We start from the raw sequence: 144179 nt of genomic DNA on the forward strand, positions 1-144179 counted from the left end.
GAACCACATTCCTGTAGACCCTTAGGCCATGTTCGATACAACACTTCCAGAACATTTTCCTCAAGGCAAACATTCTCCCAGCTTCTTGACTTTCCTCATCTTTCTTTCCTTCCCTTTTAACAGGGAAATGTTTCTGATTTAAGACAGGGTATGTTTCTGGTTTAAGACAATCTTGAGAGACTCAATATTTTAACTCCTCACCTTCTGCCCTCCCCACCTGCAATTTTCCACTGCAGTTACCCAGAAATAAGGTAGGGGAAATGCAGCATTGACCTTGGAAAGCAGGAAAGGGTGGGGTCCTTTTCTACAGGGTCGGGGGGGATTGCAGTGGAGGAGGTTGGACTCCCTTGGGGTATGAGGAGGAAAATTCATCAGGGGCACAAGAAGAAACCCCAAAAGAACACACTAACCTCCCAGCCCCAGATGGAGGTAGCAGGAACTGGAAGTGAGGATGAGACCAAAATTTTGAGGGTAAAATTTCTTCTAATGATGCCTTTGAAAAGTGCCCCCAATACGTAGAACCAACGTCAATGCCCACTGCTCCAGAAATTAAAACGTCAATGCCCACTGCTCCAGGATGCCACCCACATCACAACACCTGGGTATCAGGTGGCATCACACTCAAGGAGACACCGGTTCAACCTCAATAAATATTTTGTATAAAATTTAAATATTAACCAAACTTTGTTAAAGGAAATACCATTCATAGCACATTTCCTCATGTCCTCATTTCTCTCAAGCTTAGCAGCTACAAAAAAACAAAAATGAAACAAACAAAACTCCCCACAAACCTTAACCTTCCATGAAAAATTCCCTAAATTCTTCTCTTTAAATTAGGTCGTATTGACCTCTGCTTTTTCTTTCAATTCATTTACCTGTCAGGTTCAAGTTCACATCAACATACAATTCTTTTGTAATAGTTCAGAGGTTTATCTCACCCACAAGTAAATATCCGCCACTTTCAATGTCAGAACGTGGAATCTCCTGGTTATCCATATGCTGTGATTTGAATGTGTCTATCAAAGACTCCTGTCTAAATTGAATTGCCATTGTTATGGCATTTTGAGGTGAGACCTTTGAGAGGTGATTGGACCAGAGAGCTGTGTCCTTGGGAATGGAGTAATGCTGTTATCTTGGGAGTGGGTTAATTATTGTGGAGTAGGGAAAACTCCAAACCTCTAACCAAATGCTAAGTTCTCCTGAAAAAGAATTTATTCTTTATCCCCAGATAAAGAATAAATTGCTTCCCCACCCCCATTTCCTCTGTCTCCTGGCATGTTATAACACAGCAAGAAGACCCCCACCAGAGGTGCTCCTTCATCTTTAACTTCCCAGCCTCCAGGACCATGAACCAAAACAACTTCTTTTCTCTACAGTTTACTCAGTCTGTTGCATTTTCTTACACTAATGAAAAATGGACTAAGACCACATGGCATACAAAAAATGCCCAGAAACCAAATGAGCAGAGAGAAAATGCTCCTGAACAGGTGGAAAAAGAGGGAAGACTGTGACTAACTAGAATGGAAGTTTTTTTTCCTACCACCAAGAAAAGAAGAGAGTTGGGCCAATGATTCTATAACTCCAAGACAGACACTTGAGATCCCTTTCTAACAGACTTAGGTCACTGGCTTCTGAATGTCCATTGCTGAGGAACAGGACAGAATCAAGTGTAGCTTAAATCTCGGAATTTCACTTTGCACAGAGCGTAAATTTCAGGGGAACTTAGCATTTGGTTAGAGGTTTGGAGTTTTCCCAGTCTTTCTGTCTTGAAGCTAAAGTAAAACAAAGGCTTCTGTTTTGTTCTATAAAAATCTCCCCCGCAAATGGCAAGAACACTAATATAAATTCAAGCAGGTTAGCATTAGATCATGCTGGGAATATAAACCCAAACACAAAAGTGCCTTTGTTTCCCAAATCGGTACGTCTTTTAAACTCTACTGTGATTTATGCAAGGCAAGGAGGGGGAGGTTAAAATGATGCTTTTCAACAAATTTTTATTTGGAGTACATAGAAGGCAATGAAAATAGAAGGCATTGTGTTGAAGGGGAAGCTTAATCTCACAAAAGAAAAAATAAAACAATTGAACTATCAAGCATATCAAATGATATATTAAAGAGACTTTAGAATTATTAAAGCCTACTTTAAGAGACATAAAACTTGCTTGACCTAGACCAAGTAATCAGACTGCTTGTTTCAAGCACTGAGTATAATGTCTCTGAAATTCCTAATCCCGTATAATACTTACCTCTCCTATGGTTAGTACACAATGTCAAGATCAATACTTTAAAATTTGAAAACCAACATATATCTCTTTCCGTAGTGATTAACAGGCAATATCAGGAGCATAATGTGTTGTCTGTGGTTAGCTCTGTTCTTTGTTCCCTTTTTTCCTTTGCTTCTTTTTTTGCCTTTTATAGGCTTAAATGAGTAGGGTTTTTTGTTGTTGTTGTTGTTGTTTTTGAGACAGAGTCTCACTATGTCATCCTTGGTAGAGTGCTATTGTGTCACAGCTCACAGCAACCTCTTGGGCTTAAGCTATTCTCTTGCCTCAGCCTCCCAAGTAGCTGGGACGACAGACACCTACCACAATGCCCAGCTATTTTTTTTGTTGTAGTTGTCATTGCTGTTTAGCAGGCCTGGGCTCGAACCTGCCAGCATGGGTGTATGTGGCCGGCACCCTAACCACGGAGCTACAGGTGCTGAGCCAACTGAGTAGATTTTATCATTTCATTTTTCTCTCCTTGACTTATTTTCTAAAATTATTTGTTATTTTCAAGGTTGCTTTAGTCTTTACATCATACTGTGCATGTGTGCATATTATACATATTTTTCACAGTCTATCTTCAAGCGATATTGTACTATTCCATGTATAGTTAGGAAAATTACAATAGCGTTTCTCCATGTCTTCTAAAAAACTTTTAAAAAACTTTAACAAGAAGTAAGTATATATTTGCCACATACTATTTCTGGTGGTGTTCCTTTTATGTAGATCACTATTTCCATCTGGAAGGAGAAAGAGCTGTCTAATCTTTCTACCTTTAACATTTCTTGAAGCACAGATCCACTGCTGGCTGATTCTTTCAGCTTTTGTATCTCTAAAAAAGTCTTCGTTTTGTCTTCATTGATTAACAGAGTTTTCCTTTTAACGCTTTCAGATGTAGGCCTACTATCTTCTTCCTCATGTTGTTTCCAGCAAGATGTCTGCTATCATCCTCATCTTTGTCCTTGCACATAGCACATCTTTTTTCCCTGCTGATTGCTTTTAAGATGTTTTTATTTATCCCTGGTTTTGACCAATTTAATCAAGATCTACCTTAGTGGCTTTGGTGCCTGTAGCTCAGAAGCTAGGGTGCCAGCCACATACACAGGGGCAGGTGGGTTCAAACCTAGCCTGGGCCTGCTAAACAGCAATGACAACTGCAACTAAAAATAGCTGGGCATTGTGGCAGGCACCTGTAGTCCCAGCTACTTGGGAGGCTGAGGCAAGAGAATCGGTTAAGCCCAAGAATTTGAGGTTGCTACGAGCTGTAAAAGAAAGAAGGAAGGAAGGAAGGGAAGGAAGAAAAGGAATGAAGGAAGAGAGAGAGAGAGAAAAAAAAAAGGAAGGGAAGGGAAGGGGAAGGGAAGACACTGTGCCTTAGAAAGTTTAAGTGATAGCACTCTGGGAGGCCGAAGTGAGTGAATTGCCTAAACTCAGGAGTTTCAGACCAGCCTGAGCAAAATCAAGACCCTGCCTCTAAAACTAGCTGGGAATTGTGGCAGATGTATACAGTCCCAGCTACTTGGGAGGCTGAGGGAAGAGAATAGCTTAAGCCCAAGAGTTTGAGGTTGCTGTGAGCTGTGACGCCATGGCACTCTACCAAGGGTGACAAAGTGAGACTCTGTCTCAAAAAAAAAAAAAAATCTACCTTAGATTAGTTTTCTTCAAACCTTTAGCATGCTTGGGATTTATTGAGTTTTTTGGATCTTACAGTTTTTCTTTAGGCTTATAGTTTTTTATCAAATTTGGAAAGTTCTGGCCATTATTCCTTATATATTTTTTTCCCTTTTTTTCTCTTTTCCCTTCCTTCTGTCCTTGGATTCTTTGTGCATAGATGTGTTAGATGGCTTAAGGTTGGCCTCCAACTCACAAATGCTTATTCTCTTTTCTTGACTCTTTTTTCTCTCTGTATTTTATTTTGGACAGTTTCTGTTCATGTATCATTAACTAATATTTTTCTTCTTCAATGTCTAATTCATTTTTCATTTCATTCAGTGTATTTTTATGTTACATTTTGTAGTCTTCCTCTCTAAAAATTTGTGTGTGTCTTCCCACTTAACTTTCTGAATGTATGAAATATGAGTTTTGACAATTAAGTTCACAAACTCATCCTTGAAAAAGTGCCACACAGCTTATTACTGAATATCACTATGGTCACCTTCAAAGTTCTCCCCTTGGGAAGCTATGCACCGACCCCAACACGTACTCCACCCTTAAAAGCAATTTTGGGACGCTTTTTCTTGAATGGCATCAAAGCTGTCATTGTGTTACCCTTGGTGTCCTGAATGTCATCAAAATGTCTTCCTTTCAGTATTTCCTTCACCTTCAGGTAAAGAAACAAGCTTTTGGGGACTGATCAGATGAGTATTTGTTTACTGACTAAAAACTTCCTCACAGAGAATACCCTGTGAGCTAGTGCATTGTCATGATGAACCACACCTTTCTCAACCAAGATTTTCAGTTAAGACTTTCCTGTTTCATTATTAATCTTTACTTGGTCTGCTATGCTTCTCACAGTTAGCCAATGCTTTTCATGTACAATTTGATAAAGTTTTTGCAATGTTTTCATCATTTCTGCTCCTTACTAGCTGCCCTGACTTCTCTTCAACAGTGACCCTTTCTCACCCGCATAAAAATATTTAATCCGGGCAGCACCTGTGGCTCAAAGGAGTAGGGCACTGGCCCCATATGCTGGGGGTGGCGGGTTCAAACCCAGCCCCAGCCAAAAAAAACTGCAAAAAAAAAATATTTAATCCATTTGTACACTGCTGCTTTTCTTCATGGCATTATCCTCATAAACTTGAACTAACATGTCCCTGATTTCACCTTCACTCTTGCCAAGTTTAATACAATATTTAATGTTTAATCATTGCTCTAATTCAAGCTCTGACATTCTCGTGATGGCACACAAAAACATATAACTACGATAATGAACACCACTGAGCAAGACACTGCCACATGTTAACACAAACACATTTGTGAGGCATTGATATACCACGGTTATGAAACCTTACTGAGTTGTTTGTACAGTGCTGCCAACAGTAGCAAGTTTGTGAGCTTAATTGTCAGACCTAATATAGTTATAATAACTTTCAATGTCCTTTTTTGCTAATTCTAACCTCTACGTCAAGTAAGTTCATTTTTCTCCTTGTTCTGAGTCATAATCATCTAATTCATTTCATGCCTGCTATGTTAATAGTAGATGCCACACATTGTAAATTTTATTTCCCTGGGTGCTAGTCTTTTTTATAATCTTAAAAATATTCTTGAGCTTTGCTCTTGAACACATTCAAGTTACTTAGAAATAGTTTACTCATTTCAGGTCTTTTCTTTTTCTTTTTCATTTTTCTTTCTTTTTTCTCTCATGTCATAAAAGTACCAACATCAGAACAAAATTTGAGGGGGGCACACCTCACATGTAAGTGTCAAAACGCAATCATTTGTGTTAATGGAACCACAATGGAACTCAAACCTTGCTCTTAAGATTTGTTTGGTAGAACCAGAGGATCATTTAATCTGGTACTATTTGTTTTGTGTAACTGAGGCAGATTCTTTTTCAGTATACTCCACTCAGTGCCCAGCACATTATGAGGTTTTCCTGTCTGGCTGATGGTAACAGACACTATGAATGACCCTGTATGAGTGCCAAATACGCTTTCTTCTAATTCTCACACTTACCTTTCCCTATACTTATGCACTGGTTAGTTCTCCACTAAAAATACAAAGGGACTCTTGGGAGGTCTCTGGAATTCTCTTTGTGTGCGTACACACAGGTCTCTCCTATACTTCATTCAACCTCTGCCTGTCTTGGTCTCTCTCCCTGGACTCTCAGTTCTGTTTCCTCAACTCAGAAAATAGTCTGCCAGACTCCACCTGTGTTCTTCCTCCCTGCAACACAACCTGGAAATTCCAGGAGACAGTAAGCCACGTGATTACCTTCTGATTCACTTGATTTGTTTCCCATCTTTTGGCACACACTGTCCCTTGTTGCCTGGTGTCCAGTATCTTGAAAAACATTATTCCATGTATTTTGTTCATTTTATTAGTTGTTTCAGGTGGGAGGGTAAATCCAATCCCCATTACTCCATCTTGTTAAGAAGCAGATCAAGAAATCTCAAGTTTTAGATTTTAGTCTCAATTTTTTAGATTTTAAACCTAAAAGAGCAAAGGAATCTAAGCAGGCAAGGAAAATCGGAGTGGGAAATGGAGGCTGATTCAGCAGTACTAGTTTCCTTCTGTCTTTTTGTATCCCCAGAGCTGCTGCTGGCTCCTGACACTGGCCTACCACAGCACTGAATGTAGCCCTTGTCCTACCTGTCATTATGGCCCCAGTATTCTCAGTTCCCCCATTTAAATCCCTCAGTCTTGAGAGACATATGAAGTCAGTTTGGCTCAGCCTGGTCTTTGGGGTTGTGGGAACAGCCAATTCTTTGAGAGGGGAAGAAATTATTATGAAGGCCATCATGCATTCCATTAAGTGTTTTTCTGAGTGCCTGTTACTGATCAGGTACTGTTCTAGGTGCTAGATTACAGCAGTGAACAAAACAAACCTGCCTGTCCTCATAGAGTTTAATTCCAGTGTTATCATAACACAATATAGAATTTCCATGAATTTTAATATATTGGAAAAAATGCATTTGTTAGCCAGATCTTAGCCCAAGCTAAGATTTTAAAAAACAGGCTAAATTGTTCATACTATGTAAACATAGAATCCGTTTAGGCAGAATCTTTTTTAGGACATTTACAGAAAACACAAAGCCCAGGGGAGAGTCTTTACAAAGGAAAGAAATGCTAAAGTAGGCTCTTGAGGCTAGAAAGCAATGCTCTGTGTAGAAACAAAAGCTGCTGATTTGTCTGTTTGGGCCCATGAGACAATACATGATTGGAGGTTCCCAGAGAGTATGCTTCCATTCACAAAGGGCTTTCCTCTCAGCTTCTGCTGTGGATTTACTTACTTCCCCTCCCTTGGCCATAATCACTGTTCACTCTTAGCCCCAGCTTTGCATACCCCAATTCTGGAGACCAGAATGAGGCTGCAATGGAAGAAACACTGAATCAGAAAGACCTGGGTGTGCATCTTGGTCACATTAATATCAAGCCATGGCGGCTTTGTTAAGTTTGCTTTTTTGACCTCCTTTTTCCACACCTGAAAATGCAAATACCACTATTTACTATGCAAGATTATCGAGAAGTTTAAATGAGATCTGTCTTAGAAATATCAAGTAGGTAAACATAGATCAGGAAATGTTACCACCCACCTTACATTACATTTTGACTTAGCTATTAGTCAAGGGTACATTCCACAGATTTTGCCAGCTCAGCACCCATTTCATCTTCTCTGGTGAAAACAAGACAAATCCTTTAGAGGAATTACCTGTTCTTGATCGAATGCATTTGGGGGCCTGATGAGGTGACCTCGTTGGAGTAAGTCAACCTTCCTCCCTCTTGTTGGAGGAAGACGAGGCTAGAGGAGAGAAAGAGCCCTCAAATACCATGTTCATAAGAGGAAAGGCTGTATTCCAGCTAGCGGAGTGAGGCACAGAAGAATTCAAAATGGCCATGCTCCCCAACTGGCACAGCCTTCTCTTTTTTATCCCCAGCCCACGGGTATCTTTCTCATTGGTCAGTTTGAATCAAGCTGGAGAAGCAGCTCTGACTTTTACAGAATCATAGGCTTTCACAGAAGCAGAGGCAAGCGTCAGCCTCCAAGTTCCAGAAAGTTAAGTTTTTACAGATTCCTAAGAGCTGAGTCACCATGAGGAGGACCTCTCAGGTGTATCCTTGGGGTCACCTTGAGAAGACCTCTGTTCTCTTAGACCTTACTTTTTCCAGGTATCCTCTCTCATTCTCTAGCTAAGGAAGTACACGCGTACTCTGAAATAGGTTGACTGGATGCTTCCTCCATGAGATTTGAATCTTAAGCAGAAGGACACAGAAATTGCAAGTATTTGTATAAATTATTTTTTATCCCATCAGCCTCACCCTGACCAGCCTGAGACTATCCATATAACTTTTGCTCCCACAAGCCTTGGGTACTTTGTTCTCTCCATTCTCAAACCTGGTTTCATAACCTCAGTCTCCCCACTATTCAGTGTTACCTGTTAAGTTAATTTCCTTTTGCTTAGGCTAGCCATAGTGAACCTCTTTTACTTACAACCAGAGATCTCTATCTGATCAGAAGGAAAGGATGAGGAGATGGAGGAGTTAGAGGAAGAATGGGGGGGGGGGAGAAAACATATTCTGTGTTTTATTTGAATTTAAATCAACCAGAGCCACCATTTTTTTCTTGCTTGGCCAGCAAAGGGAAAAAATTCACACAAAAAATCTCAAGTTTTTTTAAACTAACAGATGATCTATGTAATTTGTATAGTGATGGGTTTTCCCAGTGACTTCTTTCACTTACACACTTCATTCCCCACAAAACAGAAGTCTCATGGATGAAATGAGCAATGCACTGAGTTACCTATTTCCCATGCTGCTATGTCACCTGGAATCCTTGGCACCAGCAGCCACAAAACGCCCACATTTTGGATGCTGAGATCTGCCCGATTAGCTGCACCTCCAAAGAATGAAGGGTCCCAGGCCAGCACCAGTAGGGTAGATAAGAGAATAAAACAGGGATGTCACAGAGGACATAACAACAAATCTGATCTTGAAGTATAGGACCTAATTAGATAAAGAAGGAGGGATAGGGATGTGTGGCAAAGGGAGTCATATATGCTGAGACCAGAGAGTGTGAGGGCAAGGTGGAGAGAGGAGGTGTCATGGTCAGGAAACAAAGGGCCCTTTTAAAATCCAAGCATTTCTGAGGTCAATGTGCTTTTTTTATTCTGGGATTTGTAGGCCCTCAAGGATACTCACCAGATTTTTTTGTATTCATGAGGCAGAGAATCTAGAAGAAGAAGCCTCACTATTTTAACAGCTCTAAAATGGAAAATATGGAAAACTTTGAAGAGGGCCAAGAGAATGGCCAGCCACCTCACAGTCAGAATCCTGCAACTTTCTGTAAAGGCTTCTGCTCCAGGCCACCCACAAGTCATTGTGGCTCCAATCTCCAGCACTCTATCTCTCTGGAACTGACCACTCAACATCTCCACTGGGTCATCCTACTTGTATCCTCTATTAAATTTATCTTCTTCCTCCAAAATACACTGTTCCTCTTGTGAGTCCTCCCTTGGTGAAAAACATCATGTCTGCTCCAGACACAGCAAGGTAAGCCTAAGCATTACCTGATGTTTTTTACTCATCCAGCCCCACATTCGAAGTTGAATCCTCCTACCCATTCTACTGGGACTCACAGAGACATCTAGTACCTTCACCTGATTTCTACAACTACTGATCTAATCCAGGTTTCTCCACTTCTCATGTGGCTTACTATATCCAGCCTCCCCATCATCCTCCCAGCCCTCACCAGGGCACATGCCAAGGGTACAAGCTGTCAGGTCATGGGCTGCATGTCTTTAATGTTCAGAGCAACTTTGTAAAGTGAGATAAGCAGCACCTTTAATGGCTTTCTCTGTGTTCCCCCCTGAGGTTACTGGATACGATGGAAATATTACACACCACTTTTCTCCTTCTTTAGACTCTCTTACTTCTTTATGTAGCCTTTTATTAGGTCTTAAATTTCCTTAGGGTTCACACCATGGATCAATTCCAGCAAATGCAGTTCTGTGTGCAACCTTGCAAAAGAAATCCCCTTAAATAAAGGAAGGATAAAAGCTGGTGCAGCTGCACTGGGAGATGAAATCCTGAATAGCGCAGATTTTGGGGGAAAAGAAGGAAAGAAAAAATTAGGTAAGTTGGAAACAGGAAACATTCTAAGACTAAAACAGTTCCCTATTTAGAAACCAAAAAATAAGAGGTCTTAAAAGTCTCTTTGGAGCTGCGTGGGCCCAGGGTTTCCCTGTAAAATGTACTTTTAAACTATTAAGACTGTTTGTGCTGAATGGTCATCACTGGAAAGGGTATTTAAATCAGCATCTTCATTGCTGGAAGGTTTATAAACTTCCATTTTTTTTTTTTCTAAGAAGAGAAGACTCAGAATCCAACCTCATTTCTCTTCCCTTTGTTACAAAAGAAAATGAACCAATGACCCTAGCAGGGTCCTCATGTTCAAACAATGATTGCTCAAGCTTATGATCTGTCCCTGCCTATAATAGGCATTTCTTTTATCTTCACCTACATCTTCCTCCCCCAGGCCACCCATCATGGGCTTCAACTCCCCTGACCATATAAGGCCAGCACAGGATCCATGATACTCTGTTCAAACCCTCTCTCAGGCATCTGAAATTTCAGCAGAGACACCAAGGGGTAAGAGGAGGACAGAGCTGTCTTTTCAATGGTGGTCTGGGGAAATTGGATATTCACATGATGCAGAATGAAGTTAGACCCTCTTCTCACACTATCTATAAAAGCTCTATTAAAATAGGCAAAAAACCTAAGTGGAAGAGCTAAAATTATAAAACATAAAGAGAAAGTATCATGGCATTGGATCTGGCAATGATTTCTTCTTTTTGATAGGAAACAAAAGAAAAAAGAACAATTGGACTTCATCAAAGTTTAAAACTTTTGTGCATCAAAAGGCACTATCAGCAGAGTGAAAAGGCAGCCTACAGAAATGGAGAAAATATTTGCAAATCAACCTGATAAGGAATTCATATCCCAAATATATAAAGAACTCCTACAAGTCAACAACAAAGGCAAGAACAATTATTTTTTTATTAAATCATATCTGTATACATTAATACATTTATGGGGTACAATGTGTTGATTTTATATACAATTTGGAATGCTTGCATCAAACTGGTTAACATAGCCTTCATCTCACTTACTTAATTATTGTGTTAAGACATTTATACTCTACACTTAATGGATTTGACATGTACCCTTGCAATATGCACCATAAGTGTGGTCCCCCTATTTGCCCTTCCTCCATCCAACCTCCCCCTCCCCTCCCTTCCCCTTCCTCTTCCCTCCAGGCAAGAACAATTAAAAACTGAGCAAAAGATTTGAATAGCTATTTTTTCAAAGAATATATACAAATGGCCAGTAAGCACTGGAAAAGATGCTCAGTGTCATAACCATTAGGGAAATGCACACCAAAACCACAGTGAGATACCACCTCTCCCTCATTAGAATGGCTACTATCAAAAAATATCAAGTGTCAGCAAAGCTATAAAGAACTTGAATCCCTTGTGCATTGTTGGTGGGAAAGCAAAATGGTGCAGCTACCATGAAAAACAGTACAGAAGTTCCTCAAAAAAAATTGAAAGTAGAAATATCATGATCCAGCCACTCCATTTTTAGATACATAACTAAAAGAATTAAAAACAAGAACCCAAACAGGTATTTGTATACATTATTCATGACAGCATTATTCACAATAGTATTAGAAGATAAAATTAGGCACATTAAAATTTTTGAGTTTATTCACGTAAAGAAGAGTGATTCATGTAAGAGTGATATAAGAGTGATTCACCTATTGGGCAGCACCAAATTACAAGTAGTTTGGGCTCCACCAAGAGGACATAAGGGAAATTAACACTTTCATAAGCTGTTCACAAAAGCAAGACAAAGATTATACTGGGCTGGGGTGGGAAATCTCTACTTACAGATTAGCCGAACATAACTGATTGGTAAAGTCTCTAGTTAGAGCTTAGTTAGCAGTTTCTGGATGGTTAAGCTTAAGTTTTATTTTCCTAGGCCATGACCATTCATGTTGAGTTGGGTTTCAGTGTGCTTACATAGGAAGTCAAGGGGCTGGGTCCTCAACCTAATGGACTCCAAATTAATTTGTTTTAAACATAGCCAAAAGTTTGAAGCAAATCAAGTGTCCACTGATGAATGAATAATGAAAATGTTATCTAGATATACAATAAAATATTAGCCACCTCATGGGGCCTCATACCTATAGTCACAGATACTTAGGAGGCTGAGGCAGGAAAATCGCTTGAGCCCAGGAATCTGAGACTAGAATAAGCTGTGATCATGCTATTGCATACTTCTTCCTGGGTTACCTCTTCTTCCTGGGAGACCCTGTCAAAAAAAGAAAGAAAGAAAAAAAGGAGAAAGGAAGTGGGTGGGGGAGAGGAAAGAACAAAGAACAGAAAAGAAAAAATAAAAGGCAAGTAAAAGAAAAGAAAAATTTCATTCAGCCATGAAGGGAAGGAAACTCTGACACACACTACAATGTGGATGAACCTTAAAGACATTATCTAAATAAAATAAACCAGTAACAAAAAAGACAAATACCATATGGTATTTTTAAAATAATCAAAGTCATAGAAACACAGAGTAGAATGCTGGTTGCAGGGAATGGGGGACCAAAAGTTACTATTTAATGAGTCCTGCTCATCATTAACTTTAACTAAAACTGCCTCCTTACATACTTTAACTTTGGCCTAAAGGTTTCTCCATACATAGCAAACCATCCCCTAACTGGATGTGTAAGCAGAACATAACCCACTCTTATAACAGTCACTGTGTTTCAGCCACTCACAGGTAGCCAATTGTTCAACCATGTTCAAATAAGGCAGACATAGAACTGTAACCAATCTGGCTGTTTCTGTATATTATTTTTGTTTCCTCTCCTTTCCTTTCTTTTTCTGTCCATAAGTCCTCTCCAACCATGCAAAAGTACCAAAGTCAAAGTCTTTGTTCTATAACCCAGAGGTATAGCTCAGGGAGCACAGTGAGAAGGTGGCAAGCTGGATACAGGATGTGATCCAGAGCAGTGAAAATCTGACTCATTAGGTGAGTAATTGAGACCTACTAGTATTGACGAGCCCCCCTACAGAAATTCAGGAAGGAAGGAAGCATTTCTGGAGTATTGGTTTTGAGGGGAAGCTGTGCATTGAAGGAAAGCTTAACAGAGTGGGTGGACCTGAGCAGTATATAGCACCCAGATATGAATACTGGTTGGAGTGGATTTGCCATTAGTTTGGTGGTTGGTAAGACAGACATACTGGGAAGGTCTCAGTGGCCAGGGGACTGCCTTTGTGGGAAGGTTGTGAGATAGTCTTAGCAGGGGCCTAAAGCATGGCCATCTTAATTCCACCTGCCAGGATCAGAACTCCATTCTTGGGACAGGCTGAGGGACTCCCACACTCCATGGGAACTGGAGTCAGGGGGCACTACGAGACCTGTCCCTGAAGGATTCTGGAGAGCTTTAAGATCCCAACCCAGTGGGGGTCTGAATGCGGAGGAAACAATCAGGCTTTTGCCCAAGAGCAACTAAGTTAGGAATAAGAACCACAGAGGTTGCTGGCTGTGTTCTTCATCTCCTAAAAATCCACAGTGCCACCTGCTGACCTGGTCACATATTGCAACATATATATTCCTATTAAAAGCAAGGACTCCTGTATTTTTGGTGATGCTCTGAGACAAAGTAATTTGAAGCAAAGGAGGACAAGGACATGAACAAGGAGAAAGAACACATGATGGAAAGCCAACAGAAAAATTTGAGAAACATGAAAAACCAAAACAGAGAAACTCCCCCAAGGGACCATGAGGCAGCTACTGCAGAAGACTCCACTTATAAAGAATGGATCTGATAGAAAGGGAATTTAAAATATGGATGATAAAGACAAAAAAAATGAATGGACAAGAAAATGGAAAGACAGAACCAAAGGTTGGACAAGAGATATATAGAATATAGAAAGGATATAGTGGAGCTTAAGGAGATGAAGAAGACAAACAGCAAATGTAAAGATGCAGTGGAAAGTATCAAAAATAGGTTAGACCATGAAGAAGAAAGATCCTCAGAGCTAGAGGATAAAGTTTTCATGTTAACCCAGGTAGTCAATGAGGCAGAAAAGAAGAGAGAGAAAGTAGAACAGTTAGAGAACTATAAGACTTCATGAAGCATTCACCCATATGAATAATATGTATCCCTGAAGAGGAAGGACGTTGTCCTAAAGGAATGGAAGCCCTACTGGAGACTATTATAAATAAACACATCCCAGGTTTTACTAAAGATTCCAACACATTCCATTCAGATGGATATTGAACCCCAGGTCATCTCAACTCAAACAGAGCTTCTCCAAGACACATTGTAATGAACCTGTCCAAAGTCAAGATGAAAGAAAAAATTCTACAAAAAGCTAGGGGTAAGTGCCCACAGACTTACAGAGGCAGAGCCATTAGAATGACAGCAGACTTTTCAACTGAAAACCTTCTAAGCCAGATGAGCACAGTCATTCACCTTCATCATTCTTAAACAAAACAATTTCAGCACAGAATTGTATATCCTGCTAAACTAAACTTCAAAATTGATGGATAAATCACATCTTTTGCAGATTAAACACTGAGGAAATTTGTCACAACAAAGCAAGCTCTACAGGAAATATTTACAACTACTGACCATTGCAATGGACCACCAAAGTAAACACTCAGAAGCTAAAGATCAAAACTTAGCTTCCACAATAGTTGTAAAGGATAAAACTATGCAACAGACTTTCACAAAATAAGAAGAATGAAATTCCACTACACTTATCAACTCTCTCAATAAACGTCAATTGACTGAATTCACCACTGAAGAGGTACAGCCTGGCTGATGGGATTTAAAAAATCGCAAACCATCCATATGCTGTCTCCAAGAAGCACACCTAGTCTTGAAGGACAAATCAAGACTCAGGGTTAAGGGGTAGAAAACCATATTTCAAACAAATGGAAATCAGAAGAAAAGAGGAATCACAATCTTATTTTCAGATACAAGCAGAATTAAAGCAATTAAAGTTAAGAAAGATAAAGTTGGACACTTTACATTGGTCAAAGGAAAAATACAATAAGAAGATATTTCAATTTTAAATATTTATGCACAAAACTTAAATGTTCCCAGATTTATCAAACAGACCTTGATGGGTCTGAGCAGTATGATATACCATAACACCGTAATGGCCAGGGACTTTAACATCCCCCTGACAGAACTGGACAGATACTCTAAACAGAAACTAAACAAAGACACAAACAACTTAAATGTGACCCTAAAACAACTGGGATTAACAGACATATACAGAGCACACCATCCCAAAGCTAAAGAATATACATTTTTCCCGTTAACCCATGGTACATACTCTAAAATAGACCACATCCTAAGGTACAAGTCAAACCTCAGCAAAATTAAAAGAATAGAAATTATACCTTGTATCTTCTCAGACCACAAAGCAATAAAGGCAGACTCAACTCCAACAAAAATGTTCCTCTCCACACAAAGACATGGAAATGAAACAACCTTATGCTGAATGATAGTTGGGTTTAGGAAGAGATAAAAGAGGAAATCATTAAATTCCTCGAATATAACAACAATGAAGACACAAGTTACCAAAACATGTGGGATGCAGCAAAAGTAATCTTAAGAGGGAAATTTATAGTATTAAATGCCTATATTTGAAAAACAGAAAGAGAGCACATCAACAAACTTATGAATCATCGTATGGAATTGGAAAAATAAGAACAATCTAATCCTAAACCCAACAGAAGAAAAGAAATAACCAAAATTAAATCAGAGATTAATGAAATTGAAAACAAAAGAATCATTCAGAAACTTAACAAAACAAAAGTTGATTTTTCAAAAAAATAAATAAAATCAATAAACCTTTGGACAGATTAACTAGAAACAGAAAAGTAAAATCTCTAATAACCTCAATCACAAATGATAAAGGGGAAATACAACAGATGTTACAGAGATACAAGAGATCATCTCTCAGTACTACAAGAAACTCTATGCCCAGAAATTTGACAATGTGGAGGAAATGGATCTGGAATCGCAACCTCTCCCTAGACTTAATCAAGAAGAAATAGATCTCTTGAATAGACCAAATTCAAAAACTGATATAGAAGAAACAAATAAAAAAAAATAAATAAAAAACTCCCATCAAAAAAATGCCCTGGTCCAGATGGCTTCACCATCTAATTCTTTGATAGAATTCCAGAATTCTATCAAAATCAAACCTTCAAAAAAGAGCTTATATGCATGCCACAGAAGCTATGCCAAAAAAATTGAGAAGGAAGGAATCTTTCACAACACATTCTATAAAACAAACATCACCCTGATACCAAAACCAGGAAAAGACCCTACTAAAAAGGAGAACTTCAGATCACTTTCACTAATGAATATAGATGCAAAAATTCTCAATAAAATCCTAGTAAATAGATTACTACTACACATTAAAAAAATCATGCATCACAATCAAGTAGGTTTCATCCCATGGATGTGAGGCTGGTTTAACATAGGCAAGTCCATAAACATAATTCACCATATCAACAGAAGCAAAAACAAAGATCATATGATCCTCTCAATAGATGCAGAAAAAGCATTTGATAAAATTCAGCATCCTTTTCTAATTAGAAATCTGAAGAGTATAGGCATAGGTGGTAAATTTTTAAAACTGATTAAAGCCATCTATGACAAAACCACAGCTAATATTATACTGAATGGATTAAAATTGAAAGCTTTTCTACTTAGAACTGGATCCAGACAAGGTTGTTCTCTTTTGCCACTACTATTCAACATAGTGGTGGAATAGTAATGGCAGGTTGGAAGTTCTAGCCAATACAATCAGGCAAGAGAAGGAAATAAAGGGCATCCAAATGAGGCCAGAGGAGGTCAAACTCTCACTCTTTGCTGACAATATGATCTTATACTTAGAGAACCCCAAAGACGCAACCACAAGACTCCTGGAAGTGATAAAAAATACAGTAATGTCTCAGGATATAAAATCAATGTCCACAAATCAATAGACTTTATATACGCCAATAACAGCCAAGATGAGAAGCTAATCAAGGACACAATTCCCTTCACAGTAGCTCCAAAAAAAGTGAAATACCTGGGAATATATAGAACAAATGAGGTGAAGGACCTCTATAAAGAAAATTACTAAACCCTAAGAAAATAAATAGAAGATATTAACAAATGGAAGAACATACTATGCTCAAGGCTGGGAAGAATCAACATTGTCAAAATGTCCATAGTTCCCAAAGGAATCTACAGATTTAATTCAATCCCCATTAAAATACTATCAGCATACTTTCAAGATTTGGAAAAAATAATATTCCGTGTTGTATGGAACCAGAAAAAAATCTCAGATAGCCAAGGCAATTATTAGTAATAAAAACAAAGCTGGAGGTATCACCCTAGCAGACTTTAGGCCAGTGGTTCTCAACTGTCCTAATGCCGCAACTCTTTAATATAGTTCCTCATGTTGTGGTGACCCCAACCATAAAATTATTTTCGTTGCTACTTCATAACTGTAATTTTGCTACTGTTATGAATCGTAATGCAAATATCTGATATGCAGGATGGTCTTAGGCGACCCCCGTGAAAGGGTTATTTGACCTCCAAAGGGGTCACGACCCACAGGTTGAGAACTGCTGCTTTAGGCTATATCAGAAGGCCACAGTGATCAAAACAGCATGGTATTGGCACAAAAATAGAGACATTGATATTTGGAACCATATAGAAAACCATGAGATGAAACTAGTATCTTACAGCCACTTGATATTTGATAAAGCAAACAAGAACATACAATGCGGAAAAGAACCTCTATTCAATAAATGGTGCTGGGAGAACCGGATTACTACATGCAAAAGACTAAAACTGGACCTGCACCTCTCACCACTTACAAAAATTGATTCAAGATGGATAAAAGATTTGAATCTAGGTTCAGCGCCTATAGCTCAGTGGTTAGGGCACCAGCCACATACACCAGGGCTGGCAGGTTCAAGCCTGGCCTGGGTCTGCTAAACAACATTGACAACAACAACAACATACCTGGGCATTGCGGCAGGTGCCTATAGTCCCAGCTACTTGGGAGGCTGAGGCAACAGAATCACTTAAGTCCAAGAGTTTGAGGTTGCTATGAGCTGAGATGCCACAGCACTCTACCGAAGATGACATAGTGAGACTCTGTCTCAAAAAAGAAAAAAAAAAAAAAGATTTAAATCTAAGGCATGAAACAATAAAAATCCTTGAAGAAAGTGTGGGGAAAACACTTGAAGATATTGGCCTGGAGAAAAATTTTATAAAGAAGACTTCTCTGGCAATTGCAACAACAACAAAAATAAACAAATGGGACTTAATTAAACTGAAAAGCTTCTGTACAGCTAAGGAAACAACAAAAGCTTGATAACTAGGATCTATAGAGAACTCAAATTAATAAACAAAAAAAGAGCCAACAATCCTATATGTCATTGGGCAAGAGAGATGAATAGAACCTTCTCTAAAGAAAACAGATAAATGGCTAATAAGCATATGAAAAAATGCTCATCATCCTTAATCATCAGAGAAACGCAAATCAAAACTACCCTGAGATATCACCTAACCCCAGTGAGAAACTGGGATTTAATTGATTAAAGCCATCTATGACAAAACCACAGCTAATATTATACTGAATGGAGTAAAACTGAAAGCTTTTCCACTTAGAACTGGAACCAGTGAGAATAGCCTACATCACAAAGTCTCAAAGCTGCAGATGCTGGCAAGGATGTGGAGAGAAGGGAACACTTTTACACTGTTGGTGGGACTGAAATTAATATAACCTTTTTGGAAGAAAGTATGGGGAATCCTCAAAAAACTCAAATATGACCTCCCATATTTGATGCCTCACACTAGGCATCTACCCAGAAGAAAAAAAATCCTTTTAACATAAGGTCACTTGCACTAGACTGTTTATTGCAGCTCAATTTACAATCGCCAAATTGTGGAAACAAGCTAAATGCTCCCCAACCCAGCAATGGATTAACAAGCTGTTGTATGTGTATACCACCAATACCATTCAGCCAGTAAAAAAGATGGAGACCATAGCCAGGCATTGTGGCAGGTGCCTGTAGTCCCAGCTACTTGGGAGGCTGAGGAAAGATAATCACTTAAGCCCAAGAGTTTGAAGTTGCTGTGAGCTGTGGCACCATAGCACTCTATCGGAAGTAACATAGTGAGACTCTATCTCAAAAAAAAAAAAGATGGAGACTTTACATTTTTTATATTAACCTGGATGGAGGTGAAATATATTCTTTTTAGTAAAGCATCACAAGAATGGAAAATCAAGAACCCAATCTATTCAATTCTAATATGAAGGCAGTAGATGAGCTAATACAAGGGGTAGAGTAGAAAAATGAGGGAGAAAGGAGAGGGGAGGAGGGAGCAGGGAGAAGGAAGGGGGTCACAGTGTATGTCACACCACTTGGGGACAGGACACAGTGATAAAAGGGACTTTATCTAACAAATGCAAGCAGTGTAACCTAATAGAATAAAACAGAAATAAAATGTTGAGCAGAAAAAAATAGTTAAAATGGTAAATTTTATATTATTTTACCACAATGAAAAGAAATGGAGGTGGGAACGGAGCCATCAGAGGCAGCCTCCGGAATGTGCAGCCGTCAGCTGGTGCTGTTGAATGCCCTGGTGCCGCCCTGACCCTCCCTGCACAACCTGTGGCTCAGCTTCCCTGCCCAGCCTGGGAACACCCCACTATCATGACAAGTCCTTTTGGCCTATGTCAGTCAGGGTAGGCTTTTATTTGCTGAAGAGAATTAACAAAAATGTTGGCATTCTACAAAAATTAGCCACACACTGTCTGCCTACTGGGGAGCATCTTTAATTGGCTCTACCGAATGCCATTTGCTAAACGTCCCTGGGCACACCATCGTCCCCTGTACCTGACACTTCATCCTAGAATGATTCTGTCTATCCAGACCCTCAAACTGAAGATTTCTTTGGCAGTCCACTCATGGTTTTGTTTCAGTTTGTCTCCAATATTCTTTCCCCTTCTTCACCCTCCTAGGTGACATGCACCACAGCCCATGTGCCAGAAAAAGACACCAATGTGCACTGGTCTGGATTCTTAACATAATAGTCTAAGACTATTCTAACATAATAGTCATAAGACTATAACATAATAGTTTTCACCCATCCTATCTAGGTGAGGGAACTGTACAGTCATAATCTCCATTTTACCCAAGATAAAATGGACGCTCAGAGAGGGAAAGGAAGTTGTCCAAAGTCACAGAACAAATAAGATGGTGGAGCCAGAGTTGCATGTAGGCCTGACTGACTCTGCATACTCTAAGCATCAGAGGAAAGATGCTGATATTTGGTATATTAGAGACAGACTCATTACCATTATAAAAAAATAGATTTTTAAAACTACTTAAATATATGCAAAACGATTCATAAATTGAAACAAAGCAGTCAATATATCAAGAGATGGCATGTTTAAAAGCCAAATTCAGCATACTTGTTAGAGCATATGAGATTCAGTGGCAGAGCAAGAGATCACTGAATTAAACTAATTTATCTTAAATTAATTCACTTATAAATTTTTTAAATGCATTCATTGGCTTAAATTACTGCAAAACATAGCCATTTCCAAATGGGGAATTTTTGAACCAAAGCCAGTATAAAAATATTGTTTTGTACTTGCTACAACATAATAAATGTCATGTTAATGCACGCTTGTGCTACAATGAAACACATAACAAAAGAATAGTGATGACTATGAAAGTAACACAGTGAAAAGGAAATGAATGACTTTTTAGTGCCCTCTATGGGCCATCTCTGATGGAAGTTTTATCATCCTCACTTTAAATGTGAAGAAACAAGAGCACAGCAATATTTGTCAATTTGCCAAGGTCACATACCAGGCAGGACTGGGATTCACACCTAATTCCATCTGCTTACAGAGTCTTTGCCCTTTCTGTGATATATTCAATGATGTATTGACACACACTCTTTCTAAATAAATGCAAATTTATTCACAATGTACAATTGTAATAATTGCTATGAAAGTAAATATGAGGGAGTAAAAGAAAATAAAGACTGCAGGTGACCTTTCTGGTAGATAATTGCTCAAAATATTTGCTGCCTTTACTAGGGAGGATTCTACTTCTCCAGTTCCCTGACTTCAGGCTTGGCCTCAAGGACTTATTATCCCTATAAGATGAATACCTTATACTCCTTGTAGGAATTCTATTTGTCCTCACCCTGCAGAACTCAGCAGCATCCATGTGACTTGTTTTGGCCAATAAAATGTAGCTGGTACTGATGTGTATTATTGCCCGGCAGAAGCTTCTGGTTCACCGCCTCTCTTCTCTCTGCCCTAAGTCCAGGAATGTCCCAGGTGAAGGCTGTCATCAGCCTATGTCCCAGAGTGAAGCCTTTAGGGACCAGAACTACAGGTGACTATTGATAGACACTCATTGTTCTAAGTCACTGAGATTTATGGGCTATTTGTTAGTACAGCATAGTGCAACAGATCCTGACCTGTATATCTTTTTAACTTGAAGGAGCCAATGAAGACCTCTTTAAATGAGTGACATTTGAGCTGAGACCTGAATAAAAAGAAAGAGCCAGTCAGGAAAGGAGCAGAGAAAAGAGATTTCCAGATAGGGCAAAACAGCCAGTGTACTTTCCATCTAGTGGGAAAGAAGTCGACCCATTGAAGAAAGTAGCTGTGGGTCTCTGAGTTGACCCTGAGAGACGTGTCCAGGCCTGAGTGCAGGGATGAGGCGAACCCGGTGAGGAGGGTGAAGGGTGCTCCCCAGGATAGGAAGCCACTGAGGGGCCCAAGCAGCGGAACAACATGATCAGGTTCAGGTGTTCACAAAAGTGTCCTGAATCCGGTGTAGTAAAGCAGAAAAGGATACAAAGAGACCAGTTAAGAGGCTTAGCTCAGGCCTGTCACACCATGGGTTGAATGGTGTGCCCCCAAAGCTCATACGCTGAAGTACTAACCCCCGTACCTCACAATGTGGCCTTCTATGGAAATAGGATTTTGCCACATAGAATTAATTCAGTTTAGATGCAGTCATACTGCAGTCCGGTGGGCCCTATAAACAGAGGAAATGTGGACACACACACTCCGCACTCAGAGAGAGCACCACGTGGTGATGAAGGCAGGCACAGGGTAACGTTTGTACAAGCCAAGACACTCCAGAGAGGACCAGCAACCCCCCAGCAGGCAGGTGGGAGGTTTGCAGCAGACTCTGCCTCACAGCCCTGAGAAAGAACCAACCAACCCTGCCTACACCTTCACTCTTGATACCTTGACCCTGGACTTCCAGCCTCCAGAACTGTGATAGTATCATTTTAGACACTGTTCTTGGTATGTGGGAGTGCTGTGGGTACCTCAGACTGGGCTGGCAGCATTGGGGGTGGTTAAAAAAATAGTGAAAGAATTCAATATACATCTTTGAAGGTAAAGATATTGGCATTTTCTATTGGATTAGACATAAAATAAAATGGAAGGAGGAATCGGGAAATTATTAAAATTGTGGATCAAACACTCCACTCAGTGTTTGAATGGATTATTGCCTCATCTCATCCTCACAAAAGCCCCATGCATCAGTTGGATCTCCCGGGAGGCAGAGGCTGAGACAGAATTAGGGTGCAGGGGGTTATTGGTGGTTATGCCTGTGAGTGAGGAGGCAAGGCAGCCAGACTGGGCAGGGAAAGGAACACAGTGCAGATAGACAGGGGACGCAGCCAGCCCAGCCCAAGGGTGAGCTCTGGAGCAAAGATGTTTCATGACAAGCACCCTGCACTGGGCAGAAACAGACAAGCCCTGGTATTCCCACCATACTTGGGCACTGGCTGGGGGAACCTAGAAAGAGCATGGCCTCGCCCCAAATGTAGGTGGGTCCTGAAGACTCTGACAGCTGAAGGCGACCAGCCAAGTTCACTCTGAGCAGTGAAACAGCAAGTGCTCTTCTAAAGGGAGGTCCAAGTATGCATGATGCTCTGTAATGAAGTGGGTTTTGGGTTTGTTTGTTTGTTTGTTTTGTTATTTTGTTGAGACAGAATCTCACTTTGTCACCCTGGGTAGAGTACTGTGGCATCATAGCTCATAGCAACTTCAAACTCTTGGGCTCAAGTGTTCCTCTTGCCTCAGCCTCCCAAGTAGCTGGGACCACAGGGCCTGCCACAATGCCTAGCTATTTTTAAAGATGGGGTCTCACTCTTGCTAAGGATGCTCTGGAACTTCTGAGCTCAAGCAATCCACCCTCATCAGCCTCCCAGAATTACCATTCTGGAACATGAACCACTGCACCTGGGCAGTAATGAAGGGGTTTTAGTCATATTTCATAAATTCAGAAGCCCAGGCTCAAAATCATACTTTGAACCTTTGCCCTTAATGAAACAGCATTGCTCTGGCTTTGATCCCCCAATGTCAGGGTCTCTGTCAAATCTGATGAGTACATTGGTGGCAGAGAATAAAGGCCTCAACACCCATTCCAAGTCCCTCCTAGCTTGTTTCATGGTGCTGTCAGAGATGAAGGGCTAATAGGCCCTTTGCAATGTGGGAACAAGTGTGCTACCTGGTTTCAGCCTGTCAATGCATCACTAGATTTGGATGTGGTAGTGGACAATGGAAGCAGATGAGAGGCTCACCTGGACAGCTCCATGGCTGAGTCCCCAGAACTTCAGGTGCCGAGAGGCAGGTGATGATGGCAGCACTGGTTTTGCTAGAACACCCCTAAGATATGATTGACTGTTTCTCCCAACTGTTTTGTGTCTGGTTCTTCAAACAGTCTGGAGGTTTGCAAACTATCTAAAATCCTTTAACAAATTCCCTTCTGTTTTCACCAGGGGGAGGGGGCCTCTGTTGTCTGCAACAGAGAACCCTGAGTGACATGATACTGGCTAGAGTACACTGAACCATAAGGACACATACCCACTATTCAGCTAGGAAACAGAATGTCAGTCCAAATGCATTTTCCAAGCTCTGGCACACTTCACTGAAACATTTGCCCTAACTGAATCAAACATATTTTCGCCTTCGCAGCATACAAACATATATAAAAAATCAAATACACACCTGGCAGGCTGCATTTTGGTTGAGAAAGTCTAGCTGCTTTCAGGCTGCTAACAAATTGCCCTGGAATAGCCAGACATTTTTTCCAGCTATATGTAAATTAACTATCAGCATCTTTAAACAAGACAAAACATTACTAGTGCTGACATATTTGAGTGTTAACTATTAAGTAGAAAAGGTGCTCAAGGATTTTTTTAATTCGAGACCCTCGTATGAAATACTTTTTTTATATGTCATGAACTGTTCTAAAAAAAAAAAAAATAAAGTAATAAACCCTCTTTTCTCCAATGTAATTCAAAGAAAGCACATGATTTTCTCCTCCCTACCTGTCCACCCAAAGCAAATGCAAGGCATTTTTCCTCAAGTAAGTTTCCATGCTGTGTGACAGCCAAGAATATCAAAAACTGACTAACAAGCTGAGCTCAGTGACAACAGGGGGTTCTTCCTGTGCAAGGGGGATGTTGCAGGGGACAGTGACAAAGGAACAGGAGGGAAAATCATGTACTTGGAGGGAGAAACCTTGATCTTCATCTTAGCCCTGCCACACAATGCTGACTGACTCTGAGCAAGATCATCCTTCCCCTGGGTCCTCCTCTGCAATCCCGTCTCATGTGTTCATTGTCAGGATTGCACCGAAAAATGACACAGTAGACACGAATACAAGTGGTCTAGAGAAGCCACTGGATTGAGGTAGAGAGAAATTGCAGAGGCCACCTCTCCCTGAACAGAACCATCCAGTGCACTGGCACCTCAGCCCTCACATCACCAATGTCATCCTCAGGACAGCCCAGAAATGATGGTGACAGCCCTAAAGCCTCTTGATCAAAAGTCTTGCTCTCAAGTAATACATCCCATGAAGTTGGTTTCGAAACTCCTGTCTATAGTGATATGATGGGCCACTACTCATCAATAAAAAGGAATGACGTCCCGAGACTCTCAACACCATGGATGCATCTCGCTGCCATTGTGCTGAGTGAAACAAAAGACCCTTACATCCTATAACATTTCCATTTATTTGGTGTTCTAGAAAAGGCTAAAGTGATTAATAGTTAAAGAAAACAGATTAGTGGTTGTTGGAGGTGGAGACCCGACTGAAAAAGGGCACAAGGGAAATTTTTAGGACAGAGGAAATAGTCCATATGTCGATGGTGGTAGATACACAAATGTGTATACACTGGTCAAAGCTTAATGAGCTAGATGACTTACCATGAATCATGCAGTAAATGTTATACTAATTATGCCTCAATGAATTACTGAAAACTTCTTTTCAGAATGTCTCAGAATGACTGGGACTTTCTGTATAAAATCTCCTCTTCTATTTGTTCTTCTTCAAATACGTGAGTTATTATAAAAGTTTTGAGATACACAAAAATCGAGAAATGTAAGATCCACCCATATAGAAACCAATGACGCCCTCCCAGCAACACTGGCAAGCCAGGCAAGTTGACATTTGCACGGGTGAATCAGAAAGGATGCTGTCGACTGGGTTTCTTGGAAGTGAAACCGTAGACAGTCTATCTCAAACTTGCACAGCGACCTATGTACATGTCCCTAAATTTTTCTGAGGGTATGGATAGTTTTGCTGCCACCTAAGCCAGAATTATAGTTATTTTCATCACAAAAATGTCTGAAAAAATATGTAGGCTCTGCCACTAACACTCTGCGTGACTTTGAGCAGAACACTTGACTTCCCTGAGATTTAGTCAGTTTCCACATGTGTAATATGGAAACTGCAATCCAAGGAGGATTATACAACCCAGCTTCTACACGGCTGTGTGCTCAAGAAGCACTGCTTTCTGGCGGCACCTGTGACTCAGTGGGTAGGGCACCGGCCCCATATACCCAGGGTAGTGGGCTTGAACCTGACCCTGGCCAGCTAAAACAGCAGTGACAACTGCAACAAAAATAGCCGGGCATTGTGGTGGGCACCTGTAGTCCTAGCTACTTGGGAGGCTAAAGCATGAGAATCACTTAAGCCTAAGAGTTGGAGGTTGCTGTGAGCTGTGATGCAACAGCACTTTTCCAAGGGCTACAGAGTGAGACTCTGTCTCAAAAAAAAAAAAAAAAAAGAAAGAAAGAAAGAAAAGAAAAGAAACACTGCTTTTCTTTCCCCATCCATGGCTTACCATTCTTTAGATTGCAAATAAGTGAAAATCTAGCTCCACTTATTGGCTGGAGAGCCCAGAGCTTACACTGGCTCCAGAGGCTCAGCATGCAGGCCAAGCACTAAGTTTCTCTCCACCTCTGCACTCTGCACCCAACTGAGTCAGCCTCACCGTCCAGCCCCATGAGGTGCACCCTGCTCCCAGGAGTGCCTGTCTCTTCTTGGGGGCTCCAGAGCTTATAGTACATCATCCTGGAGGCACTTCTTCTGTCCCCAGCTGGGACACATGTCTCTTCCCTAAGCCATGAACTGCAGCTCAGGGGATGAGACAGAATTAAGCAAGTCATCCTAGAGCTGAAATCTGGATTTAATCCCACCTAAACCAAGTGGCTGCTACTAAATGGGGACAGGTGACTGTTACTTTCAGCAGAAAGGGGAGCAATGGCATGGGAAGGTCATCAGCAAATGTCCATTGAGCCATTCTATCAGTTGGGGTCTCCATCAGGAAAATAGAAACTATGAAAGTGATTTTAACAGAGAATATTTAACCTAAAAAATTGTTTAAACAATGAAACACTGAAGCCATCTCAATGTAGCAACTGCAGGAATCAGCTGCTATCCCTAATGCCGGGGGAATGAAGGAAAGAGGCTGGGATTATGAATTCTTAGATACTTGGGGGACAGAGAACACTTTGGCTGGTGCTCATGTCCCTGAAATTGGAGGTGAGGCTCCATGAGTCTGGGACCCAGAAGGCCGAGGAGGGAGACCCCACCTGTTAGTGCTGCTATCTTTGAAAGAGTGCAATGAGGCGGGGGGAAGCCTGGCTTTGGGAATGAAGCAAGGCTGGAGTGGTGACAAGAAGAATAAGAAGAAAACAAGAAGGGACATGTTGCTTCCACCTTCACTTTTTCATCCCTCAACTGACAAAACAAAGGTATGCTTTGCAGAGTCCTAGAATCACAAAGCATACAACAGAAAATTGGGTTTAGAGCAGAAAGACAGTCACTTAACAACTAACACACAAACTATTCACAGGATCAGGGTCCCAGTGAGGACATTTTGCCTGTAAGCAATAGAAACCCCAACTTAATCAGCTTAAACATAGAGAGAATTTTTTTAACTACAAAAGAAGGAATAATCACTCCAGATTTGCTTAATTTACCTGCTCAAAACTGCCATCAGGAGCAAAGGTTCTTTCCATCTTTTCACTCTGCCATCTTTAGGATGTGGCTTTGCCATCAGCTGGCCCTCCTCAAGGGAGCTAGATGGCTGCCGTGACTCCAGGTATCAGCAGACCTAACAAAGTCTATTTATTAAAAAAAAAAAAAATTCTCTTTGAAAATCTCTTTTTAGAGCAAGGAAACGTTGCCCAAAATCCTCCAGTGATTTCCACTCACATCTCTTTTTAGAGCAAGGAAACATTGCCCAAAATCCTCCAGTGATTTCCACTCACATCTCTTTGGCCAGAACAGGCTTATATGAAGACCAGTCATTGATAAGGAAAGAAACTAGAATAACAATTATTGGTTTCGGGTAATTAAGATTAACCCATAGGTGGCATGGGAGGAGAATAATAGTCAAATAAGATTAGGACCTGAGCCAGTGGTATGCAGTTAAATGTTTAACAACCAGTACTCTGAAACAGGTGTATGATTTATATCTACACACAATAAGTTGATTATAAGCATCCTGATATAAAGGATGTATAGAACATGATTTATAAATAATAATAAATTACACAGTATATTCTACAGTACAGTATTATAAGTTTTATACAGGCAACTGATTCTTATAGGATGCTTTCATTGATTTTTGCCAAACTCTTGTATGTTTTTTCCCCTTGCCATTGCTTCTAGCAGCACCGGCTTTATTCTTTTTTAATGTATTTTTCTTTTGTTTTATTATTTCAGTAATTTAGGATGCACAAATGTTTTTTTGATACATGATAAAATTCATGAAGTCAGGGCTTTCAATGTACCTGTCACCCAAATAGTATATGTTGTACCTGACAGGTAATTCTGCTCCCTCACTCCCCTTTCACCCTGTTTCTCAGAAGTCTATGATGTACACCATGCTGTAGCAGGGGCGTCCAACCTGCAACCCACAGGTCACATGCTAATTTTGTGAGGACGTTTTTGCTTAGGTTTGGTGTAGGATATCATGAAAATTATTCATGGACTTTTCTTTTTTTTTTTGCTAATCAACTTTTGTTAGTGTTTGTGTATTTAATGTGGGGCCCAATACAACTCTTCTTCCAACGCGTGACCAAAAGAAAAAAGGTTGGACACATTTGCCCTAGAGCCTATCTATCCGTCACTTACCTCCCACTTAGAACTAAGTACATGTGGTGTCTTCATTCCTATGCTACTTCATGTAGGATGATGGCTTCCAGTCCCATCCAAGCTTCTGTGAAAGACATTATTTCATTCTGAGTAGTAGTCCATGGTGGGGGGTGGGGGGGCTGTCCAGCCATTGTTAACACTATTTTTCATATTACATGGCTAAATACTTTCCAAATAGTGCGTGCGCACACACACACACACACGTATTTACACACACATACATACATATATACCTATGCATGTATATATATGTATATACACACACTTTTTCTTTATCCACTCGTCAATCGACGGGTACTTAGGCTGATTGCATGTCTTTGAAATTGTGAATTGCCCTGCAGTAAACATTTGAGCCTATGTGTCTTTTTGATATAATGACTCTTTTCCTTTGGGTAAATATCCAGTAGCAGGATGGCTGGACTGAATGGTAGGTCTACTTTTAGTTCTTTGAAGAATCACTATATTATTTTCCATACAGATTGTACTAATTTATATTCCCACTAACAGGTATAAGCATTCCCTTTTCACCACACCTGCCCCAGGATCTGTTGTTTTTTGACTTAATAATAATAGCCATTCTGACAGAGGTAAGATGGGATCTCATAATGGTTTCAATTTGTATTTCCCCGATGATTAGTGACGTTGAGCATTTTCCCATGTTTTTTGGCCATTTCTGTATCTTTTTTTGAAAAATGTCTATTTGTGCCTTTTGCCCACTTTTAAGAGGGAAATTTGTTTTTTCCTTGGTGAGTTTGAATTGAGTTCCTTGTGCATTCTGGGTATCAGTCCTTTGTGAGATGTATAGTTTATGAATATTTTCTCTCATTTTGTAAGTTTTCTGTTTATTCTGTTGATTATTGATTTGGCTGTGCAGAAACTTTTTAAGTCCTCCTTATTCACTTTAGTCTTTGTTGTATTTGCTTTTGGGGTGTTAGGCATAAATTCTTTGCCTAGTTTTCTTCTAGAATTTTTATGATGCCATGTCTTACATTTAACCCATTTTGATTTAATTTGGAGTATGGTGAGAGATATAGATCCAGTTTCATTCTTTGCCATGTGACTATCCAAGTTTCTTAGCAACATTTATTAAATAGGGTGTTGTTTCCCCAGTGTATGTTTGTATCTGTTTTGTCATAGATCAATTTGTTGGAGGTGTTTAGTTTTATTTCTGGGTTCTCTATTCTATTCCATCAATTGTGTCTCCTTTTATATCAACATCATGCTATTCTGATTAGCTTTGTAGTATAATTTGAGGTCAGGAAATGTGATGCTTTCAGACTTTTAAAAAACAATTGTTTTTTTCTTGGGGGGTTGCTTAGGGTTGCTTTGCCTCTTGGGGCCCCTTTTCAATTTCATATGAAATGTAGGATTTTTTTTTCTTGTTCTATGAAAAATGATCATGGTATTGTGATGAGTTTTGCATTGGCTCTGTACATCACTTTGAGTAGAATGGACAAATATTTTAACAATATTGATTCTTCCAATACATAGGCATAGGATGTTTTTCCATTTATTGTGTCATCAACGATTTCTTTCAATAGTGTTTTGTGGCTCTCCTTGTGGAGATCTTTCACCTACTTGGTTAAGTATACTCCTAGGTATTATTTTTTACAGCTATTGTAAATGGAATTGAGTTCTGCATTTGATTTTCAGCATGGTCATTGGTATTGTATAGAAATGCTGTAGATCTGTGTACATTGATTTTGTAACTTGAGATTTTACTAACCTTTGTTATCAATTCTTAGAGTCTTTTGGAGGACTCTTTAAGGTTTATTAGATATAAGTTCAAATTGTCAGCAAACGAATAGTTTGACTTCCTCTTTCCCAATTTGGATGCCTTTTATTTCTTTCTCTTGCTTGATTGCTCTGGCTACTACTGCCATTAGTATGTTGAATATAACTGGTGAAGGTGGTCATCTTTGACTTGTTCCAGTTCTTAGGAGTAATGCTATCAACTTTACCCCATTCAGAATGCTGTTGACTGTGGTTTGTCATACACGGCTTTTATTATTTTGAGATGTGTTACTTCTATGCTTAATTTGTTAAGGATTTTTATCATGAATGGGTGCTGGATTTTAACAAATGCTTTCTTTGCATCTACTGAGATCATCACGTAATTTTTGTTTTTAATTCTGTTTATGCGGTGAATCACATTTATTGATTTGTGTATGTTAAACTGTCCTTGCATCCCTAGATGGTAAATAATAATAATAATGTTATTATTATTGTTATTTTTGATGTGCTGTTGGATTCAGCTTGCTAGTATTCTGTTGAGGAGTTTTGCATCTATGTTCATGAGGAATACTGGTGTGTAATTTTCTTTTTATATTGTGTCCTTTCCTGGCTTTGGTATTAGGGTGATACTGGCATCATTTAGTAATTCCCTCCTTCTCGATGTTATGGAGCAATTTCAATATAATTTCAGTAAGATAGGTACCAGTTCTTATTTGTAAATCTGACAGAATTCAGCTGTGAAGTCATCTGATTCTGGGCTTCAGCGGGGTGGGGATGGGGTTGTTTTGTTTTTTTATTACTGAAGCATTCCCGCTACACGTTATTAGTCTGTTCTGTGTTTCTATTTCTTCCTGATTCAAACTTAGGAGATTGTGTGTTTCCAAACTTTTGTCCTTTTCCTCCAGACCCTCTAGTCTGAGTGCATGTAGGTGTTCATAGTAGACTCAGGCGATCTTTTGTATTTGTGGTATCAGTTCTAATGTCTGCTTTTTCCTTCCTGACTGAGTTTTATGGGAACCCTCTCTCTTTTCTTAGTCTAACCAATGGTCTGTTGACCTTGTTTATCTTTAAAAGAAACAACTTTTCACTTTGAAGATCCTTTGTATTTTTTCTTTGTTTCAATTTCATCTCATTCTTGTCTTTGTTATATCATGTCTTCTGTTAGATTTGGCTTAGTTTACAAATGAATCTGCATTTTGCTGACAAGCAGTAATTTTTTTTTTTCATTTTTATTCTCATTCTTCCAAAGTAAGAATTACCAGGAAGCAGATTTTGAACAACGAATTTTATATGTAAGGAGAAAATTGGTGAACAGTCACCTGAATTCAGCCCCAAACATACTTTGATTATTTTGCCTTGTATTTATATTTATATTTTTTATTTTTTTCCTCCAGACTTACAGCCATTACCTTGCATTTAAAATAACTTAGTTATAAACATTTACAAATTAGGACGTTTTACATAAAACTCCATATTTTGGACTTCTCTTAAAACAAATAAGAATGTGTGGTCATGTTACTTATTCCCATAGTAACAATTTGCTGGGCTGAGCAGACTCTCCTCCCTTTGGTGGGTTTGCATCTCCACTGGGGCCAGCTCAGCAGTTCTCTGGTATTCTCTTTTCATTGACCTGGCTGACTCTAGAGGACCTTGGAGGTCCAACCCTTGATTTTTATTAACTTAGGACATGCCAACTAGTATATATTCCATGTTGTGCTAGAAGCATTTATTTATTTTATTTTATTTTTTGAGACAGAGTCTCACTATGTCACCCTCAGTAGAGTGCTGTGGCATCACAACTCACAGCAATCTCAAACTCTTGGGCTTAAGCAATTCTCTTGCCTCCCAAGTAGCTGGGACTACAGGCGCCTGCTACAATGCCTAGCTACTTTTTTGTTGTAGTTGTCATTGTTGTTTAGCTGGCCCGAGCTGGGTTTGAACCTGCCAGCCCCAGTGCATGTGGCCAGTGCCCTGCATACTGAGCTACTGGCACCGAGCCTGTGCTAGAAGCATTTAATCCCAGTGAGGCAGACCTGCAGCTAAGCGGCATTAGAAAGTTACTTTACAACTCTGAGTGCCTCTTTCTCTACCTGCCGACAGAGAAAGAAGACAAAGAAGAGACAAACTATGATCACAGAAATATATGTAATGAAGCAAGTGTTTTAACATTAATAACAAAATATAATTAATACCAAATGTTAATACTAGAGTATGCACCCAGCAGATATAAGAAAATATCTGGCAGGCTGGGCGCGGTAGCTCACGGCTGTAATCTTAGCACTCTGGGAGGCTGAAGCGGGTGGATTGCTTGAGCTCACAAGTTTGAGACCAGCCTGAGCAAAAAGCAAGACCCCATTTCTACTAAAAATAGAAAAAAATTGAGGCAAGAGGATCAATTGAGCCCAAGAGCTGGAGGTTGCTGTGAGCTGTGATGCCACAGCACTCTACCCAGGGTGACAGCTTGAGACTCTGTCTCAAAATAAATAAAGAAAGTATTTGGCACATTTAAGGACAGCTTCCTGGAGGCATGTCTTTTGAGCTGGGTCTTGAAGAATGTGTATTAATTTTTCTAGGAATCAAGGCTCTTGAGGAGAGACAATCTAGCCAAAGAAGAAGAAAATAGCCCAGTGCGTTCCAGAAATAGTAATCTGGTAAATATATTTGCATCAGAACGTGACGCAGGAGTTGAAACAGACTGGAAGCTGAGGCTGGCATCAAAAAGCTTTTCATGCCATACAAAGGAGGTTGGACTCTATCTGGAGAACAAGAATAGGCTTTCAGATGGGAAGTAATATAAGCTTCATGTCTTGGAAAGCTCACTCTAGAACAGTGATTTTCAACCAATGTGCCAGGAGAGGATCTTAGGTATGCTAAGAAAAATTTTAAACGTTATTAGTTAAATTATTTTTAAAATAAGTGCAAAGCACAGTTAAGTATATTCTTTTATATATTTTTTCCTTTTTTCTTTTTGATTAACATAATTTTAGTGTACCATGGAACTTTAACTATAGGTTCAAGTGTGCCATGAGATAAAAAAGGCTGAAAACCACTGTCCTAAAGGCAGAACTTATGGGTAAATACACTCCAAGAAACAAGAACTAGATACAAAACAAATTAATAATAATTGTTCTTATAGCCATAAAATGTTTGTACTTGAATATTCTTGGCTTATTTATAATAGCCAAAGTCTGAAAATATTGTAAATGTCCATTAGTTGGAAAATGAATACAAAGAGAAAAATGTGGCAAATTCTTATAGTAGAATTCTATGCCACAATGAGATAAAACAAAATGCAGCTACATCCAGCACATAGCTATATCTCAAAAAACACGTTGAGTGGAAGGAGCCAGACACATATACACAAAAAGGTGCATACCATACGATTCCACTTACATGAATAATAAATGTTCCAGAACAGGCAAAAATAATCAGAAATTACTGATGGAAATGGTAGAAAGCAATTGATAGAAAGCAGGATAGTCTGATGGTAGGAGTGGGAGTGTATTGATTGAGAGGGTGTGAGGAAAGGTTAGCGTCTGAATGGGAGGCAGGAACTGTTGGCCTCTACAGAAAACACCTTACGATCTCCGCTCAGCCAATCAGACACGCCTGCTCAGACAGTAGGCCGCTTCATTCCTGTGGTGGCCACAGCAACCAATTCCAGGAACAAGAGTAAAGGGTTGGAGGTGTCCTCCTACAGGGTCTGTGGCAGGATCTTGGCACTGAAGGTACCTGGCAGGCACTAGTCTAGGAGATGAGGAGACAGTGAGGAATAGGGCAGGGATTATTCCCTGAAGAGATAGAAAAGAAACAAATCAAAAATAAGTAACCAAGGTAATTTTGAATAATGACCATGCAATAAAAGAAGTAAATGAGTGATGAGCTCCAGTGGGAGTGGGAAGGGCTGTTCTAGACTGGCGGTCAGGGACAGCTACTACCTGCCCTGACAGCATTCCACACAGAGGGGACAGGCCCTGAGGTAGGAATCAGTTGACCTTTCCAGACCATATTAGCACACACAAGGGGGATGGTGATAAAACTGAAGAAACATGACAGACCAGATCATCGGGGATATAGACCACGGTGAAGAGTTCAGATTTTATTGTATGTAAAGCTAGAAGCTTCTGAGGATTTAAAAGCAGAGGATACCTGGTTCAGTTCACATTCCCCAAAGATCAGAGACAGGATAGTTAAGGGGCTCTTTCTCGCAAAGTTCCTTGAAAGATCAACTCACAATTAAGGCAGATTAATAAGAGAAAGGATTTATTCACTGTGTGCAGGAGGAGACATTACAGAATGATAACCCAATTTTCCAAAGGAGTTCATATATCTTTATACCGTTCTTTTAGAGGGGAGGAAGGAAATCAAAGAGTATAGGGAATAAATAGTTGCTAGGGAGGACAAACGGATGGGGGAGAAATAGATTGACTTGTAGATTAACTTGAGAGACAGGTGTTTATGATTATCTGGACTAAGTCCACCTACATTCCTGATCCTCATTCCTGAAACATATTGAGATAACAGGAAAAGGGGAGGGGTGTCAATTTTCTCCTTCCATCTCTGATCAGGCCAGTCCAGTTTATGTAGATAGAGGGAAGTCCTCTTCCAGTGTTTCTTCACCTTGAATTTTAATTTTAATTCAAAATATTCTTTATACCAAGGAGTCATATTTTGGGGTGAACTTTCCTTAGCTTCTTCAACAGTTAGAGGCAAGAGTAGAAATGAAGACATAAAATCAGGGGAAGTAGTATTGCGATGGGTTTTGTGTGCCAACTTGGCTAATCAAGAAAGCATTTTATTTAATCAAACACTAATCTAGATGTTGTGGAGGAGTTTGTTGTCTGTCTCACTTTCTAGATCTGCAGTTCCCCAACCCCCAGACTGCAGACAGGTACCAGGCCACACAGCAGGAGGTGAGTGGTAGCTGGCAAGCAAACAAAGCTTCCTCTGTATTTACAGCCGCCTTTACTAACTTCACTGCCTGAGCTTGACCTCCTATCACACGGGGGTGGGGGCATTAGGTTCTTATAGGAGCACAAAACCTACTGTAAACCACACATGTGAAGGGTCTAGGTTGTGTGCTCCCTTTTGAGAATCTCATCCCCTCTGGCTCCCTGTCCAGTCCCTGGTGCTAAAACAGTTGGGGAGTCTACTGTTCTAGACTTTCAGCTGTACGAGGGCAGGGTATTAAATGTGTTCTATTCAATGTCGATTCCTCAACACTTGCAATAACTACTAATGCAAAATCAGCATTCAATAAGAATTTATTGAATAAAATCATGAATGAATGAACAATGAAGATTATAATGCAACCTGAGAAAATGTTTATATACTTACTCTATTTTATTTCATTTATTTTATGTGACAGAGTCTCACTCTGTTGCCCAGGCTGGAGTACCTTGGCATCAGACTAGCTCATGGCAACTTCAAATTCCTAGGTTCAAGTGAACCTCCTGCCTCAGTCTCCCAGGTAGCTAGGACTACAGGTGCTATTTTTTTCTAGAAAGCATTTTATTTAATCAAATAAAATTTATTTAAGCAAAGAGACAGAGCTCTCTTTGCTCAGGCTGGTCTCAAACGCCTGAACTCAAGGGATCCCCCTCACTTCCCAGAGTGCTAGAATTACAGGCACGAGCCACCACACCCAGCCTAGACTTAAAGTGAAGAAACATAATGTGCACAGGATTCTAACCACACATTTAGCGAATGAATACCGAATCCACTGATATCCTCCTAGACACTGGGAATAGAAAGTTGAGTAAGACAAGTTTCTTATTTTAAAGGGTTCATGGTCTATAGAGAAAACAGAACTTCAAACCTAGGAAGAGAGATTTATGAAGTACCATATGTACCAGGAATCTGGAACTCTTAGAACAACAGCTCTCAATTAGCAAGGCTCACTGTGAGCCAGGTTCTCTGCTAATCCCTGTATGTACATAATCTCAGATAATCTTCTCAAAAGCCCTATGAGGCAGGTGTTAGCTTTACCCCACTTTAGTGAGGCACAGAGAGATTAAAGAATTAATTTATTTAGCGTTTCATGGCCTATTGGAGCAGAGGTAGAATCAGAAGCCAGGTGGGCCTGCATCCAGGGCCTGTGTGCTTCCAAGTAACACATCCAGAGAGATGAAACTCAAGCACAGGATGAATAAAAGTGTGACTGGTCTGAAAACAAAAGAAAGTGTTGGAAGGATATATATTAAATATCTAATGAGGAGGTTTCTGTAGAGTAGCCTGAGTGTGTACGTGTACTTTTCTGAACTTTTCAAATTTATATGATTATATATTTCTTTTATCAACAAAAATAACATGCCTAATATCATCTGGAATTTAAAGTTTTTATTGAAGAGTTAGTTTAGAGGAAAGAAATAGTGGTTCTTTCCTTTTCTACCTGATAAAATCTTTATCTCGTAATGCATGCAGCAAGATCTTTCCTCAGTTCACTGAACTTTATTATGCTCAGGAATGTCTTCCCATCTTTGCTGACTTAACTATGTTTTGTTTTTGCTGTTCTTTGAATGAGTCAAAGTCCATACTAAAATGCAAAGGTTTTGCAACCTTTGTTGATGAACATGTAGTGAGAATTCCCAAGCATTCGGTTTCTCTATCAAATAAAAATACCACTCCACTTTTGTGGGAGGTGTTTCTGAAAGATCTTTACTTACAATAATGGTGAAACTCATATAGACACCTGCTTTCTATTTTTAATTCCTTGTCTCATTTCTTCTTCCTTTGTCTACCTCCTTTTCTGCTTTTTCAAATTCCATTGCACTCAGCTCAGATACCACTACATCTGTGAACAACCCAGTCATGCACACAAATCCAACTCAAAAGAGTATAAGAAAAAAGGAGAAAAGAGAAGAGGAGAGGAGAGGAGAGGAGGGGAGGGGAGGGGAGGGGAGGGGAGAGGAGGGGAAAAAGGAAAAGAAAAGGAAAGGAAAGGAATGAAAAGAAAAAAGTAAGGAAAGAGGAAAGGAGGGAGTATTGGTTTGGTAACCTAGGAGGTTTGGCTGAGCTCAGGCCTGAAATTCCTTCATCTGAACTTTCTCTCTCTCATATCTTTTGGCTCAGTTTCACTTCTACAGACTAGCAAACGGGGTGGCACTGGCTGCCCTTAATCCACATTCCCTTCGTTTAGCAACCCCAATATGTGTGTATGTGTGCGAAAAGGGGAGGGACTTCTCTCTCCCAGTGGCCACATATAAATTCGGGGCAGGATTCTATTTGGCCCAGCTTGGATCATGTACCCACAACTGTGGCAGGCATAAGAAGATAAAGTCCCATGATTGACGTTCTGACAAGATCAAGTATAGTGAGGCAGGAGAATTCCTCAAAAAAAAAAAACCTGGGATGCTGGAAAGGCAAGAACTACACAAGATAGACGTTTTGAAGAAAAAGAAATCCCCAGTTCTTTGTCTGCATATCTGCACCTGTTAGCAACATGCTTGGCCCCTACTTCCATCGAGAGATGAAAGCCTACTTCTCTTTGAATGTGGGCCAGACTTGTGACTGATTTAGACCATTAGGATGCCCGAGAGTGAAGGAGCGCCAGCTGCAAGCTCAAGAGGCCTCGGGCACATCTATCTACTCTATCCCTGCCCAGGCAGCCTGCTGGAGGGATGAGGCAGGTGGAGCACAGCCAAGTCGGCCAGTTGTCCCAGCTGAGGTCTCAGACATGTGAGAGCCCTGCAAAGATCAGCAAAGCTGACCACAGACACGTGAGTCAACTCTGCATGGCCCAGCTCAGATTCCCAGTAGGGCCCAGCCAACCCACAGACTCAAGAACAAAAAGAAATGTTTACTGTTGCATATTCCTAAGGCTTTGTGGTTGAGATGTAGCATTTTTATGGCAACAGATAACTGATACATTTGTATCTACTAAACCTCCCTTTCCTGGCCATTCTGCAGGTAACCTGGCCAATCCCTTCCACAGTGTTCTCATAGCTCTGTCACACAGCGGATTCCACATTCTACCATTGCAAGTTTTATATTAAATTGTTATCTTTTATTTTTGATACTTACTTGCCTATTTCCCTGCCCACAAGCTCTTTGATGGAAGAAACCCTTTTTGTTTTCCTTTTTTTTTTTTTGTAGAGACAGAGTCTCACTGTACCGCCCTTGGGTAGAGTGCCGAGGCGTCACACGGCTCACAGCAACCTCTAACTCTTGGGCTTAAGAGATTCTCTTGCCTCAGCCTCCCGAGCAGCTGGGATTACAGGCACCCGCCACAACGCCCGGCTATTTTTCTGTTGCAGTTTGGCTAGGGCTAGGTCCGAACCCGCCAACCTCGGCATGTGGGGCCGGCGCCCTACTCACTGAGCCACAGGCTTGTTTTCTTTTTTTAATCCTGTTGAGTCCTGCACTTGCCATAGTGTATAGCAAAGAGCAGAAGGTGTTTAAACATTCCTGAGAATTCTGAGGCTGAGCAATACCACTCCAATGTCTACAAAAAAATATTGCTTAAATTTTGAAAGTTTTGTTTTTCATATTTGGAACATTAATGCACCTGCAGTTGAGTTTTGTGTATTGTGTAAATTAGGGATTTAACTGTCCCAGCATCTTCAATGAGTATCTAACCTTCCTCCCCTGTCTTGCAATGCTAACCCATATCAGCTTTCTACAAGCGCAGGGTCCATGTGTGGCATCTCTGCTGTTGATTCTGGCAGAAACACACCGCCTTTCTTATTCACCACCTCTGTATAACAAGATTTGTAACTGTAGGACAAGTCACTCCATCTTGCTGTTTTCTTCAAAGTTGTTTTGGATTTTTCTGGTTCTTTATTTTGCCATGTACATTTTAGTCAATGTGTCAAGTTGTACATACACACCAACTAGTGTTTTCAGCATTGCTTAGAATCGTGTTACATTTATCAGTTATTTGAGAGAGAATTTTCATCTTTAAAAATGGAATCTTTCAGGCTGGAAGCGGTGGCTCACGCCTGTAATCCTAGCACTCTGGGAGGCTGAGGAGGGTGGATTGCCTGAGCTCACAAGTTCTAGACCAGCCTGAGCCGGAGTGAGACCCCCGTCTCTAAAAATAGCCAGGCGATGTGGCAGGGGCCTGCAGTCCCAGCTACTTGGGAGGCTGAGGCAAGAGTTTGTGGTTGCTGTGAGCTGTGAAGCCACAGCACTCTACCGAGGGGGACATAGTGAGACTCTGTCTCAAAAAACAAAAAAGAAAAAAGAGTCTTTCTATCCATGAACATGATGCAATTTAATTCACCATTTATTATAATAGATCTCATTTACCCTCAAAAATGCCTAGGATCTAATGCGTCTCTCTGTCTTCTCCACTATTCCTGCGCGCCAGCCTGGGCCATGACACCATTCTCTCTCTCCTGGTCAGGTCTAAATGACCTCTTTTCTGCCTGCAGATTGCCGTCCCTACAGCCTGTTCTCCATAAAGGAGCTAGAGTAATTTGTTGTTTTTGTTGTTACTTTTTAAAGACAAATTATGTCCTGGCACTTCTACCACCTCAAAAATCACCTTGTAGCACCAGTGGTGCTAACCGAGCTCTCACACTTTGGGAAACACTGGTTTAAATGAGATGAGCGAGTGAGTGGGTGAATCAATGCTGACCCTTTCTTTGCGAGACCCTCAGAGTGCAGAAAGGATTAAGAGGCAGCCCTCACGAAGGAAATCAAAATGCAAACAATAGCACTGGCCTGCGCAGAGCCAGAAGCCAAAGCGCGGGCGCGTGGGGCCCGGCTGGCCGGGGAGGCGCGGGCGCCCCAGCGCCGAGCCCGGGGGTGGGGTCCCCGCCAGGCCCGCGCCTCCCGGCCCCGACGCGCGCCCGCGGCCTGCGCTAGAACGCGCTGCGAGAGCGCGCTCCGAGGGCGCGCTCCGGGACCGCGGCGGCGCGCGGGGCTGCCGTGGCGGGAGAAGAGCTTCCGGTGGCGGCGGAGGAGGGGAGAGGGTGACCTGCAAGCGGCGCGGGCGGCGGCCCGGGGGAAGCGGTGAGTGGCGCCTGGGGGGCCTGACCGGGGCGGCTGGGACACGCGCGGAGAGCCCGGCGGAGCGCGCAGGCTCGGGCAGGGCCGCGCGCTCGCGGGCCCGCTGCCGGGGGATCCCCGGGCTCCGGGGTCCTAAGCCCCGTCGCTGGCCTCTGGCCAGGGTTCCCTGCATCTTGGGGACCCCTGCCATCCAGCTTCCCGACAGCTCCTCGCTTCCAGCATTCTGAGGCCCTGGCGCGCTCTAATCCTCCGTGGTGGGGTGGGCCCGGTTCCCGATGGGAGGGGGCTCCTTTTCCCACGCCCCTTTGCGCCTTGCGGTGCTGTCCCCGGTGGCAGCGTGACGAAACTCACCCCGGGGAGACACCCAAGATGGCTGCCACGGGGACAGGCAACCGCGCGGAGGGCACGAGCAATTGCTAGGTGACCAGGTGGCCCCAATCCCCACACCCCTCACGCACCTAGCTCTTGGCTTCTCCAGGTGCAGAGCAGGGCTGGGGTTCAGAGAGGAAGACCCCTGGCCCCTGCCCTAGAACTGGCAATCCCATAGGGAAGAGGTGTGCAAGTAAGTGGCTTCTGGGAATAGCGGTGGTCCCGTGCACACCTTGTGTTTGCAAGCTTTTCTCCTAATTTTCCCCGTTGTCACAGGTCTCTGACTTTCCCAGAATGACAATAATCACAGTATGTACTAAGTGTGTGCCAGATGACTTAGGTCCATTTAGTTTCACATTCTTCCAGCCCTGTGAGGTATTCAGCGTCATCTCCATAATCCAGATAAGAAAACTGGGGTTCAGAGAGATTGAGCAGCAGCGCAAGGTCACACAGCTGGCTATCCACAGTGGAAGGCCATGTGAGTGTCAAACTGAAATGCTTCCTCCTCAAAGATGCTTTCCCTCAACTATGCTGTCTAAATTGCACACACCTTTCCTTACACAACCCCTGTGTGTTTTTTTAAATAGTATTTGTCACTAGTTGAACTGTGTTTACTTTATTCTCTCTGCGTGAATGGGGTCTATGTTTGTCTTGCTCATCCTGTCTGTCCCCCGCATCTAGCAATTGCCTGTACCAAGTGAACCCTCAGTGAATATTTTGCTGAGTGCCTGAATGAAAAATTGTAGCTCTGCTTGATTTCAGGGTTTGGGTACTTAATTCTCCATGGGCAGCTTTTCTCTGAAGCCCCACCTACCCACTCAGTGTTCTCTTTATGCTTTCCTCACACTCCTAATCCCCTCCTCTGCCTCAACGTCTAGCCTTTAACTTGGGTGCCTCTGGATTTTCACTGCTTTGTTCATCTCCAGTTTACTGAGCTTCTTCCCTGTTCCAGGCATGGTAACAGGTGCAAGAGGGGAATGCAGGTAAATAAGGGGTCTGCAACTAGTAACAGTGCAGACCTCAGACTTGATGTATAAGATGAGAAGGAACTGTTTGGGAGGATGAATGAGGTGTCTACCAAGAAGTCCTGAGACCTCAAGCAGGTACTTTCTTCTCTCAAGACTGCAGATGTCTGACTTGCAAAAATGATGGTGTTTGGACAAGAGGATTTATCAGTTCCCATCTCAGCTCTAATATAAATTTCTCTAAATATGTATTAATAGGTTAGATTGAGCAGTGCAGGCTTTAGGCCACATGGATGTCTAGGAAAAGAGGCAATGTCTGTGGTTGTAGTTATCAGAGGGGAGCTTGTATAGCAAGGGATGTTTATAATTCAGACTAAGTAACATGTTCAGCATGTTCTTAATTTTTCATAAAACTTTTATGAAATCTCATGGGGATGGGCATACAAAGGCTCCAACTGGAAGGAAACATCCTTTTCTTTTTCCTCATTTCCTGCAAAGAAAGCTGAAAGGATAACCAATGGCTGTCGGAGCAGACCCACCAGGCTTTTCCATGCCTTAGAACAGGTGTCCTCAAACTTTTTAAACAGGGGGCCAATTCACTGTCCCTCAGACTGTTGGAGGGCCGGACTATAGTTTTAAAAAAAAAAAATTATGAACAAATCCCTATGCACACGGCACATATCTTATTTTGAAGTAAAAAAACAAAACGGGAACAAATACAATCACACCACTTCATGTGGCCCACGGGCTGCAGTTTGAGGACACCTGCCTTAGCATGAAATCAGGTATCCCCAGCCTCCTTTGCAGCAGTGATGAGATGCATTTAGTTGGAATAGAAACATGAATGAGACCAACTCTTCCCTTCTGGTTAAAGATAGGAAATCAGTACCAGTGAGTCCATTAAAAAAAAAAAAAAAAAGGCTGACTGTTGTCTAGATTGTGTATCAAACCTGCGCTTAAGTACACAAAGTTAAAGATACTAAAGTTTTTTTGTTAACCATTGTTGATTTGTAAAATACTTTCATAGGCATTAATATATATTCTATGAGCTGACTCTTTCAAGTGGGTGGTAATTAGTCAACTAAATATGTCTAAAATATTGCAGTTTAGTGATCTTTAATCATTTTGGCAGGCTGATAACACTCTCGCAAGTGGAAATCAATAGAATTTTTATTTTAAGTAAGAGCTTTACCTAGCCCAAGATATTGCTTAAGAAACCCACACACATGCGCCAGGCATGTTGGCTCACGCCTTTAATCCTAGCACTCTGGGAGGTCAAGGAAAGTGGATTGCTTGAGTTCAGGAGTTCCAGACCAGCCTGAGCAAGAGCAAGACCCCATCTCTAACAATAGCCGGACATTGTGGCGGACACCTATAGTCCTAGCTACTCAAGAGGCTAAGACAAAAGAATCATTTGAGCCCAGGAGTTTGAGCTTGCTATGTGCTGTGATGCCATGACACTCCACCCAGGGTGACAAAGTAAGACTCTGTCTCAAAAAAAAAAAAAAAACACCCAAGGTTTCTCTTAATGCCTGGAATGTAAGTAATGATTGTATTGTCATGTGGTGGGTGTTTTAATAGAATGAAAAAAAGAGTAAAGTTAGTTGCATGATAGGATCTGCATGGGAAGTGAGGAAATGATGGCGGTAGGAAGGCCAGAAGGCAGTAATTCTCCATGTCTTCCTGCTTCTAAACAGGCCCCCTATTCTCCACGGAGTAGTGAAGAGTGTGCAATACGTAGCCATTGTTGAGTGGAAATTCTTATTGAACAAGCCTGTAATTCTCTGCATAGGTTTCAACTTTCTGACCTATAATTTGATCTCCTATGTGGCCACACCAGTAAGGAAGGAACGCTGTGTGTGGGCGACCAGCCCAAAGCTAAGCATAAATTAGTAAATTAGCTTTTTAGGCTTCTTGAGTCAGTATGATTGTCCTTGGTGACACAACTTCTGTAGCCTCCAAAGAGTCAGAATTGTGCCAAGTCAGAATTGCCAATTTCAGGCTGTGTCATCTTGGGCGTGCTACTTAATTTCAGTTGGTAACGCTACAAAATCTTGGAGGGCTACAATGAGGATCTGGCAGGGTAACAATGCTTGGAAAGTCCAGTGTCCAGGACATGATGGGCAGCAGTGTCTCTAACAGGCTGTTTCACACGTGGTGGGCCCTAATACACAAACTGAGGAATCAGAGTTTTTATGACTCTTTCAAAATACAATAGGTTTAACCAACAAGTCTCCAGTTTAATAACCTACTTGTCATTGTTAATCTTTAGCCAGGGTTGAAGGTCTTCCTTACTAATTCCCTGATAAAGCACATTCCTTGCTAATGTGTTTTCTGTGAAATTTTGGAAAATTAATTCTTCCCAAGTAGTAAGCACTTTCTTGGCATGTAGTTAAAAGTTTGAAATAAAGTTTATCTTGGAAAAAAATGCTTTGTTTTGACATTTTGGATCATCTTCAGGAAGTTGGGACAGTTAAGCTTTATTCCCCCTCCTCACCAGTGACTGGATTTATGGGCAGGACTACAGTCATTGGGGACAGGAGGCTCTACTCCTGGAGAACTGGCTTGTTAGCAATGATCTGAACTTTGGGGGGGTCATTTTTCATCCTTTTTGGCACTTTACATTTAATGAAGATTAATAAAGGCCTATCATACACTTGTGTTTGCTAATCCTACCAACTCTGTAAGCCGACACATATCTCAGTTTTATAGGTGAGAAGATTGAGGTTCAGAGATACAAGGTGACTCATCCGATGGCATGTCTAGAAAGGAAGTGACAGAGTCGGGACTCAAACCTGCATGGTATTTGCTTAAGTCCGGTTCCTGTGCCACAGGTTGTCATGGTAGGTGCTTAGGAGAACAGGCCACAGGGCAGGGGCTTCCATCCACTGGAGCCAGATAGAAAGAGCAACAATAGTACCCAGGGCGAACATCCCTGGAGACATCCAGAGGCTGATACTGCCCCGGCAAGAGGATATTTTACTACATGAGTAGTAGAGCATTTGGTTTTTGTTTTGTTTTTCTCTGTATATTTGTTCCATTGTAGTGATCTCCAAAATTACCTGATCATAGGATATCTCTAGTATACTTTAAAAAAATTGATTCCTGGGCCTTGAAAAGTCTGATTTGCCTCAGCCCTACTGATTCTCTCAAGAGTAGGTTTTCCTGGTCACTAGCTCCTCTTAGGCAAATGTGGGTCCTGGAGCCAGGTGACTTTAATTCATGTTCTGGCACTGCTGTTAACTTGAGCAAGTTAGCTGACCTCCCTTATAACAAAGTTCCTGTGCCACATGGGGGTCACGACTGTGGTAAGGGTAAGACGAAATGATACAAGGAAAGCTCTTAGACTAAAGAATTATTAAATGTTAGTGGCTATTATTAGGTAATATCCTAATTTTGTTCATAAAGATACAGAAACTAGAAGCAGTCAGATTATGTGTACAAGATGGCAGAGTAGTTGGAGGAACTGGGATTTGTTTTGGTGTTTTTGTTTGTTTGTGATAGAGTCTTACTCTGTCGCCTTGGGTGGAGTACAGTATTGTCATCACAGCTCACTGCAACCTCACACTCCTGGGCTCAAGTGATCCTCCTGCCTCAGCCTCCAGAGTAGCTGGGACTGCAGGTGTGTGCCACCATGCCTGGCTAATTTTTTCATTTTTAGTAGAGATGGGGTGGGGGGTGGGGGTTCTCTTGTTCACACTGGTCTTGAACCCATGAGCTCAGAGGATCCTCCTACCTCAGCCTCCCAGAGTGCTAGGATTACAGGTGTAAGTCACTGCACCCCACTGGGGATGTGGGATTTGGATTCAGATCCATTGCCTCTACAGCACAAACTCATAGCTACTACACAATAATAGCTCCCCTACATTCCCCTTCCCTCCCCTCCATCTGGTGATTCTATGTTATAGGACTGCTGGATGAGGTTGGGGAAGTATGCTTTAGAGCAGTACTTTTCAACCTTTTTTATCTCACAATACACTCAAAGCTACAGTTAAATTTCTGCAGCACACTTAAATTATGTTGATTTTTTTAAAGAAAAGAGTAAATCACATAAAAGAGTAAAGAATATACTTACTACGCTTACTGCACTTTGAACTTCTTTTGAAAATAATTAGTGATCTTTAACAATTTTTGTGGTACACCTAAGATCCTCTCATGGCACACCGGTTGAAAATCACTGGGTTAGAGCCAGGAATTGGAGCTAAGCTAACCAACAGGTTCAGTGAATTTGTTTGGAAACTATACTGATCACCCTTGCCTAATAGGAGCAGACCGCTCAAGAGTCATCAGGCATATGTGTGGTGGGGGTGCTTGTGGGCCTGGGAGTCGGGGGTAGTCATTGCCTTGTGTACTGACTTGTGTACTGACAGTATGATCTCAGGCCGCGGCAAGATATCCAGAAGAAAGGCGGTAATGCCCACACAGAATTGGTCATGAAAATTGTGATATAACTTCAATAATTCTGGAAAAAAGATGGAGTTAGCTAACATTTCCAGTAGGGCTATAATATATAATGTATGACTAATATGTATGATGACTACAGAATTTGTCATGTCACTCATTTTGGCTTAATGTTGCCTGAGTTATTGTGGGTTTCAAAATACATTTACTCCATTGAAATATATATATATATTTTATATATATATTTATATATATATATATATATATTTTTTTTTTTTTTTTGCAGTTTTTTTGGCCAGGGCTGGATTTGAACCCGTCACCTCTGGCATATCGGGCTGGCGCCCTACTCCTTTGAGCCCCAGGCACCTTCCTAATAATGGATAGTTTTGAAAGATACATGAAAATTTGAACACCAGTCATTCATATCCCAGTCTACAGTGAGATTTGCCCAGAAAAGTAATCTAATAACTCAGTGTATGCCTTTATCAGTAGGGCTGGCTAATAGCCATGGACAATAAGATTAATATGTGAAGGGCATCTGCAAGTGTGTTTGGGGAAATGAATTGAGCTACATTCATTAGAATGTGTTTGTTGTTCAATTTGCTGTTCACTGTGTGTTGGGTCTTTCAAAACCCAGGACCAGCCCAGTCTTGGGTCCATGAGAGACCTTCAGTAGATACTAAAAGCATAAATTAGTTTTCTTGTGAATGAATAAAAAGACTTTGAAAAATGTAGTAATGAGACTACATTTACCCAAAACGTTAACAAAGAGAATACATTTTAACATTTTGTAACCTAGGGATTACAGAGATTGTTCCTGTCCCCTGTGAGGGGTTAATTAATGTTTCAACATATATCACAATGTAAAATTATCTGTTTGGAAATGACTCATTTAAATGCAGCATGATGCTAGAATTATTAATGATCTCACATAGGTCACATTATGTAGGTGGGGATGTCTTTAAGTGACAAACCCTTAAAGTCATTTTTCTTCTTAGAATAAGTGATCTCAACCAACCACAGAATTTTTTGTTCTACATTTTCTCATACGAAAAAAATTCATGCTCTTAAAATCCAAATTTTTCTTTAAAATTACTCATGCAAAAGATTCTTAACTTAGAATTAACACCTCAACTAGTCCAGCACAGGAAGCTACATGACAGCTATTTAAATATACAGAGAGGGGCTGCTTGTGGCCAGTCATCTCCTTCTAATGTCTCTTGGGCTTCTTACCATTCCCCATTCTACCATTTCTTCCACCACGATCTCATGAAAACTGAATTTCTTGGACATGTAAAATGTATCAGTATATTGTATAAACCATAGAACTTTGCAGCTGAGCCTCTCCAGCTTTTAAGCCCCCGTGAGACTGGGAAATGCCTCCTCCTGGCCCCTTCTGCTGTCTGTCTGGGTGTACTGGGCTGGGACCCCGTCTACCCTGCAGCCCCCTGCCCCCCACTCTCTGATATCTGCAGTTCAGCCATCTGCTCGCCTGTCGGAGCCTCCGGGAGACATGAACGTCTGCTGATTCTCCGTGGCATCTTTTCCTCGCTTCAGGGGCTGTAAAGCCGATGAACTCACACATTCTTGAACACATTCTTTGGTATCCTTTGGCAGTCTGACCTTCTGAGGGACATTTTTCGTTATTCTTGTCACATCTGCAATTGCAAAATAAGATCTTGTTCGCCAAAACTCTCTTTTGAACAGTTTGTGGTTTCATCGTCATTCATGCTATGCCAGTGTCATTGCGAGGCTGCACAGAACAATGTCTTTCTACAAGGTAGCCTGCAGAAATTCCTAGTTTAGAAGCATCTGTTGTAGAACCGTCACCACCTCGTAGTCAGCGATGCTCTAAGAACACCTCTCCAGAAAGATTCTGATCTCTGCCAATTCCGACCTTCCTTACGAGTCCAGGGACTCAAGCCGCTCCGCATGGCTGCACTTTTCATGAGTAAAGTAGGCGCATCGTGGGGAAACAAGCTCATTCATTCTTTCTCCATCTCCCCAATTCCCAGAACCTCCTTTCCTCCCCAGGAAGGTGCCCGCGGAGGCCCTGGCACTGGCCGTATGGCCTGCTCCCGGCCAGTACCGAGTGTGCACAGCGGGCTCTGTCATGCCTGCCCGCAGGCCACTGAACCCCGCGCCCGACACTGCCCGCCAGCCCGTGGATGTCTGGGATGCCGAACGCAGGGCTACCAAGCAGCCAGGCTCTCCAGACCCCGGGAGCTCCGGCGAGGCGGTGAAGGCCATTCGTACACGCCTGCGGCTCCTGCGGAGCTGCCCAAAGTGAACCGGCCCGGGCGCCAGGCAGGCTGCCCCCTGGTGTGCTTGGGCGCCCCCTCCTGGGCATGAGGCTCCCTGGCCCGATGCGCTAAGAGCGGCTCCAGGTCAGCGCGGGCTCCTGGGCCCCCACTGATTTTAATGTGAAATAGGAAATACGTTTTTTGTTTGTGTAAGTGCGACTCCTGCTGTTTGAAAAAGGGTCAGTTGACTTGGAGTGGAGAAAGTATGCTTGAAGGTGGAAGTTCATGCTTTAAAAAGGCTTGTCTAATTGGAGCAAGAGATGATAGTGAATTACAGTTTTCTCTGCTTTGAGATCATCTATTCTTGTAAGAAGGCTAATGCATCATTTCTGATTCGTCTGTATGATTTTTTTTTTTTTTTTGATCTGGGAACTGGGAACACAAGTTATCAAGCCCAGTTGCTCCTTCCCATGTCCATATAGTCCAACTTAAAATCCTTTCTAAGGAAGGGAAATTGTGTTAGTTTCCTGTTGCTGTTGTAACAAATTGCCCCACGTTTACTAGCTTAAAACAACACAAATTTATTATCTTAAGAGTTCTGGTGGCCAGAAATCTAAGGTGGGTGGACATTCCTTCTGGAGACCTCCAGGGGAGAATCCCTTTCCTTGCCTTGTCTAGCTCCTAACAGCAGCCTGTTGCTTGGCCCCTGGCTTGGGTCACCCAGCCTCAGCTTGTCTCCACGTCTATCTGTCCTTGCCTCTCCTGCCTGCGTTCTCTCTTAATGGGGACCCGTGTGATTACATTGGGCCCACACACATAATCCGGGATAGTCTCCCTATCTCAAGATCCTTCACATAATCCTTCACCCAGCAAAGTCCCTTTTCCCTGTAAGGTAACATTCGCAGTTTCTGGGGAGTAGGATGTGGACGTCTTTGGGGGCCATCCTTCTACCTACCACAAGTGCATATAAGGGGAGCTTCCAGTGTCGGGAAGGTTTGACTGGAGTCTGAAGATAAGCAGTTGGTATTAAGTACTCCTGCCTCTTCCCTGGCAGCGAGTGACATCTCAGAATCTGGCCTTCTCCTTCTGCGAAGGGCATCAAATGTGCAAAGCACACAGTTGTAAGAACTGAGAAGATTCTGGCACTGGCGCATACTAGGAACTTGCACTCTTAGGCTCCCTAGGGACCTGTGTGTAGGTACTAGATACTTTAAAAATTCATTTAAAGATTCATTTCTCCATCTCTCTCCTGTTGCTTTGTAAAAGGACACTTTTTGTTTCCAGATTCATATTAGGGTACAAAGGTTTAGGTTACATTGTTTCCATTTCTAAGGTAAAGTTCAAGTTGTAGTTGAGCCCTTCACCCAGGAGATGTGCTGAACACCGTACTTTGTGCCCATTAGGTGAGAACTTGCTGATCACCCTCCCACCTCCTCTTACCCTTTCCCTCTACTCCCCTATCCCTCACTAGAATATACTTGTTTTTCTTCTTTGGGCTATATAGTTGTTTGTATATTAGTGTCATATTAGTACTGAATATGTTGGATACTTGTTTTCCATTCTTGTGATACTTGACTGAGAAAAATGTGTTTCACTCCATCCAGGTAAATGACAAAAGATGTAAAGTCTCCGTCTTTTCAGGGCTGAATATTACTCCATGGTATCTATGTACCACAGTTTGTTAATCTATTCATGAGTTGATGGGCACTTGGGTTGCTTCCACATCTTGGCCATTGTGAATTGAGCTGCAATAAACATTTTAGTGCAAATGTCCTTGTGGTAAAATGATTTTTTTTTTCTTAAAGAAGATGCTTTTGTGAGACCTCCATGGCATTCTTCTTGGTCACTTGTCCTGTAAAGTCACCATAAGGTTATTAGAGTATACAACTTCATAGCATCAGGGACAAGTTTTTATTTTTAAAAGGGGGGACTTAAAGATACCTGTTCTTTACAGACATTAATTGATACCATACTTCAAAAAAACTGATGAGAAAGAGTGAAATGCCCAGTCCCCTGGAGTCCAGTCTGTTTCGGGTTCTCTCAGAGTTTATTCTACCACCAGCATCAGTCAGGCACCCTGGGCAAGTTATTTTTCTTCTTCTGGGCCTCAGTTGCCACATCTCAATGATGGAGCGTTCAATTGTAAGAATCTATCCAGTTCGTATGCAATAACAATATCTTTATATTTTAAAATGAGATCATGTGGGTGAAAACACCCTCAGTGTTGCTTTATATTTAACAAATTAGAGATGGGTTGTTATTAAGAAATAGAAATCTGTAAAAGCTGAGTCTTAATTTTTGTTTTGATTATTTCTATTAAGCATGAAGGAGAAATAGTGATCGTGAGAATCATAATTAAAAGGGAAGATTACTTGGTACCTTGGTATCCACTGAGGTACATCACAAATTACTCTTGTCCCTGAGGCGCCAGCTAGATTCATGTGTAGGCACGGCCTGGAGCCCATCAACTGGAACGGCACACTCACATGTCCAGCCTTATGCTGGACCTACTGGATCATAATCTCTAGAAGGGGGATACGTTTTGTCTTTCTAAAAGGCTTTCCAGGCTGGGCACGGTGGCTCACACCTGTACTCCCAGCACTATAAGCGGCCAAAGCGAGAGGATCCCTTGAGCTCAGGAGTTTGAGACCACGCAGAGTAAGAGCGAGTCCCCTAGCACTGGGACAATCACAATCACAATGGAAAAATCAGCCAAGCATAGTGGTGGGCACCTGTAGTCCCAGCTACTTAGGAGGCTGAGGCGGGAGAATCAGTTGCACCCAGGAGTTTGAGGTTGCTGTGAGCTAGGCTGAGACTGTGGAATTCTAGCCTGAACAATAGAATAAGACTCTGTCTCAAAAAAAATAAAATCAAATCAAAATCAAAATGAAAAGCTCTCCAAGACTGTGCATGGTGGCTAATGCCTATAAATCCCAGCACTCTGGGTGTTGAAGACGTAAGGATCACTTGAGCCTCCAAGTCCAAGACCCATGTGGGCAACATAGCAAGAACCCATCTGTATCCAAACTTTTAAAAAATTAGCTGGGCATAGTGGTGGCATACATTTAGTCCCAGCTTCTCAACTGGCTGAAGAAGAAAGATTGCTTGAATCCAGGAGTTCTAGGCTACAGTGAACTATTATCTCACTACTCTCCAGACTGAGCAACAGAGTGAGACCCTGTCTCTTAAAAAACAAATAAGATAATTAAAATTTTTAAAAGCTTTCCAGGTGATTTTAGTGTCCTCTGTTGGTTCAGAACCATTGCTTTGTGTCAGCAGCTTTGCAGGAATAAACAGTTTTCTGAGGAGAAGCATTGAATGGATTGCCATATCTCCCTTCTTGTTACCATTAGCACCCAGGGAGTTCTATCCCCTCCTCTCCACTACCCCAAAACGAGAGTAACCAGCTCAACAGCTGCCACAGTGTCTTCCTGGCCATGTAGACTCACCTCTCCTGTTGTTCAGGACACCACACTCTCCTGTTTGCCCACCCACCACTCACTCACTCACTCAGCCTCCTTTGCTGTGACTTCAGTCCTTCAGTCCCTTCTCTAGTTACCTTTACCTCCCTGGTGATCTAATGTGGTCGCATGACTTGAATCTCTGTGCCGACAACCCCACGTGTGTCTCCAGATCAGACTGCCGCAATCCGGACGGGCGCGTTCCGGGCCTCCTGGGCACCTCACTTGATGTCTCTTAGGCTTCTCACACCTCGGTGTCTATCTCAACTTTCTGTTTTCTCCCTGGCACTTGCTTTCCTCCAGTTGTTCTGACCAAACATCATAGGAGTCATGCTTTTTCTTTTTCCTTTTCTTTGAGATGGTCTCACTCTGTCACTCTGGGTAGAGTGCCATGACATCTTAGCTCACAGCAACCTCAAATTCTTGGACTCAAGAGGTCCTCTTGCCTCAGTCTCCTAAGTAGCTGGGACTACAGGCTCCCACCATGATCCCGAGTAGTTGTTCTTTTTTGTTTTGTTTTATTTTTTAGTAGCGATAGGGCTTTGTATTTGTTTGTTTGTTTGTTTTTTATTATTGGGGATTCATTGCGGGTACACAGAACCTGGTTACATCGATTGCTTTTGTTAGATAAGGACCGTCTTATATTTTTATTCTGCCCCAAAAAGGTGTGCTACACCCCTTAACCTCCTACCACCTCCTACCTTCCCTTTTTCATCTCTCCCCATGCCCCATCCCGCACTGTGTACTAGGACCTTAATTGTCCTCATACCAGAATTGAGTACATAGGATTATTTCTCCATTCTTGCGATGCTTTACTAAGAATAATGTGTTCCGCATCCATCCAGATTAATACAAAGTATGTAAAGTCTCCATCTGTTTTAGTGGCTAAATAGTATTCCATGGTGTACATATACCACAGCTTGTTAATCCATTCCTGGGTTGGTGGGCATTTAGGCTGTTTCATATTTTGGCGATGGTAAATTGAGCTGCAATAAAGCATCTAGTGCAATTATCCCTGTGATAAAAGGATTGTTTTTCTTCTGGGTAGATCCGAGCAATGGGATTGCAGGATCAAATGGGAGGTCTAGCTTGAGTGCTTTGAGCGTTTTCCATACTGCCTTCCAAAAGGGTGTATTAGTTTGCAGTCTCCCCAGCAGTGTAAAAGTGTTCTCTTCTCTCCACCATGCCAGCATCTGCAGTTTTGAGACTGTGATGAGGGCCATTCTCCCTGGGATTGGATGGTATCTAGAGACAGGATTTTGTTCTTGCTCAAGCTGGTCTTGAACTTCTGGGCCCAAGCAATCCATCGACCTCAGCCTTCCAGAGTGCTAGGGTTGCAGGTGCGAGCCACCTCACCTGGCGCCACGCATGCTCTTTCTTCCCCTCACATCCCGCATCTGAGTTGTTAAGAAATCGTACTGGTGCCGTCCATAGAATATCCAGAATTCCAGCACCTCTTGTCTCTTGTCACCTCCGTGCTGCTGTACTCTGCAGAGAAGCCTGAAAACCATTGCCGTGCTGTGTTCGACCCGAGCTGCCTTCAGCTCTCCTGGCTCGCTGCAGTCACCTCACCGCGCTCGTCCTGTCTCCACTCTTAGCGCCCCACTGCCTGCTCTCCACACAGCAGCCAGAGGGATGCTTCTGAACTGTGAGTCAGCTCCTTTTCTTCCCCTAAGTAGACTCCTTTAGTAATTCCCATTTCCTTCAGAGTACAATGCCAGGGTCCCTCGTGGCTGCAATTGTGAACAAGGCCCCTTCTCTAGTTACCTTCACTTCCCTGGTGAATCTCATCTGGTCGCATGACTTGAATCTCTGTGCTGACAACCCCGCATGTGTCTCTGCAGATGAGACTCTGCCGCAGGGAACCTCAGCTCCTTCCCGGTGCCTTCCTTACCTCCCCATCTCCTCTCTCCTCTCCACTCCAACTCATGCCTCTTTCTGTTTCGTGAAGACACCAGACACATTCATACCTTAGGGTCTTTGCAATGTCTGTTCCGTCTGCCTAGAATGGTCTTTCCCAAGATGCCCACGTTGTTTCTGTTCCTCAGTTCCTCACTTCCTTCTAATACTGCTCTGATATTTTCTCAACAAAGCCTACCCTGATTACCTTGTTTAAAAATGCAGTCTGTACCCCTGATTCTTCTTTTTTTTTTTTTTTTTTTTTTTTTGTGGTTTTTGGCCAGGGCTGGGTTTGAACCCGCCACCTCCGGCATATGGGACCGACGCCCTACTCACTGAGCCACAGGCGCCACCCCCCCTGATTCTTCTTATCTCATTCTGGGCAGGGTTTATTCCCCCCAAATCATTTGTTGCCTTATAATATTAAGAATAGTTTATTTATCTCTTATGTTTTTTGTTTATTTCTTGTTTCTCCTTTCACTCTGCCAGCCCACCATTTGCTCTACAAGGGGAGGAATTTTTATCTTCTTATAGCCCAAGAACCTGCCATGGAGTTGGTACCCAATAAATGAATATATATATATATTTTTTGAGACAGAACCTCAAGCTGTCACCCTGGGTAGAGTGTCATGGCATCACAGCTCAGAGCAATCTCCCACTCCTGGGCTCAAGTGATTCTCTTGCCTCTGCCTCCCAAGTAGCTGAGACTATAGGCACCCGCCACAACGCCCGGCTATTTTTTGGTTGCAGCCGTCATTGTTGTTTGGTGGGCCCGGGCTGGATTCGAACCCGCCAGCTCAGGTGTATGTGGCTGGCACCTTACCCGCTTGAGCTACAGGTGCCAAGCCCCAATAAATGAATATTAAAGATAGCAACATTTTCTAAATGTTTTAGGGAAAAAAATGCTAAAGATTTTTTTCTGCTAAGAATTTCTTCTGTATTTAAACTGTGGTCTACCAGAGGGTAGAAATTATATCTTTCATTTTCTCATTCAGAAATGAGAGGAAGTTAGGCCAGATTGTCTTGTTCAGTTGTGTGATTATATACGGCATTTATCTTATCACACTTAAGGATAGAAACAAATTTTCAACTGTGTACATAAATGTAAATTCAAAATGAGACCTGTGCACCAGTATAGCAGCTGTTTGGGATAGGTCAATATTGAGGTTAATTAACAGAAATGGAAAATATTAGAAATCTGTAGAACAGTTTGACAGTCATTTTATATCTGCTAAATCTAATTAAATACTGAGTCTTGACTTTTGTATATTTTTTCATTTAATTTCTTCCAGATTTTTTTAAATTGTATTTTTACAAAAATATTAGTTCATTATGGGGATTACAAGTTTTTTTTTTTCAAAAAAGCAAATCCTTTGCCATACATGGTTTAAGTAGCACTCATCAAATGCACATCAGTTGACTTATAAAGTTGGAGTAAAAGCAAAAACAAAGCCTGAAAAACCATAAGGCCTCTGGAATTTTGTGAATCTCCTAGATTTTCAGATGGTTTTTGCCAGTAGTGGTTTTCAACTTTGTTCTTATTTATCCAAGCTGTAGAAACCTCTTTTCAAATATGCATTGTCATAAAACAGATGCAAATGGCAGACAACAGCAGACGTGCCCTCTATGAGTACCAGCTTAAAGGCTCAGACCCACCTGCTTGAATTCCCCTCCACTCACTGTAGGTTGCGAAGAGGCCTCACAGAGCCCTAGAACTCTGTGGAGAAGCCTGAAAACCATTGCTGTCCTGTGTTTGAACTGAAGTCTTAGCTTTACTTTTGTTTCTTATAAATAATATACTTACTGTATTCTAATCCAAAATTAAGACATTTCTCCATGCAATGACACCGAGTTTTTTTGTTTGTTTGTTTGTTTGAGACAGAGTCTCACTGTGTCACCCTGGATACAGCAACCTCAAACTCCTAGGTTCAAGCAGTCCTCCTGCCTCAGCATCCCAAGTAGCTAGAACTACAGATGCCTTCCACAACACCCATCTAGTTTTTCTATTCTTTGTAGATATGGGTCGTCTTGAACTCCTGAGCTTAAGCAGTCTACTGCTTATGCCTCCTAGAGTGCTAGGGTTACAGGTGTGAGCCCCTGGATGTAACATGTGCAATTCTGATATATTCAAATTTGAAATTTAGGTATTTATCTTATCATAGCCCAACAGACAAAGATTTGTAGGGACTAACCTACAAAGTCATATTTATTGACTCATTGCAATGAGACCACACACCAGAGAAACCTTCTATCTCACCAAACAGAGGAGATAGATCTAGTATAACATTTTGGATAATGGTGGAGTTTACTGAAGCAGTATTTTGATAGGCTCAAAGTAGGACTGGATATAGAAGTTTGGACTGTGAAGTGGGCCTACATCCCCATTACCTTGGAAATTACAAAATTAAGATAGACTTGGATTGTGTCTAAAAATTTCCTAATCTAGGCCAGGTTCAGGGGCTCATGCCCGTAATCCTAGCACTCTGGGAGGCCAAGGTGGGTGGATTCTCTGAGCTCAGGAGTTTGAGACCAGCCTGAGCAAGAGTGAGACCCTGTCTCTACTAAAGAATAGAAGAAACAACTAGCCAGGCATTGTGGCAGGTGCCTGTACTAAGACTGAGACAAGATGATGAATTGCTGTAATCTATGACACCATGTCACTCAACCCCACGGTGACTGAGTAGGACTCTGTCTCTAAAATTTAATTAATTAATAAAAATATCCTAATCTGGGCGGCGCCTGTGGCTCAGTGAGCAGGGCGCCGGCCCCATATGCCGAGGGTGGCGGGTTCAAACCCAGCCCCAGCCAAACTGCAACAAAAAAATAGCCGGGTGTTGTGGCGGGCACCTGTAGTTCCAGCTACTTGGGAGGCTGAGGCAGGAGAATCGCCTAAGCCCAGGGGTTGGAGGTTGCTGTGAGCTGTGTGATGCCACGGCACTCTGCCGAGGGCAATAAAGTGAAACTCTGTCTCTACAAAAAAAATATATATATATCCTAATCTGAAATTCTGCACCTGAGCTGGAAATCTAGGCCCCTTTTCTGTGTCAAGAGTCAGATATTTCCTTGTTCTTATGATTCAAACAGCAAAGTTTCTGATCATTTGTAATTATATAGGACAAAGTTTCTCAGTGAGATAAAAGAGCAGTTCACTCAAAAAAGGTAGTTGTCATGATACTTTATAGCTGTGTTGTTCCCTTGGGAGAAATGGTTTCCCATCAGCTTTGGAGCTGGCTTCATGTGCCTTTGCTCTTGCAGCTTGCCTTAGTAAGAGCAGTGCTAATTTTTATATTATCACTCTCCTTGACCACTGTTTTCCGTACACTGGATTCCTCACATCTATGGACCTAATATGCTCAATTTTGATCACATGGTCCATAGTATGTACTAAGAAGAGATTTTGACAAAGCACAATTATTAACACAAGAGTACCCAACATTAACGTCTGACATTGTAATATACCTAAGAACTTGTGAACCATTAAAAAAAAACAACATAATGTAAAATTATTTGGAAAAGAAAGATACAACTAGAACTGGTCTCAGAGGCTGACCGTGGTGGCTCACGCCTGTAATCCTAGCACTCTGGGAGGCTGAGGCAGGAAGATTGCTTGAGTTTAAGAGTTTGGGACCAGCCTGAGCAAAAGCCAGTCCCTGCCTTTACTAAAAATAGAAAAATTAGCCAGGCATTGTGGCAGGCACCTATAGTCCTAGCTACTAGGGAGGCTGAGAGCAGGATTGTGTGAGCCTAGGAGTTTGAGGCTGTTGTGAGCTAGGCTGAGACTAGGGCACTGTAGCCTGGGTAACAGAGACTCAGTTTCACCCCTTCCCCCAAAAGAGAACTGGTATCACAAATGTAGGGAACAGAAACAGGTGTAAGAAAGCAAAGGTTTGAAGCCTTCATAGTGATTAGATCTTTTGGCCTGTTAATTTCATTCAGAGAGATCTAGTCTAAAAATAACACCAGATATAAGGAAAAAGATTCATGGACAGAGATTCGGCATTCTAGGTAATAATGAAACACTAAAAACAACATAAACGTTAACAATGTTGTTATATATCTAAAATGAATATTTAGTGCCATGGAAGGTGCTCGTGAAATAAGTAAAAAAAAAAAATCGGGACATTAAAACACACAGTGCGGTATCAACTTACTTTTTAAATTATATGATAACAAGTATAGAAAAAATCTGTAAAGAAATGTACTAAAACATTAACAATAATTATTTCAGAGTAACTGGATTATGGGAGATTTTGTTTCCTCATCCTTTCTTTCCAATAATAAGCTTGTATTTCTTAAAATACTACAGTAAGCATCTATTACAAAAATACAATGTACTTCTAAAATAAGCATGCATTACTCAGAGAAAGAAATTAGGTACTGTTGGAAAAAAGACGTGGTTCTTTGGCCTGAAAATAAAAATGTTATGAGGATAATTACGTGTTCCATTGTTACTCATGGGGCCGTCAGAATGCGTTTTACCCACTGTTCCTGGTAGAATGAAAAACATAATTTTTAATTTTGATAGGTGGTTATTATGCTAAAGAAGGCTGAATGAATCTGCATCTTTTTTTAAAATTGTGTAATCTTTAGCATTTAAGCCTTTTCATCATTAGTCACTTTTACTGGTAGAAATAACAAACTTGCTAGGTCAGAGTGCAGTAGAAACATTGCTTGTTTCACTCAGAAAAATGGGTTCAAACTTCAGACCCTGTCACCTTTGATATTATTTATAAATTTTTATATATTTTTTTCCTCTAGGTATCCAGCAAGTAAGAAATGTTGAAGTACTATGTGCTTGTAAAGAGAAATAATGTGGGAAACTGCTGCAATTTGGTTAAGATCAATAGAGATTTATAGACACAGTTAGCTTTGAATTTAGATGGTCTTTCTGCCATTTATAGCAATCTTATAAATAGGAAGAGAGTACATAAATTTTTACTTGAAGATTTAGTGTGACTCCAAAGTGATACTGTAAGCCTTATACAGACCTGTCTTTTTGCCTCTCTGTAGTTAGTCCAGGACCATGTCTGGAGAACTGCCACCAAACATTAACATTAAGGAACCTCGATGGGACCAAAGCACGTTTGTTGGACGAGCCAATCATTTCTTCACTGTAACTGACCCTAGGAATATCCTGTTAACAAACGAACAACTAGAGAATGCAAGAAAAATAGTACACGATTACAGGTAACATGAATGGTTATATTTTTGACTTAATACGTAAATAAATCATCATATTAGTCTATTGTTTTTAAATCTCTACTTAGTGATTTTATATCTTTTTTTGGTAATAGAATCCTTTTGACCAAAAAAAAAAAAAAAAAAGAGAGAGAGAAGAAGAAGAATAGAAAGACATGTTTGTATTCCCTGTTGCTGAAATTGCTGACCCTTAACACAGATATCCCAGGGCTCATCGTAGCATAAAACTGGGACGGTCATCCCTGCTCCTCATAAGTACTAATCTGTAAGGTCCCTCTTTCCCAGCACCCTGCCTTCTATTCTCTAATACAGCAACCCATGCATTTTTCTGTCTCTGAACAGAAACATCATGCAAAAAATAAGCTGCCTAGAATAAAGGCTAGGTTGGTTGCTTCTGAGATACAGCCTCAGTGAATGAAACCCTGTAGGTAGGAGCTTAGGTGAGAAGGGTGCCAATGGTGGTGCCTGCAGGGGTTGTAGATTTGGGATGCGCTCCATCAGTTCTGAGAGCCACGCAGTGGGTAAGAGAATCTGCTGCCTGTGTACACAGAGATGCAGCAATTGGCAACTTTGCCTGTAAAAGACCATGTAAGAAATATTTCAGGCTTTGTGGACCACTAAGGGTTTCCGTTACATATTATTCTTAGTTTTTTGTTTATTTATTTTTTACAATCCTTTAAAAATTATAAAAACTGCTCTTACCTACAGGGGCATCCAGGCCTCGGACAATAGTTTGTTGACTCCTATACTAGGGGAAAGTCAGCCAGAAGCTGGGGATTGGATCGATTGGAAGCTACCTACTTAACTGCCCATGAGTAAGACATCTGAAACAGGGGTCCAGCGGTCATCCAGGTAGTTAGAGAGAGGGAACCAGTGTCAGTCTATAGACACTGAGTCTGGACGGAGTCTAGCGAACGACAATATGCATAAAGAAGGCACACAGAGAGCAGGACATCAGGTGGCCTTAGGAGAAAGTGCTGAAGGGAAGGCCATAGAGGAGGAGGACGCTGCACGGTTTAGGAACTTGGCAAAATGTTCTTTGTGAATCTGGAGAAGCCATAAAAAGAGGGGAGGTCAAAGTGAAAACACCATTATGGCTAAAAGAAGATGACACAAGGAAGATTGCAAGAGCCTAAAAATGTAATTGGAAAATTGAAATCTTCACTAAAGTCAGTGGCAGAGAACAAACATCAGAAATGGCACCATGACAAGGTTGAACTGGCCGTGTAAAGAATAAACTGAGACGCTTCCCAAGGAAGGAGATCAGAAGTCAGCAGACTTTTTCTATAAGGGATCAAATTTATATATTTTAGGCTTCACAGGCCGGACAGTCTCTGTCACATACTCTTTTTGTTGGTTGGTTGGTTTGTTTGTACAACCCTCTAAAAATGTAAATGCCATGTTGAGCTTACAGGCCATACAGAAACAGGCCAGGCTATGGGCTATAATTCATCAGTTCTTGCTGGGGATAAAAAGAAGGAAGATGTAAGAAAGATTATGTGAGGGGAATAGAGACAGTGACAGTATAATTAATTGGTGCTCGTAAAGGAGAGACTAGAAAAAATGCAAGTAAGCAATATTAAATATATAATACAGGGTGGCCATAAAATTCATGTGCAATTTAAAAAGGTGTGATGGCATGTAAACTTCATGGCCCCCTTAACAGAAAGGGGGTGAAGAATAACATGTCTCACACTGAAGAGACCTCAAAGCAAAGCGACTCACATACGGCAATTTTCTTTCTTACATTTTTTTCTACAAACTTTAAAAAATCCAGAAGCGTCTGTGACTAGGGGAGAAAAAACGACTAGAAAACAACAGATATCAGAAAAGTCTCAACCTTTTCATCTGTACTCCGAACGCCAGAAGACAGTGAAGCAATGTGTGCAGTGCTTTCAGGAGAGAGAGTTGTAACTCAGATTTTAAAAAAGATTGTCTTTATTTGCAAAGTCAACAAAACAAACATACAAGAGCATCAAAAACCAACCCTTTTTTTTTTTGCACTTTTTTGCAAAGTGTCTCTACTATAAGGTGCAGTTATACCTTTCTTTCATCGTGAGGGGGCAGGGTGATGGAAAGGCAGGAAGAGAAAAACAAACTTCGTAAAACCTTTTTGAGTGGTTAAGAGGTGAAACAAACTTAAGCTCAGAAATAAGAAAACTAATGGATAGTGATTCCTCAGAAAATTAAACACGTACGTTACCATGTAATCCAACAATGCTACTTCTGGCTATTATACCTGAAAAAATGAGCACAGAGATGCAAACAGGTATGTGTGCACCGTGTATGTAGCAGTGTTAATTACAGTAGCCACAAGGTAGAAGCAACCCAGGTATCCATCAGTCAATAAGTGGACAAACAGAATGTGTGTATCACAGTGGAATATTATTCAGCCTTAAGAAGGAAGGTGATTCTGACATCTGCTACAACATGGATGAACCTTGAGGACATTCTGCTGAGTTAAATCAGCTCGTCACAAAAGGACAAATATTGTGTGACACCATTAGCATGAAGTACCTGGGACAGTCACTTACATAGAGACAAAAGCAAAATGTTGGTTGCCAGGGGCTCCTCATCCCCATGAGAAAGGATGAGGAACTAAGGAATTACGGGTACCAAATATTAGTTGGGGAAGATGAAAATGTTCTAGACACGGGTAATGGTAATGATCATACAGTAATGTGTATGTACTTAATGTCACAGAACTGTATAATAAAAATGATTAAATTGGACAATTTTGTGTTAGGTATATTTTACTACAATGAAAAGAATAAGTCATAATATAGGCAGGTAATAAATCTTAAAACCTATTAAAATATGAAAAATTGTGTATCTCTAGTGAGAAAAGAAAGTGCTTTGTGAAAAATAATATCTGTCTCAATCTAAAACCCTAAGTTGTAGTGTCAAAAAGAAGAAGAAAGTGAAAAATTAAAAACTATATCCTAAATCTGGCCTTAACTAGAAACAAAACTCAAAATTGTATATGATTTTATTCTTTACTATAGTAGAGAAATGCATTATAGAATCTTAATTTTTTTGAGAATATTAAAGGTAACTACTAAGTCAAATTAAATATTAGTATATATTTTCTAAAACCTAGAAGTATAAATTTTTTTTAAAAAACTGTAATCAATGTAACTAAAATTAAAATCAGAGAACTGAGATAGAACATTTTAAAGTACCATAACACTAGATGGAGAAGGCAAATAGCTTTGTTACAACAATGTATTTAGATGGTTTACTAGATCCTGTTAAAACCAAAGACTTGGGGGAAGCTTGTACCGTGGGTTGGCAGTTGGATACAATAGTACAGCCAGATAGGAGAAATAAGTTCTAATATTCTATTGCACCATAGGGTGGCTAAAATGAAACAATTTAATGTATATTTTCAAATCACTAGAAGAGCAAATTTAAAAATGTTCCTAACACAAAGAAATAATAAATATTTGAGGTTGATATATATGTTAAGTTATCCTGGTTTAATCATTACACATTATATACGTGTATCAAAATATTATGCTGTGCCCTACAAATATGTACAATTATTATGTGTCAATTGAATCCCCAACAATAAAAATAAATAAATAATTAAAAATAAAAAAAAAAATCCCACAAAGCCCCTGGGTTAATATGTTTCATGTTGAAGTCAGAATATGTATAAATAGAATGAATCCCCAACAATAAAAAAAAGAAAATTGTAGGCCTTAGTAAAATTCCTGATGTGCAAAAAATTAAAAGACTTAAAAATTGGGTCAAAAACACTTTTAAAGCTCCATAATGACATGGCACCCAGTTGGAATACATGGTGCTTACTAGCTACCAGACTCATGACATGTACCTATAAAATTACAGTACATTCTTCCAAGAAGCCCTAAATGTCTCCCTTCTTCTCTCTTCACCCTTTTAAAGCATTTAAACCCTTACAGGCTGGGTGATAAATTGTGTGTACCTGCTCCAGATGAGGAGGAGAAAGAGTATTTGTTGTGGTTCTGTGCTAATATATATTTTTTATATATTAACTAGTAAACTAATTGGTAGATTAATGGGTAAGAAGTACCTCAGAGTTTTCCATCTTACCATGAAGAAATAAATCATTCATGAACCTTTGAGGGTGACTAGCTGCACTGAAAGGGTTACTTGGGGGTGAGGGTCAAAGGTATCATGTGATAGTATACCCCCAGGGAGTGTGAATCCCAATATGTAGTTATACCAACTTAATATGAACCCAAAGGGAGTAATAAAAATGGCTAACATTGGGCGGCGCCTGTGGCTCAAAGGAGTAGGGCGCTGGCCCCATATGCCGGAGGTGGTGGGTTCAAACCTAGCCCCGGCCAAAAACTGCAAAAAAAAAGGCTAATATTAAAATCCAGGATAAAGGTAACTGCAAGAAAAAAAAAAAAAAGAAAACAGGAGTTGCCATATAAAAAGCAGACAAAATACAGTTCCAGGCAAATAGATATAAAAAAAAATCAATATTAATAAAGATATACCAAACTGGTAACAAAGAGATTCATGAATCTAGACCGTCTAATCACATCAGAATTTTTATGTTCTTTTTTTTTTTTTTTTTGCAGTTTCTGGCTGGGGCTGGGTTTGAACCCGCCACCTCCAGTATATGGGGCTGGCGCCCTACTCCTTTGAGCCACAAGCACTGCCCGTATTTTTATGTTCTTTTAATTTGTTCAAAAAGGAAAACCAAAAGTAAAGTAAAAAGTGAGGACATTAGTATGAAACTTTCAGAAATTGTACCCAAATTTTACTCACAGGGTCCGTTTATAGCTTTACACATCTCTCTAACTAAACAATAAAGGCTGAAGGTGAATAATGGAGAATTCAGTTAAAGAAATTGGAGAACAACACAGAATAATAAAATGGAAATAGCAAATCCTGCATGGTACTTACTGTGTGCCAAGGATGGTTTCAGTCACCTTCCATTTATTAAGTTAACTCACACAGCAGCCCTTGAAGGTACGTACTATTGTTATTCCCATTTTTCAAATAAAAAACTTAGGCATTAAAGGTTAACTTGCTTGCACTCATGCTGCTGGTATATGGTAGAACCAGGATTGAAACCCAGACAGTCTCACTATAGAGTCCATGCTGTCAACTACGACATGTACTGCTTTTCAAGGAAAACAGAGAGGAGTTAATTTAAAAAAAGAAGTTGGAAATGAATTGATAGGATTAAAAAATAAGGATCAATTCTTTGGCTGGTTGGGGTGGTTCATGCCTGTAATCCCAGCACTCTGGGAGGCCAAGGCAGAGGATCCCTTGAGCGCAGGAGCTCCAGACCAGCCTGAGCAAGAGTGAAATCCCATTTCTACTAAAATTAGAAAAAGTCGCCAGGTATTGTAGCAGACACCTGTAGTCCCAGCTCCTATGGAGGCTGCGGCGGGATTGCTTGAGCCCAGGAGTATGAGGTTGCTGTGTACTAGGCTGAGGCCACGGCACTCTAGCCTGGGGCAACAGAGTGAGACTGCAAAAAAAAAAATCAATTCTTTGATAAATGCAGTGAAGCATAAGCCTCTGGCATGTCTAATCAATATAAAACAAAACCCTCAAAATATATAACAAATAAGAAAGTTACCTAAAAGAGGAATAAAAACATAAAAATAAAACTTATAGTTTTTTTTCGGTAAAAATTATGAAAATCTTAACTGAAAAATATAACATTATATGGATAAAGTATGTAAATTACCAAAATTGACTCAATCCAAAAGAAAGCAGGGAATGAGAAGGAAGGAGGATGAGAGATGACCAACAGCAAATTAGTGAACAGACAAAAAACCTGTCCCACAATAATCTCCAAGGCCAGATGGCTTTAGAAATGAGGGAAATAATTTTTTCATAGGAAGAATTAAAACCAGTTCTACCACAAACTCCCCCAGAACATAGGCAGACTGCAGGAATGCTTCCTCCTTCAATTTATGAGGCTACAAATACACTAATTAAAAAAAAAAGACAAAGAGTAAAAGAAAAATTAAGAACACTTGTGTCATAGACACAAAAATCCTTAACAAAATTTAACAAATGAAATCTAGCCATATCTAAAAATGGTAATGCTCAAAATAAGCAGAGCTTAAGTAGAATTCATGGCAAGCATGCAATTGGTGTAACATTTGAAGACCACTCTGTCTATAGACTATGGGATCATCTCAATAGATGCAGAAAAAGCAAGCAAAATTCAACCTCCATTCATGATAAAACTCTAAGCAAACTAAGAATGGAATAGGAAAAATACATCTACCAAAATAAAACTACAACTAACATCAGATTTAATGTTGCAGTAATGAACACTTTCCTCCTACTGTTGAGAATACAACAAGGATTTTTGCTGTCATTACCTTTATTCAGCATTGTGATGGAAGTTGTAGCTAGTGCAAAAAGAGAAAATGTCAAAATTCAAAAGAAAGACATAAAGATAAGAAATGAAGAGGTAAAACTGTCTTCCTTCAAAGAAAACATGACCGTCTATATAGAAAGAATCTACAAAAAAGAAAGCAACTAGAATAAGAAAGTTTCGTAAAGTCACAAGGTACAAGATCAATATACAAAAATCAATTATATTTTATCTGGTAGCAATTACAAACTGTACATTGAAATATTCAAATAATACCATTTTTAGGAGCAACAAACATATTAAATAGCTAAAGATCATGAAATGTGTAATGCCTATATGCCAAAACACACACATATACAAAAATTACAGAGAGAAGTCAGTTGTTTTTTGTTAAGTGGTGACGTATACTGTGATAATGTATTGGAAGACTGAATATAATGAAGATGTTGTCTCTTCCTAAACTGATGAATACGTTCAATGTAATTACCAAAACCCCAGCAGGCTTTTTACAGAAATCAACAAGCTAATTCTAAAATATACATGGAAATGCAAAGGATCTAGAACATTGAAAACAATTTTGAAAAAGAATAAAGTTGAGGAATTTATACTACCTGATCTTGATTGTTTTTATATAGAGGCCCACTCTGTTGCCCCAGGCTAATGTCCTGTGTCCTCAGCCTAGCTCATAGCAACTTCAGACTCCTGGGTTTTTGCCGTCCTCCTGCCTCAGCTTCCCTAGCAGCTAGGACTACAGGTGTCCACCAGCATGCCCAGCTAATTTTTCTATTTTCAGTAGAGACAGGGTCTCACATTTGCTCAGGCTGATCTCCACCTCCTAAGCTCAAAAGATCCTCCTGCCTCAGCCTTCGAGAGTGTTAGGATTACAGGCATGAGCCACCGTGCCCACCCTATACTACCCAATTTTCACACGTACTGTAAAGCTCTCACAGGAAAGACAGTTTTGTGTTGGTGTATGGATAGACATTTAGATTCATAGAACAGAATGGAGAATCTTGAATAAACGTGAACATACTTAGCATGCCAAGATGAATCAATGAGGAAAGGACATTCTGTTTAATGAATGGTTCTGGAAAAATTGGGTCATCATATAAAAAATAAATGATCCTTATTTTATACCACAAATAAAAGGTAACTTGAAATAGGTGATAGCCCTAAATATATCAGCTAATAGCATAAAAATTCTAGAAGAAAACATAAGAAAATCTTTATAACTTGGGTGTAGTCAAAGACTTCTTAGGTAGGGCATAGGATAAACACTGATAAATTGAAAAAAAGAAGAAAAAGAAAGCACTGATAAATTTAACTTTATGGAAAGTAAAAAGTCTTTCCACTGCAGAAGACATTGTTTATAAAACAAACATGCAGTTCACATGCTAGAAGGAAATATTTTCAACACTTGTGTCTCATAAAGGATTTGTATCCAGAAGACATAAAGAATTCTTTCAATTCATTAAAAAGACAACCCAATTTTTAAAACTGGTCAAAAGACTTGAGCAGACTTAGGACATTTCACCAAAGAAAATATAGGAACAGCGAGTAAGCATGTGAAAAGATGATCAACATCTTTAGCTGCCAGAAATGCAAATTAAAACCACAAGAAGATACTATTTAATGCCTACCAGAATGGCTAAAAATAGATTTGGTAAATAACTGTGGTAAATTCATCAAATGGAATACTACTGGGTGATTAAACAATTATTGGTACAAACAACAAGGTTGCATCTCAAAAGTATTGTGCAAAATGAGGGAAGCCAGGCACAAAGTACTGCTTGTGGTATGAATCCATTTATGCGCAGCTCCCACAAGGGCAATGCTATAGGGTTAGAGAGCAGATTGGTGGTTGGCAGGAAGTGAGGGAATGACTTCAGAGAGGCCCCTTGCAGGAGGGGAAATACTCCCAGGGTGTCCAACCTGCAAGAGGCATGCAGATTATTTGCTTATCTGTGGTGTCCTATGTCATGAAAAGTATGTATGGACCCCCCTTTTTTATTTTTGCTGATCAGCTTTCATTAGTGTTTGTGTGTTTAATGTGTGGCCCAAGACAACTCTTATTCTTGTAATGTGCAGCAGAAAAGAAGAAATGTTGGATGCCCTCGAGGGTGGGCACACTGTTCATTTTGCAGGAATCATCAAATTGCACACTTAAAATGCATGACTTCTTCTGTATTTAAATTACACATTAATAAAGCTAATTGAATTCAAAATGTTATGAGATCATAGAAAAAAAAGGAGATACTTCCCAATTCACTTGCGATCTTCCCACTTACAAATGATGAAAATGTACTAAAAGGAAACAATGGTCCATCTTACAAATTTATAATGCAGAAATCCAAAAGAAAAAAGTATACCAGGATATCGATTCCAACCTTGTGTTAAAACATGGGCTAGTAAATTTTATTCCAAGTATGAAAAGGTGATTTGTTTTTAGGGCATGTATTAATGTGACTTATTACATCAATAGATTAAAGCAAAAAAGCCAAATTTTGATAGATTCCCCAAAGAAGCTAAAATTATGTAACTAATCACAAAATAACTAATCAGCTAGGGATAATAATAAGCACTTCTTTAATGTGATAAAGAATACCCATACAGTTCCCATATCAGAAGACAGCAGCACACTAAATAATACAACATTAGAGCTGAGCTTCCCAACGAGACCTCTACAGAGTAGGAATCCTGTGGAATTCTTACAGGAAAAAGGGGAAATAGGACAAAGGGAGAGAAGGGTGTTTTCCCAGTTAAATTCAGGAAAGTTTACCTCCCACTCTTGAGAAGATCATATGCCATTAACTTTTTAAACTTTACAAGAAATCTGTAATAAAGCTACTTAATCAATTTCTCCAAACTTGAATATGGGTCCCTTTTTCTTTCTCAATTCTTTTTCATAACATCTGTTAATATCCGAGACATTGCCCTGGAAATACTCCACCATGAGGCATTCCTATTAACGTAAGGAGCAAGGCTGGGATGTCTTTATCTTCACTATAACATTATTCTGGAAGTCCTAATCAATTCAGTAAGACAGAAAAAGAAATAAGTTATAGATATACCAAAAAGATGAGACAGTGTGTTTTATGTAAATGATGATATTCTCAGCAACCAACTGAAAAACCAATGAAACAAGTAGAAGAACATGATGAGCAAGGGGGCTGCTTATAATATATATAAAAAATACAAAAAAAAATTGGTAGCTTCTTATATACCAGCAATAATCAATCACACAATATCTTCTTCTTTTTTTTTTTTTTAAGGCAAAATCTTACTATGTTGCCAAGCTAGAGTGCCATGGCGTCAGCCCACCTCATAGCAACCTCAAACTTGTGGGTTCAAATGATACTCTTGCCTCAGCTTCCTAAGTAGCTGGGACTGTAAGTGCCCACCCCCACATCCAGCTAATTAGAGTTGAGAGGAGTCTTTCTCTTATTCAGACTGGTCTGGAACTCCTTAGCTCAAGCGATCCTCCCACCTCAGCCTCCCAGAGTGCTAGGTCTACAGGCATGAGGCGCCACGCCAGCTAGACAATATCTTTTATTCATATTCATAAGAACAATGAAAAAAATGCCTGGGAACAAACTAATGCAGAAGCTGTGGCAATTACAGAGCCACTGGGAGTCACTGAAGGAAGCATTTGAGTAGCTGGAGTGACGTGGTAGGCCTAGATAGCAAGGTATTGTGCTGTACAGATGTCGCCTCTAAGTTAATGCAGTCTCAGTCAGCATACAGTTGTGATCTCCTGTAAAACTGACAAAATCATTCTAAGGTTTATCTGTAAGAATAAATTAATGAGTATAACTAATACATTTTAGAGCAAGAAAAAGAAGAACAGAATGAGGGACAGTTGGCTCCAAAGTAAATATTAAAATGGATGGTCAAATTTAATGCAATAGAAGGTCTAGAAATCAAGCCTGGTATTCATAAAATCCTGATCGATGCAGACCAGCCAAGTGGGAAATAAAGTTAAGCAAGTTTTACATCCTCATATCTTAAGATAAATTCTAAACATTAAAAGCTTCAGGCTGGGTGCCTGTGGCTCAGTGGTTAGGGCTCCAGCCACAAGCACCAGGGCTGGGGGGTTTGAACCCGGCCCGGGCCTGCTAAACAACAATGACAACTGCAACAACAAAAATAAATAAGTAAATAAATAACTAGGTGTTGTGGCAGGGGCCTGTAGTCCCAGCTAATAGGGAGGCTGAGGCAAGAGAATCACTTAAGCCTAAGAATTTGAGGTTGCTATGAGCTGTGATGCTTTGGCACTCTACAGAGGGCAACAAAGTGAGACTCAAAAAAAAAAAAAAAAAAGCCATGTGATGATGGAGGCAGAGATTGGAGTGATATACCTACAAGCCAAAGAACACCAAAGAATTCCTATGGCCATTAGAACCTAAGAAAAAACAAGGAAGAATCCTGCCCTAGAATCTACAGAGGGACCATGGCCCTACTGACTCTTTGCTTTCAGATTTTGAATCTCCAGGACTGTAAGAGAATAAATTTTTATTGTTTTAAGCCATCTAGCTGGTGGCAATTTGTTTTTGCAGCTTTAGGAAACAAATATATCCTCCTTTTAAATGTTGCATAGTATACCACTGTGTGATTGTAAAATACTGTGTAATATATTATACCAATGGCCTAGTGTTGGGCATTTTAACTGCTTCTCATTTTTTCCATTTGTAAAGGATGGGAAAGTAAATGAACTCTCATGAATAAATCATTCCCTACATTCAAGATTATTTCAAAGGCAATAAATAAATGTGCTGGGTCAGAGCTATGTAAAACATTAAAACTTGAGACATGTCCTTTATTCTTTTCTTCTACTTGAGTATGTCTTTCTTTTTTTTTTTTTTTTTTGAGACAGAGTCTCACTTTGTCACCCTTGGGAGAATGCCGTGGCAACACAGCTCACAGCAACCTCAAACTCTTGGCCTCAAGTGATTCTCTTGCCTCACTCCCACCCCAGTAGCCAGGACTATAGGCACCCGCCACAACACCTGGCTATTTTTAGAGATGAGGTCTCATTCTGGCTCAGGCTGGTCTTGAACTCATGAGCTCAAGCAATCCACCCATCCTGGCCTCCAAAGGCCTAGGCTTATAGGCGTGAGCCACCACACCTGGCCTGAGTATGTCTTTCTAAAAATCATCTCCATTACCAACAGCAGCATCATTATTTAGGGAATTTTTATGTATACTGTGATTAACCCAATTTTTTTTTTTTTTTTTTTTTTTTTGCGGTTTTTGGCTGGGGCTGGGTTTGAACCCACCACCCCTGGCATATGGGGCTGGCACCCTACTCCTTTGAGCCACAGGCGCCGCCTGATTAACCCAAATTTTAATTGTGTTTTGTTGGTTATATTAGGTGCTATCCTGAATTTTTTTTTTTCTCGTAGTTAGATAGGAATAAAATCTCTGCTTAGAAAGACTATACAAGGGTCGGCTCCCATAGCACAGTGGTTATGGCGCTGGCTGCATACACCAAGGGTAAGCAGGTTCAAACCCAGCCTAGTCCAGCTAAAAACAGCAATGACAACTGCAACCAAAAAATAGCCGGGTGTTGTGGTGGGCACCTATAGTCCTAGCCGCTTGGGAGGCTGAGGCAAGAGAATCATTTAAGCCCAAGAGTTGGAGGTTGCTGTGAGGCTGTGATGCCATGGCACTCTACCAAGGACGACATAGTGAGACTCTCTCTCGACAACAAAAAAAGGAAAGACTACACAAATGTTTGTCTGCACTTCTAGCATGTTCATAATAGTTATTTGTGTGTGCGTGTCATTGAAGCTTTTATTTATTTCTATTTTTTAGTAAAGACAGAGGTCTTGCTCTTGTTCAGGCAGGTCTTGAACTCCTGAACTCAAGCAATCCACCTGCCTTGGCCTCCAGAGTGCTTAGATTACAGGTGTAAGCCACTGTGCCTGGCATGAATTAATATTTTTAATTGCATAACTTTCATCTAATTAAAACATTAAAAATATTTTAGAAGTTGCAAAGTTCAAAATACATTTAAAAATGTCATTTAAGACAAAGAACATTTCAAAGTTGAATACTTCCTTGTTATACACGATATTTTTTTTTTTTGCTTTTTCAAAGATAAATAATTTTAAAAATGTGTTAAAAATGTTCATTTGAGTGCTTATGTTTCGACATTTTAACTGACGATGTATCCATTAGTTAGAGTTGTCACTACATCCAGGGACAGGGACTGTTGTTTTAGGTAAATATAAACTTTGAAGCCTTTTAGCTACTTGTCTCTAGGGCATGAGTAAGATATTTGAAATGAAAATTACCTTGTTATTTTTTATTGTTTTCTTAGGCAAGGAATTATTCCTCTAGGTCTTACAGAAAATGAATTATGGAGAGCAAAGTACATCTATGATTCAGCTTTTCATCCTGATACTGGTGAAAAGATGATTTTGATAGGAAGGATGTCAGCTCAGGTTCCAATGAACATGACCATCACAGGCTGTATGATGACATTTTATAGGTAAGTTATAGCTGTGTAACAGAAGTTTGTTTGATGTCACAAAAACTTAAAGTACATTTTTTGTTTGTAAATAGTTTTATTGACATAAATGTCATTTTATAAACATATGAGGTTATAAATATGAGAATTAGCTTTATTGGAACGATTGAGTCCTTCCACATGTGTCAAAACATTGTACTCCAAAAATATAGACAATAAAAAATAAAAATGAAAAAATATAATAGTATAATTGCTTTTAAAAAAGAAATAAATGTCATTTCATTTTTAGTTTCATATTATATAATGTTGTTACTCTAAGGGTCTTTTTACCTTTCTCCTCTGATAAATATCATTTTCTTTGCTGTTCAAAAGGAGATTGAATTTTTCCCTAAATCTTAGACCCAAAAGAAAATGAAGTAGAGAAAGAAAATAAAGAGTCTGAGAAATCGCCCTTTAATCCATTCACATAGATACAGGTATAGGTACAGGTACTGATATAATACGGGTGTAACTGTAGACATACTTTTTTGCACAGACATAAACTGTCCTTGCAGTTAGGAGGGGCCAGGACTGCTTAGCTCCATATGGCTTCATTTTTCCCCCAAAGAAGGGATCTGACATTTATTTGAGTGTTTACTGTGCCAAGCCCTCTACACATACAATCTTACTTCATATTCATACTCATAGTAACCCCTAGAGCCTGATGCTATCCATGTCCACTGAATGCGGACACTGAGGATCAGAGAGGGTAAAAGCCTCCGGCCCAATGCATGGTCGTCGCCCAGCTTTCTTCCTTCCCCAGTATGCCTCCTCTCTGGTCACTGGCCTTCACATGCTCTGCTCTGTGCCTAGCTCCGTCCGAGTGATAGCAGGTATGTGACCAAACACTCTATTTCAGGACTACCCCGGCGGTGTTGTTCTGGCAGTGGATTAACCAGTCCTTCAATGCTGTCGTCAACTACACCAACAGAAGTGGAGACGCTCCCCTCACTGTGAAGTAAGGCTGTAAGATTCACGGGGCCTCTGAAGTTCCCCAGTGTTCATATGATTAAGTGGTAATAAAAAGTACATCCATATAAACTGTTTACATTGTTCAGAATATTATGTGGCATCTTTTTAAGTAAAGTGAGTATTTTTCTCCCTCTCTATCAAAACAATAGTTTTCTTCTAGCCTGCTTTCTCATTACTCAAGCTACCAGTAGCTCGTAGAATGATACCTCTTTTGTACCCTGGACAGAGCTTACTGCCTCTGTAGGACACAGGGCAAGCAGCCCGGGTCTGCCTTCTGGTAAATGACAAGCTCTACCCCCTCCACTGTGCCCAAGTCAGCAGCCACCAACATCGAAAGGAGAAGGGTCATCAGTGTAGTCTCTGCAGAAATCCAGGGAAGAGCATGATGTTGTGACTATTATATTTGACTTTTTAAAAAATAGCCCAAAGGAGAAAAGGCAATGGGCTTAAAAATTTGCTTCCTGTAAAAAAAATTTGACAGACTAAAATGTTAGCATAACTTCTATTACACTTGAAAGAAAAGTTCCGTTTTTTTTAATCACTTAAAATTGCATTTGACAGCCTGTGTTCTATCCTTGTACAGAACAAAGGATATTGAAATCTGCAAGCCAGTGGTGTTTATCACAGTTAAAATTTCTTTTAAAGGAACAGAGAATTGCTTGTGTTTTATTGCATTTTGAAGATGAGACTTAGGGTTTAACGCAGTAAGGTAACATTTTTAAAATGCAGCACTCCATTTTTGCTTTCAAAATGTGTATTTTGAGAAGTGCAGTATTTTTTATCGAGGCAAATACAGTAGAACTTCTATAAGTTGAGCACCAAAGGGACTGTGAAAATTAGGTCAACTGAAGGAGGTGGTCAACTATGGAGGTTTTAATGTATGTTCCAAACATTTAGCCTAATATACATTTGCCTGTATTCATAGATTTCTGCACACAAATTCTCCCCCTCCCACAAACACGCAATCTGTATGTCTACTTGTTTGAGGTTGTAGTCAGATTATGTGTGAAGAATCCGGGTTTTTATGAGTCTATTTGCTTTTTCTCCAGATTCTTCTATTGGTAAGAGTGATAACAAATGTTTTGTGGACTCTCCATTCTTGATCACGCTCTTTTATATTTCCCCTCATGTATTTCTTCAAATAATGTTGTAGCAGAGTTCCCTGACAAACACTCAACATCCAGGATTCCTCTTTTCATTTCAGTGAATTGGGAACAGCTTATGTTTCTGCAACAACTGGTGCCGTAGCCACAGCTCTAGGACTTAATGCATTAACCAAGGTACTTGGATTTTTATTTCCGTAATAATGATTCTTAATTTGTTCTCACCTGCCTGGCTCAAAGTCCCTCTATCATCCCTTAAAATAGTTTAAGTCATATGACTTTCTTATCCTAGTCATTCTTTTTAACTACGTATTTTAATTATATCTTGTAATAAGTTTTGGGAGAGATGTTACCTATACCACCTGCCAATACGGTTGCCTGGGTCTGGCTCTAGGCATCAAATAGGTATCACCGTAATAGCCTCCTAGACACTATGTGTGGGCTGACAGTGGGCCTCAGGCCACAGCTCTGCAGAGGTACCAGAGCCAGCATCTGAGCTCAAGACTTTAGGACTTCAAAGCCATACTCATGCAACCACACTGAGCTGCCAAATGACTTAGAAGTGTGCATGGTCCCAGCACACCCATGCCAGGAATATACAAGTACCACTAGGAAACAAGTGCTGAAAGTACTTTTGGCCCGCGTTTCTATACAAATAGGAGTTTGCATTAGCATTTTCAAGAAGAAATACGTTATTTCCATCCAGTAATTCAGGAAAAGGAAGATAATGCTTTTGGAATTCTCTCTTCCACAGCATGTCTCCCCACTGATAGGACGTTTTGTTCCCTTTGCTGCCGTAGCTGCTGCTAACTGCATTAATATTCCATTAATGCGGCAAAGGTAAGAGTCATACACACTCTTAGCAAGGATGTGTGCTTGACAGGAGAGTCTCTTGTCATCATTAGCTTTGTTGAAATTTTTAAAAAATTATTTTAGGCTTGGCGCCTGTAGCTCAGCGGCTAGGGTGCCAGCCTCATACACCAGATCTCGTGGGTTCGAACCCAGCCCGGGTCTGCCAAACAACGACAGCTACACCCAAAAAGTAGCCGAGTGTTGTGGTGGGAGCTTGTAGGCCCAGCTGCTCGGGAGGCTGAGGCAAGAGAATCGCGTAAGCCCAAGAGTTTGAGGTTGCTGTGAGCTGTGACGCTACGACACTCTACCGAGGGTAACATAGTAAGACTCTTATCTCAAAAAATATATATATATTTTTAATAGGTACAGAAAAAATTATATGAGATCTGGGATTTGTTTCAAAATAATCTTGGGTTGAGGGTGAAGGTGGGCCCATTGATGAAACAAGTTTAACCATGAGTTGCTAGTGATTAAAGCAAGGTGAGGAGTGTTTGGAGATTTAAATTAATTTCTCTATGTTTGTATAATTAAAAGATGTTTATAAAGTTGACATTGAGTTGTGCTTGGGGTGGACAAAGAAGGTGCATGCAGAGAAAGTTTATTCTCCGAAATAGGTTTCTTCCCTTCCCCTCCAAGAATTTGCTTTGGGGGCTTAAAGTAAGATTGATCTATATCTTTGCAAATATTTTTTTAGAACTGGCAAAAATTAAAGGAGAAGAAAGAATAAGAAAAAGCATTTTGGAATAAATATCAAAAAACAGGATAACAGTAGGAGTTACAGTGTTAGTAACTGTAGTTAATAAATATTCAGTAGGGCCATACAGTAGTGACTTCTTTTATGTCAATGTATTAAGTGAGTTGATTTAATTAAGTCATGTATTATGTATTATATCTATGTTTCATTTGGAAAGTTGCTAAAATTTGCACACAGGCATAGAAATTAGGCATTTCTTTAAGTTACCGTATCTACACTTCAAATTATATTGTTATCAAAAAAGGTACACCCTTTTAAGTAAGCTTACTAACGTTATTTTACTTTTTGTGCTATCACGGGACTAAGCCGGTTCATTGTATTTTAAAAATAAACTTGCCGGTACCAAAAATGACACTTGAATGGATGTTTGGTTTAAGTAGGCATTTGGTCTTTCCTAACATAGTGTTATTCTAAGATGTTTCGTGAAGACATGAGGGAACTTCTTCTTTACGTGTCTTTTGCACTGCAGGGAACTCAAAGTTGGCATTCCTGTCACAGATGAAAATGGGAACCGCTTAGGGGAATCGGCAAATGCAGCAAAACAAGCCATCACACAAGTCGTCGTCTCCAGGATTCTCATGGCAGCTCCTGGCATGGGTCAGTAGAATGTTGTCACCCGTTCCTTCATTCTGTAATATAGACTGAGCAGGCTGTTATGGATCAGTGAACAAGCACAACAGCCGATCCTTTTCATGGAAATTGCCTTCTGTGAGGAGAGGCAGAAAATAAACAAGTAAATAAAATACAGTATGTGAAGTGGTGATAAGGGCTAGAGGAAGGGTGGGTGCTGGGGGGAGATGCAGATGGGGCAACCAGGAAAAAGGACTGGCTGGAGGTGAGGTAGTGGGCCAAGCAGGGGTCAGGGCTGAATATTCTGGGCAGAGGGAGGCCAACAGAGTTTGCCTGGTGCCTTGGAGGCATCCTGAGAGGCAGGTGCGTCTGGAGCAGAGTGAGGGAGGTGGGGAGCAGTAGGAAGGGTGTGGAGAGGCCACGCAGGGCAGAGTGTAAATGGCTGCCCTGGTGTTTCAAGCTTGGCTTTTTGTCTGAGAGGTAGAAAACGATGCAGTCTTTTGGCAGGAGAGTGGCACAGTCAAACTTAGGTTTTAACTGTGTCACTCGGGGTGCTGGATTGAGGAAAGACTGAAGGAAGAAAAAGAATGTTGGTTGGAGCCTGTTCAGGAGGCTGCCTCCGTGTTCCAGGCGAGGGACAGTGGTGGGTTGGACCTGGACCATGCAGTAGAGAGGATGGGAACTTGTTGGGAAGAAATTTGATCTTTAAAAACCTGGAAAAGAAACTTAGCCCTTGGAAAGAAGTAGTTTCTACTGAAGATTTACTTGTATCAATAGGAAACCCTAGGAACACAGAGCAAATTGGACTGGTGTAGAGCAGCTTCTAATAAAATGTTGCAAAGCCACTGCTCAGTTTTCTCACTAGGGTTTGGGGCCAGCATCTCCAAAAGTAGAAAATGTACATTGTATTTATTTCCTCTGAGGATTCTGGTCTACCTGGAGGGCTATTTAGAACTACCTGCAAAGCCCAAGAGTTTGAAGTTGCTGTGAGCTGTGATGCTACAGCCTCAAGAAGGTTCTCAGATTTACCAGGAAATTGGAGGGCCTGGGATTTATAGCTCCCTTCATATTTAAAGCAGAAATTAGTAATAAACAGAAAATATTATTAGTGTTAAAACACATTTAATTTCATCATCTAAACTGATTGCAAACAGCAGTTGGGTATTAAAATGAAAGCCCCAAATGAAGCATACTTTATCAACCACTGTCCAGTTGTCCCACTAGTATTTTTTGCAGTTTTTACATTCTTCTGTTGCTGTGAATGCTCATTAGCAGAACATAAGTACATGAAGGAAAGCATTGAAGAACATGAGATTCGCATTCCAGCTAACTGGAGAAAGATCACCATTATCTGACGTAACAAAGGAACACCTTGGGTGTGAGATGCCCTGGTGTGCTGTGGGGGTGGCTAGTCCACAGTCCTGAAATGCAGGCAAAACGTCCCTGAATTCAGCACCACCACATTTGTCACTAACCTAAGAGGAGGCTGAGGAGCCCACCCCGAAGTGCCTGCTGAGCCCTGATTTCCAGGTTTGATGAAATAGAGGTTGTGACTCAGACTTCTACCCTGGGTTTGCTTTTGGTCTGGGTCTTTCACATTTTGAAATGCCTCATCATTTTGGAATTTAGCCAGCCCAACAAATCCATTTCCAGTGACTTGATTGTTTGAAATACTATTGAGTCCCCAGAGGAGAAACAAAATCTTACTGTATCAGTGAAATCTATGAGGGCAATTGACATATCAAAATATTGGAATGACAGTTTAGTCTGATAAAGGTTGTGACTAAGTGAACTAACGCTGCCCATCACATACCCAACATCTTATGTGCAATATTGTGTCAAATCATCATGGTCACTTTAATATGGTTTTCTCCATTTTAAAGATGAGGAAAACAGGAAACTGAGGCTCACAGATGAGAGGTAACTTTTTCAGAGTCACCCAGCTAGCATGTGGTCTAACCTATACTGAACATAAGATTGTTTACTCTGTCCTTCACGCGTGCTGGACACCCAAGAAGCATTTTCCACTTACTTTATTAATACAGGAGGGAAAGGTTCCTAACGTTGGTACCAGTGCCTGTTTAAAGCTAAATGTCAAAGTTTTCTTTAAGATTATAAAATTTTTGGCTGGCAGAGGGCATTACATTGTTTTTCAAAAATCTACAGAATAGGAACAGTTTTCAATTTAATAAATTTAAGTTTAATAATTTAAAGAATTACTACAGATAGTTTTCATTCTGCCAGCATGAAAATTGGGCTAAAAGTGACAAAAGACTCCTGTCAAATTGTTGGGATAAAATGCAAGCTGAAAATAGACATTAAATAAAGATTTCAGCGGCTCTATCTTTACTTTCAGCCATTCCACCATTTATTATGAACACTTTGGAAAAGAAAGCCTTTTTGAAGGTAAGACCGAGTTCTATTTGTCCTTTTCTCAATTCCTTTCATTCTTTTTCAGATTTCAAACTATACAGAATATTTCCTACATAAATAGTAAAGAATTGAAAGGTCAGGCAGTGCCTGTAGCTCAGTCAGCAGGGCACCGGCCACATACACCAAAGCCGGCGGGTTCGTACCTGGCCTGGGCCAGCTAAAACAACAATGACAACTGCACAAAAAAATAGCGGGGCATTGTGGCAGGCACCTGCAGTCCCAGCTACTTGGGAGGCTGAGGCAAGAGAATTGCGTAAGCCCAAGAGTTTGAGGTTGCTGTGAGCTGTGACGCGATAGCACTCTACCCAGGGAGACAGCTTGTGACTCTTAAAAAAAAGAAAGAATTGAAAGGTCAGTTTCTCTTGGACTCTTACATAAATAAAATGTTTCTAGGAACATTTTATCTCTCATCTCAGATATTTAAAAGCGCTTCTTACGAATGAAGACTGCTACTGTTGAGAGGTTATAGCCAGTTATGCACTCAGTTATCTGTTAAATGACTAGCTAGGTAAAAATGAAGAGACGATGTGAATTTGGCATGATGCGTTTATAAGTTTCTATCTGTACTAGGAATGAAAAAGTAATTTGGAGTAGCAGTTTCATGGGGGCTCTGGAACGGTTGTCTCAGTTCCTCTGATTTCTCACAAACACTGGACAGAAAAAGGAGTTGGGCATATTGCATAATTTTCTTGCTATGACAGACGGAAATTGCTGTAGATGTACCCTGGCATTTTCTCACATGAAGAAACTAGCAAATGATATGAGCAGTTAGCCCCATCTTAGCCTAACACTGCCACACTGTTCCAGGTTTTTACACAGTAAGATGAATAAATACCATGCTCTTCCCACCCGCATCTCAATGTGTATTTTTTAGCTTTGCTTGTTATTATACCCTTCAATCACAATTCGGATGTCTACCGCCTCACTTAGTCTTCCTGCAGAAGCCCTCTCTCTGCCTGCCCCATGCACACAGTGAAGGGGCCTCTGGTTTTGAAGCCCCTGTGACAGGGTCCAGCGAAGCCATCCAGTAACTCACAGACCAGTCCCAGCATCTCATTAGCTACAGGGGGTTGGGTTGTAGCTGTCCTCATTCAGAATGCAGTGTAAGATGTTGCTTTGAAAAGTAATGGCTAAATATTCTTGAGGTTCCCACATATCCACCACTCCCAAGTTCAAGGTTGCTGTTACATTTAAATGTTGCATTTTTCCCATGTAGAGAGGACTATAGAATTTAATTGATAATATTGCCGTGACTAAAACATACATAGAGGCAGCTTATATAAATACCCATACTATTGCGTGTTCAAACCATTTTCACCTTCTAACGTCAAAAGCAGGGCTTACCGTGCCCCTTTACAAAGGCTCGAGGATCATTTCCCGGGAAGCTTCCTAGTGCCCACGTGGGAGGTACCTGCCTCGGTTGGCCTCTCCCTGCTCCCCCACAGCCAGGTGTGCCACCTCTGCAAGGATGTACTTATCTAGGCTTTTACCTTGGAAATGACCAAATTCCTCTGCAAACATGGAACTAATTGAACATTCTGGGCTTTTTTAAATAGTGAAGCCTGGGGAGCATTCAGCATGACTCATTCTCCCCCCCACGCTTTATCCTTTCCCAAGTGGGGAGCTGGAAAAAGGCATCACTGTGGGCAGCTGACTCACGGAAATTTTTGCAATAAACCCAAAAGTTTACTGCCTAAAATCTGGCATTTCCGTGAACATTTTTCTTGAAGTATAGTTCCTATTGTCCCTTTAAATGTAAGTCATTCTTGCTGGCACTTTCATTGGGAACAAAATTGGTACGGGGGTGGGTCCTGTAATAGTTCTCATTCCTTAAGCTCTAATTTTTTTGTTTGTTTGTTTGTTTGTTTGTTTTGTTCAACATTTCCCTTTAATGAAAGTGGACTGCTATGTCTATGCAGTCGATTTTTGGGACTGTCTGCTAATTGAGTGCAAATGTAGCATTTATTTGTTCATTTATATACTTATTTAGCAGCCCTTTGCTGAATGCCTGTTTCTGCTGAGCAACGTGCTAGGCGGTAGAGTCACCCAAAAAGGACCTAAGCCGTGCTGTCAGGAAGTATGTTACATGGTGGGGAAGGAGACAAGGGCAAATGAACACACAGTGGTTACAGCACTGAGGGAGCACAAAGGCAGTGTCTTACCCAGCTGACATAGACGGGCGGAGGCTTGAAGAGCAATAGCCAAGGGCATATGTTCTGCAGAAGCTCAGCAAAGACACAGAGCTGGCTGTTTGGAGATTTGGGAAATCTCCAAACAGATTCCCAGTTAGGTTGGCTGAGTTGTAGCCAATATGTAGGGAATTGACTGTACCATATAGAAAAATTAACTCAGTGGTTCATAGAATCTAAATGTAACAGTCTACAATTATGAAACTTCTAGAAGGAAATATAGTAGAATACTAGGGATAGATAAAGATTTCTTAGACACAACACTAAAGATACAGTCTATAAAAGCAAAATTGATAAATTGGACTGCATCAAAATTTTAAAATTCTGTTCTTCAAAAACTTATAAAGAGGATGAAAAGACAAGAAACGGCCAGTCAGAAAATGTTTGCAAGGCATGTATCTGAGAAAGGACTTACATCCAGAATATATAAAGAACTTCCAGTGCTCATTCAAGAAATAACCCAGTTTAAAAAAAAAAAAAAAAATAGGCAAAAAGTTTGAACAGACATCCACCAAATACAGGTCGCAAATAAACACATGATTTATTCCTTGGGGAAATTCAAATTAAAACCACATGAGCTACCACTGAACACCTATTGGAAGGTTTTAGTGATAGGTGATTAAAATTAAAGACTATAAGAAATAATAGGTCAGCTACTGGTGAAGATAAAAAGTGCGGGTGAGGATATGAAGGAACTGGAACTTTTGCCACTGCTGGTGAGAATGTAAAATGGAGCAGCTACTTTATAAAACAGTTTGACAGTTTCTCACAAAGTTAAATTTATAATACCACGTGAGCCAGTCATTTCACTCCTAGGTATGCATGTGGGAGAAATGAAAGCCCGTGTCCATAAAAGACAGATGTTCATTGCAGCTTTGTAATAGCCAAAGACTAGAGATACCTCAAATGTTCATCAGCAAGAAAATGGATAAACAAATGGAAAACTTAACTCAGCAATAAAAAGTAACAAACTATTGATACACGCAACATGAAGGGATTGCAAAAAAGGGTGGACACTGTATATCAAATCCTAAAGATATTGTTAATAAAGGAAGGTATAGTGACAAAAAGTAAATGAGAGGCTGCCAGGGAAAGGGGTGCAGGATTTGGGAAGAGGAACGAATTGCAAAGGAGCACAAGGAACAAGGAAGACAGAGTGATAGATACGTTCTTTATTATGATTGTGGTGATGGCATCACAGTTATATACACACATGTCAAAACTTAATATCAGACATTAAATATGAGCAATTGATAGTATGCCAATAAAGCTAGTGGAAAAAAAAGATCATTGGGGAAAAAAGAATTTGGCCATATTTTTTAACTGTATGTTTATTGTCTTTAATTCATTTGAACTCTTTATTTAAAATATCCACTGTTTGAACAGTTCTGTTAGGTAAGATGTGTCTGTACCTTGAGGAATTTTGTGAGTATCTAGTGAAAGATCAAACATCCTCCGCTCACTAATTTCATCTCAAACTAAGTCCCGTTTGGGAGGTGGGGACGAATTAGGCAGGGATATGTGGTTAAAATTAGAAGACGTCAGATTGGGTACTGTGGGGTAAGTTAGAATACTCTAGGAACCTGGCGTTGTGAGGAGCCTTTCACCCAAACCCTCTGCATGGGCCGCAGCCATCATTAGTTAGTGCATGTCTAGCTCAGAGGTGACATGCAGCTGTTCCCTTTGGGATTACCAGGTAGCTCAATTCTGTATAGCTAAGAGTGTACTTGAAATGAGAGGGCTGCTCTCACCGACCCAAGTTCATCCATCCACAGGATCTTGCTTAAGATCACTTGCCTTCTCATCACTAAATCTGTGTGCCAGCCCAGACATGCCTTGTCTGGAGAGTGCTAGGGTGAAGATTTCCATCTCCTTGTGACAACCATCATCACACGAAGTTAGTTGCCCAAGATGCAGCATTTCCTTTTCTTTATTTTGAGGGGTGGGGTCCCCTGTGTCACCTACGTGGATCAGCCTCCTTTGACAACGGTTCTCCCTTCCTCTCTAGTCCATACCTTTCTCCCCTTGCGTTGACCTTCCTGATGTACCTTTTCACCAGAGGAGTCTCCTCGGGGACCAGGGTACGCCTCGCATGCCCACTGTCTTGTAATGGCTTGTGTTGATTCTTACCTAAGTTGGCTGATTTCATTATAACCAGTTCATAACTTGGTGATAGCTATTTTTGCGGCCTTGTTTATATAACCATATATCACACTGCTCTTTATATTGTGTATTTTGGTATCACTCCCTTTTTAAAAACTAAAAACCTAACAGCATTTATTTTCCAAAAGACCAACCAACTTGTTTATTTCCATTAAAAAAAAAAAAAAATGTGACTAACAAAAATGTTTTATACAAGAAATAGTTTTAACCAGCAACCAGCAATAGTTTTACTGACAGCAACCCCAGCCAAGAATGATAAGAGGTATAAGGAGCTATGTGGGTGGTAAATGATCCAGGGACCATCCTAGGGGCTTTATGAATGTTATGTGGCATTCTTCATCCACACACTTTAAGGAAGCTGTTATGATGCTCCTTTTTTTTTTTTCTTTTTTTTTTTAAATCATAACAAGGAAATCATGGCTTGGAGAGGTAAGGCTCTACCTGTCCATCCCCTAGCTGGGAACTAACAGGTAAAGCAGAGATTTGAGTGCAGAATCATTTGTCTTCAAACCTTAGCAGCAGGCTACACTGTGTCCCCAGCCAGGAGATAAATTATACTTGAGTGGTAGCTGTTCCTCTATCTCCTGTACATTGTGAAGCAGCGCTCAGATTATATGTGCAAGGGGAAAATGAAATAGAAGCCACTTGATTTTTGCATGTGTGTTCACTGACAGATCTAAGAGAGCCACGGGAAATCAGGACTAACACACTTGTTGCCGTGTTACCCTGGAAGCTCACCTAACACATTCCATCTGGATATTGTGATGTGGCGAGGTTCCTTCCAGTTAATCAGCAGAAGGTCTTGTCTCTAAGTGTCTGTCTAAAAATTATTCAGAATCATTTATTTCTGCACACAGAGGTTCCCGTGGATGAGTGCGCCTATTCAAGTTGGATTAGTTGGCTTCTGGTGAGTAGAAATTACTCTTATATAATGAATTTCTTTTTTTTAATATATAGCACATGAAAGGTAAAGGAAGGATAATATGGAACACATGTTTTGAAAATGAGACCATCCCATGACATCTGGATCTTATGGTCCCAATAATCAGATGAAAGTAAACTGTCTTTAGAGAAATCTACAGCATTAAAGCTATTTGGGTGATTCTTTTGTAACCCCCTGTTATCTCTTTGATTTTTTTTCATTATTTTAGCAATCCTAGGTAATAACATTTACACAAACAGGGCATATGTCCGTCAGGCAATAAAGAAAGAGGATTGTTACAAAGTGAAACAGAATGAGAGGTTGACCATTTTCAAAATGCTCTGACTTACCTTTTTTTCCTTTGTTCTTTTTTAAAGTTTGGTATTTGCTACACCCCTTTGTTGTGCTCTGTTTCCTCAGAAAAGGTATGTATTTGCTATTGTTCAGAATGACTTTTAATCCCCAAAACCAGCTAAAGAGGCAGATGCTGTTATTCCATTTCACTGGTAGGGAAGTTGAGACCCAAAATGATAATGCTGTCAAGTTCTCGAAAAGGACTAGATAAAGGCAGAAATCAAAGCCATGTGATTTCAAAACTCACGGTATCCAGCTCTTTTCTACCCCCTTCTATTGAATTTGAAAATGCTTTATTCTCTTATAAGAGTCAGGTTAACTCTGGTGCAAATTTGCTTTTATAAAAATTTAAATGTAGTTCCTTGTCGTCCAATCCATTGGCAAATGCGTCTGTAATACAGATATGTTAGAGTTTAAGCTCCACCCCCAGGGGCAGCAATTATATGCTCGTAGCTTAGGTGGTTGGTATATTTCCTTCCCTTCTTCCTACTTCGCTTTTTGCCTTAAAAGCTTTCTTCTATCACAAGCTGCCCTTGCATCCTGCGTTTGAGGTAGGAACTGGGCTAACTGGTGTTCATTGTCTACATCAGCGGTTCTCAACCTGCGGGTCGGGACCCCTTCGGGGGTCTCCTGCATATCAGATATTTACATTACGATTCATAACTGTAGAAGAATTACAGTTATGAAGTAACAACGAAAATAATTTTATGGTTGGGAGTCACCACAACATGAGGAACTGTATTAAAGGGTCGTGGCATTAGGAAGGTTGAGAATCACCACTCTTCATCTAGGTCTGCAGCCTCCTCCTAACCAAGAAACGACGTTTTGCTGGTTTAGGTTTTTGTTTTAGAGTCACCAGGCCGCTTGCCTTTGTAACATCCTTTCCTTCATGAGCCAGCAGGTCCCAGACACAGGATCTTTAATGCCCTAGCCTTTCAAAGGAGGTTTTGGATGAAGTGTTCTGTTCTAGAACTGACTTCACTGGGGCTTTCTGTCTGATAGAGCATACCACCTTTTATCTGTTCTTGTACTCTGTCTTCGTCCTTGGATAAAGATTTGAATCTCACTTTAAGGATCCCTCCTTGAAGAGGGCAGGACCTTCAGAACCTATTCCAGAAGCCCAATTCAGATATTTTACCACCTCTAAAGAGGAGCAATCAGACCTATTTAATTGTACAAACCCCACAATCTGAGGGCTTAATCTACAAATAGCTCATAACCCAGTGGTTTTCAACCCTTTTTATCTCACGGCACACTTGAACGTCCATAGCACCTTAAATTATATTGATCAAAAAGAAAAAGACTAAAAAGAAGAATGGATGTACTATACTTGAACTTCTTTCAAAAATAGTTTAATTTAAAAAATAGTTTAATTAATGATCTTTAAAATTTTCATGGCATACCTAAGATCTTCTCATGGCTCACTGATTGAAAATCACCACTCTAAGGTGGCGCCTGTGGCTCAAAGGAGTAGGATGCCCATGCCATAGACCGGACGGGCAGGTTCAAACCGGGCCTCGGCCAAAAATAACTGCAACAACAAAAAAAAATAATAAATAAAATAAAAAAGAAAATCACTGCTCTAGTTTCTTGTAAGTGGACACCAGTGCTGGGCACCTGACCTCACATTCAGCGATGTAGACCTAATAAATGGGAAATGCTGAGGCGAGCACCGGATACCAAAGACGTACCTAAGAAATGTAGCAGTTACTATTATGAGATTCAAAGGAGTCTAGATGTGAAAGCCTTTAAAGGAACTTCCTAGTTAGGCCTTGATTTTGTTTGATTGCTTGAGAAAAATAGTATATTCTTTCCAGCACTTATTTTTATGATTCATTTACATTCTAGGCACAGACATTAAAAGTTTTCTCTAGCTCCTAGGGTCATGAAGTCAAAGCCCTCAGAAAGTACATGAGTTCATATTTGGGAAGTCAGTGCTCTTTCATCTTGCGCTATTTAAAAATAAAACTGATCTGCTAATTGTTTATGCATTTCTTTGTATGTTTGGTTTTCTTTATGTGTCTTGCTCCTCAGTTGCAAAGAGTATAATTAATCGTATTTCTTGGTTCATGATACCCTATGCTCCTTGGTCCAAGCATGAGCCTATTTTGTTTATTTTTATTTTATTTATTTTAGCAATATAATGAACATCTATTAATTTACTGCCCAAGCTATAACTAAAAATATTTCCAGTGAGTTATATCATTTGAAACTTTTTTTTTTATTAAATCATAGCTGTGTACATTAATGCGATCATGGGGTACCATACACTGGTTTTATAGACCATTTGACACATTTTCATCACACTGGTTAACATAGCCTTCCTGGCATTTTCTTAGTTATTGTGTTAAGACATTTACATTCTACATTTACTAAGTTTCACATATACCCTTGTAAGATGCACTGCAGGTGTAATCCCACCAATCACCCTCCCTCCACCCACCTCCCCCCTCCCTCCCCTTCCTATCCCCCTTCCCCCTATTCTTAGGTTGTAACTGGGTTGTAGCTTTCATGTGAAAGCCATAAATTAGTTTCATAGTAGGGCTGAGTACATTGGATACTTTTTCTTCCATTCTTGAGATACTTTACTAAGAAGAATATGTTCCAGCTCCATCCATGTAAACATGAAAGAGGTAAAGTTTCCATCTTTCTTTAAGGCTGCATAATATTCCATGGTGTACATATACCACAATTTATTAATCCATTCATGGATCTATGGGCACTTGGGCTTTTTCCATGACTTAGCAATTATGAATTGGGCTGCAGTAAACATTCTGGTCCAAATATCTTCGTTATGATGTGATTTTTGGTCTTCTGGGTATATGCCTAGTAGAGGAATTATAGGATTGAATGGCAGATCTATTTTTAGATCTCTAAGTGTTCTGCAAACATCTTTCCAAAAGGAATGAATTAATTTGCATTCCCACCAGCAGTGCAGAAGTGTTCCCTTTTCTCCACATCCATGCCAACATTTCTGGTCTTGGGATTTTGTGATATGGGCTATTCTTACTGGAGTTAGATGATATCTCAAAGTAGTTTTGATTTACATTTCTCTGATGATTAAAGATGATGAGCATTTTTTTCATATGTCTGTAGGCCGTGCGCCTGTCTTCTTCAGAGAAGTTTCTCTTCAAATCCCTTGCCAAGCCTGCGATGGGATCACTTGTTCTTTTCTTGCTTATACATTTGAGTTCTCTGTGAATTCTGGTTATTAAACCTTTGTCGGAAACATAACCTGCAAATATCTTCTTCCATTTTGATGGCTGTTTGCTTGCTTTACTTACTTTGTTCTTGGCTGTGCAGAAGCTTTTTAGTTTGATCAGGTCCCAGTAATGTATTTTTGAAGCTGCTTCAATTGCCCGGGGGGTCCTCCTCATAAAATACTCACCCAGACCGATTTCTTCAATGGTTTTCCCTGCACTCTCTTCTAGTATTTTTATAGTTTCATGTCTTAAGTTTAAATCTTTAATCCAGTGAGAGTCTATCTTAGTTAATGGTGAAAGGTGTGGGTCCAGGTTCAGTCTTTTACAGATTGCCAGCCAGTTCACCCAGCACCATTTGTTAAATAGGGAATCTTTTCCCCACTGAAGGTTTTTAATTGGCTTCTCAAAGATCAAATAACGGTAAGTACCTGAATTCATCTCTTGGTTCTCTATTCTGTTCCAGACATCTACTTCTCTGTTTTTGTGCCAGTACCATGCTGTTTTGATCACTATCGATTTATAGTATAGTCTCAGGTCTGGTAGCATGATTCCTCCTGCTTTGGTTTTATTTCTGAGTAATGTCTTGCTATTCGAGGTTTTCTCTGATTCCATATAAAACGAAGTATTATTTTTTCAAGATCTTTAAAGTATGGCAGTGGAGCTTTAATAGGGATTGCATGAAAATTGTATATTGCTTTGGGTAGTGTGGACATTTTAAAAATGTTGATTCTTCCCTGCCATGAGCATGGTATGTTTTTCCATTTGTTAACATTTTCAGCTATTTCTTTTCTTAGAGTTTCATAGTTCTCTTTATAGAGATCTTTCATGTCCTTTGTTAGATAAATTCCCAAATGTTTCATCTTCTTTGGCACTACTGTGAGTGGAATAGAGTCCTTAACTGTTTTTTCAGCTTGACTATTGTTGGTATATATAAAGGCTACCAATTTATGAATGTTGATTTTGTAACCTGAGACGCTGCTGTATTCCTTGATCACTTCTAAGAGTTTTATAGTAGAATCCCTGGTGTTATACAATCATATCATCTGCGAAGAGCAAAAGTTTGATCTCTTCTGACCCTATATAGATACCCTTGATTACCTTTTCTTCCCTAATTGCGATGGCTAAAACTTCCATTACAATGTTAAAAAGCAATGGAGACAATGGGCAGCCTTGTCTGGTTCCTGATCTGAGTGGAAATGATTCCAATTTAACTCCATTCAATATGATATTGTCTGTGGGTTTGCTGTAGATGGCCTCTATCAGTTTAAGAAATGTCCCTTCTATACCGATTTTCTTAAGTGTTCTGATCATGAAGGGATGCTGGATATTATCAAAAGCTTTTTCTGCATCAATTGAAAGAATCATATGGTCTTTGTTTTTTTAGTTTTTTTATGTGCTGGATTACATTTATAAATTTACATATATTGAACCAGCCTTGAGACCCTGGGATAAAACCGACTTGGTCATGGTGTATAATTTGTTTGATGTGTTGCTGGATTCTGTTTGTTAGGATCTTGTTGAATATTTTTGCATCTATATTCATTAGTGATATCGGCCTATAATTTTCTTTTCTTGTTGGGTCTTTTCCTGGTTTGGGGATTAGGGTGATGTTTGCTTCATAGAATGTGTTGGGTAGTCTTCCTTCTTTTTCTACATTTTGGAACAGGTTGAGTAATATAGGTACTAATTCCTCTTTAAAGGTTTCTTAGAATTCTGACGTGAAGCCATCTGGTCCTGGGCTTTTCTTTTTAGGGAGGTTTTGTATGGTTGATGCTATTTCAGAACTTTATATGGGCCTGTTCAACATTTCCACTTGATTCTGGCTAAGTCTTGGAAGGTGATGTGCTTCCAAGTATTGGTCAATTTCCTTCAGATTTTCATATATCTGAGAGTAAAGTTTCTTGTAATATTCATTAAGGATTTTTTGAATTTCTGAGGAGTCTGTTGTTATTTCGTCTTTGTTGTTTCTGATTGATGAGATTATAGATTTTACTCTTTTTTTCCTGTTTAGGTTAGCCAAAGGTTTATCTATTTTATTGACCTTTTCAAAAAACCAACTTTTTGTATTGATCGGTTGTATAATTCTTTTGTTTTCAATTTTATTTAATTCTGCTCTGATTTGGTTATTTCTTTTCTTCTATTGGGTTTGGGGTTGGAATGTTCTTCCTTTTCCAGTTGCTTGAGATGTACCATTAATTTGTTAACTTCCTCTCTTTCCTTTCTCTTGAGGAAGGCTTGCAGTGCTTGCTATAAATTTCCCTCTTAGGACTGCCTTTGCAGTATCCCAGAGGTTCTGATAATTCATGTCTTCATTGTCATTTTATTCCAAAAATTTGGCAATTTCCTTCTTAATCTCATCTCTGACCCAGCTATCATTCAGCATAAGGTTATTTACCTTTCATGTTTTTGTATGAGTATGCAGATTCCTGTTGTTACTGAGCTCAACTTTTATTCCATGGTGGTCTAAGAAGATGCAAGGAATAATTTCTATTCCTTTAAATTTACTGAGGTTAGACTTGTGACCTAAGATGTGATCGATTTTGGAATATGTTCTGTGGGCTGATGAGAAGTAGGTGTATTCAGTTTGGTTGGGATGAAATGTTCTGTAGATGTTAGCTAAATCCAAATGTTGCATGGTTAGGTTTAAATCTAAAATTTCTTTGCTCAGCTTCTTATTGGAGGATCTATCCAACACTGCCAAAGGAGTGTTGAAATCTCCAACTATTATGGAGCTGGAGGAAATCAATTTGCTCATGTCTGTTATAGTTTCTCTTATAAATTGAGGTGCATTCTGGTTGGGTGCATAGATATTAATAATTGAAATCTCATCATATTGAGTATTACTCTTAACAAATGTGAAGTGACCATTCTTATCCTTCCTTACTTTTGTTGGTTTAAAGCCTATTGTATCTGCAAAGAAAATTGCAACACCTGCTTTTTTCTGATTACCATTTGCCTGAAATATGGATGACCATCCTTTCACCCTGAGTCTATATTTGTCCTTTAAGGTAAGATGTGACTCTTGTATGCAGCAAATATCTGGCCTGAGTTTTTGTATCCAGTCAGCTAACCTTTGACTCTTTACAGGACAGTTTAAGCCGTTCACATTAATGGAGAATATTGATAAGTCTGGTAAAATTTGGGGTATCGAGTTTTTCAAAAGTCCAGTGGACATTTTTAATCCTTTCGCCACTGTGGAAGTTGGAGTTTGAGCAAAAGTTTCTGAGTGAGTTTACTTTTGTCTGATCATTATGGAGGATAGGTCTGAGAATATCCTGAAGAGCTGGTTGGGTTATGGCAAATTTCTTCAACATATGAATGTCATTAAAGTTTTTAATTTCTCCATCATAAATGAAACTCAGTTTAGCTAGATACAGGATCTGGGATTGAAAGTTATTTTGCTTTAGGAGATTAAAAGTCGATGACCACCCTCTTCTGGCTTGAAAAGTTTCAGCAGAGAGATCTGCAGTCATTCTAATATTCTTCCCTTTGTAGGTAATGGATTTCTTATGTCTGGCTGCTTTCAGAATTTTTTCCTTCATATTAACTTTAGTGAAGTTAATTATGATATGCCTGGGGGATGTCTTATTGGGATTGAGTCGTGCTGGGGTTCTGAAACTGTCTGCTATCTGAATTTCTGAATCTCTTGGCATGTCTGGAAAATTCTCTTTCATAATTTCATGGAGAAGGCCCTCTGTGCCTTGCGAGGCCACTTCATCACTTTTAGGGATTCCAATGAGGCAGATATTACCCTTCTTTGTATTATCCCAGAGCTCTCTGAGAGAATGATCCGTTTTTGCTCTCCATTTCTCTTTGAGAGTTTGGGAGCATTCAAAGGCTTTGTCTTTGATGTCAGAAATCCTTTCTTCTGCTTGCTCCACTCTTCAGATCTTTGAGGGCTGCAAATTTTTGCTTCAGTGCATCAAAATCTTTGGTGGTTTTGTCTTTAAAGTCGTTAAATTCTTGAGATAACTTTTGAATTTCTCCTCGAATTTCCAATTCTGACTTTTGAATTGCTGCTCGAATTTCTAATTCCAATTTTTACTCCATTTTATTAATCTTGTTTGCAATCCAAATTCTGAATTCGATTTCTGATATCTCGGCCAGCTGTTTATGACTGGGATCTTCAGTTACATCTGCCATATCTTTCTTGGGGGAGGAGGTTGATCTATTCTGGTTATTCATGTTACCAGAGTTTTTCTGCTGATTCCACCCCATGATTGTTTTACACCGTTTGATTTTTCCCCTGGAGCTTTATCGAGGACCCGTACAGTGCTATGGCCTGAGAAAATGGGGACCTGTTTGGCGTGGTGGGGCTCAGTGGTTCTGTCTTGTTTTCAGCTGTTCTCTGTTCTACCCTAGTGAAACAGTTACTCTTGGTTGAAGTCTCAGCTGCGGAGAAATACCAGCAATTAAGTCACCCTGCCCCCCACAGGCAACAATTGGAAAAGAAAAATCAAACCTTCCTACAACCACACCCTCAGGGCACCACCTGAATAGTCCTTGGGCGATTGGCTCAGTTCAAAAGTTCCAAATCAATTGTCTCAGTCAGCACTTGTCTCAGGTAGGAGAGTTTAAAAGGTCTCTGGCAACTGGATCACAAGGGTCTGGTGAGTACTCTGATCTGGCTTGCTCCAGTACTCCATGGCGTCAGGAGCACCCACCCAGCAAATAGATCAGTCTGGGAAGGTTGATGCCTCCTTCCCCACCTTGCACCTCTGTCACACCCAGTCACCGATAGTCCCGCAGGTCTTTGACCCAGTTGCCTGTAGTGAATAGATACTCCAGGGGTTTGCACCTGCCTGAATCACAAGGAAATCTATTTCTGCTCATCCAGGCTGCTGCACTCTGTGTCTATCTAGCAGGGAGTGGTGAGGCCTTACAACTCGGGCACTTGATGGAGGCTAGGGGGTGTTCACTCAGTTCCAGCCCCGCCCCTGATTAATGTTACTGACAGAACAGAACAGAACAACTTTGCATGAATTTGTTTCTGTCCCTGCTAAATTCTCCTGCAGAAGAGACACTGTTTTGAGTTCCCAGAGCCTGCGTCTCAGGCCCTGTCTTTGCTCCTGCATGTTTGTATATCCGTTACCTGTCAGTTCTAGCCTCCTGTTTTTCTTTGTCTATAGGCTGATGATCCCCTGAAGGCTGGGTGCGTCTTAGGCTCAGTAAAGCGGTCCTGTGGGTCAGCCCTGCCCTGGGAACTTCCTGGCTCTGTGCATGTGTTTCTAGTCCCCGTGCTCCACCCAGGCCGGTACTGCCTCAGGCAAACCCTTTACTCACGGGGCCTGCTTTTCCGTCCCAGATCTGTTCCATGGTGGTTGCCACCTGAGTAGATGCCTGGCCTCCTCTGGTTGCCTAGGGAGACAGGGGGTGTGGCTTCAGAATATCCAGGAGTGAGCCCTATTGTTGCTAAAAGACAGCTGCTGCTCTGCACCTCGGGGCACCACCACTCCGGTGTGGTTCCCTCTCAGCCGACTGTCCTCTCCTCACTTCCGTGCCCCAGAGTCAGCACTGACCAGCTGCAGTTTAGGCCCTGTCCACACCCCTCGAGAAATCACCCAAGAATCTGGACACCTGGGGGACAGGCCTCCAGATCTCAGAGTGAGAGTGGAGGTGAGTGCTGGGAGCTCTGAGTTGCAGGTAGAGAATAAATACATTTTTATACAGTTTTATTCCTGGCAGGAAAACACCATGGCACCCTAGTAGGGGAGGTAGGTCCAGTTTTTAGAGGGTCTCTCCTGTGGAGTGTAGTGGGAGGATCTTTGAACTCTGCTTATTTGTTTGTGGGGCACTCCAAGCCGTTCTCATGGGGGAGGGGACTCCCATCCTCTTGGTGATGGATTTTGTACCTTTTGTTTGCATCCTTGGGGTTGCAGCTCACCTCAGCAGGGTTGATGTGCGTTCTTCAACCTTCTCTCTTGGTGCAGCTCTCTTGGTGTTACTTGCTAAATTTCTGTCCTTTAACTCTCCTTCTGGACGGGAGCCTCTGTGGAAAGCTGGCTTCAGTCAGCCACCTTGTCTCCACCCCATCTTTTGAAACTTTTTAAACAAAGACATCATACTCTTTGCCACATATAGTGTTCTAGTATTTGTTCTTTCCATTAATATTTGTCATATTATTACATGTATTTCATTCATTGTTACTGCTGTATAGTATTTCATCATAGGACTATACTATAATTTTCCATTCTCCTGTATGAATGAGTGATAATGAAAACATTCCTGATTAAAATTTGTGTGAAGCAGCACATGTGTTGCTTTGAGAGAAATGTATAGCTTTAACTGTTTGCATTAGGAAGAATGGCTGAAAATTAATGCTTTTAATTCCAACGTACATTTAAAAAAGCAACACAAGAATAAGCTCCAGAAAAAGAAGGAAAGAGAAAAGATCAGAAATAACATATATAACAAAGAGTAGAGGATGGGCAAAGTCAACGGTTGGTTCTTTGAAAATAGTAACAAAAGGCTGGGCACAGTAGCTCATGCTTATAATCCTAGCACTCAGGGAGACCAAGGCGGTGGATCATCTGAGCTCAGTAGTTCAAGAAGGAGACCCATTTCTACTAAAAATAGAAAAACTGTCCAAGAGTGCTGGCAGGCTCTATAGTCCTAATTACTCAGAAGGCTGAGGCCAAAGGATCATTGGAACCCAGGAGTTTGAGGTTGCTGTGATCTCTGATGACACCACAGTGACTGAGTCTCTGTTAAAAAAAAAAAAAAAAAGAATGAAAAAAGAAAATAGTAACAGAATACACAGTTGTCTTGATTAATCAAAAGAGAAAGACACAGGCTCGGTGTCTGTACCTGAGCAGCTAGGGCACCAGCCACATACACCAGAGCTGGCAGGTTCAAATCCAGCCTGGGCCTGCCAAACAACAATGACAACTACAACAAAAAAAATAGGTGGGCATTGTGGCCAGTGCCTATAGTCCCAGCTACTTGTGAGGCTGAGGCAAGAGAATCACTTAAGCCTGAGAGTTTGAGGTTGCTGTGTGCTGTGATGCCGTGGAACTCTACCCAGGGTGACATAGTGAGACTCTGTCTCAAAAACAAAAAAAAGAGAAAGACACAAATATTATGAATGACAAAGAGACACATAATTGTAAATTCATCAGAGATTAAAAAGATAGAAGAATATTATCAACATTATTATACCAATAGATTTGAAAATAGGCAAAATTGACAAATTCGTAGAAAAATATTAGCAAAGCTGAAAAATTAGAAAGTCTGAACAGAAGTTGTTGCCTCCTTAGCATAGTAGGCAGTACGTCAGTCTCATAAAAAGTCTGAATAGGCTTATGGCCATAAAGGAAGACAAAGCAGCATTTAAACTTCCAGGAACAATAACAAACCACAAGCACCAAGTCATCAGGTGAGTTTTGCCCAACTGTCAAGGAACAGCTTACTTCAATTTTAAACAGACTCCCTGCAAGATAAAAGTACGAATAACTTTAATTCTCAAATCAGACTTGGCCTTATACATTAATAGTAGTTGTAGATTACAAATCAATGAAAAAACAGAAGGACCAGAAGGCAGGGTCACCTGCTGGTTAGGAGTGGAGCTTTTGGATCAAGGAACATCTCACTTCAAAATTTCAGTTGTATCTTACATTTCCTTTTCTGTAAAATTATGGTAATACCTGACTTTTAGGGGCTTTATAAGGATTAAAATGCATAATGATTGGCCCACAAATGATCAATAAGCCATGGCCATTATCATCATCAGCATCGTCATTATTATTATAATATTACCCAAAGCCCACTTAGTGAAAAAATAGCTGCTATGGGGTTTCTTCCTAGTGTTTTGCATATTTTCATAAAAACGTTTATCTTGACTTTTATTTAACCTCAATTTTTATAAAATCTTAACTATAGCAGATATCAAATATTTTTAAAAGACCATATCAAAGTGTTTGCAGTTTGTGGAGCACTTTTCTTTATGCTTGTATTTAATGAGTGTTTATTATAAAAATAAGCTTTGATATATATACTACTATTCTATAGATATAGTACTATCTGTATATATATTTGATATATATATACCACTATTCTTTAGATATTTTTTTTATGTGCATAAAACAGAGACTGACAGTGGTCACCTCTCAGTGGTGAGACTAGGAGTGTTTTAAAAACCACCCAGCAAGCCTGGTGTTGGCGTGTAGTTTTTAAAAGTTTTATAATCATGTATTATTGTACAAAAACATGTTAAAGTTTAGTGTTCAACATGGGTATGTTTAGTGCTATAAATTCCAGATATCTTTTTTCACCAATGGTGAACATTGATGTTGTTATCCTTCGGAAGTGACCACAAATTGTTTTTCTAACACCAGCAAGGTCTGAAAGTGTCACCGCCATACATTCTTGCCAACAATAAGATTTTTTAGGCTGGGTGCAGTGGCTCATGCTTGTAATCCTGGGAAACCAAGGCAGGAGGATCACTTTAGGTCAGGAGTTTAAGGCTGTCCTGAGCAAGAACAAGACCCCATCTCTACTAAAAATAGAAAAATTCGCCAGGTGTTGTGGTGGGTGCCTGTAGTCCCCCACCACAGGCACTTGGGAGGCTGAGGCAGGAGAATAGCTTAAACCCAGGAGTCTGAGGTTGCTGTAAGCTAGGCTGACACCATGGCACTCTAACCTAGGCAACAGAATTAAAATCTGCCTCAAAATAAAAAAAAAAAAATCCTTTTTTTTTTTTTTTTTAAGCTTTTAATAATATGAGAGATAGGCTCGGCACCCATAGCACAGTGGTTACTACAGCGCCAGCCACATGCTCTGACACTGGCAGGTTCGAGCCCAGCCTGGGCAAGCTAAACAACAATGACAGCTGCAACACGAAAGTAGCCAGGCATTGTGGTGGGCACCTGTAGTCCCAGCTACTTGGGAGGCTGAGGCAGGAGAATCACTTGAGCCCAAGAGTTGGAGGTTGCTGTGCACTGTGACACCAAGATACTCTACCAAGGATGACATAGTGAGACTCTGTCTCAAAAAAAAAGAAGAGAGGTAAAAAGGGTTGGGGGTCTGAAGATGCATTTCTTCCATTATTAGTGACAATTAATTTTCTGAAAAGAACACTATACTGGTTTTCTAGCCATATGACACATTGGCTCAAGTTACACTGCACCAGTTTCACCTCTGCAGTGATCTGGCGTCTATCCCTGCACCCCCTCCCTGCTCTTTCTAGGTTCTGGTTCCCACCTCTGCCTGTGTCGTAACCCTGTTGTTTCTCTCTTACCCCAGTTCCATGTCTGTGACGAGCTTGGAGGCTGAGTTGCAAGCCAAGATCCAAGAGACCCATCCTGAGTTGCGGCGTGTGTACTTCAATAAGGGGCTGTAAAGGAGGAAGGGAACGCTCTACCACTAGTCTTGGCAACAGCAAACCTGGTGTTGCCGTATGGGTGAGGAAAATCCCGTTTAACCTGGGTTCTCCCAGCTCTAAATACCTTTTAAAGATCCACATCAGCCTTTTAGAATAAAGCTGCTACTTACAACACAGCACCTGGTGTGGGCCAGGTGCCCAGCACCTGTTGGTTCCCCTACATTTGGATAAATCATGATTTATGGAAATGCCCTTCCTGTAGCTTTTATAGAAATTTTTTCAAAGACAATGTCTCAGCCCTCACCCAGGGTTTTAAAAAAGCACTGCTAGACATAGAATAGGTGCTCAGTATATGCTCAGTCAATGTTTATTGATTATCAATCAGTGAAAGGAAATCTGTTTAAAATACTGAATTTCCATCTCATTATTATATTAAATCAAGGAGATCTCAACAGTGAATTGGGAAAATATAAAAGCTCTAAGGCTAACCTGTAGAATCTTATCCTTACCTATTAAGGGCAGTTTGCTTCCAGGTTGGGCCCAACATGGATGATGAAGTTTTAGGATTTATAGAGTAAAAGCTCCTTTGTTGTATCTTCCAAAAGCTACAGTTTGGACCAGGGCAACACGCCCTCCCTTCTGTCCAGTCATGTGCATTCAAATTGTGGGTGGATATCCTTGGTGGTTTTTTTAAATTTACTATTTTACATTCTTACAAAGATGTTCGCTTTACGTTGCAAATAATCAAATAACTGAAATGTGTAAATGTCAAATTTTGGAAGTATATTTAATACCAGCGTGCTGTACGACTGGGTTGAATCTGATGTGTCAGATTTTTCTTAAGACGTGAGACCCCGCAGTTCTAGCTATCTCAGTGTCCTTTCTTGTCACCCTTATAAATCTCTTTCACTTTCAGAAAGACACAGATAATAGGTGTATAAATCAGACACAGTGAATTTTACTTGAATATTGTGTATTACATTGCACCCCGTTTGAAAATAATGAAACCATGTACCACTGTTTACATCCTCTATAGTAATTTCACAGATAATATATTTAATATAACAGAGGTTATGTTTCAAGTCTGTAGATGTTTAACGTCATATACAGTCAGCCGTCTGTACCTGCGGGTTCCGCATTCATGAATTCAGCCAACTGCAGATTGAAAATATTCTTAAAAAAACAGTCAAAAGTAATACAACAATGGAAAATAATACAAACTTGAAAACCAATATAGTATAACAATCATTTACATAGCACTTAAATTGTTTTAGGTATCAGATGTACTTTAGAGATGGTTTAAAGTACACTAGAGGATGTGCCTAGGTTGTATGCAAAGACCGTGCCATTTCTATCAGAAACTTGAGCGTACTTGGGTAATTGGTATCCTGAGGGTGGGAAAGTCCTAGAGCTGATCCCCTGCAGATACCGAGGGGCCACTGTACAGGCAGTTGTTTCATTGAGTGTAGATTGTTGTAATTCAGAGATTTGTAAGTGAAAAAAAATAAACCATTTAGTTTTAACAGTATTTTCTTTTTCCTGACAATGTGACCAGACTGAATTTCCTCATAAAGAAAAAATGGTGTGCCTTGTGTCTGTGTTCCTCTTTTCTCTGAAAGGATTAATGGATCTGAAGCTTTGGGACCCTGGGAGCCTTCCTTAGGGGGCTGCCAGAATCTTCTCCTTTTGATTTTCTGTCTTAAAGTCGTCAAAGCAAAATGGCTTCCCCATGACATTCTGGCCTTGAGCAGGTTCTGTTGCCATCCATGCTTCTCTTTGAAAAAGTGGTAAAAGCCTAAAATTCAGGGCAGATCTCCATAAGGTGCTTCAAGGCACTTTTTGTAAGAAGCTAAAGTGCTTGAGGCCCACCCGCCTCACCCCAGCTCGTCTCAGAGTTCTCACCCCTGCTTAATCTTTAGCTCCGTTTCAGAATGTTAACCTTCAGGACCACGTTACCAGTAGGGAGACTGATGAGCTAACCGAAATTTTACACACACCAGGAAGATGTGACCAAAGCATAGTTACAAAATGAAATAGTTATGATAATTAAGTAGGAGATGTGTCTTTTTAAACATTGTTTTTTGAAGCTTCAGACTCTTAATGCTTTTATATAGAAGTATTGACTGTATAGTTTAATCATGGTTTATAAAAAAGAAAAAGAACAAACGAACCAAGATTAGCAATCCTTGCTGATCTTTTAGAAATACCTTTTATGGAGGAAAAAAAAAAATCCATGTGAAGTGCAATAAGCTTGTAAAACTAAATAATTATTAATATTTCTATTGACGTGATATAAAGAATTATGATGTAAGTATTTACTGACTGGCAGTTTTATTTCAGTATTAGCACAGTGTCTTGCCAGTGTTGGAGTCAATGTACTATTTCATTTCAATTGGATGAAATGTCAAATAAACTCAGAATGAAAACAAATTCTCTCTTTTATTTGTACGTAAAGGATAAAGCAGTTTGTGTGTTACAGGTGACGGCCCCTTTCATTGAAACTTCCTGTCTGCAGTACCATCAATAGCTCCTAATGAAAAGAGGTGTTTGTATTGTGCCCCTCACAGGAAATATATTTCTATTTTGGGCTGCCCATCTTTTACCTTCTTAAACCCCCAACCCCTCAAGAACATAATTTCAAGAATATTAATTATGAGCATGGGGGAGGAATGAGTTTCTGCTTTAGACGCTGATGATTCACACCACTCCCTGTGATGCTGAGATTAATTTTCTTTTACATTGTTTGCCTGATTCTAACATGGAACTGGCATTTGCCATAATTAACAGAGAAAGTCTAAATTAACCTAAGATTGGGGAGTGCCATAATAACAGACTTAAAAAAGAACTGAACTTGATCAGGTTTCTGCATCTGTTTTTCTACTGTAACTCTGTCGTCACTGAAATTATTTAAATATATTCAAGAGTGTGAATCAAGGAATCAGAGCCGGTCTAATCTTTATTGTATTCATTTATAAAATATATGCCTTTGGGCCAATGACATTCTCTGTGACCTTCAGTTTTGTTTTGTTTATTTTGATTGTTTGGAGAAATAATCGACTCTACTTCATAGAGTTATTGTAAAGGTTAAAAGAAATATAGCAGTTATAAGCTATGTCGCCTGGCACACAGTAAACACTGGGTGTGCATTCAAAATGCTAGTCTATTATTGTTAACAGTAAGATTTTAGAACCCTGGCAACTTCACCAAAGATAACCCACAATTTGTTTAAAAATATCAGGTTAAAACAATCTTGTTTTGTCCATTGCCATATCTTTAGCACCTAGAACAATTGGCACCAGCCAAGGGTCCATGTTATGGTTATTGGGTTCAACCTGGGCTCTTTCCAGGAATCTGTAAAGCATCCTCACATTTTACCCAATGTAGAAAAGAATCTATTTTGTGTCACAGAGAAGTGTTCACCAGGATGTGGGAAAAGCAGAACAATATGAGATTTTTTAGGAGCAAATTTGGGAAAGAACATGACTAGCCCTGGGAATCTAGAGGGGAAATAGCCCTGAGCAACCAAGATATAACCTAGTTCCAGAGCCATCTTTTGCTTACTGCCTCCATGTTTCTGGAGCAGAAGAGAGCCAAGGTTGATACACACAGGGCATTATTTAATCCTCAGAGGGTTAAATAATATCCCATAATATCCCCATTTCTAAAGAGAAGAAATTCGAGGCTCAGAGACACTGATGCCCAGTGTCACACAGAACCACAGGCTTAGTCCATACCTTCTCAACTCCAGAGTGTTCTCCCCCTGTACCTAGCTGCCTTTCTATAACAGGAATAATTAGGACTACATTTTGCAGTCTTTGAATTGCTGTTTGCATACATTATTATCACTTGCAATTCCCCTAAAAGTTCCTCTGCACACCACCTCCCTTTAAAAATTAGTTAAATAGACTTGAAGAACTGAAATCATTTGCCACCAACTTTACTTGGGACATTCAAAATACCATGAAAGGACATGCTGCTCTGGCCTCGGCATGCCCGGGAAGGCAGAAAGTCAAAGCTTGCGGTCCTTGGATTTTTTTACACAAAATGCCCAGGATGGGTGGAGATTCCCCAGCTGCACAAGCATCCCCTTAAATCCATCCTCTGCACTGCTGCCCGTTGGACCAAGAATGTTCACTTGAGTTGCTCAGAGGCCTATTATCAACCTGTGGCATCTATAAAATGAAGGGGCATGTGAGCCAGGGGCACTTAGGCAAAGAACCACCGTGACCAGTGTAGAAGGCAGGATTCCTTGCCAAAGGGTGACTGTGCTAAGATACTTCCTTAAGATTCCCCTTCTGGAAGGAATTGGCTGTTCATTTGACAACTAGTGTTTTGACCTCTATTTGGAAGAAAATGGATTTTAAAAAGGATAATATTGACGACTTATATGTGTCAAATTCAAAGACACCTAAATAGCAAAAAGACCCTTCTTAGTCAATTAGGGAAAAAAAGTCTAGCCCTATCCCAGACTTTCTGAATCAGATTTTGGAGCTGGAACCCTTGCCTGTTTGTTTAGCCTGTTTATTTATAAGAGCTCCCCTGAGGATTCTGACACACAGCCAAGTCTGATAACCAGCTTCCAGAGAGGAAATGGAGGTTCAGGGGGGATTGGAGAATACCTTTCAAGTAAGATAGCTAGTCAGGGCTGGAAATGGGATTATTTCTTTTACTTTGATTTTTCCCCCCTGGCAACAGAGTGAGACTCTGGTCCCAGGGTAGAGTGTTCTGGTGTCACAGCTCACAGCAACCTCAAACTTCTGGGCTTAAGCCATCCTCTTGCTTCAGCTACCTGAGTAACTGGGACTACAGGTTCCCTGCTACGACCTCTCTAGTTCTTTCAATTTTTAGTAGAGACAGGGGTTTCACAAAAAAAAAAAAAACATGAAAAATTCTATGTACATTCTTTCTCTCTCACACATACAAAGATAAATGTATATATTATAAAACATACAGAATTCAAATGAACCTGACCCACCCAAGGTCAAAGGTAGGTCATCAAGTCATTTCCAGGTAAGGCCTTATATTGGAGTTAATAGGAGCAATGGTTCTGAAAGTGTGGTCTGTGGAACTTAGAAATGTCTGTTGTCAGGCTCATCTCACTGTTACTGAATCAGAAACTAGAGATAGGGGCCAACCAACTTTTAACAAGTGCCATGACAGATTCCAATGAACGTTCCAACTTGAGAATTACTAGTTAGGAAGATGGACGCTGGAGTTTAACCTCCTAAGCTGGAACTCAGTTCTTCAAATTGAGGTAGACTGACCTCTCTAAATCTGTTTCCTCTCTGCAAAATGAAGATATACTACTTCCCCTACTGAGTTATTTTGAAGATTCAGTGAGTGGTAGTAAACAGCCAGCACTTAGCCTAGTACCTGGAATAGTGCACATCCAGTACATGTTAGCAAAACTTAAAATGTGTGATCCCGGGAGCCAAAAGTTTGACATTTTGTTGGTGACACTACTGGAAAACAGGGACTCTTGTGACTGCTGGTGAATGCAAATTGCTATAGTTTCTCTGCAAAAGTTTGGTGATATCTATTAAAATTTTTAAAAGTACACACACTCTTTTCACTCCTAAAACCTAATCCTACAGATGTACACACTTATGTTCACGGAAACCATGGCTACTCCCATAGGAGCCATATAAATGGAACATGTTGGGTGGATGTGGAGGAAGGGGAGGTTGGAGGATGTCTTCAGAAAATGCTGAGAAAATTTCAGGCAGGGAAGAAAAAAAGTATCTACTAGTATGGGGTAAACCAAGATATAAAAATAAATTCTTACCTTGGGGAATTTTAATTTTTTATTTGGATTCTTGCAAAATAGATATGCAATAGTCAATTGTCACAAATATAAACTAAATTGGGAAGAAAGGCCATCTACTGATGGTAGGATTAGAAATGGTTTCTCCATTTTCTTTATGCTTTTCTATTTTTCCTGATTTTCTTCTGCTTCTGAACTCAGGACATATTAGGTGCTATTTTTTGAAACTGATTTCCATTATAATCCCAATTTTATAATAAATACACCGGTATACATAAAAGATATTAAAAGAGTATACACCAACATGGTTAACAGTTGATGTTTTTGGATTTACTAGTAATCTTTATTTTCTCTACAGTTGTCTGTTTCTCAGCATCCTTCCACCCCCCACACACACCTGTATTTGATTTACAATCAGAAAACCATCAAGTTCAGGCCCTTGACTAAAGTCATAGCCTTGGACAATGCCCACCACTCCAGGCCTTCCCCATGACTAGACAAGGCTACCAGCTCAGGTTTGAAAGCCCTGGGGCCGATTCTCAGCTGCACTGCTCAAAAGCCCTGGGATACTTAGCCAAACGTGGACCCTCCCCTAAATTCCAACTCCCCCGTGGAAGTGATGCTGAAACCAGGCTCTTCTGAGCCCCAGACCAGGAGAGAGCCGCAGCGCTGAGAAAGGACGCCAGGGCGCAGCATTGCCTGCAAGATCGCGTGGCCAGGGCCGGGGCCGGGCGCTCCCCGGAGCTGCCAGCAGGTGTCCCAGGGCAGCTCGAACGGACATCTCTGCATTTCCCAAGCGAGGAAGGAGGCAGAGGAAACTACGACAAAGACAGGCCCTCTCCAGCTGCAGCAAACTGGAAAGATGCCCAGGTTTGGCGTCTGGCAGGCAGGAATGGATTTATCCATTCCGAAAGCATTTATTTTAACCTGTCTGGTAGTGGGAGGGAGGGGAAATGCAGAACAAGGTGGCCCAAGACCAGTCCTTCCAGTCACCACCGTCAGTGCTGTGACACAAGTCAATTACACCAGGTACTGCAGAAGCGAAGAAGATGAGCCCCAAACCTTGATGGGGGACCAGGAGCAGGGAGTGCGTGGGGGAGCTTTAGGACAGGAACCTCAGCTGCCACCAGAAAGATGAGTGGGACTTCTTCACTGGGAGCAGAAAACAGGCAGGAAGAAAAACAAAGGCTTCTAGGCACACGTGAAGACCTGGAGACCAGAGAAAGTGTGCTGAGTGGAGTGTGCAGGAAGGTGCCACCAGGTTGGCAAGATGCCACCGCGATAATAAATAATGAGGCCCCTGTAGTGCCCATCAAAGGAGCATGGATTTCATGCTGAAAGCTGGGCTCATTCCGAAGGGTTTTGTGCAGGAAAAGGAGCAGTAGTCAAATCCTAGGTCTGCCACTTACAATTTTTGTGATATGAGAAAAGCCAATTCCCCCGAGTCTCAGTTTTCTCAACAATAAAATAAGTGCAGTAAAACCTCCCTCACAGTCTTGCTGTGATGATTAAAAGGGGTAAATGGAGAGCCCCAGTCAAGGTCTGATACATGTGACTTGCTTCCCCTTGTCTTTTAATTTCTCTGCAATGACATCCAAATGGACGAGACAGATGAGCGGGGCTCTCCCAGTGTGGCCGCAGTGCCAGCCTGACAAATTAGTAGTCCAGGGGAGTCGTCCCAGCTGGTTCCAGGGGCAGGAAATCGTTTTCATCATGTTTGATTGCAATCAAGAACAAGTTCTGTCCTCTTATTCCCATTTATAATAAAAATGTATTCTATTCTGATAATAATACTATCTCCAGGAAAGAGAGGAGCATGAGAGAACCATGTTTTAAAGCACAAACTAAAAATAGAGAGGACAATGCCAACTCGGAACACAAAAGGATCCAACCCTCTGATACAAACCCTGAAAAATAATTTTTGTCCAGAACACAGGAGGGGGTTGGGATTCCTGGAGCCCATTTCCAGAGTGGGGAAGTGCCAGATGAAGAAGAAAGGGCTCTACACAGACAAAAGCAGGGAGGGCAGGAACAAGGATGCTGTAACCCACAGAAAGAAGCAGGAAACCCCAGCTTTCCCAGAACCGCGGCTTGGTAGCCTAAAATCTGGGCTGCGTAAAATTAACAAGGGATCTCAAGCTGCCAATTAGAGCCTGACAATACAAACAGAAGGGAGCAAGAAGAGCTGCCTGAAGGAGTGTGCACAGCACCTGGGAGTGCAGGATGGGATGGAGGTGGTTTTAGAGGAAGAAGGCATGGAAGACAATGATGGAAAGACACAGCCCTTATCAGCTGGGGAGTCTGATGCCCCCTGGGTTCACAGTAGCTGAGAATACTCCTTGCAAACAAGGTAACCTAAAAAGTTCTACCCTCATATTAATTTGAAATAAAAATAAATTGGGGGAGGATTAAGAGGATATGCTTGTTCTGGTATAGAGCAACGTTTCTCCGCCTTGGCTTCATTACAGAAAAAATCCAAGGAGCCAGCAGTGCAAGTTCTTATTGCTCAGGCCCCACCCAAACCAACTGCATCTCAGACCCTGGGAGTGGCCTGGGAATGGGTCCTCTGGGTTCCTCAGGCTATTCTGAGGTGTAGCCAGGATTGAAGCTGCTGCTGTAGAGACAGAATAGTGCTTTGAAATATTTTAATGACTTTTGGGTGCTGGTGGTATTTTTAAATGCCCTACAGTGAAGTGAGAGTGTTGGCATGCATTATCTATCATCTATCTCGTTTAAATCAACTTGGTCACCAATGAGCCCCAATTTGCATTCATTAAGCAGTGATTTTACCCTAGATGCCTCCTCATTTAATCTCGCAACAGCCCTGTAAAATAACTACTCTAGTTAGTCTCCACTTCACGGATCAAATTGTGGCACACAGCATTTAAGGAACTGGCCCAAGATCATTCAGCTAATAAGCCCCAAACCTTGATGGGGGACCGGGAGCAGGGAATGAACTCAGAGGCAGAACTGAGCCCGGGCAGCTGGGCAGCTGGCTCTAGCCCCTCCTGCCAATATGCCAGTTTTCCATCACGCCTGCCCAGGTCTTCCCCTCAACCTGTCTTCCATCAGAGGGAGAGATGGGTCCAACCTCTGATCCCTTAGCCAAGATGCTATTTGGTCAAGACCCACCTGGGAGAAGCCACCAACAACGATGCTGAAAGCAAGTGGCAGACGTCCCCAAGACCAAAACTCATTTGCTACAGGAGAATGTGACTCTGAAAAAACCCAGTATGAATGGAGTTTGCAATGTGAAAGATGAAGTGTCTGGAGCCCTGTGGCATGCTCTATTCTGGGCATGCACCTGCCCCCTCCATTCATTCCCGTCTGCACCCCCATCCTGGCTCAGCCTCCCTCTCTTCCTCCTCCTCCTGCCCTCCTTCATGCCTCAACCTCTTTGACCTAAAAATCTCTCTCTTTTTACTTTAAAAGTCATACATTTTCATATGAATAAATTAATATAACACAGAAGTACATAAAGTAATAACTTCCCTCCTCTCCATTCATAGTCCCAACCCCACAGCCACACTATGTTCTGCTGTGTGCAGTTTGCTGTGTGTTTATCCAGACCATATATATACATATATATGCTTATGCAAACATAATGCTCATCAATATGCTCATTGATTTGTCTATAAAAATGAAATCCTATTTTATATATTATACTATAACCTATTTTCCCCTTCAAAGACATACCATGCATTTTTTTCTTTGTCATTCCTTTTAAGAGATTTATTAGAATTCCAAAATGTTCACTCCCATAATTTATCATTTCCCTATTGATGGACATTTCTGTTACTTCTACACTTTTGTTACTATAAAAAAAATTCTATCATGAATAACCTCATGCATACTTTTATATTCTTGTGCTTGAGCTATTGTTTTTTTGGGCGGCGCCTGTGGCTCAGTGAGTAGGGCGCCAGCCCCATATGCCGAGGGTGGCGGGTTCAAACCCAGCCCCGGCCAAACTGCAACCAAAAAATAGCCAGGCGTTGTGGCGGGCGCCTGTAGTCCCAGCTGCTCGGGAGGCTGAGGCAAGAGAATCGCATAAGCCCAAGAGTTAAGAGGTTGCTGTGAGCCGTGTGACGCCACGGCACTCTACCCGAGGGCGGTACGGTGAGACTCTGTCTCTACAAAAAAAAAAAAAAAATATCCTAGAAGTCAGATTAGCTAGGTCATTGGATATAAGCATTTAAAATTTTGATGATAACGAGGATGAGGATGAGAATGAGGATGCTAGCTATTTTCAGCACTTATCTTGATGTGCCAAACATTATCAGACTAGTATATTCGTTATCATATTTAGTCCTCTTAACAACCCTAAAAATAGATTATATTATTATCCTCATTTTCTCTTTTTTTTAGGGGGGGACAGAGTCTCACTCTGTCACCCAGGCTAGAGTGCCATGGTGTCAGCCTAACTCACAGCAACCTCAAATTCCGGGGTTTGAGTGATTCTCCTGCCTCAGCCTCCCACGTAGCTAATTTTTCTATTTCTAGTAGAGACTGGGTCTCGCTCTTGCTCAGACTGGGCTCAGCCCCTGAGTTCAAGAGATCCTCATTCCTTGGCCTTCCAGAATGCTAGGATTAGAGGTATGAGCCACCTGTGCCTGGCCTATTTTCCTCATTTTCATGCAATAAAATGAAGCCTGAAGAGATTGAATCCCTGCCTCCAAGTAACACAACTAGAAATGGATTGTCCTCCCAAATGGTGGTGCCAATTTTCACACTAGTAATAGGGCCCATTTGCTCATGTCCTCCCCAATATAGGTATAACTGTCTTTGTAAGAACTGAATATCTAATGGTAGCTCTTTCACAGTTTGCTTTCTCACCCCTGGATGTTGACCATCTGAGGCCTCCATTATCACTACCGTTTCAGACCATTGTCTCTCCCTCCGTAGGCTCCTGCTCCCAGACTTCTCCTGTCTAGTCCATCCTCCACATTGCCTCCCATGAAGCACTGTGACCTCTCCTCATAGCCTCCAGGACAAAATCCTGGCTCATTTAAGTCCCTCCATGACCACATGCCTGTCTCCCTATCAAAGTCAGTATCCTTTCTTTGGCCCTCCTGTCCACTTTCCTAAATTATAACCATGCACTTTCTTTTCTTTTTTTTTTTTATTAAATCATAGCTGTGTACATTGATATGATCATGGAGCCTCATTCACTAGCTTCACAGACCGTTACCATGCACTTTCATATCTGTTCACATGCCATTGTCTCTTTCTGGAACTGGCAAACTCCTACTCATCCTTCAAAGCCCAGTTATAATGGCTGCTCTTAAAGCCAGGACAAAACCAAGAAGGAAAACTTTAAAATTTTAATAGTGACAGTGAAATTGCTGCTGATATTTATTTGTTTTATGCTTTTTTTATGCTTTCTAAATGTTTTGCAATGAGTAGCTATTACTTTAATAATTAGAAAAAATAAAGTAACTTCAATTCTTTAGCATCTTTCCACTGAAATGTCTTATGCTTTATGAAGCATAAAGAGCCTTAAGGACCCTGACCTAGATATGATAATTCTAAATTATTCTGTGAGAAGAATCTTGGCTTGCCTCTTGATTCATATTTGAGTGAAAGTAGGCATCTTTTTCCTCTAAGGAAATTTCCAGAATGCCTGGCACATAGTTGAACCTGGTGGTTGCTGAGTGCATTAATTAATTAACAGAAAAGTCAGGCACACACACAATGTGACTAACTTCTAAAGCATAATCTCCTCAGGCATCCAAAAGAAGATTCCTTCCTCATCTCCATTCCTAAAGAAACTGTGGGCAAGCGTGACCTGCAAGCAAATGCTCAGATGTAACCACTTCAAGAGCCTCTAGTCTTTAGTGGCTATGATAGCAGATGCTACAGTGTTACATGTCTGTCTCAGGGATGGACCCGTGCCTTATTCCCAATGCTGTAGGCCCAGTTTCAGAGGAGAGGGATGGAGGAGAGAGACCAACTCTGTTCTGCTCCATGCTAGGAAATTCTGATCCCTCTGACCTCTGCAGGAGGGCAGTCTTGCAAATTGTACAGCAGCTAAGAAACACACCTTTTGCCCAAGGTGGACTTAAATTGTGAGGTTTCAGAGAAGTATCTTTTTTTCTTGGAATGTGTTTATGTGGGTTTCCATGTGTCGGTGATCTTTACTGCATAATGAACCACCACAAGGCTTTACTATTTCTCCTGATCTGTGAGTTGGTTGGGTCATTCCACTGCTGGTCTCACCTGGGTTCACTCAGGTAGCTTCACTGGCTGATTATTCTTTCTCTACCTCCATAACCTCTGGGATTGAACAATCCATTAGGTCTCTACCTAGAGGAAGAGGGATTAAACATTCATTAAATAAATAAACAATAGAGTAGGACTGGTTAGTCTTCTACCTCCAATGGGTCTAGCTATTCTTATGCAAACAGTACTGATTAGTCTTTCTCTGGCTCTGGTAGGTCTGGACATTCATCAAACAAAGAAGAGAACCCTCCTTGCTTTTCTGGTTCTGTTAAAACAGTCTTTCCAGGTTACAGAAGATTTCCAACAGATAATCCCACCCCCTTTTACAAGGCCTCCAGCAGATGACCTTAGTCTCTGTCATAGCATGTCCCACCATCGCCTGAGCTACACAGGCACCACACTCCCAGCTACTTTAAAAGAGGCCCCTCATCCTAACTCAGCACAGTTGCCATTTCCCATTTTTGGTGGCAGCCCATCTGTTTGCAGATGCTCTTAATAAATCTCTGCTACTGACTCTACTTGGCCTAGTTCTCTGCAGCACCTTTCCCCCCGTCAGCATCTAATAGAAAGGTCTGAGATGGCCTGGACCATGTGCTGGGTAATTGGCTCCTCCACATGGCCTCTCACCTTGCAAAAGTCTAGACTGGATTTCTTGCATGGTGGCCTCAGGAGAGCATTCCAAGAGGTAAGCACTTATCAAGCTGCTGCTCATATTGTGTTTGCTGATGTCTCATGGCCAAAGCAAGTCATATGGCCAAACCAGAAATCAGCAAAGGAGGAAGCTTGGAACTCACCTCTTGAGAGCAGTGATGAGGAACTTGTGGCTGGTTTTAATTCACCACCACATGTATGAGAGCCAGAGGCAGAGGGGAACAGAGTTTGAGCCTCTCTTAGCTACTGGATGACTGAGATTACAGAATGATGTACTCACCACATGGAGATGGTGAATTGTCAAAGCAGGTGGATTTGGGGGACACCTGACTTGAGACTGCTCTCGGAAGGGCTGGAGCCCCAAGGCCACTTCTAGCTATTCCACAGGCCCCTGCTCTCTGAGGTTTTGCTCTAGACAGCATAACTTGAGGACATACATTGCTGGAGGAATGTATGTCCTGGAGGAAAGGAAGTAAATCCTGGGGATTCTTCCCCTACCACTAGTCCCCACTTGTAGGGGAAGAATTTTCCAAAAGCTCAACACAAACCAGAAGAAAAACTCTCTCAGGAGGTGGCTGACCTGAGCAAGGTAAGGAACCCAGCAGGCTCCAAGTGGCAGCCACAAAGGGGCATGCTCCCCTGTCCTTTCAGAAAGATCTTGGTTTTAGCTACAAGAAGGGCAGCTGGCTGCTAGGCTCCTGCAATTAAAGCTTTCAGGGTCCAGCTCAGAGTGCTGACTCTAGCCCAGCCATGTTCTTCTCTTGAAGCCACCTAGCCTGTGATTGAGCCTTGTAAGGGTACTGAGGCCTGGTCATTTCTATCAAATGTGGGATTCTTGTAAAAGTTCTTTTCTTTGTTCTCCTAGAACTTCATGCTGTCATGGTGCAATGTCAGATTGGCTTCACAGTCAGAAGGAACTTACTTCCTCCCTCTTCTACCTTTCACGATGCTGCGGGGAATTTATTATACATCAGGCACTGTGCTGAGTGATCCACGGACATTGCTGTTAGTTACCACAGCAATCTTATGACACAGGAACTAAAATCACTCCCATTTTATAGGGGAGTAAACTGGGGGCCACAAGAATTATGTGGCTCACCTTGCAGGGGGAGCTCAGAGCCAGGAAGATGCGGAGTCTGTTGGCGGAGGGTTGGATCTGCACACCTCGTGGGGTGTGCAGTGGGGAGGACACTGACGCAGCTGTTCTGCATTCTCACTGTTCCATCCTTTCATATGAATGCTTTCCAGAGTCTCAGTTCCTTTAGCTTTTAAAAATGAACTTCCTTTCTTAGAATTTGTTCAATTTGGGGGTGAAGTTTCCTGGTAGTCTGGTCACAAATTCATTAGCAAGAGCTAAAGTCTAGTAACGAGCTTCCCTTTAGTAAAGTTTTATCCAAAGTCCCATCTTGAGGCTTGACTGACCAAGGAAAGCCCTCAAGTGTAAATACTGTTAGGTTGGCCAAACTAACCCCATCTTATACTGAAAAGCCATCCTGTGAGACTCTGTTGCAGGCGGTCATAACTCAGGTAAGAGAGAAATGCTGCAGCCTGTCATGTCCTTGCCCTGGCCCAATTACAGACCCACACTGCAAGCCTCTGACACTCTGATAAGAAGAAGAGCCCACCAGGAGAGTCCTGTTAATGAGATAACATCTTTGACACCCGGATAAGAACAAGTTTGATGCTCCTTGATAGAAATCAGCTGCCCCCCTTAGCTAGCTATAAAAGACCTGCCTCCCTCCCTAAACCCTGCTAACATCCTTTCAGGGGTCCTCAAACTACGGCCCTGCGGGCCACATGAGGCGGTGTGATTGTATTTGTTCTCGTTTTGTTTTTTTTACTTCAAAATAAGATATGTACAGTGTGCACAGGAATTTCTTCTTAGGTTTTTTTTTAAACTATAGTCTGGCTCTCCAACCGTCTGAGAGACAGTGAACTGGCCCCCTGTTTAAAAAGTCTGAGGACCCCTGCTGAGACTTAGCCCACTTGTACCCAAGTGTCAAAATAAACAATGCTGCCCTTGTTACATTTTGGTCTTCAGTGGTTTTTGTTTTTGTTTTGAGTCAGAATCTCAAGCTGTCGCCCTGGGTAGCTTGCCGATGGCATCACAGCTCACAGCAACCTCAAACTCCTAGGCTCAAGTGATTCTTCTGCCTCTAAGTAGCTGGGACTACAGGTGCCCGCCACAACACCCAGCTATTTTTTGGTTGTAGTTGTCATTGTTTTTTGGCAGGCCTGGGCTGGATTTGAACCCACCAGCTCTGGTGTATATGGCTGGCACCCTAGCCACTGAGCTACAAGCACTGAGTCTGTCTTGAGTGTTCAGATCTGCTCCTTTTCAGTTTCCTCACTTTCCCCAAGATCAGTAGACCCTGAAAGGGCAAAGACCTGAATGTGGGGCATGGTGCCAGGTAGAGGAAGATTGGGATTCACTAACCCCTCACAGTGTTGAAATTACAAGAGGGTTTCAGTCTAGGTTCAGTTACTCACTGCACAAAGATCTAATTATTAAGGCAATCGAGACTGCCAAGGAAGAAAGGAATTTCTACTACTGCAGATGTTGGGAAAATGGGGGAGGCTGCCTCAAATCTGTCTCTCCGACTAATTGAGATGGTGAGGTTCTTAAACAGAAGCCACATGCCTTGGAGCAAGCAGAGGTGGGTAGTGAGTCCTGACATCAGGAAGTCTGCCCAGGGGACCTTAGACTTTCAATTTCTTGTCTTGCAGAAAATCCACCATTTCTGGAAAACAATTCAAAGTGTCTAAACAGTTAAGGGGGAAGATTATAAAAAACAAATAGGCTAGTCCTTGAAATTTGTTCATGGAGCCATTTACAACATCAGAAATGAGCTTCCAAGAATAAAGTGGGAAAATTCTTAGGAGGGTGCATGCCTCTCAGAGAGACACAGAGTTAACAACTCCCTTTTCTCCCAGGAAGACTACCCCGTGATTAGCCAAGCAGACAGAGAAAGGTCCTATTAGGGAACTTATTTTATGCCTCTAGTAAAATCATCAGAACATAATGATGGCCTCTGCCAAGAGCCTCCCAGAGAGGCTTTATAAAGAAAGCTCTTCTATCCATCAGAATTCCAATTTTAATTATACTTCATGACCTTGGATTCTTAACTGTAGATCTCTATCACCTAGGTATTTTTTAGCCCCTCACCTCCAAGGAGCTGGTCTCTAGTCTCTTCTGTATATAAGATTCCATATATCAAACAAATGAAATAGACATCACAACAAAATCAACGAGCACAAACATGGATCCCACCCACTTACTCTGTCTTGGAAAATAACTAATTCACTGTGTGAACTTGGGCAAATCACTTACCTCTTTGAGCCTTGGTTTTCTCATCTGCAAAATGGGGATAATAGCACTACTTACCTCATAAAGTTTTTGTGAGGATCACACGCAGTGGTACTTATAAAGTACTCAGAACAGTATCTCGCAGAGAGCCAGCACTTAATATAGCTTCATTACCATCTCATTTTGAGCTCCTCAAAGAGTAAGACTCAGATTTATGATTGACTTATGAGGTAATTCTAGGAAGCACAGAGAAAAAAATGAAAAGAGAAAAAACAATAAAAGATATCATAAAGAGTGACTTCTTGCTACACGCACCTGGGGCTCAGTCCCTATGAGAAAGAGTGTGAAATGCATTTCAGAACTACTATTGATCCACAGACCCCAGTGCCCATCCCTAAGGGTTGCCCTGGGAGGGTGTACAAGCCTCATGCTATATCTGGGGGCTCCTGTGTGAAGAGAGAAATCCTCAACAGAGCAAAGAGATGCAGGTGCTTGAGGAGGTAGTCATCTTGCTGGTCAACTCAGGAGGGCAGCCTTCACTTCTGTTCCAGTTACTATTATTGTTACTATAACTACAAGCACATACAGCAGAATATGTTGTCTTGTGCTACCCACTCAAATAGACCATGACAAACAATTCAGTCCAATTTTCATTGTCTTCTGTGATGGTGAAATTTCAGTAAATGCCTAAATAGACTCCATGGTTCACTGAAAAGGAAAGGCAGGAAACTACCAGTTGTTGAGAGCTTCCATGTGCCAGGGATAGTGCTGTGCACATAATCTTCACAAAATTCATGACCTTGGGTGTTCTGTATACATAAGAGACTTATATCTCCATTTTGCAGAGAACAAAACTGAGGCATAGAGAGGTTTCATATCTTGTCCAAGATCTTACAACCTGTAAAAGGCAAAACTGGCATTCAAAGGCACAAAACAAGCCTCCAGCATCGATCATCTCAACCTCTCTGCAATCAAGCTGAAAACAGCAGGATTCTATGATGTGGTCAGGAGACCTGGGAAGTGAGTGGGACAGACCCAGATACCAAGAAAGCTAAGCTGTTGACATCATTAAATACGGCGCAAGGGGCCTCCTCCAGTCTGCAAGGATTTTTTCTCTTTTGTTCTTAAGAAATCCAAAGTAATAATGTGCACACGTAAAATAAGAATGGTCCTGAATTCAGGTTGACTTAGTCAAAGGGGAAAAATACAAACTCTGTAAAATAATTTAAAGAGATTTACTCTGAACCAATGTGAGTGACAATGGATCCACAAATCTGAGGATCCATAAATCCAAGCAGCCTTGAATAAGTGGTCTTTTTTTTTTTCTTTTTTAATTGTTGGGGATTCATTGAGGGTACAATAAGCCAGGTTACACTGATTGCAATTGTTAGGTAAAGTCCCTCTTGCAATCATGTCTTGCCCCCAGAAAGTGTGGCACACACCAAGGCCCCACCCCGCTCCCTCCGTCCCTCTTTCTTCTTTTCCTCCCACCCCATAACCTTAATTGTCATTAATTGTTCTCATATCAAAATTGAGTACATAGGATTCATGCTTCTCCATTCTTGTGATGCTTTACTAAGAATAATGTCTTCCACTTCCATCCAGGTTCATACGAAGGATGTAAAGTCTCCATTTTTTTTAATAGCTGAATAGTATTCCATAGTATACATATACCACAGCTTGTTAATCCATTCCTGGGTTGGTGGGAATTTAGGCAGTTTCCACATTTTGGCAATTGTAAATTGAGCTGCAATAAACAGTCTAGTACAAGTGTCCTTATGATAAAAGGATTTTTTTCCTTCTGGGTAGATGCCCAGTAATGGGATTGCAGGATCAAATGGGAGGTCTAGCTTGAGTGCTTTGAGGTTTCTCCATACTTCCTTCCAGAAAGGTTGTACTAGTTTGCAGTCCCACCAGCAGTGTAAAAGTGTTCCCTTCTCTCCACATCCACACCAGCATCTGCAGTTTTGAGATTTTGTGATGCGGGCCATTCTCACGGGGTTAGATGATATCTCAGGGTTGTTTTGATTTGCAGTTCTCTAATATATAGGGATGATGAGCATTTTCTCATAGTTTGTTAGCCATTCGTCTGTCTTTTTAGAGAAGGTTCTATTCATGTCTCTTGCCCATTGATATATGGGATTGTTGGCTTTTTTCATGTGGATTAATTTGAGTTCTCTATAGATCCTAGTTATCAAGCTTTTGTCTGATTGAAAATATGCAAATATCCTTTCCCATTGTGTAGGTTGTCTCCTTGCTTTGGCTGTTGTCTCCTTAGCTGTACAGAAGCCTTTCAGTCTAATGAAATCCCATTTGTTTATTTTTGTTGTTGTTGCAATTGCCATGGCAGTCTTCTTCATGAAGTCTTCCCCCAGGCCAATATCTTCCAGTGTTTTTCCTATGCTTTCTTGGAGGATTTTTATTGTTTCATGCCTTAAGTTTAAGTCCTTTATCCATCTTGAATCAATTTCTGTGAGTGGGGAAAGGTGTGGGTCCAGTTTCAGTCTTTTACATGTAGACATCCAGTTCTCCCAACACCATTTATGGAATAGGGAGTCTTTCCCCCAAGGTATGTTCTTGTTTGGTTTATCGAAGATTAGGTGGTTGTAAGATGTTAGTTTCATTTCTTGGTTTTCAATTCGATTCCAAGTGTCTATGTCTCTGTTTTTGTGCCAGTACCATGCTGTCTTGAGCACTATGGCTTTGTAGTACAGACTAAAATCTGGTATGCTGATGCCCCCAACTTTATTTTTATTACTAAGAACTGCCTTAGCTATACGGGGTTTTTTCCGGTTCCACACAAAACGCAGAATCATTTTCTCCAAATATTGACAGTACGATGTTGGTATTTTGATAGGAATGGCATTGAATAGGTAGATTGCTTTGGGAAGTATAGACATTTTAACAATGTTGATTCTTCCCGTCCATGAGCATGGTATGTTCTTCCATTTGTTAATATCCTCTGCTATTTCCTTTCTGAGGATTTCATAGTTTTCTTTATAGAGGTCCTTCACCTCCTTCGTTAGGTATATTCTTAGGTATTTCATTTTCTTTGACACTATGGTGAAGGGAGTTGTGTCCTTAATTAGCTTCTCATCTTGACTGTTATTGGTGTATACAAAGGCTACTGACTTGTGGACATTGATTTTATATCCTGAAACATTACTGTATTTTTTGATGACTTCTAGGAGTCTTGTGGTTGAGTCTTTGAGGTTCTCTAAGTATAAGATCATGTCGTCAGCAAAGAGGGAGAGTTTGACCTCCTCTGCTCCCATTTGGATTCCCTTTATTTCCTTGTTTTGCCTAATTGTATTGGCTAGAACTTCCAGCACTATGTTGAATAGTAAAGGTGACAGAGGACAACCTTGTCTGGTTCCAGTTCTAAGAGGAAATGCTTTCAGTTTTACTCCATTCAGTAAAATATTGGCTGTGGGTTTGTCATAGATAGCTTCAATCAGTTTTAGAAATGTGCCACCTCTGCCTATACTCTGCAGTGTTCTAATTAGAAAAGGATGCTGGATTTTATCAAATGCTTTTTCTACATCTATTGAGAGGATCATGTGCTCTTTATTTTTGCCTCTGTTAATATGGTGGATAACGTTTATGGACTTGCATATGTTAAACCAGCCTTGCATCCCTGGGATGAAGCCTACTTGATCATGATGAATGACTTTTTTGATGATAAGCTGTAATCTATTGGCTAGGATTTTGTTGAGAATTTTTGCATCTATATTCATGAGTGAGATTGGTCTGAAATTCTCCTTTTTGGTTGGGTCTTTTCCTCGTTTTGGTATCAGGGTGATGTTTACTTCATTGAATGTGTTGGGGAAGATTCCTTCTTCCTCAATTTTTTGGAATAATTTCTGCAGTACAGGAATAAGCTCTTCCTTAAAGGTTTGATAGAATTCTGGAGTGAAGTCATCTGGACCAGGGCATTTTTTGGTTGGAAGATTTTTTATTGATTCTTTAATTTCAGTGCTTGAAATTGGTCTGTTCAGGAGCTCTATTTCTTCCTGGCTGAGTCTAGGGAGAGGGTGTGATTCCAAATATTGATCCATTTCCTTCACATTGTCAAATTTCTCGGCATAGAGTTTCTGGTAGTATTCAGAGATGATCTCTTGTATCTCTGTGGGATCAGTTGTTATTTCCCCTTTATCATTTCTGATTGAGGTTACTAGAGATTTTACTTTTCTATTTCTCATTAGTCTGGCCAATGGTTTATCTATTTTATTTATTTTTTCAAAAAACCAACTCCTTGTTTCATTAATTTTCTGAATGATTCTTTTGTTTTCAATTTCATTGATCTCTGATTTGATTTTGGATATTTCTTTTCTTCTACTGAGTTTAGGCTTAGATTTTTCTTCTTTTTCCAATTGCATAAGATGGCTTGTGAGTTTGTTGATGCGCTCTCTTTCTGTTTTTTGAATGTAGGCATCTAAAGCGATAAATTTTCCTCTCAAAACTGCTTTTGCAGTATCCCACAGGTTTGAGTAGCTTGTGTCTTCATTGTTGTTATACTCAAGGAAGTTAATGATTTCCTGTTTTATTTCTTCCTGCACCCATCTGTTATTCAACAGAAGATTATTTAATTCCCATGCCTTTGTGTGGGGTTGAGCGTTTTTTTGTTAAAGTTGAGTTCCACCTTTAGTGCCTTATGGTCTGAGAAGATATAAAGTAAAATTTCAATTCTTTTGATTCTGTTGATATTTGTTTTGTGTCCCAGGATACGATCAATTTTGGAGAATGTTCCATGGAGTGATGAGAAGAATGTATATTCTTTATCTTTGGGATGGATTGTTCTATATGCGTCTACCAAGCACAGTTGTTCTATGGTCTTATTTAAATCTCTTATATCTTTGTTTAATTTCTGTTTAGAGGATCTGTCCAGCTCTGTAAGAAGAGTGTTAAAGTCCCCTATTATTATGGTATTATCAGATATCATATTGCTCAGACTGAGTAAGGTCTGTTTCAAGAATCTGGGAGCATTTAAATTGGGTGCATAAATATTTAGAATTGAAATGTCCTCTTGTGGGCGGCGCCTGTGGCTCAGTGAGTAGGGCGCCAGCCCCATATGCCGAGGGTGGCGGGTTCAAACCCAGCCCCGGCCAAACTGCAACCAAAAAATAGCCGGGCGTTGTGGCGGGCGCCTGTAGTCCCAGCTGCTCGGGAGGCTGAGGCAAGAGAATCGCATAAGCCCAAGGGTTAAGAGGTTGCTGTGAGCCGTGTGACGCCACAGCACTCTACCCGAGGGCGGTACAGTGAGACTCTGTCTCTACAAAAAAAAAAAAAAAAAAAAAAAAAGAAATGTCCTCTTGTTGTATTTTTCCCTTGACCAATATAAAGTGACCATCTTTGTCTTTTTTGACTTTAGTTGCTTTAAATCCACATGTATCTGAAAATAAGATTGCAACTCCTCTTTTCTTCTGAATTCCATTTGCCTGAAAAATTGTCTTCCAACCCTTGACTTGGAGCTTTAATTTGTCTTTTGAAGCCAGGTGTGTTTCTTGCAGACAGCAAATGGATGGCTTGTGTTTTTTAATCCAGTCAGCCAATCTATGTCTCTTCAGTGGGGAATTTAATCCTTTAACATTTATGAATAAGTGGTCTTGAGACAGCCAGGTTACAGTTTGGTTTTATACATTTTAGGGAGACAGGAATTTTGGGTAAAAACCATAAATCAATACATGGAAGGCATATGTTTCCTTGTCCCCAAAAGGTGAGACATCAGTGGGGTCCGGGGCAGGGGATCGAGACTTGCAAGTTATAAGTGGGTTCAAAGATTCTTTGATTTAAAGAAATAAAGCTTTGTCCAAAGGCTTGGAATATTTTCAGCTAAAATGAGGAAATCCATTACTCAGAGACATGCCACAATGTATCAGATTCAAATGATCTGTTAAGCAGATTGATGGCCTGGAGATGTGATTTAAATTTTGCTTTGCATGACCTTAGATCCTGTTAATAATTTAGTGTCTTTTCATGAAGAATCTGTTTTGCCAGTCTAATGATCTCTGTTTTAGCTTTAATGATGGACAAATGTTGTTTCTAAACTCTAAAAGAGGCTGGGAGCCCGTAGCTCAGCAGTTAGCACCCTGGTGGGGTCGAACCTGGCCCAGTTTACTAAACAGAAAAAAAAAAAAAAAACTCCAAAAGGGAGAAGGAAGCTGGTCAGACTTTCCTTCCCTTTATGGCTAGGAATACAGTTTTTTGTTGTTGTTGCTGCTGTTGTTGCATTGGTAGAATGCTGTGGTATCATAGCTCACAGCAACCTCAAACTCTTGGGCTTAAGTGACCCTCTTGCCTCAGCCTCCTGAGTAAGTGGGACTACGGGTGCTGCTATTATCACCTGGCTATTTTTAGAGATGAGATCTTGCTCTTGCTTAGATTGATCTTGAACTCCTGAGCTCAAGTAAGCCACCCACTTTAGCCTCCCGAGTACTAGGATTACAGGTGTGAGCCACCAAGAAAATAGTTTTAAGGTTTGTCTATGGTTCCCTTGGTAAAGAGGGGGTCTGTTCAACTATTAGGAAGGCTTAGGATTGTGTTTTTAATCTACAATTTGATGCCATTGTTTTTTTTTGTTTGTTTGTTTTCTTTCTTTTTTTTTTTTTTATTGTTGGGGATTCATTGAGGGTACAATAAGCCAGTTACACTGATTGCAATTGTTAGGTAAAGTCCCTCGATGCCATTGTTAATAGGGTTCACTTCCATTACCAGCTGCCTTGGTTTGGGACAATACATTGTATGTCCCCCTATACAAAATGCTGTTAAGTTCACAAACAGCCTCCATGTGGGCTATTTTATTTTATACTTTCACAACTTTGAAAGGCAGCTGTTTCTATGAAAGATTAAATTGAGACCTAGAGAGGCTGCACTATAAGGCCTTGGGCTGATTCCATACCCCAGGTTCTTTCTGCCTGACCTTCATGTATTGTTCTTAGATTGGGACTCACTGACTCATTCATTTATTTATTCATTATGTTGTTGAAACTGCAAGGAGGTTTCACTCTAGGTCCAGTTGTTCATCACACAAAGATCCAATTAGGAGTTTTTAATATAACCACCAATGCCTTGACTCCAATTCTCCAAATTCCCCCCTCCTACAGAGATCGGGGACTTTTGAAGAAGGGTCTACATGCCTTGGGGCAGGTTGTGGTGTGATTAACAAGGAGAGAGGTTCAGGTTGGGGCAGGTTGTGGGATATGGTGAGTCTGAGAGTCAGGAAGTCTTGGGGGAACCCTCAGAATCTCATTTCCTTTGTCTTCCAGAAAATTCACCATTTCTGAGAAATAACTCAAAAGATCAAGTAGTTAAGGGAGAAGTTTACATAGGGACCACTGAAATGTGTTCAATGAGGGGCAGTTACAAATCATTCACTCAACTGAAACTGTCCTTTATAAAATTAATAAAAGGCTACAAGGTAGGAACTGTGGTAAGGAAAAGCCATTATTTCCTCACTTACTTTCCTATAATTTCAGAAGTCATAAGATTCTTAGCTTTCTTCATTGCTCCTATAGATAACATCACACTTATTAAACCTAAGGCTAGTTTTTGAGATATCTTCTAGGCCCTGCATTCTGGTGGAACACTGACCCACACAGACCAGTACTCCCTGCTGATGAGCTGAGGAGCTAACTCAACTGGTATTGCAAGTCCCACTCAAGAACAAACTCAGCAAAGCAGATAATTTCTATACCCCTATGGTTCTGCCCTAACCCCAGCCAATTAGCAGACCCAATTGCCTAGCTCTTTGCCCACCAAACAGTCTTTAAAAACCCTTTCTCAACTTGAAGAGGAGGCAATATGGCCAACTGAAGCCAACTTTCCACAGAGGCTCCCATCCAGAAGGAGATTTAAAGGACAGAAGTTTATCAAGTAAGCTGATGGCTTGGAGCTGAGCTAAGAGAGATTGAAGAGCACACATCACCCCTTCCGAGGCAAGCTGCAACCCCGAGGAAACAAACAATAGGTACAAAACCCATTGTCAAGAGGACAGGAGTCCCCTCCCCCATGAGAACAGCTCACAGTGTACTTTCTACAAACAAGTGAGCAGAGTTCAGATCTCTTCTTATTCTATCCCACGGGAGAGAGCAGCTAAAAACCAGATCTCCTTCCCCAGAGAGGACCCACTAGTGTGCCATGTACCACCAGGCATAAAACTGAACATATACTCTACCCACAATTCTGAACTGCCTGAACTCCCCTCCACTCTCACCCTGTGGTCTGGAAGCCTGTGTTCCATGGAGTCCATATTCTTGGGCATTTTCTTGAGAGGAATGGACAAGGTGTGGGCTGTTATAAGTCTGTGCTGAATCAGTGGCACAGGTGTAAAGCAGGGACTGTGGTGCGAGGGAGCCAAGCAGGAGAGGGAGAAATTGTGCCCTATGGCACAGCACAGTGACAGTGGCAGGAACAATAGGGCTCACACCCCTGGTGATATTTTGGATAAATACTTCCTGTCTCTCTCAGCAACCAGAGGGAGCCGGGCCTCTAATCCAGTAGCAACCATGGGTGAAACAGATCTGGGATAGAAACACAGACCCCATGAGCAAAGGGTATGCCTGAGGTGGTACCTGCCCAGGCAGGCGTGGTGGGGACAGAGACTAGAATATGTGCACACGCAGAGACAGCATACTCCCAGGGCAGGGCTGAGTCAGAATTGCTGCTTTTGTGAGCCCAAAATGAACCCAGCTCCCAACAGAGTATAGCTGGGACAAAAGCAGGCATGGCAGTGGCATCAGCCTAGGGAAGGGCAGTAACTGAGAACACTTTGTGAGCTCTAACTTGGCCTGCCCCAACACAGAGTGCAGCAGACGCAGAGATGCCAGCTCCATGAGAATTGGCGCAGTGGCAGTGGCACAGGGTGGGGCTGAGTCACAGTTTCTGTGAACTCGAACAGCGTCTGGCCCACAGTGGAATACAGCTGGGACAGAAATGCAAATTTCACAAGAATATAAGTAGCAGCAACATCAATCTGGTGTGGGGCTGGAACTGAGAGACACTCCCCAGCTTCCATTCAGCACCCAAGGTAGTCATTCTTCAGCTCCCACTGCTGGCAGAGTGAGGCAGCCTCTCTCTGTGACTCAGGCAAGTGCAAATCCCTGGGACATCTACTCATTGAAGAGAACTGGGCCACAGCCCTGTGGGGTTACCAGTGACTGGGTGTGACAGAGATGCAAGGTGGGAAAGGAGGCATCAACCTCCCTGGACTAACTCATTTCCTGGGTGGGCCCTTCTGACTCCACAGAGCACTGGAGTGAGCCATACTCCAGCTGCCAGCAGACCCCTGCTATGTAGTTGCTGGAGACCTTTTGAACTCTCCCACTTGAGACACGGTGCTAACTGGGACAATTGATTTGGAACTCTTGACCAGGTCCAATGGCACAAGGACCATGAAAGGTGGTACCCGGGTTGTGTTGTTGTGGGAAGGTTTGATTTTCCTTTTCCATTTTTTACCTGGCTGGGGGAGGGGGTGGGGTTGTCTTACTTGCTTGTATTTCTCCACAGCTGAAACTTCAACCCAGAGTTACTAATCCACTAGAATTGGACAGAGACCAGCTGAAAACAAGACCACCTAGCCCCACCACACCAAGCAGGTCCTCAGTGTCTCAGGCTGTAGTACTGTATGGGTCTTGTGCAAAGCTGTAGGGGAAAACTGCAGTCACCAGTCCCAGCTGTTGGGCAAAGGGCTGGTTAATCACTACTCCATGAGCCCCCAATTCAATTTCACAACACTGCCAATCTAGCCAAACAGTGAAAAATAATCATGGGGCAGAATCAGCAGAAAAACTCCAGCAACATAACCAGCACAATACTCTACCATCAAAATAAACTCACTCAGAAACTTTTGCTCAAATTCCAAATTCCACAATGGTGAAAGGATTAAAAATGGCCACTGGACTTTCAAAAAACTTGATACCAAAATACTACCAGGCTTATCAATACTCTCAATTAATGCGAATGGCTTAAATTGTCCTCTAAAGAGGCACAGGTTGGCTGACTGGATACAAAAACTCAGGCCAGATATCTGCTGCATACAAGAATCTCATCTTACTTTAAAAGATAAATATAGACTCAGGGTGAAGGGATGGTTATCTATAATTTAGGCAAATGGAAATCAGAAAGAAGCAGGTATTGCAATATTATTCACAGATACAATAGGCTTTAAACCAAAAGTAAGAAACGATAAGGATGGCCACTTCATATTTGTTAAGGGTAACACTCAACATGATGAGATTTTAATTATTAACATTTATGCACCCAACCAGAATGTATCTCAATTTATACGAGAGACTCTAACAGACACAAGCAATTTATTTTCCTCCAGCGCCATAATAGTCAGAGATTATAACACCTCTTTGGCAGTGCTGGATGGATCCTCCAATAAGAAACTAAGCAAAGAAATTTTAGACTTTAACTTAACCATTCCACAATGGGATTTAAAAGACATCTACAGAACATTTCATCCTAACAAAACTGAATACACATTCTTCTCATCAGCCCATGGAACATCCTCCCAAATTGATCACATTTTAGGTCACAAGTCTAACCTCAGCAAATTTAAAAGAATAGAAATTATTCCTTGCATCCTCTCATGGAATAAAAGTTGAACTCAATAACAACAGGAATTGAGCTCATGGAATAAAAGTTGAACTCAATAACAACAGGAATTTGCATACTCATACAAAAACATGGAAACTAAATAACCTTATGCTGAATGATAGCTGTGTCAAAGATGAGATTAAGAAGAAGATTATCAAGTTTTTGGAACAGAACAATATTAAAGACATGAATTACCAGAACCTCTGGGACATTGCAAAGGCAGTCCTAAGAGGGAAATTTATAGCACTGCAAGCCTTCCTCAAGAGAATGGAAAGACAGGAAGTTAACAACCTAATGGACATCTCAAGCAACTGGAAAAGGAAGAACATTCCAATCCCAAACCCAGCAGAAGAAAAGAAATAACCAAAATTAGAGTGGAATCAAATGAAATTGAAAACAAAAGGATTATACAACAGATCAATAAATCAAAAAGTTGGTTGTTTGAAAAGGTCAATAAAATAGATAAATCTTTGGCTAAACTAACCAGGAAAAAAAAGAGTAAAATCTTTAATTTCATCAATCAGAAATTAAAAAGATGCAATAACAACAGACTCCTCAGAAATTCAAAATCCTTAATGAATATTACAAGAAACTCTATTCTCAGAAATACAAATATCTGAAGGAAATAGACCAATACTTGGAAGCATGCCACCTTCCTAGACTTAGCCTGAATGAAGTGGAAATGTTGAACAGGCCTATATGAAGCTCTGAAATAGCATCAACTATATAAATTCTCCCCCAAAAGAAAAGTCTGGGACCAGATGGCTTCATATCAGAATTCTACCAAACCTTTAAGGAGGAACTAGTACCCATATTACTTAACCTATTCCAAAATATCAAAAAAGAAGGAATACTACCCAACACATTCTATGAAGCAAACATCACTTTGATTCCCAAACCAAGAAAAGACCCAATAAGAACAGAACATTATAGACCAATATCTCTAATGAATATTGATGCAAAAATATTGAATAAGATCCTAGCAAACAGAATCCAGCAACACATCAAACAAATTATACACTATGACCAAGTGGGTTTTATTCCAGGGTCTCAAGGCTGGTTCAATGTATGTAAATCGATAAATGAATTCATCACATAAACAAAATCAATAAGAAAGACCATATGATTCTCTCAATTGATGCTTTTGATAATACCCAGCATCCTTTCATGATCTGGCACTCACCACAAAGGGACCATGATAATTATGCTAATTACTTTATGATAAATATGCAAATCACCATAATTTGATAATTACACATTGCGTACATGTATTTGAATGTAAAAGTGTACCCCATAGATACATGTAATTACGTATTTGAAAAGCAGAAATAAATGAATGTTTATTCTTTCAAGCTACTTAGTTTGAAAGGTTTGGTGGGGGACAAAAAAAAAAAAAACAGGTATAGAAGGGACATTTCTTAAACTGATAGAGGCCATCTACAGCAAACCCACAGCCAATATCATATTGAATGGAGTTAAATTGAAATCATTTCCACTCAGATCAGGAACCAGGCAAGGTTGTCCATTGTCTCCTCTGCTTTCTAACATTGTAATTGAAGTCTTAGCCATTTCAATCAGGCAAGAAAAGGCAATCAAAAGTATCCATATAGAGTCAGAGGAGATCAAACTTTCATTCTTCACAGATGATATGATTGTATATCTGGAAAATGCAATCGATTCAACTATAAAACTTTTAGACATGATCAAGGAATACAGCAGTGTCGAGGGTTACAAAATCAATTCTCACAAATCTGTAGCCTTTATACATATCAACAATAGCCAAGCTGAAAAAACACTCAAGGACTCTATTCCATTCACAGAAGTGCCAAAGAAGAAGAAACATTTGGGAGTTTACCTAACAAAGGACGTGAAAGATCTCTATAAAAAAGAACTATGAAACTCTAAGAAAATAAATAGCTGAAGATGTTAACAAATGGAAAAACATACCATGCTCATGGCTGGGAAGAATCAACATTGTTAAAATGTCCATACTACCCGAAGCAATATACAATTTTAATGCAATCCCTATTAAAGCACCACTGTCATACTTTAAAGACCTCAAAAAAATAATACTTCATTTTATATGAAATCAGAGAAAACCTTGAATAGCCAAGACATTGGCTAAATAAAAACAAATCATGAGGAATCACACTACTACACCTCAGACTATACTATAAATCAATAGTGATAAAAAACAGCATGGTACTGGCACAAAAACAGAGTGGTAGATGCATGGAATACAGGACCAAGAGATAAACCCAGATACTTACTGTCATTTGATCTTCAATAAGCCAATTAAAAACATTCCGTGGGGAAAAGATTCCCTATTTAACAAATGATGCCGGGTGACCTGGCCGGCAAACTGTAGAAGACTGAAACTGGACCTACACCTTTCACCATTAACAAAGATAGACTCTCACTGGATAAAAGATTTAAGTTTAAGATTTGAAACTATAAAAATATTAGAGGAAAGTGCAGGGAAAACACTTGAAGAAATTGGCCTGGGAGAATATTTTATGAAGAGGACCCCTCAGGCAATTGAAGCAACACCAAAAATGCATTATTGGGATCTGATCAAACCAAAAAGCTTCTGCAGCCAAGAACACAGTATGTAAAGCAAGCAACAGCCCTCAGAATGGGAGAAATATTTGCAGGCTATTCTCTAACAAAGGTTTAATAACTAGAAGCCACAGAGAACTCAAATGCATTAGCACAAAAAGAACAAGTGATCCCATCCCAGTGTGGGCAAGGGACTTAAAGAGAAACTTATGTGAAGAAGACAGATGCATGGCCTATAGACACATGAAAAAATGCTCATCATCCTTAATCATCAGAGAAATGCAAATCAAAACCACTTCGAGATATCATCTAACTCCAGTAAGATTAGCCCACATCACAAAATACAAAAACCAGAGATGTTGGTGTGGATGTGGAGAAAATAGAACACTTCTGCACTGTTGGTGGGAATGAAAACTAATATGTTCCTTTTGGAAAGATGTTTGGAGATCACTTAGGGATCTAAAATAGACCTGCCATTCAATCCTTCAATTCCACTACTAGGTATATATCCAGAAGACCAAAAATCATATTATAACAAAGATATTTGCACCAGAATGTTTATTGCAGCCCAATTCATAACTGCTAAGTCATGGAAGAAGCCCATGTGCCCATCGACCCATGAATGGATTAATAAATTGTGGTATATGTACACCATGGACTATTATGAAGCCTTTAAAAAAGATGGAGACTTTACCTCTTTCATATTTCCATGGATGGAGCTGAAACATACTCTTCTTAGCAAAGTATCTCAAGAATGGAAGAAAAAGTATCCAATTTACTCAGCTGTACTATGAAACCAATTTATAAGCACCCACACTTGCATATGAAAGCTGTAACCCAACAGCCCAAGATGAAGGGGAAAGAGGAGGGGGAAGGAGGGGAGGGAGAGGATGGGGGGAGCGTGGGTAATTGCTGTGACCACACCTATGGTGCATTTTATAAGGGTACGTGTTAAATCCACTAAGTGTAGAACATAATGTCTTAATAACTAATAAAATGCGGCGAAGGCTATGTTAACCAGTTTGATGAAAGTATTTCAAATTGTATATAAAACCAGCACATTGTTACCCCATAATTGCATTAATGTACACAACTATGATTTAATGAAAAAGTAAAAATAAAAACCCTTTCTCCCCAAATTCTCTAGAAGACAGGTTTGAGAACTTCTTCCTGTCTTCTCACATGGTGCCTGTGATATTGAACTCTTTCTCTGCTTTAACCCCTGCTGTTTCAGTGAATTGGCTTCCTCTTGAGCAGTGGGCAATGAACCTGGTGAGGCTTTTCTTCTGAGTACATTGATTGTGTCAGTTCTTGTGTTTGGTTTTTCGTCCAGAAGCTTGGGTCTAAAATAATGCTAAACCAGACTTGATAGATGAAGAAACACAAATACTGTATGATCTCACTTTTATGTGGAATCTAAAAAAGTCAAAATCATAGAAGCATAGAGTAGAGCAGTGGTTGCTAGGATCTGGGGGCTGGAGGAAATGGGGACATATTAGTCAAAGGGTACAAACTTTCAGTTGTAAGATGAACAAGTTCTGGAGAGCTAATGTACAGTATGGCTGTGATGGATGTGTTAATTTCATTGTGGTAATCATTACACTGCAGTAATTCAAGAAACACCACCCCAGAATGTGATGCTTTGTTATACTGATTACTGTGAATTAAGAGCACTTGGGAACAGCAGACGGGGATGGAGGCTTTCTCTGCACTCTCCTGACTACTTAAAGATCAATCCTCCAAAGAATGCTCAGTCTCCTCCCTGGGAATCTTATTAACCAGGGAAGGCTAACTGGAACCATAGGAGAAGGGTCTGGAGGTCAACACCAGCCCAGACAAAACATCACCTATACTGTTAAGGGCTGCTGAAGATAATTTGTGTTACCTGAGAGATCTTTTATCTACACAATGGTTTTTATTCCCCCCACACTTCCTCCCCTCACCCTCCCATAAGTTGTATCTCCATACCTCCAGAAACCCCAAGCCCCTCTCCTTTGTATAGCTCAGGATGCCATATAAGCATCAACAATTTGAACCTTCTTGAGTCTCATCTATTGTGGGGCTCTACTGCATAAGTACAGTTTTTCTCCTGTTAGTCTGTCTTTACAGCCTAGACAAGGAAATAAGCAGGGTGAAGAGAAGCCATGTTTCCCTCCTTTAGAATATAATGAATGTATATATTAAATCATCCCATTGTTTATCTTGAATATATTCAATATTTATGTGTCAATCAAAAATTTTTAAAACTAAAAGAAAAACAAAATGAGACTTAAGCCCCTGTCCCAAAGCCCTTGGGATTCTGCACATGTTATATATAGTGGCTCCAACTCTTTGAACCTACCAACAGGTTTAAATCCCGGTTCTGGCAACAGCTAAGGGACCCTAATTAGGTAAGTCTCTAGTTTTTCATCTGTAAAATAACATAATCAGAGCAAGCATCCACCTTGTGCAGCTGGTAGAAGGATGAAGGGAGGCAAGGCATGGAAAGAGCTTGGCACCATACCTGGCACACTGGAAGTGCTCAAAAAAAAATGCAAGTCAGTATTGCCTTTATCAGGTGGGAAACAATACTCAGATCTGAAGCTGGATGAGGGAGTGGGCTTTAGGAAACCAGAGGATTTGAGTTTTGTTTTTGTTTGTGATTCTTAGCTAAGTATAATAATTGAAAAATGTATTTTCCCCCAGGGAACAGAGACCATGTTCTAAAGAAAATAATTCTTGCTGTGGGGAGGAGAGTTATTTGGCTTCTGGGGAAAGGGGACTTGAGAAATATTGAATCTTGATTTCTGCATCTGTGCTTCATTTATCCTAGGAGAGTTCCCATTGAATCATAGGTGGAAGGCAGAATCAAAGGGGACATATTTGCATAATAAAAGAGGTAATTAAATTCAAATATGGAGAATTTACCTCTCAGGGCCCCCATCCTTTTGTTCTCTTTACTAATCACTCCTGGCAGCTTTTTTAAAAGGCTAAAATGTGGCACAGAGAGATATTGATTCACAAGGGAAAAAAAAATATGGTCCTAAAAGGGGTTAATTCAAATCATGGGCAGGAAGCCTTTCTTCTTCTCTTTTTTTTTTCTTTTCCTGAGAGGGGCCCAGACCCAAAGGGGTAGAGCTGTGACTGCAGCCCCTGAAGGAAAAAACAACTGAATTTCTGATTTCCTTTTCTTCCCCACCCCATTCTTTCAAAGAAGAATTTTAAAACATTCTGAATACATATCTGATTTTGAAAACAAAACAAACTGTAAAACTATTCAATAAATGCAAACAAAACACTTGAAAATATACTTAAGTTTCAATGTTAGGACCAATTAAAGAGGCAGAAAGGCTCAGACTGAGTGAAGATATACTTAATCTTCTCAAAGTGTGATGTGTTTACATTATTTCCTTTTTTTTTTTTTCTTGAGACAGAGCCTTATTTTTCACCTTTCACCTGAGTGCCATAGCATCATAGCTCACAGCAACATCTAACTCTTGGTTTCAAGAGTAGCTCGGCCTCCCGAGTTGTTGGAACTACGGGTGTCTGCCACAATGCCCGGCTGTTTTTAGAAATGGGGTCTCTCTTTGTAAGGCTTGTCTCTCAACTTCTGAGCTCAAACAATCCACCTACCTCAGCCTCCCAGTGTCCTAGGATTACAGGCACGAGCCACCACACTGGGAAACATTATTTCCATTTTATAGATGAAGAAATTGAGATTTAGAGAGTTCAAGAAAATCCCTGGAAAGTGCTTGATGGAGGTGTTGAATTCCACTTTTTATTAGAAAACAAGTTACAAAAAGACAAAGGATATGGAAGGAAGGAAGGAAAGAAGGAAGGAAGGGAGGGAGGGAGGGAGGGAGGGAGGGAACCAAGGCTCTTCGCACCTTTAAGTTTTACTGAAAATCACTGACATGAAGGCAGATTGATTAATAGGAGAAAAAATACACAGAGTTATTTAATATGTATGTAAATTTACTTGCATATATTGTTGTGCCCAGATCTTGAAATCCCCCACAAAGACCACTAAGGAGCCAAGTCCGATGCAAAAGCAAAGGAGCCATTTATTCACAGACTTGAGTCTGGGCTTCTGGTTCTTGGTGCAGCAGGAGGGCAGAGAAGCCCCTACCGCAGAGGGAAGAGCAGTTTTAAGAATACAGAAAAGAAAAAGGGGGGGAGGGGGATAAGGGCTTAGGGACCTAAACAATGTTTGAGTTGGGCTGATTGCTTAGGGGAAAGATTTACTACTGGGGCTGAAAGTGGGGGCCGTTATGGCTCAGGGCAGACACACTGGAGCGCGGGGTGGGGGAGGAAGCAGGTTGCCTATCACCTTTGGTATGCAGCTGTAAATTGAAGGCTGTGGGGCAAAGTGGGGTCAGTGAAGGCTGTGAAACAAAATGGAGTTAGTTTTAACAAAATGAAGTTAGCTTGGTCCTTTCAATATCAAGGTGGATATGCAGGAAACTTCAGAATGAAGACTCAACGATGTAGAGAAAATTGTCCATTTTTATGCTTAGGTCCAATAATGTACGGACAGTGTAGAAATATGATTGGACAAAAAAGGTATGATCTGATGTTAAACTGAGTGGGTAACGAAGCAAGGCCTGTCTGTCTAGATTCTTCTTGGCTTCTTGGAGAAGCATTTCTTTCTTCTGGGTGTGGGGGAGGGTGCCCTCTGGAATGGGGATCCTAAGACCCACAGTAAAGCAAAGTAGGTCAATAATTTCTTTATGGCCAGTTTTAATATGGAATAATTTTAGGTCTGTGGCTGGCTTTTAGGAACAGGGGTTCTGGTTTCTGTGACCTCCCTCTCCACTTTGCAGAAAGGGATTCTAGTTTCTATGGCTAGCCTGGGGGAAGTATGGAACTAAGAGATAGGAGCGCAGGAGAGGGTCAAAGAAAAACTTCAGCTTCTTAGGCTGCTTCTGAGTTCCTCAACCTGGGTTACCGTTTTTTGAGCCTCAACAAAAGGAATGATAGAAGGGTGGAACAACTTATTAGGTATTATAAAGTGAAAGATACAAGCAGATAGATTCTGAGACATAAGCTGAGCCAGAGCTGAGTATCAGAAATAGACATGGGGCCAGGCGAGGTGGCTCACGCCAGTAACCCTAGCAGTCTGGGAGGTCCAAGTGGGAGGATTCCTTGAACTTGGTTTTGAAACCAGCCTGAGTAAGAATGAGACACAGTCTCTACTATAAATAGAAAAATTAGCCAGGTATGGCACCAAACTGTAGTCCCAGCTACTCAGGAGGCTGAGGCAAGAAGATTGCTTGAGCCCAAGGATTTAAGGTTGTAGTGAGCTATGATGATGCCACTTCATTCTAGCCTATGTGACAGAGTGAGACCCTGCCTCAAACAAAAAAAAAAGAAAAGAAAAGAAAAAAGAAAAAAGTCTCAGTGCCTGTGGCTTAAGTAGCTAAGGTTCTAGCCACATACACCTGAGCTGGCGGGTTTGAATCCAGCCCAGACCTGCCAAACAATAATGACAACTCCAACCCAAAAATAGCCGGGCGTTGTGGCGGGTGCCTGTAGTCCCAGCTACTTGGGAGGCCGAGGCAAGAGAATCGCTTGAGCCCAAGAGTTGGAGTTTGCTATGAGCTGTGATGCCATGGCACTCTACCCAGGGCAACAGCTTGAGGCTCTGTCTCAAAAAAAATTTAAAAAAGAAAGAAAGAAAAGAGAAAAGAAAAAAAAAAAGAAAAGAAAAAACAAGAAAGAAATAGAAAAATAAAGGCCATATGAAAGTTGACCTACTGGAACCAGAGGTACATGAGTAAGGGAGTGAAACCATCTGGTGGGGACCATGTGGATAGCACATGCACTGTCTAAAAGGACAAGTTAAAGATGGTGAAGACACTGGCAGTGTGTTTTCTTAATCTCTCCACCTCTACTCACAAATACCCATAATATAAGTAGGATAACAAAAGAAAAACTTCAGACAACATACCTGACAAAACCAGGCGATCCAGTATGTAACACTGGCAGGGAGGTTTGACATGACTAGCTCTACTTTGCTTCTGATTCCTGCAGTAATAACCTTTGGATTAAAAGCTTCTGCTCAGCTCTGCAAGTGGGCCAGTAAATTACAAGAAGAATTTCATTTGTAGTTAAACTCTATAAGAAAGATGAGAACCATCCCTATCCCAAAATTAACTTCCAGAGTGATATCATATGCACACAAGTAACAATGCTATGTTAAAGGTTTATAGGCATAATGTGATCTGACCTACAGCCTCCAGAGTTAACTGAAAAGGAGCAAAGAAGTCTTATAATCTTTGCTGGCATGGCAGGGTTTCTCATGCCTGTAATCCTGGTACTCTGGGATGTTGAGGTGGGTAGATTACCTGAGCTCAGGAGTTCGAGACTAGGCTGAGCAAGAGTGAGACTCCATCTCTAAAAATAGCCAGATGTTATGGTTGGCACCTGTAGTCCCAGTTACTCAGGAGGGTGAGGCAAGAGAATTGCTTGTGCCCAGGAATTTGAGGTTGCTGTGAACCATTGCCAACAATGTGAGACACTGTCTCAAAGTAAAGAAAAAGGTCAAATCTGTCATGCCAAACCAAAATCTTCACATGACATAAAGGATCTTTTAGTCCACCCAGGATGTAACTTTGGCAACTTACCTAATGCAACTGTTGTTCAAATCATGCTTTTATAGAGTCAGAGTTCTAAACGCACCTGTTCTCACTCTGTGATTTAATTTTATCTGGTCATGGGATGGTAGAAAACAGAACTGCATACCGGCTGAACAGAGAGGAATCTGTGCAGTGCTGATACTTCTTGTCGCACTTGGATAAATGCATTGGGTATTGCAGAAACTCAGTTACAAAAATTAACAAACAGGCTACTTGGATAAAATGGGCAGATTCCACATCCAGCTCATTTTTTGATCTATTTGATGTTGTTGGTTTGATTCATGGATGCTCCTGGCTAAGGAGCAGGCTCCAAACCCTTGGTATTATCCTCCTAATAGTCATAATAGTAGCCTCCCCGGTGCACTGTATCCTTTCAAGAAGTCTTAAATGCATAGGTCACCTGCTGAACATTAAGTGGTCTCTCTATGACTAGGGAATGATGAAAAAGTCAAGAAATTAATGAGAACAGAGACACTATAACCTATGAATGGCATCTTAAGACCAAAAAATGATAGTGACTGAGAGCAGAGCTGATACCCTAAGTTTTGGTTATACTCTCATTTGGGTGACAGGCTGGCCAAAAGATGGAAATTATTAGGTAAACTTTATATTAGGCCATTGGTTTGGACTAAGATCTTTCACTAGACCCCACAGACCAAACCCAGATGAAGCCAGACATGTTAAGATTCCATACTACCAACCTTCCAAGAAATCGGGAGAGAACGAAGTAATAGTTAAATCTCCAAATAGGCCACTTTTAGTCACCATGATAAGGAAATCCCCTCTGATTTAACATTATAAGAAAGGTAACTTTAAAACGACAAATTTGATTTAAAAAAAAATTCTGCTTTCTTCGGATCTTTTCTGCCAATAAAAAACCAACCTCCTCTGCTCAGCCCATTGGAATGCTTATTCTATTTTATAGAAATAGGTTCTGCCCCATTGTAGAATCACAAATAAAAGCCAGTTAAGAACTTTATGTTACATTTGCTGTAATTTTGTCTTTTGACAAATTTGAGATACTTGTAGTGGTGGTGACCAGAGCAGAATGATCTCTGAAAATACTGGGGAGCTGGCTGCACTAGAGAAAGGTTATTTTTTTTTAGTGCTTTGTTGGAGCAACAGGATAGAGAGCCCTGGAGCTGAGAGTTGTCACAGTGAAATAGCACTGGATCTTTGTTAAAGGTGGCAAGAGAGATTTGATCCAGCTTATTACACTACGGAAGAGAAACTCCAATACAAACTGAGTTCCACTCCAATTAAAACAAAGATCACTGAGACTTTTAAAGGGAGAACAAAGAGGGAAGTAAGAGGAATTGTGGTGAAATGGGAAGTTATAGAGGGAAGTAAGTAGAGAGTTACTGAAAATGGTTTGGCAATGTGGGCTGAGAAAATGTATGCCTTGTACTTTTAGGGTTTTTCTGAGCAAAGACTCAGCACAGGGGATGGGTTATCATTAAGGATACAGTCTAGTGCAGGTGGAAGCCAGGACAAAGTTTGGTCAAATCCTTTAGCACAATGTTTAGGCACATCCTTTGTGCCAAATAGGAGTCCAAAATTCACAGTAGCTAGAAATGCTAGTTCACACCTTCCTGCACAGAGTAGGAAAAAATGATATATACTTAAATGGAAAATTGTGCATTATCTATGTAGCATACCCTTATATCTTATTAGTTTCTGATTCTATGGCAGATATTTTATTTTATTTATTTATTTTTTTGAGACAGAGTCTCACTATGTTGCTCTGGGTAGAGTGCTGTGGCATCACAGCAACTGCAAACTCTTGGACTTCAATGATTTTCTTGCCTCCACCTCCCTAGTAGCCAGGACTACAGGTGCCTTCCACAGCACCCGGCTACATTTTTGTTGCAGTTGTCATTATTGTTTAGCTGGCCTGGGCCGGGTTCCGCCAGCCTCCGTGTATGTGGCTGGTGCCCTACCTACTGAGCTATGGGCACCTCTCTATGGCAGCTGTTTTAGAACTCTGTAAATAGTATTAAGAAGGGATAAGGAAAGAGGCTTCAAAAGGGGAATGGGAGAAAAGCCTGGGGAGGAATGAGGAATGAGGAAGTCTGGAGGGCCCTTGGAAACGTTAAGGGAACACTGAGCCTCAGTTGATCAAGTATGTCATGCCCATGTTCCATATTTGAACATAGGGTGCACACTGCATACCACAAAGACCCCAAGTATTAGTAAAATCAACAGTTAGATCAACACTCAGCAGTTCTCTCCAAAAAAGAATGTGGGTATGAGGTAACGTAGGTAATCAATGACCAATAGAAAAGGACAAAGGTGCCCAGAGGTGCAGAGAGACCAATGAGAGTTACACAAACAATTTCAAATGGAGAGACAGAGGAAAATTACACCTCTCCAGGGCCCTGTGTGCGTCTCTCTCTCTTCTGACTCCAGGAGAGGGACCCACTTCCAATCAGTGAGCAGGGCACCGGCCCCATATACTGAGGGTGGCGGGTTCAAACCCAGCCCCGGCCAAACTGCAACCAAAAAATAGCCGGGCGTTGTGGCAGGCGCCTGTAGTCCCAGCTACTCGGGAGGCTGAGGCAAGAGAATCGCTTAAGCCCAGGAGTTGGAGGTTGCTGTGAGCTGTATGACTCCACGGCACTCTACCAAGGGCCATAAAGTGAAACTCTGTCTCTACAAAAAAAAAAAAAAAGAAGAAGTGCTCTGTGCTTTCTCTTTGTTCTTAAATGAGATTTCTCTTTGTTTACTAAAGCCTGTGTGAAGTTTTCTGCTTTCTGTTTGTGCTGCCTGTGCTGCTCCAGTTTTACTTTCAATTTCTACCCACTTTCACTTTCTATTTGTGCCATGCCTCAGTTGGACTTTCTAGTTCCACTGAGTAATTAGAACCAAGCAAGTGGGTTCAGAGAACCAGGACCCCTGATCCTCAACAGTAAGTGACACGTTTTAGCAAGGAATAAGCAGCAGAGAGAAGGTCTGAACAAGCAGGCAAAAATGTTCCGTCTCTTTAAAACCTCTCGCACTCTTTTTATAAGCTAAGACCTGTATCCTTGCCTCAGGCCACAGTCAGGAAGGGCAGGGAAATGTCTTTGTTCTTTTGCTACAGGAAATGGTTCAGTGGAACTGTCAAGATGGAGATGGAGGCCTGGAGCTGGCAGGCCCATGGGCCTCCCAGGTTGGCAGAGATGGGAAGATTAGATTCTTCAACTGTAGTTGAATGACACTAGGCCCTCCCCTTTAAAAGCTCTATGCTTCTGCTCAAGTCCAGGAAATTTGGTGTTTTGAGATGAAAGGTCTGCCATTTTTCCTCCTGTGCTGGCAGAGTAACATCTCTTTCCTTCTTCTCAACTGATTGTCCTTGTTTTTGATGTGGCCTTGGGGACAAGTGCTGAGCTTCTGGTAACAGAGTTTGGCATTCCCTGGCTGGGTTCATCAGCACCCCAGTGGAGTGGCACCCCACGACTGCTGTAATAAGTGGGGACAGCTTGAAGTCAGAGCCGGGGGTCTTCCCTGGAAGGAGCTGCTTCCAGTGGGTGAGAGAGAATAGGATAGTCCCAGCAGCTGAAGGGACAAGTTTTAGCTTTGGGAAAGCACTGTCTCCTTCCCCAAAGTAGACACAGCTCCCCACAATATGAACTGAGTTGAAGAGAGAAAATGTATTTGGAAAAGGTCTGATGCCATGACTTTTTGTTGGGTAAGTTCCCTGAAGTATACCCCAAGATCCTCATTCCCACCCATTTTGGGAAGTTTTCGAAGTTCCGTTTGTTTGGGACACCAGTCTGGGGGAGGGTGGCGCAAGATTAAGCAGAACTTTGGGGACCTGGTTTGAATTGAGCTCATTTGCAATTCCTAGGAAATGGAGGCACTAGGCTACCATTTGGGAAGGGTTTACCTTACTGCCCTTTAGGACACTTGGGACACCATCTGGGGTGCCATTTGGGGTTGCATTTGTCCTCTTTGGATTCCCATTTGCTTGATTGGCCTGACATTTTGTGTTGAGAATTCTCTGTATTGTCTGTTATTTTTGAGTTTTGTTGCAACATAGAAAAAGTTCCATCAACATGTCCCTTGGGAAGAATTTTAGCTGAATGGTCAACTTATAGCTGCAAACCTATGTCTAAGGAAAATGGTTTTATTGAAATCTAATAAATGTGCTCGACTGTAAGGAGAAGCGGCTGTTAAATGAAAACCTGGAATTATACTATCTTATTACTGAAATTATTTTGTTCCAGATCAGGCAAATGGGAAGAGGTCCCATACAGATTGAGTGATTGGGCAGGAAATGTTTGTTTGATTATTTGGTTTGAGGTTGGATATTTCACATTTAATGACTTGGGATGAAGTTAATGATTTACTTTGTTTTACTTAAACAGCTGATTCCCTGGCAGAGGGGGACCCAGTGAGCATGGTCCACCACCACACAACACAGGGATTGGGGAGAGAGAGCACCTGTTGCCCAACTGTACCCAACCCCAAGCATATGTGCAACATGGCAGACAGGCCACCATCTGAAGTCTATAGTGCCTGCCACAGTGGGGGGAAAGGGGGATTTTTAGATGCTCACAGCCAGCCCGGAAATGTGGAGCCCACCCTAGGCAACTGCTGCCCATTACCTCCATGAGATGGGTGGCAGATGGTGTGTCTAAACCCACTAGGTTATGCCTCTAAGTTTGAACGGGTCTCTCTTGGCAAAAAGCTCAATTTGATCAGAGGTCACATGTGAAGCTGGAGGAGGACAATTTATGTACAGTTAGCGTTGTTTTTTGTAAAAAGAAAGGACATTGGAAAGAACATTGCCAAACAGTTCCAGGAAGCAAGAAACAGCCCAAGAGGAAAAAAAAAAATGTTTTAATTAAGTCCATGACTCAGACAGTAAAGAAGGGCGCTACAGCCCCTTTGCCTCCTTATATCCCCACAGGAGCCTTGGAAAAGATTGAGAGTGGGGAAAAGATTGGTGCCAAGTCCATGGACAGGTTGTCCTGCAGGGTCCCCCTTTCCCTGGCTGCCATCTGCACTAGAACACCAGCCACTCCTTGTGCTCTATAAGCCCAGAGAACAATGGGGGAAGGTCCATTGCTGCCAAGCTGCTCCTAGATAAATACTATGGCCGGGTAAAGTATATAGGTCATTGTGCTTTAAAGGTTCATGTCTCTACAGGCCTGCATATCATTACAGCACCTGCAAGAGAAAAGCTACCAAAAGTGAGTAAGGCCATAGAAGGTGATGAGTCGGTGGGTTAAATTCCCGTGCTAGTGAGAACACATACTTACAGGATTGATGTGCCACTAATTACATTGTACAAATGACTTCAGATAACACCCAGTTGCATTTGAGTGGCTGATCCTAAAACTAGAATGGCCTTGTTGTGTGGCTAGACTATGTTAAAGACTTCAAGTGTACTCTCCTGGCCGGGCATGGTGGCTCACGCCTGTAATCCTAGCACTCTGGGAGGCTAAGGTGGGTGGATTGCTTGAGCTAGCGAGTTTGAAACCAGCCTGAGCAAAAGCAAGACTCCATCTCTACTAAAAATAGAAAAACAGAGGCAAGAGGCACACTTAAGCTCAAAAGTTGGAGGTTGCTGTGAGCTATGAAGTTATGGCCCTCTACCCAGGGTGACAGCATCGGACTCTGTCTAAAAAAAGAAAAAAAAAAGGGCTCTCCTGGGTTGTTTGATAAAAGCTTAGCAGAAGACTTGTTAAACCTGCAATCAGACAGATTTGTGAATACTCATCTAGGGATCCTAGGGATGGCACCCGGATCCCAGATGTAGCACTTTTGGCAAAGCCCTGGTATGAGGCCTTTAAGGAGACTGCTTATGATGTTGCAGGAAGACAAGGCCCAACAGAGAGAAAGAGCACCCAAACACCATGTTTATAAGAGGGATGGTCTTATTCACTGACTGGGAGCTTACGGCATAGAAGTATTCCAAATGACCGCACTCCCTGACTGGCTTGGTCTTTCCCTTTTTATGTACAGTCAAAATGCTCCAACACATAGGTACCTTTTTCAGTGGCCAGTTTGAATTAAATGGGAGATGCTGTTCTAGCCCCCATAGAACTACAGGATTTCACAGAAGTGGAAATTTCCAAGTTCCGGAAGCTAAGTTTACAAATTCCCAAGTGCTGAGTCACCATGGAGAGGACCCCACAGGTTTACCCTTATGGTCTCCTTGAGAAGACCTGTTCTCCTAGACCTCACCTTTCTCAGGTATCCTCTCTCATTCCCCCCTTTGGAGACTCCAATATATTTTAATTTGGGGTCTCAATATCAGCTTGCTTCTGTAGGTGCCAATATTAATCACTTTTCAGCACTTAGATTTTACGGACTGTGGCTCCTCTTACGTTCTCTATTCATGTCTTAATAGTACTGTGGTGGTGGGCTAATATACATGTAAGTTTTTACTTTTCCCTGTGTCACATCCCTCCCCACTTTTCTCAAAGTCCAAAGTCCAATTAGGACAAGTCCTTTGAGGAGTTTCCTCAGGCTTCAGCTGAGCGTTGACCATCCAGCTCCCAGTATGTGGCTGAAGCTGGATATGTTGACCATCTTAAAAGTTACCTTTACTTCCCAAGGGGCAGTGAAGCTCTGTTCAGTCAGCTGTGATGACTCCAGGTGAGGATTCCTTCCACCTCTGCTGCTGTGCATGTGGTCAGGATGATGGTGTAAAGTCCTTTCTACCTTGGTTGAGGGGGACTTGGTTCTGATCCTTGACCTAGACTTGGTTCCCTTGATCCTCCAGAGAGAAAGGATGTACAGACACAAAAGACTAAACACAATACGGTTAATTACCCAAGTGGAGATTTTCCTTGTTACTTTTCCTAGGGTTTTTGTCTCTTCAATTCAGTCTCTTCCAGTTCTTTTAGGAGTCCCTGCTAAATTTCAGAGGATTAACGGAGGCCTCTTTGAACAACACCAGTGGCAAGGCCTGTATCCAATTAAGCTTTGCTTCCTGGCAGAGACTACTGATTCCTGCTTTTATGGCCCTGTTCATACACTTTACCCTGTCCAAGCTTTGGGGCCTATAAGTCACAAATAGTTTCCAGGTGATCTTCAAAGCTTTAGCTAGTATTTGCACTAATTCTGTTGTGAAGGCTAGTCTATTATCAAATTTAAACCAGAGTGTCAATCTAAACCATGGGATGATTTCTCTGGGCAACACTTTTACTACTTTAGGAATTCTTTTTATTTTGGTGGGGAAGGCTTTTACCTGTTCCAAGTATGTGCAGACCATTACCAGCAAATACTTGTTCTCTTTACACCTGGGCATTTCAGTAAAATCTACCTGGAAGGGCATTGTTCCATCCAACTGGATTCCTGGGGATACTCTCAGTCCTTGGCACACATTGAACTGCTTGCAGGTGACACACCATTGACTGACGGTTTTAGCTAGGGATGCCAGGTGGGAGATTTAGAAGTACCAGCCCAGCAACTTCAGCAAAGACTCCTGTCCCAGATGAGTGCTCTCATGCATGGCTGTCACCACAGTGGCTCCTAGAAGCAGGGGGACTGCTACTTGTCCATCTGGCATCTTTATCCATCCTCCCTCTATTTCCTGACTCCCCTCTGCTGCCAACCATTCCTTCTCCTCCCAGGAGTAGATAGGTGTGAGCTCCAGAATGCATGGGATGAGAGGAGCCACTCGCAACACCTGGTACAACTTGGATGCAGCCCTTTTTGCCTCAGTATTGGCCCTAATGTTCCCTTTAGTGATGGTGGAAGCATCTTGTTAATGTCCACAACAGTGCATCATTGCCACTTTCCGGGGTTTCCATACTGCCTCTAGCAACTGAAGTATTTCTTATGGATACTGATATTCTGTCCCCCAGAATTTAATAGTCCCTTTTCCTTGTACAATGTGCCATGTACTTGGAGAGTCAGAAAAGCATACTTGGAGTCTGTGTAGCTAGTCACACTTTTCCCTTGACTTAGTTCTAAGGCTCAGGTCAAGGCAATTAACTCAGCCTTTTGAGCTGATGTTCTTTGAGGTATGGGCTTAGCTTCTACAGTCTCTGTTAAGGAAACCACTGCATACCCAGCCCACTGCTCACCTTGCACCATCACTTACTGCTTCCATCTACATACAAGTCCAAGTCTGCATCTGTCCAACGCTGGTCATGCAAGTTGGGTCTGCTAGAATACACATTATTTATAACTTCTCTTACAGTCATGCTCAGTTTCTCTTCCACTGAATGGAAGGATTGTGTCTGGGTTCACGGTGTTACATACTTCTATTATTATCCATGGATTGCCACACTTAAAGCTTTGGTACTTACTTAATCTTGCATTAGTGAGCCAGTAATGTCCCTTGTGTTCATTAAAGTGACCACGGAGTGAGGTACTTTCACTTTGAGATTCTGCCCTAGAGTCAGCTTATCAGCTTGCACAAGGAGAGCCATAGCAGCTAGAGCCCATAAGCATGGTGGCCATCTTTTTGCCACTACATCCAGCTGCTTAGAGAAGTAAGCTACAGGTCTTGACCAGGACTCAACCAGCTGGGTTAACACACTCACCACCATCTTTTCTCTCTCTATGACATACAGAGTGAGGGGCTTGGCCAAGTCTGGTAGCCCCAATGCAGGTGCAGTCAGCAGTCTCATCTTTAGTTGGGAGAAGGCATGTTCTTGTTCTCCTCCCCATTCTAAGGGCTATACTTCTTCTCCTTGAGTTGCCTCATACAAGGGCTTGGCCAAGATGGCAAAGTTAGAAATCCAAAGACAGCAGAAGCCTACCATGCCTAAAAATTCCTGAACTTGCTTTCGGCTTGTGGGGGTGGGGAAGCAATTAATGACTTGCCTCCATTCCATGCTTAGATTCCTCTCCCCCTGCTGGATAGTAAATCCTAGATGATGTATTTGCTGCTGGCAAATCTGGGCCTTCTGTTCAGATAGTTTATAGCCACATACCTTTAGATGTCTGTGCCTTGGGCATAGCCCTCCTGGGTAGGGGGCCCTAAGTGCAGATCATCGACATACTGGAGCAGCACATACCCTAGTTCCTCAGCTGGAAATTTCTGGAGGTCATTAGCCAGTGCTTCTCCAAAAATTGTAGGTGAGTTTTTGAACCCCTGTGGCAAACTGGTCCATGTGTATTGGATCGCAGTTCCTGTGTCTGGTCTCTCCCAATGGAAAGCTAATAGCCTCTGGCTTTCCAGAGACATCCTGATACTGAAAAAGGCATCTTTTAAGTCCAGGCAAGTGAACCACTTGACTTCTGCTGGCAGCAGACTCAGCAGAGTATACAGATTAGAGAGTGTTATAGTTACACCCTTTACTGGGAAATTCTCATTTGGGTTCTAATTTTTCCTGAGGTATCTATATAGATACAGCAGATAACATTTAATACTGCACAAAATTTTTCAGTGTAGCCATTAGGCAACTTTGTTGAATCTTAAGTCTCCAGAGTAAACATAACTACTGTATATAATTCTATACTCTTTGACCATTAGTCCCATTTAACAGATCAGTGTAGTAAAACAGTTATGTCTCATTTTATGAGTTGGCATTATAGACAAGGCTGGGATTTAATACAGGTGGGCCAAGGCCTCTTTTATCCTTGAACCATTTTTCTCTTTCCAATTTCTCTCTTTACTAAAGACAAATTATAGCAGAACTAACTTAGTTGCCAAAATAAACTGTACCTTCAGTACACTGGGTCTGATTATTTGCACAAAGTGCAATAAGAATAATTATTAGCCAGCTAGGCTGTCCTTTCCTTTAAAATTGGCTTTGCTGGAACCTTTTATAAGGAATTTCAGGTTAGACTTGAAAGCCATCCACAAGCCCAAGTTTCATCTGTGCTATTAGATGCCTGTACACATTGGGTAAATTCTTATTCTCTTAAGGTTCTCAAGTACAATTCTATTCCCGGACCTGTCAGAAAGTGAACCTCATTACTTACTACAGATCCAGAAATGTTATTGATGGGTATCTGGCTAGTTTTTCCAAAGGGCATTTTTATTGGCCTCATAAAGTCAACCTTAATTCCTTAAGGCAGTCTGGACACTTCTGGAAATGCTATTCTAGCCAAAGCCTTGGTAAAATAACCAGTGCCTTTATCATGTCCTATAGAACAAAACAGATTCTTATTGAACTTATGCAAATAACTATATCGTCAGAAATTAAGAATACTTACAATGGCTTTCAAATTCTGGAGAAATCAAGAAGAGAAAAAAATACGTGTTTCAAATTTTGCCCATAAGTACATACATTGCTTGAAAAGCTACAAATAGCTCAAAAGACAGAAAATGGTTTTCTTGACTTCTGAAAAGCAGAACGCAGAAAGAATCAGCAATATTTCAAACAAAAAGCCATAACAAACTAGCCCAGTTCCATGTAACTGATTTCTATTTTGCTTGAAGTTAGGTTAGCAATATTCATAGACATGTTAACTTTCTAATTAGAGTTGTAAAAGTCTGCTTTTAGTCCAAAGGTATCCAATTTCCAAAGACATCAGGAATTTGAATTTGAGAGAATTTTTCAGCCTCTCTTAATATTTCTTTTTTTTTAGATGAATTAAAATTATTACCGACAATATACATTAGGACAGACCAACGTTTTATAATATTGGAACATACATATAACCATAACCCACATAAAATTAATCACTATTTCATATTTAAAGTTTCCTGTACATTTTTGATAAATCAAATAAGTCTAATTTGTTTTTCTCACATTTTCAGTGGTATTAACATTTCAAAAAGACCAAATTTAGAGTTGTGCTTTTTTGTTTTTTGCAGTTGTCATTGTTTAGCTGTCCCAGACTGAGTTTGAACCTGCCAGCCTCAGTGCATGTGGCCAGCACCACAATCACTGTGCTACAGTCACCAAGTCCCAAATTTAGAGTTTTGATTTTGGAATACTTGTCAAATATCAAAGGCTTAAAACATTTGTTCAAACAAGATTACAAGCAAAAATATTTTAGAAGGAATTCATAGTCAACTGGATCACATGTAAACTCTTTCACAGATTCCCTTTTGTGAGCTTCATTTAACCTGCACAATCTATAAACATTTTAAACTTTCTTTAACTTTTGCCCTGCCTTTTCACTTTCTTGTACAACCATTGTGTTTCAGGACAAAATTTATCACACAAGATTCTTTTCTTATACAATGCCATTTTCCTTTCTGTCTAATTTCTCTCACTCCCCAAAACCCACTTTCCACAAAACAGGATCGCAGTTCACTATGAAGTCAACCATTCACTCAGCCAAACTGATAATTAGGAGGTTTAAAAGGCAAGAATCTTATTCTTTGACAAAGACCCAGTTTCCCCAATAATTCAAACAACCAAATTATTACATTTAACAAATGAGAGATATTTTATGAAATATATAACATTCATACAGGATTTTCCCACTCAGGGCTGGACAAGGAACCCCCATTTTTCAGGCACAGGTGAGCTCAGACATCAGTCTCCCATCTCTGAGCACAAACATGTTGCAGGCCATACCCTTTGAGCCCTATCAAGGTCATGAACAAAGCAGCCCCAAACATTTTGGATGGCTCCACCCTGACAAGGAAGAACACACTCTAATTCCCTCTCCAGACAAAAACCACACCAAAGACCTAATAACCTTGCCCAAAGTGAGGGGCTGCATTCATTCTTTTGCTAGAACACCCATTCTAGCAAAGGTATTTTTGTAAGGTAATTTTGTAAAGGTATTTTTCCATCTACCAAGTCCTGGCCAAAATGTCTCTCATGGCCCATTATTTACCCCTAGACAAAGGACCCATGCAGGTGACCTCCAAATTGGTCCTCCTCCCCCCCGCCAATAGCTCTGGCACTCTCTACTCTCTCTGCATTATCCTCAATCCAACAAAATTCCATTTTGTCACTGATCTGTGGCCCAGGGGCTCAATTCTTGAATTGCTGAAACCAAGGACTCAGGAAATTCCAGTAACAAAACCACAACAGTCATCCTTTCTGATGTTTTTTCATTTTCCCCTAAGTCTCACATGGCCATGTGGCTGCCAAAAACTAGACCTGTGTCCGAAACAGAAAGTAGGAAACCTGGAACTTCGAGTTTTTCTCAGAATGGCCAGGGGCACAGTTGGAGCAGGGAAGAA

The 144179-nt window shown here is 40.9% G+C and overlaps 1 protein-coding gene across 4 annotated transcripts; it reads left to right on the forward strand.

Annotated features, from left to right (window-relative positions):
* Nucleotides 1-39937: 39937 nt before the first annotated feature.
* Nucleotides 39938-98849, forward strand: SFXN1 (sideroflexin 1). 4 transcript variants are annotated; one of them, XM_053566770.1, is made up of 13 exons: nt 39938-40204; nt 58550-58726; nt 71401-71571; nt 72449-72547; nt 73766-73841; nt 74419-74504; nt 75740-75867; nt 78197-78246; nt 80264-80350; nt 82403-82543; nt 83483-83532; nt 83925-83972; nt 96345-98849. In XM_053566770.1, the coding sequence occupies exons 2-13, from the start codon at nt 58563-58565 to the stop codon at nt 96439-96441; spliced, it is 1197 nt and encodes a 398-aa protein (XP_053422745.1). In that variant the 5' UTR covers nt 39938-40204; nt 58550-58562; the 3' UTR covers nt 96442-98849. The 4 variants fall into 4 exon arrangements, with proteins under 4 accessions (XP_053422745.1, XP_053422747.1, XP_053422746.1 ...); XM_053566772.1 differs by having other exon boundaries at nt 39941-40204; nt 82522-82543; XM_053566771.1 differs by lacking the exon at nt 82403-82543 and having other exon boundaries at nt 39942-40204.
* The last annotated feature ends 45330 nt before the right edge of the window (nt 98850-144179 follow it).

Source organism: Nycticebus coucang, chromosome 17, assembly GCF_027406575.1.
Source record: "Nycticebus coucang isolate mNycCou1 chromosome 17, mNycCou1.pri, whole genome shotgun sequence".
Lineage (NCBI taxonomy): Eukaryota > Metazoa > Chordata > Mammalia > Primates > Lorisidae > Nycticebus > Nycticebus coucang.

Bases quoted from the DNA above. Each gene is read 5' to 3' on its own strand.
- SFXN1 (XM_053566770.1), top strand. From the start codon at position 58,563: ATGTCTGGAGAACTGCCACCAAACATTAACATTAAGGAACCTCGATGG. The intron at 74,505-75,739 runs GTAAGAGTCATA...TTTGCACTGCAG, and splicing joins ATTCCATTAATGCGGCAAAG to GGAACTCAAAGTTGGCATTC. The intron at 80,351-82,402 runs GTATGTTACATG...CTTTATTTTGAG, and splicing joins CTAAGCCGTGCTGTCAGGAA to GGGTGGGGTCCCCTGTGTCA.